This window comes from Paroedura picta, chromosome 9, assembly GCF_049243985.1.
Source record: "Paroedura picta isolate Pp20150507F chromosome 9, Ppicta_v3.0, whole genome shotgun sequence".
Taxonomy (NCBI): Eukaryota; Metazoa; Chordata; class Lepidosauria; order Squamata; family Gekkonidae; genus Paroedura; species Paroedura picta.
In genome coordinates this window covers 12,348,670-12,492,848 of record NC_135377.1, presented here as the reverse complement: position 1 = coordinate 12,492,848, position 144,179 = coordinate 12,348,670, and the positions used below count along the sequence as shown (strand labels likewise).

The window sequence follows — 144,179 nt, the reverse complement described above, 5'->3', positions numbered from 1 at the left end:
AGGGGTCCCGACCCCCAGGTTGAGAACCACTGGTGGTAGAAGAAGAAGAAGAGTTGTTTTTATACCCTGCTTTTCACAGCCTGAAGGAGTCTCAAAGTGGCTTACAATCATCTACCTTTCCTGACCCCAGAACAGACACCCTGACTGCTCTGTGAAAACACCAAGGTCACCCAGCTAGCTGCAGGTGGAGGAGTGGGGAATCAGGAATTAGAAGCCTCCACTACACCAAGCTGAGACATCTGTGTGGATTTCCTCTGTATTGTTTGTCCTCCTATGGAAAAAAACTATGGAAGAAGTGGTTCTTATATGCCGCTTTTCTCTACCCGAAGGAGGCTCAACGCGGCTTAAATTCACCTTCCCTTTCCTCTCCCCACAACAGACACCCTGTGGGGTGGGTGAGGCTGAGAGAGCCCTGATATCACTGCTCGGTCAGAACAGCTTTATCAGCACCATGGCGAGCCCAAAGTCACCCAGCAGGTTGCATGTGGGGGAGTGCAGAATCGAACCCGGCATGCCAGATTAGAAGTCCGCACTCCGCACTCCTAATCACTACACCAAGCTGGCTTTCCCCTCAGTTCAGCACCTGAAAGTGATTCCTCTTCACCACAGGTGAACAGCTCAATATCGATTCATGGTTCAAATGGATCTGGACTCATACTTATGTAAACTATAATTTAGGATTATGATGGGCTCTAAGCTTAATTTTAAAAACTGCACCATTGAGGGCCTCCTTGCAAATGTCTTGACAACAGGCACTTACCTTTCTCAACAACTCCAAACCCTGGAGGGCATGTGGTGTGTTTTGCGCAGTATTCTAATTCGAAGTACCGCCCTTCAACACATTCGCAGATGCGCTTCTGGGTCCTGGTGCATTCTTGCTTCACAACCTGCAGCTCCTGGCACACCGCACTGCAGTAGGAGCATTCTTCGTCAAAGTTCCAGTCATCTTCATAATGGCCTTCCGGGCATGGAGCACACACAGTCTGTGAGGTCTCAGTGCAGGGCCTTTTGACGTAAGTCCCGGCAGGACACTGGTCACACATCAGTTGGCGTCCACTCTTCTGGTCGTAATAAGGATGCTTGGGAGGAACAGTTTCCTGAACGGTCCATTTCACAGAGATGTCCAACAACTAAGAGAACAGATACAAGACACGGTTTTCGGTTGGGTTTGAAGAGACAGGGATGGCTTCTAGGAGCAATATTTCAGGGTCACGTTATTTTTACCTTGGGAAAATGGAAGATCCTTTGAATACATTTGGAGATTAAAAATTGGGGAGGCCCCAAGGAGATAAAACTGGCTTCAACCAAGGCTTTTTTGGCCCTGACCTGATGGAATGATCTGCCTAAAGAGATCAGGGCCTCCGGGATCTTAAACAATTCCAGGGAACCTGAAAAAGTGAGCTATTCCTCCAGGCCTATGGTGTAAGGACCCGGTGTGTGTAGTGGTTAAGAGAAGCAGCTGCTAATCTGGCAAACTGGGTTTGATTCCCTGCTCCATGTGGGGATTGATCAGAGTTTGGAAGAGCTCCTGTAGGTGGATGTTTCAAGTAGGAAGGCCAGCATCTTATGATGTTATACCCTCATCTCAGAAGAAGAAGAAGAGTTATTTTTTATACCCTGCTTTCACTGCCCAAAGGAGTCTCAAAGCGGCCTACAATCGCCTTCCCTTTCCTCTCCCCACAACAGACATCCTGAGAGGGAGGTGAGGCTGATATTACTGCTCTTTGAGAGCAGCTCTACTGGGACTCTGACTAGCCCAAGGTCACTCAGCTGGCTGCATGTGGGGGATTGGGGAATCAAACCTGGCTCGCCAGATTAGAAGTCTGCACTTCTAGCCACTAAACCAAGATGGCTTTCTCTTAGAAACTAAGAGGCTATCTTGTTGGTCTTTAAGGTGCTACTGGATCCCAATCTTGTTTCACAGTGCAATCCTAAGGATGTTTACTCAAAGAAAAATCCAGCTGGGTTCGAGACTTAGTTAAGTACATGCTTAACATATTGGCCTTATAAAGTGCAACTAAGCAGAGGATGCCACAGTCTCCTTTGGGTAGAGAAAAGTGGCCTATAAGAACCAACTCTTCTTATTCCTCTTCTTCTTCTTCCATGAAATGCGGCTAAGCAAAGGAACCTGAGTGTTCCCATGGATTATTTCAATGTACGGTACAAAAATAGGCACAGCGCTCCATGGCAGGTGTGCAGGAGTCCTTTGGCAGACCAATTAGTGGAGGGAGAGCACTCCGAAGACACAGAGATGGAAAACCTTTGCCATGAGACACACCAAGCACCTCTCCGGAGAGAAGCTAGGACGGAATGAAAATGACCTTCATATACCCCTCAGCAATATTATACGGCCGGCAAAATCCAGGCTATGCAACAAGGCTGTGAGATTTCTGTCAAAAAGCAATGCTCAAAGAAGAGAACAAAGACGGCTGCACAAGTCCCCAAGAGGCAGGAAGGCCAAGGCAGATGCCTACGGGACAGGGGGGAAGTGAGAATTTGTTATATGGATGCTAAAAAAAGTTCTCTCCCCATTTCACACGGAGGTTCGTCAGAGGATCACTGAGAACATGCTCGTCTCTAGCATTGCCCCACGTCTGCTGAGCTCACAGAGAGGAAAAGCTGTGTGAGGAAAAGCTACAAACATTTCTGTATGTCCATGCTATTCAAAAAAAAAATCTATTGGAGGTTTGTGCAGCCTCTATTTTATTTTATTTTATTTTACTGCAAAAGAGGAATTTAAAAGAGAAATAAAACTATGCCCTGCCTGTTCTGTGATCTTCAAACAGCCGGCAAAGTGCTGTTTGCTCCAAAAGTCCCCCAAATGAAACACAAGCAATTAGATCAATAAAACCAGAGTCCAGTAGCACCAACAAAGATTTATTCAAGGCGTGCGCTTTCGAGTGCAAGCACTTTTCCTCAGACTGACGAAGAGTGCTTGCACTCAAAAGTTCACGCCTTGAATAAATCTTTGTTGGTCTTAAAGGTGCTACTGGACTATGTTTTTATTGGGCTACTTCAGACCAACACGGCTACCCATTTGAAGCCATTAGATGACACGGCAAATCACAGCTCAGATGCCTCTGAGCTTCTTTGCCTGCCGTCACTCTCTTATGTAAGGGAAGGAACTTGTTTTTCGGCCTGGCAAAATATTCCTCTGTGTGTTGGCCTTTGAGGTTTCCCATAGACCGCAGAAGACTGTTGGAATGGACTGAACCAGATAAAGCAGGCCTGTCTTTTGAATTCCAAAACACATCCTGCAAGATGGATTTGCTGTTGGAAACCGCTGCCAATGGCTGGAAGGGATCCAAAGTCAAATATTCTGCATTCTGCTGTTTGCTTTGCTACAAGAATGTAATAACTTTCAGATCAAAACTGCCCAATAGGAACTCCCATGACCGACACAGAGTCGATGACCTGCCCTTGCAGTTCGCTTCGATTCAGGTATTAAGAAACAATAAATTAGATCCAACCAACTTTTAAAACTGAATCGCCTCTAGTTTTCTTGTGGATCACCAAACCCCTGTCATATGTAGCTCTGGTTCTTGAAGGTCTCACAGTCTATTTATTGGTCAAAGGGGATCCCTTGCACCCTTTATTACCAATAGAAAAGAAGAATAAGGACTGGTTCTTATATGCCGCTTTTCTCTAGCCAAAGGAGTCTCAAAGTGGGTTATGATCCCCTTCCCTTCCTCTCCCCACAACAGAAACCCTGTGAGGCAGGTGAGGCTAAGTGAGAGAACTGTGACTAGCCCAAGGTCACCCAGCTGGCTGCATGTGGAGGAGCAGGGCTTGCCAGATTAGAAGTCCGCACTCCTAACCACTACACCAAACTGGCTGCACTCCTTCACTGGCTGCCGCAAATGGAGAGAGAGAGAGAGATTTGGTACCCTGATTTTTACTAACTGAAGGAGTCTCAAAGCCGTTTACAATCACCCACCCTTCCATCCCAAACAACAGACACTCTGTGAAGTAGATGAGGCTGAGACAGCTCTGAGAGAACTGGGACTGGTCCAAGGTCACCTGAGAGAGCTCTGAGAGAACTGGTACTGGCCCAGGGCCACCCAGCTAGCTGCATGTGGAGTAGGAATTGAGAATCAAACCTTGCTCTCCAGATGAGGCTGCCGCTCTTAACCACTATACCAGCCTGGCGCTACACTAAAGGCATTTGCAAGAGATAATTAGAGCAACAATTTTAGAACTATTGTTTTGACCACCCTTTCCTTGATCCCCCCCCAACCCAGACTTCCATCCCACCCATACCACTAGTGGTTTTATAATAATGAATAGGTCATATACTGCTATAGCAAGATGCCAATTACAATGACAAAAGATTCTTCTGCATGATGGATAAGCTGATGAAAACTCACTAAATACACCGTCTTTTTTCTGATTTCAGCACAAGAGAGTTAATTTACTCCGCAAAACTGATTTTGCTCTGCATGGTGAACTGCCTCTTCGGTGCTTTAAGCGTCTTTTAAGTGTTGTTTCTGAAAGATGCTTTCCCCCAATTCATTTCTCTCCTGCCTGCCTGAGATAGGCTATTAGCCATGCAGAGAAGATCTTTAGTTATGCAGATTAGTGACTGCATTCGAGAACAAAGCAGAGTTGGCAAAACTACAGGGGGCAGGGCTATGAATTGATTATATTCAATGCAGAACAACGATTGTAATATAATAAAGCGGTCTAAACTGGTTGTTTTTTAAACTGTTTTATTTGGCGCCATGCAGAATACCTCCTGGGGTGGGGGCATGTTGGTAGCCATGGGGACTTGAGGGGGGGGGGATGATACTGATAGAGGACCTGAAAAGACGTGCATCTTTTCATCCACATGATGTGTAAAGTTGCTTTGACAGCAATCTTTCCTAAAGGATCAGACTGTGCAGTTTTGGGAACATATGGAAGATAAATCATTGGGGTATAACATTGTGTTGAAACCACATGAAAACCTGTTCCAGTTTAAACACAAAAACAGAGCAAGAGCTCCATATGGAAGCAGTCTAGGACCGGCTCCTCAACTTGTGACGGTGAATTAATTTAATTTCTTTGATGGACATTTTTTTTTTGTCTTCCATGAATTGATGAACAATTCATTATACTGGGTCACTGCAATTTCTACTGGTAAATGGTTATTAGTATTATTAGTCATTTCATTTATAGCTTGTCCTTCTCACGGGGATGCAAGGTAGGTTATGAAATACGAAAAGCAATTTCAATTGAACAGCACGGACATTTAATAAACAAAACAATGCAGTGTGCTAGGATTGAAGAGCTGGAAGCCGATAGACTGTAGCATTTGTAAGAATATGCTGCTATTTATAGGAATGCGAGGAATGCTAAGGGAGGCATAGATGATCCTTTTTAAAGTGGAGCTCCTCAACAGGTATAAGAATAGGAGGCTCTATTTACTTTGTGGCATCCTTCAGATAGACACAGCTAAGCATTTAGATTTTGAGCAGAATTACATGATACCAGTTAGACCTGGCTTTCTCAACCAAGGTCATGAAATCCTGGGGTTTCTTGATGGCCCTGGAAGGGTTTTCTGAATGGATGGGAGCTAATTAATTATATATAGATATAAATAAAGAGCCTCTTGTGGCGCAGAGTGGTAAGGCAGCCGTCTGAAAGCTTTGCCTATGAGGCTGGGAGTTCAATCCCAGCAGCCGGCTCAAGGTCGACTCAGCCTTCCATCCTTCCGAGGTCGGTAAAATGAGTACCCAGCTTGCTGGGGGGTAAACGGTCATGACTGGGGAAGGCACTGGCAAACCACCCCGTATTGAGTCTGCCATGAAAACGCTAGAGGGCGTCACCCCAAGGGTCAGACATGACTCGGTGCTTGCACAGGGGATACCTTTACCTTTACCTTATAGATATAAATATAGATATAGATATAGATAACATTTATTGGGTGATATGACCATATATGGTCATGTTGACCCACCTTTCCCTCCCAAAATGGCCAATGGTGGGCCTGGAGGGGGTAGAAAGGGGAGGGTCTGAAACAACAGGACAAAGTTTGAATCTGGGGACACCTTTAAGATGACCTGAATTTTTTTAATTAGTAGACTTAATACAAGTTGCAGGAAAGCTACAGGGAATCAGAGAATCATAGAATTGGAAGGGACCTTCAGGGCCATCTAGTTCAACCCCCTGCACATTGCAGGAAATTCACAACTGCTCACCCACCCCCAGTGATCCCGATTTCATGCACAGATGATGCACCCTCTAAAAATAACCAGAATCCCTGGCCAGTCTGCCCTGGAAGAAATTTGCCTCCTGACCCCAAAGTGGCAATCGGCATTTCCCTGGGCATGGAAGAAAGACCCACAAGCGCCATGCACCAACACGGTCCCTTCTGCTCACCTATTCACTATCTGCCTGAGTTCACACAGAACCAGCATTTCTGTCAGATGGCTATCTAGCCTCTGCTTCAAAACTTCCAAAGAAGCACCAGTTAAGCCAGAAGGCAAATGCAAGGATAACCTTTATTTGCATTCAGAGTGTTCCGTACACATTGTAACTCTTCCAGTAGCCCCATTAAGTAGATCTGTATTATTAGCACCATATTGCAGATACTGGGCTGAAAGGCAAGGGATTGTCTAAGGCTCCCGGGTTCATGAAAGGCAAGAACTGAACTGGGGCAAGTCCACAGTTTGTCAGCTGAGCTGCAATGCCATTGGAGGAACGACAAAAGGGGTGTGAGTGATCCTGCTTTGGGCTGATCCTGCGTTGAGCAGGGGGTTGGACTAGATGGCTTGTATGGCCCCTTCCAACTCTATGATTCTATGATTCTATGATTCTATGTATGAAAGTGGAGAGAAGACTGTTTTCACTAGCACATTTAGAGACTGACCTACATCCCAATGCCCATTTACTTTGGAGTAAATCCCATTGCATAAAGCAGGCAGTACTTCAGAGTAGACGGGCAAAGGGTGAAATAGGCTTATTGCTTGGGCTTACAGGGGTGCAAGTTGTCACTGATTCCTCATGGCCATGCCTAGTAATCCATTTCTGATTCACGTTAAGCTTTTTATCCACTAGATGCTGCTGCAAGTCTTCGGGATTCATGAAATATTCCATAAACTATCTTCTCCTTCTGCTCTCTTTCGCGATGTCTCTGCCAGGGCAGAGGATGACGTGGATTCTGTCCTTGCTCAAGTCTAGCACCTGTGATTATAAAATGCTCAGCTTTTAGGGAGGCATTAAGAATCATGGGGGATGCCTTCTGCCGTGGGCCAGAATCAAAGCAGAAGACGCCTCATATGCGCCCATACAGATCTGTCTGACTTTATCTGCTGAGGTCTCTGCTGATGTGACCCTCATCTTCAGCAGTAAGATGAATGGGTGCCTTGAAGAGATAGATTCAGGTAGGTAACCTTGTTGGTCTAGAGCAATGGAACCAGTCCAGGGGCACCTTTAAGACCAACCAAGTTTAATTCCAGGCAAAAGCTTGCATTCCATGTACAGGCCCTTTTCAAAGAAATGTGCGTGCACACAAAAGCTTCTACCCAGAAATAAACTTGGTTGAAGGTTCTGCTGGACTCAAACTGTGTTCCATCTCCAAGAGTGCATTTCCCCCTAGCATCAGGACCACCCTCATTCCAGCTGGGCCGCCCAGTCCTTGATCTTCTCATCTTCAGGGACCAGACTAGAGCATCCTTCTTTGGCTGCCCCCAGGCATCTGTTTGGATGGATGGATTTTTTACACTTCGGACTGGAGTTCTGACTACAGCAGTCCCATCTGCCAGGGCCTAGGCCAGGCCTGGGATGCACACAAGGATCATGTCAGGTATGTTTAATGATTAGTGTGTATCTGCGCATGCTAAGGTTTGCACTCATGCATTGTTAACAAACTCTGAACTGTACAGAGCTATGAAGGATGCAGCCTCCATTCAATCAAGTCTGGAAAGGAGGCTGTCATTTTCCTGAGTTTGTCTGTGGCTACCACTGACTTTGTTCACAGTGCCCTATGCTGATAGTGCTGAGTGGACAGGGGGTTGAGGGAATCCCCATGTGCTAGAATCCACTGACTCCTCAGCTGAGAAAAATGACAACACAGGGAGACTCCGTCTGCTTGCAGGAGCTGGCCATGTTTCATGCAGTGGCTTTAAAGTGTAGATAGAAGGAAACACATCTTTGCTTTTTTATAGTATTGCAATGTACACTACTAGAAATATACAGCATTTGGGTTTTGCACTTGGGCATGAGAATTTGAGAATAAGGGAGACAAAAGCTATTTTAAGACCATTAATAATCTCGGGTAAATACACCTTCCGATTTCTTTAGGGCTGTTTGGTGAGCAAATGTAACAACAAACCCCAAAAGCTTCCTCAGATCAAGGCAAAACAAATCAGATGATACATGAGGGACAATTTTCCTATTATGGCAACTGTTCTGAAGATTAATTTATTTATTTACTAAACCATTTTCAAGCTGCCCTTCCATACGGTTGCTCTAGGTGGCTATCAAAGGGTAAGGAACAATCTGAACAATGCTTCAGGTGACCAGCCGTGTTGGTCTTCCAATAGAAGAGCATGATTCCAGGAACACCTTAGAGATGTACAAGATTTCAGGGTAGGCACTTTTTGAGAGTCGACGCTTCCTTAGTTATATCTGATGAAGGGGGTTTTGACTCTCATAAGCATATACTCTGAATTATTTTGCTGGTGGTTTTGTTCATTCACACACAGAGAGCCAATAAAATATGTGTATTCACACACACACACATACACACACAAATAAAATCAGTTGCATTCAAAGATTTTGGGCTGATGTCTAAACATAGAAGAGATGGAGCTAGGCTGCTGATTCATCTAACTGTATAATTACAGAATGATGTAAACTCTCACACCATGTGGAATAGTCTAAAGAAAGCATTCATTCATTCATTCATTCATTCCATTTCTTAGCCACCGCTCCTGGGCCTACCAGCATGCGACAGCTTACAACAAGTAAATAAAAACAATAAAATACAACAAAACCAACCCCTTTATATGAAAGGCCTTCTTATGAAAGCTGATGACTCAAAAAGTGCCTCTGCAAAAGGCAGGTCATTAATAAGATGCCAGTGGAAGCTCATTCAGAAGATGTACAAACCCTGTTATGGGAGAGCTGAATACAGTGGTGTCTTTCTCCTTTACAAAAGAGGAGTTCCCTAGAGATCACATCTTGACTGTTCAGCATAGATGTTAAAAATAGCAGGCACAATGCAGCTAAATATAAGCACTTTAAATTAAGAATGCACTGAAAGGCCTCATTGAAAGCAATGGGATACAAACAGAGAGACTACCTTTGGATGGGCTGTGCCTGACTACCTTAATCTGTACATCTTTCTGTTTGTGTTACATGTAGATTGCACACTATTTGACTCGCTGGTGTGAAGAAACAATCTTTAGGGTGAAGAATGCTAAGGGTGTGGATCCAACCAGCTTTCCCATTCAGTCTTACCCAGCTCCCCAGTTTACTACAGGTTTTGCTTGACACAGGTGTCAGGATCCCCAGCGTATCCTTTATGGGTGGTCCAAGGCCATCTTTTCTCCCATTTTTTAATAAGTGGAAAAGCTGGTTGGTTCCACCCCAATCATTGTTAAACTATGTGGAATCCTCTGTTAAAATTGGAGGAATCTAGAGAGAAGTTTATTCATTTCAACAGGAAATCCACACATTGGGTTATACCCATAAAATACAGACCCTATGGACCAAAATGACTTTTTGTCCCAGTCTTTTCTATATGAATGCCATCCATAATTAAATCAATGCACGATCCACTGTGCACAGGAAGCAAAACGAACAGACCGAAACAAGCGTAGAAAACAATTTCCTTTCATCCTCCCCTCTTTTCCCAATATGAGGTATGTTGATTGCATATATGCAATGATGCAAGCTTATTAGCCACATGGCAAGGAATCTTCTGCTATACCTTCTACAGCCTGTTTCCAAATTTGTCAGTAGATTTTTGAAGGATTGCTTGCCTATACCCTGGAGGAAGATGCGATTTAAAGAAATGGATCCGTGTTTGCCTCCAGAAATAGGACAATGAAGAATGGGGGGAACCCTAAAAAGTACAGAGCAATTCATTGATGCTGGATCTGCACATGGCTTCCCTGGACTCAACGGGGATTCATGTGGACACAACCTTCTCCATTCTTATCAACGATGGAGAGTGTTTTGGAGTGAGCAAGGGGACGTTTCTCCTACATGGAACAGTCAGCACTGACACTGGGAGCCACACAAAGATTTGGATTGTGGTCCTTTAAATTGATAGGATCCATAGTTAAATGGCAGAGTAGAAGGTCTCTCCTAAAAGCATCCCAGGGCTGGGAAAGACTTCTGCCTGAGACTGTGAAGAGCCAGAGCCAGTTAGAGTAAATATGGGACTAGATGGACCAATAGTGAGATTCAGCATAAGGCAGCTCTGTGAAACTCTACAACCTAGTCCAACCTTGCCTCCTGTCCATTATTAGCTGACAGTAGAAGAAGAAGAAGAGTTGCTTCTTATATGCCGCTTTTCACTACCTGAAAGAGTCTCAAAGTGGCTTCCAATCGCCTTCCCTTCCTCTCCCGACAACAGACACCCTGTGAGGGAGGTGAGGCTGACAGAGCCCTAATATTACTGAAGAAGAAGAGTTGCTTCTTATATGCCGCTTTTCTCCACCCAAAGGAGTCTCAAAGCGGCTTCCAATCTCCTTCCCTTTCCTCTCCCCACAACAGACACCCTGTGAGGGAGGTGGGGCTGAGAGCGCTCTGGGAGAACTGCGAGTGGTCCAAGGTCACTCATGTGGAGGAAGAGTAGGGAATTGAACTCGAGGCCACCGCTCTTATCCACTACACCAGGCTAGCTCTCTGCATTAATACACCAAGAGGTATTAAACAGACAGAAACAGTTGTGGGGGCATAAGGACCTTCATAGGGAGATCCGAGCGATAACATTTCAAGGATTCCAACACCTTCAAAGTGTGCCCGGTGAATGTCCTTCCCTCCCTCAGAAACTGGAAAGACTCCATTCCTTGTCAAATGGCTACAAACGCCCCATTACGCTAAAAAGCAACGCAGCTTACTGAAGACCCAACGAGGAAAACCCCAAAGTAAGCAGACAACAGCGAGCATGGTATCGGCAGCCTGATCTTGTCCAAAGAAATCATTTGTCTCTGGGCGAGGACTTACCACAAGCGTGCAACACAGGAACTTGTTCATTGTGGTTGCTTTTAAAACCTCAGGGCTCTGGAAAGGCAACCAGGCAGTTAGGAAGTGCTCCAGTCTCTGAGTAGCTTAGCGTTCACTGCCCAGGCGCATTACGAGCTCGTTTATATATCTATCCACAGTGGGTGCAACAGGAAACCCTGGGCTGCAATATTCCCTCCCCCAGAGTGATCAATTTCACTGATTTTTTTTTGGGGGGGGAGGGGAAGGGAAGTGGATGATTTCATGCCATTTCTTTCAGCACGGTTTAACCACAGGCTGAAGGGGAGGTTGGAATCCAGGAGGGAGGGCCCGGGATCCGGTCAAGCCGAAGGTTAACTAATTACAGTCTCCTACCCACTGTCCTTTGGGGCAATGAGGGGGAGTCTGAAGCCGACTCACCTCCAGAAGAAGGAGGCTGAGTTATTTGCAGCCTGTCTGTTACAGGATCAAAGGTATAAAAATACCCTACTGATTCTGAGTCTTCCAAGCCGGCTAGGAATCCCTTTTTGAACCTTGGCCTTGGCTTTAAACTAGAGTTGCAGCACAGGGTGTTTTTTTTTCCTCTGTAATCTCTTTTCAGTATTTGCAATATTTTCTACCTGCTCCTACAGTAAATGCATACATAAACATACACACTGAGATACATATATACACATTCGCTCACACGTTAATCCTGTACCATAAGCCATTAACCATCCCCCAGTTTGGAGATGGTGAAGTCAAACAAATTGGTTTTCATACCCTGATTTTTGCTGCCCGAAGGAGTCTTAAAGTAGCTTACAATCACCTTCCTTTCCTCTCCCCTGTGAGGTAGGTGGGCTGAGAGAGCTCTGAGAGAACTGCTCTATGAGAACAGCCCTAACAGGACTGTGACTAGCCCAAGGTTTGAATTAGAGGCTGCCCCTCTTAACCACTGCACCACACTTGCAAACCCAGCTCCTGCCTATAAATGAGATACACTGAGGGCACATGTAACACTAGAAAAGCCCCAGAGGCCGTTTGATGATGCTATTGCAACTTCCAAATAAGCTGTTCTGAAGCATAATGTGTGTAGTGGAACACTTTCACTAGTTTTCCCTCAGTTTGGGCTGGGGAAAAGCTTAGTGCTCATTGGCTAATGCCAATGACATCACCAACATACGTTGGGTTGCAAAGCCCCCAATGGTGGTGGCAGGGATCCCATGTCCCCAGATCCTGCTGCCCACCATCACTCAGAGCAGTAATGGCATTTTTTTTTTAATGCAGCCTTGTGTAATTACTGGAAATTCTCTCCAAAAGTGACAAAGGGTATCTCTAGGTATCAAAGGAAATGTTATGGTTTTACAGTAGAGTTTCTGGTGATTCCTAGAGCTACCATTTGTCATTATCAGTAAGAACTTCCAGTAAGTACATAAGGCTGCATTAAAAAAAAGATTTTTCTTCCATGACAGTACACCTCCCTCCCACCCTCTCACCTGTTGCCAGGCAGTGCACATTCTTCTCTGTGCAAATTCTTCAGAGCAGTCTTTTATCATTTTTAATCTTTGATTTTTTTAAAAAAAGTAGATACATATATTTATGCATAATATTTTAAGGAAATATAATACAATATTTTAAGGAATAATATTTTAAGGAAAGGGTGGTGCTCATGAGTGACAGCAGTGAGACTGTGACCTGACCCATCTCCTCGGCATACGAAGAAACCGGCCAGTCCAGCCTTCTGCTTGCTAATTTGACCATAAATAAATTGGAAAGGCGCCACCATGCACTGGTCAAAGGTCCTGCTGGGACTGCCTTTAGAATGTGAATTCTGTTATTATCAGGGCAACGCAGGAAATCAATGACAAATATGGCACTAGGATCTCATCAGTCCCATCCTCAGCAGAATTAGACCTTTCTAAGGGGGCAACTCCAGGTAGGAAGGTCTGCATTGCCAACTGTTTGCCATTCCCTTCAGTTGGCTCAAATGATCACGCAGAAATGAGAGGTTTGATTGCCGTGGCTAAGTTTATTCCAGCCTTGTAAATAAGCCCGCGAGTGACTAGGTCGCAAACATTTTTTGCCCGCTCACCGGCCCACACATAACCTACGTTAGTCATTTCGGGCAGCTGGATGAAAGGGAGAAAGAAGCCATTGGCTTGCAACATGCAAACGTTTTTTGCTCAGTTGCTCAGCGGCAGTCCCCCCCCCCCCGTTGCTAGGAGCAACCCGGTGTTTATTGACCAGCCTGGTGGTATTCCTGGATCCAATCATATCTGAAGGCTGGACTTCCGTAGGTGACTATCGCTCTCATCTACAAGCAGAGGGAATGTTGGTTCGGAACGGTGTGTGCATGCGTACCAGTTCATGCCGACTTCTTCACTTTCCTAAGTTTGAACTTTCGTTTGTTCGTTTCTATTAAAAACCCCAGTGTATATTTTCACTGCTGTGGTGCACATGGCAAACACTTAGCCAACCGCAGGTTCCATCAACACCTTTCATAAAATCCTGGATTCATAAACACCCGTTCACAAAAACAATGAGGTGATTGTCATTTCTGCAAAATGGACTTTCTGGCAAGGGATTCTTCTTCCATCCACACGCCAACAACATCCCAGTGTAACAAGCTGTGGAGCTTGGAGGGGAAGGGGATGAAACTTGTTGTAGAGTCTTGCATATCAGTCTCTAGCCATCCCAAGTAACCCCAGTGGATCAGTGCCAGATCAATGGGTTACAGGAGACCAAGGAGTTGCTGTGTTTCCCATTGATTGGTCCTATAGTAAGTTCTGGAGACCAAGGAGAGTGAAGGGGCCAAGTGGGCAACTCTGGCAGTGTTCGGAGATTCGATGTGTACAAACCTCTAATGAAACATGGAAGAATAAACCGCAGTAGTTGCCACTGGCTAGAATTTGGATGGGAGACCTTCAAGGATTTGGGTGGTAGTTCCTCCAAGGAGCACTAGGGATCATGACATGGAGGTAGGCAATGGCAAAACCACCTCTGAACGTCTCTTGCCTGGCTGTCAGACAACCCCCTGGTCTCCTGGCTATACTACACACCCCATATGATAAATAATAAATCCCCATAGCTCTGATGGAAGAAGCTGTGACTGCTGAGAAGCTGCCTCCTGCACCATTAATAAAAAACACAGGACACTTCATCTATATGGGATCTAGAATCCTGTCTTGACATAAGATTTATAGACGGAGATTGGTTATGCATCTAAAATGTATCTTACTACCACACACACCCTCTTTAATCACTATTTAAAAATTTTATATACACAATTTTTAAAATAAATCTCATTTCCAAGCAAAGGAAAACAAATAGAACTGGATTGCTTTAATTCCTTGCCATACTATTTAAAAATAAGAAAAAAAGTTAGTCCTGCTCAGTTTCATGATGTCTGGATGCATATTCCCATAATTTAGAACTAGCACTCATGTCTGAGCAAAACAAACCAGAGAGCTACCTCCCAATGTTATGTTAAGATTCTTAGGAAGGGTAATGTCTGTCTAGCTTGCCCTCATTAGATCTTGGAAGCTAAGCAGAGTTGGCCTTGGTTAACATTTGGATGGGAACCTACCAAGGATGCCCAGGGTTATAACACACTGGCAAACCACCTCTGAAGATTTCTTGCCTTGAAAACCCCACAGTTCACTACAGGGGTTATTTAGCACAGCAGGATATTTTGCAAAAAAAAAAGACATCTGTTCGAATGTGGTGCCAGTTTCGCCATGAAAAACCCACCATAGTATTTTTGATTCTGCATTGTCCTAACCCCCATAGTGGCAAGTGTTCCATGTGGTTTCTGCGCGGTATTTGAGACTAGCCTTACTACAACTTTTTCTTTTATGATGGTGCCAAAGATGCCTGTTTTAACATACATAAATGTTAGCGTGTTTTGGTTTCCTTCCCTGGGCCTCCATACACCAGTGGGTGAATGGACAGCCCCTAGTCTCTTGTCCACCAATGGGAGCTTGAGGCGCTCTGCCATGACAAAATTTCACCAGCAGAAATTCATTTATTCATTCCCTCAGAAGCATTTCAATCCACTCTCTATAAGGAACAGCATATCTCTGAGGGGGAAAGTTGTAGTGTTTTCAAATGGCTCTGTGCCAAACTGGTGAGAGCCAGTTTGGTGCAGTGGTTAGGAGTGTGGACTCCTAATCTGGTGAGCCAGGTTCGATTCCGAACTCCCCCACATGCAACCAGCTGGGTGACCTTGGGCTCACCATGGCACTGATAAAACTGTTTTGACCGGGCAGTGATATCAGGGCTCTCTCAGCCTCACCCATCTCACAGGGTGTCCCACGGACATTTCTTGTTGAGGTCTCCATGTCCATAAACTACAATTCCTATGAGGCCCAGCCAACAGTATGTGCCAGAGAGGCAGTCAGGTGACATTGCTGCTGACTTTGGCCTGCCAATTAGCATCTAGCACAATGGAGGAAGTTCCCCCCTTTAGGATTTGCTGTTGTAAATCTTGCAAATGCATAATTGTATGCAGAAAAAACCAACACTGTATCAGAGCACATGTGTAAACATGTGTAAAAGGGTCAGCATACTGACTGTGGTGAAAACCTGTATGTGCATAATAGCCCCGAGTCAGCTGCAACCTGACAGCACTTTCTTCCACCCCAATGTTAGTAATGTCCAGCACCTTATGAAGCCATATTCTGTAACAGAAAGGATTCTTTCAAAGTCTGGATGCTACTGCTCTTCTTATAGCTACCAATCCACACTCACTCATTGTTTTTTTCCCCTCCCAACAGAGAAAGTTAGATCTAAAGATCTCCTAGAATGACAAATGCTGAGACAATTACAATGGAGATTGTTCTTCCTAGAGACTGGCAAGGCAGCCTTCTCAGAGAACCAAAGCTGCTAAAAAACTATGTTTTGTCTACCCAGAAACAGAAGATAACCGGAGGATTTACTTTCCTTGTTTTGGTATGTCAGGTTGTAACAGGAGTCACCAGATGGTACCATATAACCTTCTCTTTTGGCAAACAAGGCAGTGTCCAATTTTCCAAAGAAAATCAGTCATGTGTGAATCAGAGTACAAGGTATTAATCTACCACGAACACTGTCAGAAGTGCTAAGGATTATGGATGATTTTGTCACGGCAAAGAGTAATTATCTCCCATTTGGTTGTACATCGTATTTGCGTTCCGTGCCTCAGCAGCTGTCTGGTATTCATGCTGGATGCTCCAACAGAGATTTAGGCTATGGATTGTACTATTAACATTTGACACTCCAATTATCAGAGCTGGAGTGAAATACTATTTTTTTTCAGAGGCCCCTATATGTTCATCCTTCATCCCATTAAAATAGTCAGCAATAAATTCTTGGAAGAAGTTTAAGGTAGAATTGAGTCTGAGCATGTCGTTAACTTCAATTTATATTTGGTAGATCTCGGTGTGGCTTTCCCCCCCAGCGTTCAACCCCTTTTGCATTCTGTCTCTACATTCCTTACGAGAAACCGGCAAAGGAAGTCCGTTATCCTCTTGACGCTGCAATCTATTTTGCTAATGAGCAGATTGATACGGCTGTTACTGGGAATTTTGTAAGCAGGATGGTTTTACTTTCCAGGACATGAAAGATAAAATGGAAGAAATGCAACCTTTTACAGTCCCAGTACTTTCAGATTTGCCGCAGTTTGCGGATTCATATTAAGAGATACGGTGGAATTCTATCTAAGGCTATAGCTAATTTCAGAGATAATGATGAGGCTTAAACTGTGGTTTAGAATCCTGGTTTTTCTTTAATTTTTTTATTGGTTACTATATTATGATTTCCATTTCATATACATGTGGTTTCTAGTCTGCCCTTTCCTGAAGGCTCAGAATGGATGGCAACCATTGGACATAAAAATACATAACGTTTAAGATAATAAAATCAGATACTGGTCATTCATAAATAATCCATAAAATATAAGGTGGATAAGTTCCAGGAGAGCCAACAGAACAAGATCAGGAGAAGACCTCTCCAAACAAGACTGACTTGCAAGTCCTGCGGAAGCTCAGAAGGTTTCACAGGGCTCAGACCCCATCCAGCAAGGCATTCCACCAAGTTGGGGCTGAGGTGGGAAAGTCCCTTGTCCTGATGGTAGCCAAGTGGACCTCTTGGTTGTAGGCAAGAGGCAAAACCATAATTTGTCACTGTTTCAGTTTCAGATCAAATTACAGTTTCTGTCTTACTGGAGGTATACAGACATGTGAAGACACAAACCATGGCCTGTTGTTATATCTGGTTACAAACTATGGCTTGGATTCAGTAACACATACACACAGTGCTGCTTATATTTAGTGTTTTCCTCCCTATGGATTGTTGAAATTGGTTGGACAAGATCTTGCGTAAATGGGGAGACAATAAACTCAATTTAGCAGAAGCAGACACCACGGTCTGTCTTATCCTTTTCTGCTTGCACAAGAGATTTAGCACAAGCGGAAATTTTGTGCACGATCCAACCATATGATTGAAAATCTGGTTCCTAATAAAGGACTGGTTTGGAAAATTGGTAACGTTTTATTGAAAACAGACAGAACTGTTAACAAATAAGTCAAAGGTATACATAGGGATGCCAACCACCAGGTGGTGACTGGAGATCTTCTGGGATTACAACTGACCTCCAGGCCACAAGGAAGCAGCAGTGGAACCGGCTGCCTAAGGAGGTGGTGAGCTTCTCCTCACCGACAGTCTTCAAGCAGCAGCTGGACAGATATTTATCCTGGATGCATGAGGCTGAATTGAACATTGGACCAGTAGGAGGACTTCCGGAGTTCTGGCCCCACTGGTGGACCTCCTGATAACATCTGGGTTTTGGCCATGGTGTGACAAATGTTGGCCTGCATGGGCCATTGGCTGATCTAACATGGCTTCTCTTATGTTCGTATCCAAGCATTTTGTCCAGCATCATGAGCTTTCTCCCAAGATCACTCCTGTCTTTCTGGTGACATGGCTGGCCTGTTTAACAAATTGTATCATGTGACTCTTGAAAATTGAATAGCACAATCTTCCAGATAAGAACTTCCCGTAAACTCCCTTGTACAAAACTGTTCAACATGTTCCATCGGAGCTAGTCCCGGCTCATAAAAGTTATTTTTAAGGATGCGGTTAGAGCCAGGAAAGCCTATGTTTTGCCGCTGTTTGTTGATAGAACTCTCCAAACACCCCCTTTTGTTTAAAATACTGGATTGCCTCAATTATACCAGATTCACCTGTGGCGCACTGAGTCACTGTTCTCAGCTTTCTTGTCCTTGCTTTATTTTTTCTCAGATCGAAAGCTGGATTAAAGCACAGATCCATTTATAGGCTCAGTCATTATAATGGCAGTCCAGATGGAAAATGGATTTATAACAATCATAACAGGCAAGACAGGAAGTCAAATACCGAAAATAAGAAGACAGGAAGACAAACACAGGCTTACCGGGGGAGATGGATTGTATTAAATCAATAAACAGTTTCTTCTACATAAAACGTTTCACTCCTGAATGATGTATATCAGGAAAGTCCAACTTCCACCATTCAAATAGTTTATAGTAGAAATGAAAGAAGAGTTTTATACCAGCACTGGGTCGGCATTTTGCAGTCGCTGGTTCCATGGAGGAATGCCAGCCTCTAGGTGGGACTTGGGAATCCCAAAGAATTACAGCTTATCTCCACACTATAAAGACCAATTCCTCTGGAGAAAATGGATACCATACAGGGTGGGCTGTATGGTATTGTACCCGACTGAGGTCCCTGTCCTCCCCAGGTTCCACCTCCAAATCTCCAGAAGTTTCCCAACTTAGTTCTGGCAACCCTACCCCCATTCCCCACAGGTGGGGGCTTCCAGAATTGAATGTTCTAGGGTTGCCAATTCCAGCTTTGGAAATCTGAGAGTAGTGCCTAGTAATGATGCTTGGCAGCTACCATTTCCTTTAGGGGAACTGATACCTCTCCATCCATCCATCCATCCAGCCAGCCAGCCATCCATCCATCTATCCATCCATCCATCCATCCATCCATCCATCCAGCCAGCCAGCCAGCCAGCCAGCCAGCCAGCCATCTACCACCCTCCCCAAAGGCTCAGGGCGGTTTACATGAAACAAGAAATGATACAGGTAACTCCACTTGCAGTAATAACATGGTGATAACAATAACATTAACATAACAATAACATTATAGAATGGTGGAATACAGCGAAGAGCATTGAATTCAACTCATACTGAGGCCCAGAGAATGGGGTGAATTTGTAGTGGATGCCATAGGAGGGAGGCTTGGGGGCCAATGAGAAGTGGTGATTCAGGATCTCAACCAAATGCCTGGCGGAGGTACTCCATTTTGTAGGGCCTGTGGAACTGTAGCCTGGAGATCAGTCCTAATTCTGTGAGGACTTGCCACCCCACCTGGACCTTGGTAAACAAGAATGTTCCCTCATCCACCCCCTCTCCAACTGTCTCCACTGACTTCACTAGGTCGAAACAAACCTGAATGTTCCCTAGAAGCTAAAATAACCAAACTGAATGTTCCCTAGAAGCTAAAATAACCATCATACTTTGACCATATTATGAGAAGACAAGAGTTGCTGGGTAAGATGATCATGGTAGGAAAATTGAAGGCAGCAGGAAAAAAGGAAGACCCAACCCTGAATGGACTAACCCAATAAAGGAAGCTAGGGCCTTGAATATACAAGACCTGAGCAAGGCTGTTATGGATAGGATATTTTGGAGGGCCTTAATTCATAACATCATCATATGCCTAAAGTGACTTGATGCCCCATAACACACATTTGTAGTATGAAGCCCAGAAACAACCACAGATGTGAAAATCAGGCTCCAAATGTTCTTGCTGCAATCTTCTTTTCTAAGATGTGATGACTATATGAGCTTGCCTTCTGCCTTAAGACACCTGCAAACAAATAGAAACAAAGGCATATCAAATGGGTCATGCTCTGAACACACAGCTGTTTGATGCAGCTGTTGCACCTAGGGATGCCAGCCTCCATGTGGGAACCAGGGATCCCCTGGAATTATAGCTCATCTCCAGGCAACAGAGGTCAGTTCCCCTGGAGAAAATGGCTGCTTTGGAGGGTGGACTCCATAGCATTATACTTCATGGACATTCCAAATCTCACCCACTCCCAGCTCTGTGGCCAACGTCTCCAGGTATTCCCCAGCCCAGAGCTGGCAACCATAGCTGCACCTCTGTTAGGTGTATAGTGGGACATTGTTTGTCATTTCAGAAACCACACCTCGTTACATGATCATGCTAGCTCATGTGATCCATTCTTTGATTTCTTTGGGATCCATGAGAAATGTTCCATGCTGGCCATTAGCATGAGATCCTCTCAACTTCCAGTCCAGGACCAATAGGATAATATCCCATGGCCTCAGAAGTCCTCAGAAGTGGAAGCCCATCCTGCAGTATCCAGTTTTGAGCTGGGTTCCTCTAGGTTTCGTCATCATTCAGCCAAACTAGCCGACCTTTGAAATAGAGCGTTGAAGTATAGGGCACGGAATGAAGTTAAAATATTCTATCCTGCATCATCTCCCCTGCGTTTTTAATAACTGCTGCTCGATTAGGCTGGCGACATGACTTCCCAGTTTCAGACTTCCCAATAACTGCTTACGAAACAAATGACACTGTGAATGGAAGTTCCCCCCACTGTGAATTTGTATGCTGGGTGTTCCAGGGCGTAACCACCAATGCCTGGTTCATATTTAATGAAATTTTGGCAGAAGTTACTTCTTCCGGTTTTCAGCGACTGGTTTTGACCGCATGACCGATTGTGCGATGCTGCTTTTCATTCTGCTTTCTTGAACTGCAAATTGCCTTTGCAACAAAAGAGTAAGCAAAATCCCACCGAGGCAAGGACATGTTTCCCAGGGACTTGAGGTGACCCTTTCTACTCACTCAAAGAAAGGAGCCACCCCCTCTCTGGTTCCTATTTTGTTAGGGTAACTGCAGCTGCTAGAGGGGAAACAGAACATCCCATGCTTGCCTTTAGCATAGTCTCCTCCCAGGTTTCAGTATAGTAGCAACAGTATGATATTGCTGGCAAATAACACAGGGAGGTGCACAACCTGATTAAAGAGTAGATAAAAGTTTATTTAGGAATTAACATATTTGGTAGCGTAGAGGAGAGATAGGGATAGATTCATTACTACATCTCTAAGTGAGAGACTGCACTTTGGTTCTGAGAAGAAGCATGAAATTGCCCCTATGAGTAGCAATCAGGGCCTAGTCTGCACACAAGAGATAATGCACTTTCAATGCGCTTTAGAAGTAGATTTTCCTGTTCCGCACAGGAAAATCCAGCCGCGAAAGCACATTGAAAGTGCATTATCTATTGTATGCAGACTAGGCCCTAGAGACAGACAAGGAATGACACTTAACAGGAGAGACGGTTCTGACCTCACTGTCCTATCCAATTGTATTCTTGCTGCCCTATACAAGGTCATCATCTCTTCTTCTTTGGACACCAGATATTGCCTATTCCAACAAATATCCCATGTCCGCAGAAGTGGAAAGAAATAGTTAAGTTGCTTTTGCTTCTCTGCTCCTTAAGGTAGATGTGGGCAGTCCATGAAAATTGTTCATGGGCATATGAACTGGTGAATTACAATATGGATTTTCTTAGATAATGCTCTCCTTCCTTGGGCGAAAAATTTATTTAGCCCTTTCCCTCTTCACTGGAAGCTCAAAGTAGCTTACAAAATCCAAAAATACACTTTATTTAAATAAAAATTAAAACAAACCAACCAAAAATGAGACCATGCTCCAAATCCTGGCTGGTCTTGGATTTCAGTGACCTGACTCATTTCAGGGTCTCAGGCTGTGGACCAGATTTTAAGAGCTGAGGCCTAATAATTTGATTATTTTAGTCTTTGCTTCTCATCTCTGGACACACCCAGGCTAAATACCTGCCAAACAGGAGGGGCAGAAGCTGGGCCCACATCTCATTCAGCAAGCAAAGAGATGCTCCTGATCTTTCTCCCCTTATTGTATCCAGATATTTTTATCTTATTCTTCCTGCAAGGAGATCAGGACACCACTGAAGTTCTCCCCCTATTTTAATCTCACAATGACCTGATGTTGATGATGTCATCCGTGCAGTCATGTCCGTAGTAGTGGCAAATGTCAGAAACCTGTATGTGTCATGTCTCAATAAAACAGACTTGACCTCTTGGCGAAAGCCATTTACTGATAAAAGCCAAACAGAGTTCATGATACTTCTTGTTGAAACTGGTTTGCTAGGCACATACAGATCAATATAATTCCCAAATGACATATGAAGTTACCCCGACTTGAAAAAGGTGGTCTCACTACATTTTCAAGAGAACAAATGGCCCAGGTGTTGCACTCAGGTGCAATTTTCAGCACCCAAGGCCTGAGCCTGAAGATAACACACCAGCTTCCCCTGTCTCCCGGTGCCAACCTGTCGACAGAACTCTAGCAACAGAACACACCAGATCAAAGGCACAGCAGAACGTGGAACAACAGATGAGCAAAAACAAAGTATCCTTCCCATAACTGTGAGCCCATGGCATGATGCTGCTGTACTAGTACAGCCTGACAGTATGTTGGTATTTGCTGTTGGGAAACAGTCTTTACATTTCTATTACGAAGCTTTCCTCCCCACACACATATTTTTATGCCATTTGGATAGTAAATATCCCTTACTGGTAAATGATGGAAAGATCGGATGATGTTTTAATGTTTGCTGAACGCTCCCACGGCTTGTGGGTTTACTATTTTTTTTTTAAGTCACCATTTCTTGTGGGCCTCTTAAAATCTCACCGATAAAAAGTCAACAGCGCATAAAGTTTATCGTGAAAAGGCATAAACATGAGCAACGGTGCACTGATGTATTAAGAATGAAGACATACGCAATATTTTAAGAGCGTTCTGATGGTACCATCAATGCCTAGAATACAAACGTGCATATCCATTCCCACTGCCATGTCCAAGAAAACTGTTCTTCTTATAGCTACCAACCCCCACTCACTCATTGTTTTTTTTCCCCTCCCAACAGAGAAAATTGGATCTAAAGATCTCCTAGAATGACATTTAACGCTTTCGTTACATTTTAGGTGCTTGTTATGTTTCAGGTAGATTGCTATCTGATGGAGAGGCTGATTCTGTGAAGGCAAAGGGGTGGCAGGTGACAGTAGATGAGCGACTGGGATGTGTGTCCAGCATAGTGCAGGGGGTTGGACTAGATGATCCATGAGGTCCCTTCCAACTCTATTATTCTATGATTCTAGGTGGAACTGGCTAAAACCATATTCCATTTTTAAGGAACATAAAGTCAGATGCTGCAGTAGTTGGAGTAAGCATCTATTGGCTAGTGACCTTGACGTCACTGGAGGCAAGAAACAGATTTCCTCCCCATTTCTGCAACATTTGTAAAGGCTTTTGAATTTTAAAGGTAACGGTAAAGGTATCCCCTGTGCAAGCACCGAGTCATGTCTGACCCTTGGGGTGACGCCCTGTAGTGTTTTCATGGCAGACTCAATACGGGATGGTTTGCCATTCCCTTCCCCAGTCATTACCGTTTACCCCCCAGCAAGCTGGGTACTCATTTTACCGACCTCGGAAGGATGGAAGGCTGAGTCAACCTTGAGCCGGCTGCTGGGATCGAACTCCCAGCCTCATGGGCAGAGCTTTCAGACGGCTGCCTTGTGCCACAAGAGGCTCTTTTTTTGAATTTTTTTGAATTTGAATTTTGAATTTTAATAGCCATGAAAATAAGGAACGCCTATCTGATCTTTTGACATGGAGATGTTGATGATTCAACTAGATACTTTTTGCTTGCAAAGTTGATGCTCTATCATTGAACTATATGTTTTTCCTCATATCTAGCCAATATCGTTTTTTACATAGTTTAAACCCATTGATGCAGGTCTTGTCTTCTTCTGCCAATGGGATCCTTTCCTTGCCCTCCTCTAAGTGACAACCTCTCAAATACTTAAAGACAACAATCATGTCCCCTCTGACGGTTGAGACCACTAAAAAGAAAGTGGTACAGGAGGTGACTCTTAAGATATAGTATCAACATGGCCATAAAGTTGGAGATAAATTAGGCACACTTACCCTCGAAACATTCATACGTCATGGTGTAACAAAAATCAGGGGAAATAACTTAAGCCCTTTAGATATCTTTCCCTTGGGAGAAGCGGAGTTCATATCATCTTCTACGTGACAGCTTTTCTCCTCTCTAGGCTAAATCTATCCAAGTTTTGGCTTTCAGGCCCCCAACAACCTCCACTGAGCTCCAAACACATTGCAGTTTGTCTACATCCTTCTTAAAATATGATGCTCAGAACTGGACATCGTATTCCAGGTGAGGCATGATTAGCACGGAACAGAGTGGAAGTATTATTCCTCTTGTCTTGAATACCATGATTCTCTTAACTTGCCCTGAAATTGCTTTCACCCCTTCTGCAGCTGCCTCAATTTCTATGTTCAGCTTTGTGTTTGGCTGCAAGCCATAAGATTTTTTTTCCCCTCTGTATGTAGTACTGCCAGGTGCCCCATCCTGTATCCAGGTCCTGTTTCACTTTCGCCTAAATGCAGAATTTTCAGTTTGTCTCTGTACTGAATTTTGTTAGCTTCTGTCCAGGTTTTCCCCTCAGCAAGGTCATTTGGAATGTAATTTCTGCCTTCTAAGGTATTAGCTGTTCCTCCTAGTTTTGTGTCATCTGCAAATCCCCTCCGATTTTCCATCCAAGTCAATGAAAGAATGATGAAGATTATGGGGCCCAGATGCTCAATAGATATACCGTGTGCTTATCTTGTTATCCCAGGGGGAATTGCTTCAGCATTTAAGATTACTGCATGGCTTCAGTCATCAGTCTCGAATCTATTTGTTTTAACAGTTATATGATTTTAAAATGGGTAGTCTGTCCTGAGCCTTTGGGCAATGTTGGACTAACACCCCCCCCCCTCCAAAAAAAAAAAGATTATAAATCATGTTGCATTCCGTGCAATGAGATGGCAATGCAGTTCCATTGGTTGGCAGTGCTGCAGTTCTCAGGAACAATAGATATCAAGAAGAGAACATGGAAAATATCTTGTTGCACTAATTCCATTTGTACAAGCCAAGCAACAATTATTGCTACAGAGGCCCCATGAATCCTACCTAGGTAGGGTGGCCATCCTCCAGGTAGTGCCAGAAAATCTCCCGGAATAATGACTGGTTTACAAACTACAGATACCAGTTCCCAGAATTGCAACTGTTGAGCTCCAGAGTATTGAGATCAGTTCTCCTGGAGGAAAAGGCTGCTCTGGACGGCCAATTCTGTGGCACTGTACTCCATTGCGATCCCTCCGTCCCCAGACCACTCGCTCCCCAGGCTCCATCCTAAATCTCCAGGCATTCCCACCTTGGAGCTGGACACCCCACACCTAGGCCCATTCCGCACACATAGGATAAAGCACTTTCAACGTGCTTTGGCAGCTGGATTTTCCTGTGCAGAACGGGAAAATCTGCTTCCAAAGTGCATTGAAAGTGCATTATCTATTGTGTGCAGAATAGGCCCTAGTCTATGACAGCAAGAGGCAGAGCAAGTGCATGCAGATGCACAGGGCAGAAAATGCATTACAAAACACTCACTTTAACTTTTGCCTGAGGAGTGGTCATTCCCAGCTCAGAGCTGCATCCTCTTACTGAATCCAAGGACTGGAGTTTGCCTGTCTGTCAAGGCTGACCTCTTGCCCTTGGAAAGCAAATGGTTGCCCAGATGTTTTTCTTGATGTGGTTGTCCTTGATCTACACCGGAGGCTGAATCCAGTTTTGCGGAGCAGACTTGGGGCAAAGAACCCTTAGCTGAAGGGCGCTTACAGAACGTCCTGTTCCAAACGACATTATCTAGACATTGGTGCATGATGGCGCAAGCCTCCAAAGACACAGATGCCAGAGGGTGGAGGGGGGGGGGAAATGCTTCTGTTTGCTCAGTGCCCACTTGATCTTCTTGGCCTCCGTTTGCGTCCTATAATGAGCACTATTGAAGTAGCCCAGCGTCTCCTTGCCATGGGGTTCAAAGCGCCTCCATCCGGGCAGACAGCTTTAATTGCTTGCATAGCTGTGCGGCTCGACATTAAAGGACTCCATATTTACGAACATGTCTGATAAGCGATACCAGTATCGACGTTTCCTTCAATTACAGGCTAACGGTTCCAAAACAGACGGGAAAGTGTATTTATAAGTTAGACGTGAACACTGGAATTTGTTCAAGATAAGCTTCGATCAGAAGGTTTGGCTAACTGGCAGAGGGTTTTTAAAAAAAAGTTCTTTCACCCCCTGTCATCTCTGGTTAATTTTTGCTTGGGACGCCTTGATTTGGTTACCTGATTATGGGACAGATTTGTTTTGACAAGACCATTTATAATCTCTCCATAATCTTTCTGTTTACGGACGTCAGGCCAGCTTCCACTAAGACGGCCTGAGAATGAGCCCATTGAAAGTTATACTCCTGGGGAGAGAAATTGCCCACGAACACTCCCTGTGCACTCCATTTAGTTGTTCTGCAACCAGTTTTTGTAAGGGGAAGATTTAATTAACCACACAGCAATTGTGGCTGCAGTTGTGCACACAGAGTGAACAGAATTGACTACACAAATGTCTGAAGCAGAAGCTATACTAGAATGGGGGGGGGGGGAGAACACTCAATTTAGCAGCATAAACACCTGGATGACGTAAGGTCACTATTGTGACTAAAGAGAACCTCCATCTTTCAGGGCAGTCAACCAGTTTGGTGTAGTGGTTAAGAGTGCGGACTTCTAATCTGGCATGCCAGGTTCGATTCTGCGCTCTCCCACATGCAACCAGCTGGATGATCTTGGGCTCGCTACGGCACTGATAAAACTGTTCTGACTGGGCAGTGATATTAGCGCTCTCTCAGCCTCACCCACCCCACAGGGTGTCCGTTGTGGGGAGAGGAAAGGGAAGGTGACTGTAAGCCGCTTTGAGCCTCCTTCGGGTAAGGAAAAGCGGCATATAAGAACCAACTCTTCTTCTTCTTCTCTTCTTAGAGAGCAAATGGTTGCTCAGATGTTCTTCATCCAAGACCTCTCCTGATGTGGGTGACTTTGACCTATGCTGAAGACTGAATTCAGTTCTGAAGACCAGTCTCAAGGGCAAAAATTATGGGAAACAGCCATCTTCCAGGATGTTCTTTTCCAAACTACGTATCAGGAAAGTTTGTTGGCTTTGGTGACTTGGCACAAGACTCCGAGAAACCAAATCCCAGAGAAAGGGATTTACCTAGTGCCCTCTTGATCTTCTCAGTTGGCATCCTGTAATGTGGGCTACTGAAGCGGCCAGGAGCCTCCCTGCAATATGACTCAGTCCAAAAGTCTCCATCCATGTCGATGGCTTGGATCGCTTTTACAAATATGAAGCTCAACATTAAAGGCTAAGCATTCTTGATCTTATCTGATAAGGAAGAAATTGTTTGATGCCCATACAGTATTGCCATTTCCTTCAATTGCAGGCCAATGTGTCAAAAGTGACAACAAAGTTTTCTCTCTAAACCAGGGGTAGTCAAACTGCGGTCCTCCAGATGTCCATGGACTACAATTCCCTTGAGCCCCTGCCATGGACATCTGTAGTCCATGGACATCTGGAGAGCCGCAGTTAGACTACCCCTTCACCAATCATAAGTTAAGAGCACTGGAACTCATACAACTTAAGTGTTAGTTAACTAAAGTTTTTAGTTAACTTAAGTTAATTAAAGTTAACAAGTTTTAGTTATGGGCTGAGGGTTCTTTTTGCCTCCTTTACTCTCTGGTTAATTTCCACTGTGTTTGACCAAGTCTCTTATGTTCCCATCTTGAACCCCTGACTTGGAGGGCATCTTCTATTTAGCACCTCATCATAGAAGAGAATCATAGTATTAGAAGGGGCCAATACAGGCCATCTAGTCCAGCCACCTCCTCAGAGCAGGATCAGCCTAAAGCTCCCAGGATAAGTCTCTGTCCAGCCGCTGCTTGAAGACTACCAGTGAGGGGGAGCTCACCACCTCCTTAGGCAGCCCATTCCACTGCTGATCTACTCTGACTGTGAAAAACCTTTCTCCTGATATCTAGCTGATATTGTTCTTCACATAGTTTAAGTCTATTATTGTGGCTCCTGTCCTCTGCTGCCAATGGGAACTGCAGTTGTGATGCATTTTCCCCATTGGTCTTATACTCAGAAGCATCCTTTGCTAGGATGTACCAATTAAAAGCCTCTCAGCTCGTGGCTCTCCATCAGGTCCCTTTCTGGCTATATCTTTTGAAATCCAAAGCCTTCGCTGCCCTCTGTGACACTCATACTGACCTAGATTAATGAGGATGCAGTTTGGACACGGACAGAAATGTGAAAATGCATTGTTCTCTGTATGCAATTGCAAACTTTTTGAGACTTGGTTCTGCAAAAACATGCCTCAGCTGCTTGCACTGAGGGAGTCCCCTTTTACATCACACTCAGCCCCCATCCCTCTGTCTTGATCAGAATAATAAGGATGCGCCATTGAGTTACAACCAAGACAGGGCAGCCCCAGCCTCCGGGAAGAGATGAACAGAGCTGGTTTGCCATTGCCTTCCTCCATATAGCAACCAGAGTCATCTTTGGCGGTTGCCATGTATCCATCATAGGTTACCTGTCTTTCCCCCTGGGTGGCTCACACAGCTTCCCTTCCTGCAGCCTCTGTCTGTCTGGTGAAGCTGTTTCTCTTATCAACTGTGAGGGTCACTGTTTGATGTTACTCAGGAACATGAATAACCTTGCCAGGCAGTTTGCACCAGAGTATGAAAGTTTGGTTTCATTTGGCATAACCCTGAGAATCCCGTTTGGCAGGTAAAGCTCTGAGAGATACGGGGATATCTGCTTCAAGAACTGTCTTTTGTTTTTGTGAACTACAACTGAATTCCAGGGGATTGATTAGCTGTTTTGGCAAAGAATTATCATATGGCTGTATTTGGATGTGTGACACAATTTACTAATTTAACAGAGTTAAGTTTTTGCTATATATTCCCACTGTCATGTAGTCATGTAGTTCTTAGTCTGCGGAAGAGTGCTTGCCCTTGAAAGCTCACGCCTTGAATAAATCTTTGTTGGTCTTAAAGGTGCTACTGGACTCTGACTTTATTGTCTTCAACAATGAACATTCTGTGATGGCCACATCCTGTGGATGCACCCACAAGGCTTCCAATAAAGCGATGTTATTTATCTCTATGACGAGCTTTGAGTCTGCTTTGGTTAAGGTGCATTTCCTCAGGGTCATGACGGTGGTCTCTCATCCAAGCACCGCCCATGGCTGACCCTGCTTTGCTCCCAAGGCCTGACAAGTTTAGGCTCAGCTGGGCTATTCAGACTACTTCTTGACCCAAGCACAGTTAATAAACGGATCCAAGGCTGAGATCCCTGTTTTGCTCGGCCTCAGCTACCTGGCATCCAGATCCATGACAATCCTTGCTTTATTCCTTGTGAGTGGGGCCTGATGATGCCTTGTGTCTGTTTCTCATTCCAAGGACTCAAATGCTTTCACTCTGTAGTCTTCTCCCAGAGACAAACAACTTAACGTGTGCATAACAGACCACACGGTTTTGTGATCCGATGATGCAGTTCGGCAAATTTCCCCAAAGCCCCATAATCTGGGAAAAGTCAGTCGGCAGCCGATCTATCCGTCCCTCTAAGATTTGTATTAGGCATAAACAGATGACGCTCTCATGTTGGGGATAAACACAATTGCATTTTGTTTTCCCTGTATGATTTTAGACTTATCGAGTTTGACAGAAAGACAGTTCTATCCAAAAGCGGATCGTGAGCCCTGCATTGTTCTGACTTATTGCATGCATTCCTCTTGGCTGAAGGGAACCACGAGAGGTGTTCCTCAACACAAAAGAACAGAGGAGATGATGTTTGAGGGGCCTCTTCTTGATACAGCATTATTGCCTTCTTTTTAGCAAAGCCAGCTTGGTGTAGTGGTTAGGAGTGCGGACTTCTAATCTGGCATGCAAGGTTCGATTCTGCACTCCCCCACATGCAGCCAGCATGGTGACCTTGGGCTCGCCATGGCACTGATAAAACTGTTATGACTGAGCAGGAATATCAGGACTCTCTCAGCCTCACCTCCCTCATAGGGTGTCTGTTGTGGGGAGAGAAAAGTGACATATAAGAATCAACTTCTTCTTCTTCTTCTTCTTTACTGGAGGGGGAAAATCTTGGGAATGCCATTTCAGATTTTTACTTGTTCAAATAATGGAAATTGGTTGCCATCCCTTAGCCCATGCATTCCCAACCAGGGTTTCTTGATGGTCCTGGAAGGATTTCAATTAATTTAATGTATATATTTATAAAAATTATAAAGAAATTATTTGGTGATATGAACATATATAGTCATATATGTTAAAATAGCCAATGATGACCCTGGAAGGGCTGGGAAGGGGAGGGCCTCTGGTTGGGCATGTAGACAGCTGTGCTTCCCAAGCACATTCTGCATGACTGTGCCACTTCTCTTAGCCTAAAGACTATTTCAGTGGGTGTTCAAGGGTAAAAATGTTGAGAAAGGCTGCCTGCTTGGCACCTCTACCCCCCCCCCCCTTTAAGAAAAGAAAGAAAGAGGCTTGGCTCCCGTCTACCCTAACCACGTGCAGAACACTTTTCTGTTTCAATGGGGGGGGGGAGAGAGAGGGAAACCCAAGTTCAAATTAGTCTGAATTCAACAGGATTGGCAATGGAATAAACAAAGTAAGTGCAGACTCTGCCCTGGCTTGTCAGACTGGAAGTCCACACTCCTAACCACTACACCAAGCTGGCTCTCAATGCCCAGTTTCCCTTCTCTCCCCTCATCTCCATAACTGAATATCATGATTTTTTTTTTTTTGCTTAAGGAAAAATAAACCCCTGACTACCCAAATTCTCACTGCCAAATAACTTCCCTAGTTGTTCAGACACTGTGTGGATTAGCTCTCAGTAGCAAACTGCTCTCTAACTAGACTTCCCCTTCAGAGGACTTTATCGACTAAGGATCTGACAGAATCAGACTTCTCTCAGACCAGCCCCAGACTGAACTGCCTCCCCTCCAGCCCACAGCCAATGAAAAAACTCCCACTCAGCTGCTGCTAGCCAATCGTAGGGTTCCGAGCAGCCTGTAGCCCTGCTTCTGTCTGCCAGGTGAGGATTTTTAACTCTTTACTAAACACTGCTGTTGTTTCAGCCCTTAGAGCAGGGGTAGTCAAACTGCGGCCCTCCAGATGTCCATGGACTACAATTCCCAGAAGCCCCTGCCAGCAAATGCTGGCAGGGGCTCCTGGGAATTGTAGTCCATGGACATCTGGAGGGCCGCAGTTTGACTACCCCTGCCTTAGAGCCTCCTTTCCTAAGTGCTGTCCACATCCACATCCTTTTTGACACCTTCTTTCTTTTCTATTAGGGGAGCCTCCAAGACCATGACTGCAACTCTAGAAGACTGCTCCCTGCTTCTTGTAGGCCGAGCTGATTCTTTAGATTACTGGATCTTATTGGGACAGCCATCTTAAATGGATTTCACTGGTATTTTTGGTGGGGGGGGGAGGGCTGGGTAGTATAATGTATGGAAATTGCCTAGAGCCCTCGGGCAATATGGTCTACAAGCGCTTTTAATTATGAAATAGATTGCACTGGAGCGCCAATCATAAGTTTACTACATTTCATCTAGTTGCAGCCTGAGACAGGGCAAAATCTTTGGAAACCACATAGAGGAGAATTAGTCATACACTCCATATTGAATATTTCCTGGCATGCGCGGTCTTTGTAATTAAACGTTTCTAATGAGGTTACTTTGGCACCATGCGCTCTCTTCAGAAGCTGCCAGAGCCTATTATGGCTCCTTCTTCGGCACTGCTCTAGTCTCTAGAACTCCCTTGGTGGTCCTTACAATGCTCGTCCCTGCCAGGAAGATGTAAACAAACAGTATTAATTGTCTTCTGTGATGGGAGCGTCTCTGAATAGTTGTGTTGCTGTAACTGCTGAGGATCTTAGGCAGTGGCAATGCCATAGAGGAGATGCAGCCAGGAAATAGCATCTTCTGAAATCTCTGGCTAGGTCAATTGCGAGTCTGAGTGCTTTCCAGTGAGAAAAGTATCCCATCTTCTACAGGGATGCCGGTCCCTAAGTGGGACTTGGGGTCAGGGATCCCCTGGAATTCCTGGAGATTTGGGGAGTGGAGCCTGGGGAAAGTGGGGTTTGTGGAGAAGCAGGAACTCAGCAGCCATATTCTCCAGGAGAACCAGTCTCCATCATCTGGGATCAGTTGTAATTCTTGGAGATTGCCAACTGTGCTGATGATGACCTTATTCTTTGGGTTGGTTGCAATGAAAAGGACTTTGTCGCTCTTGTTGTGGGACATTGACATTTAGTCAAGAAGGAAACCAGCATGAACTGAAGGCCATGTGCCTTTCAAAGGTGCGGATGAGGTGGGCTAAGGAGCGATTCCCTTAGGTGGGCTAAGGAACAAGCATCAATCAGACATTCTTCGTGTTTTTTTCCATTTCCTTGGGTCAAAAGGGTAAGAAAAACTCCCTTTCCTGGCAAACATAGTGTACTTGTGCAACCACAATTGCAGCCAAAACACAGGTGCATTCTCAGAACAAGAAAGGGAGGGGAAATGCAAAAGAGGGTTCAACAGACAGGAGTATTCCACCCTCTGCTTTTTTTTTTTTCATGTTCCACCTGGCGTCATGACCGTTGACAACAAATGGTTCTACCTAAGCGTCGCGCGATTTGCAGTCATCTGTCAGTTCTGTAGCTGGTATCCTGGGACACCAAAGAGACCTCATTCTGGGATTTTCCAAGATGGATCTTGGCTATATTTAGCGACGGCATGTAATGAGTCAAAGAGTCCACCTGCGTCCTCCACAAATAGATTTTATAAATAGCAAGGACTGAAGTGACTAAATCCCAGTTTCTGTTCTCCAGTTTTAGCATGAATTCAAACAGTGTTCTCGGTTCCAAGAACCGTGGTCTGTGAACGTTGAGTAAGGGAGGCGTGGAATGCTGGGAAATTCACTGTGGCTCTGACCACGGGCTGCACACGTCGAGGAAAGCCATAGGAACCTCACGACACCCTGCTCCTTTCCCCACAAAACATTCTTTTTGCACATCCATCCTTGTTTCATGCTCACTGACATATTATTTTATTTTACTTTATTATTCAACCTATTTACCGCCCCTCTCGGGCCAGCTGGCTCATGGCGGTTCACAACAAAGTCATGACATCACAGTAAAATGCAACGCAACCAATAAAAATTGGGTTGTTGTTTGTTTTTTTTTGTCTTGACCTGGCTCCAGCCACAAGGTAGGGGTAGATGTTAACAGTTAACAGTTTTCTAGGTGTTGAAAGGTTAAAACATTTGGAGGAGGGGGCATATAGTTCTTCCTTCCTCGGTGGAAGGTTAAAACATTTGGAGGGGGGCATATAGAATCATAGAATCATAAAATCATAGAGTTGCAGGGGGCCATACAGGCCATCTAGTCCAAGACCGTGCTCAATGCAGGATCAGCCCAAAGCATCCTAAAGCATCCAAGAGAAGTGTGTATCCAACCTTTGCTTGAAGACTGCCAGTGAGGGGGAGCTCACCACCTCCTTAGGCAGCCTATTCCACTGCTGAACTACTCTGACTGTGAAAAACTTTTTCCTGATATCTAGCCTGTATCGTTGTACTTGAAGTTTAAACCCATTACTGCGTGTCCTCTCCTCTGCAGCCAGCAGAAACAGCATCCTGCCCTCCTCCAAGTGACAACCTTTCAAATACTTAAAGAGGGCTATCGTGTCCCCTCTCAACCTCCTTTTCTCCAGGCTGAACATTCCCAAGTCCCTCAACCTCTCTTCATAGGGCTTGGTCCCTTGGCCAAGTTGTTCCTTCTCTGGCAGAAGTTCTCTGGCAGAAGTTCTCTGGCAGAAGTTCTCTGGCAGAAGTCTTGCAGGCCCTTTACAAATAGAATTACATGGTGCAGTCTTCAACCTGGTGCAGAAGTTTGGCTAATGGGGACTCTATAAGGCTCGCTTTCAGACTGGCCCATTTCTATGAAATGTGATGAATTCAGGACGTCACTGCCCCTGCAGGGTTGTGTTCACACCTTCTTTGGACACCAGACACTGCCCGTTCCAACACCTGGAACGACTCAAACCAGGACAGTCCAATGTTTTGAAAGGCTTACAGCCTGGAACAGAAGGGAGTCCATAAATCGCTTCACCGTCATCTCCGTTCCAGCCAGCTGCTTTTGGGCTCCACCAAAGCCGACTTTTCAGAGACAAAGCGGCTATTGCGGCGGGGCCAACAATACCACCACAAATGGATGCGGCGGAAATGTAAAAAGAGAAAGGCAGCCAATCAAAGCAACAAGAGAATTGAGGTGATTTTCTCCCCCAAAGAGCAATGAGGCCAGAGAAAAGGGTGGCGGCTGCTGTTTTTGTGCAAACTATGCCGTCTGATCTCCTGGGGATTAGAAGGGGCCTTGGATTTTGGATGCACCTGAAAAATGATGTCCCCTCCCCAGCAAAATGACATCATCATTTCACTGCTGGCCCATCTGGTTGACACCAGCCCCACATCCGTAGCCCTGCTTCTGTCATTCTGCACATTTATTATTTACTATCATTTATGTATCATGTGGCACATGTGTCATGCAGCCAGGAGCTCCTAAGATTGTCTAACTTCCAGGCAAGAGATGTTTGGAGATGGTTTGCCATTGCCTGCCCCCATGTCACAACCCGGATATTCTTTGGGAATGGCCCTTCCAAGTGCTAGCCACGGCTGACCTTGCTTCGTTTCCGAGATCTGACGGGATTGGATTTGCCTGGGCTACCTTGATTGCGTTTTCCAAATGTTTAACAAGTTGTCCTTGAGCTAGGTTGCCCTAGATAACCTCGGTTCATTATCTATAATATAGGATGTAAAGGTAAAAGGTAAAGGTAAAGGTATCCCCTGTGCAAGCACCGAGTCATGTCTGACCCTTGGGGTGACGCCCTCTAGCGTTTTCTTGGCAGACTCAATACGGGGTGGTTTGCCAGTGCCTTCCCCAGTCATTACCGTTTACCCCCCAGCAAGCTGGGTGCTCATTTTACCGACCTCGGAAGGATGGAAGGCTGAGTCAACCTTGAGCCGGCTGCTGGGATTGAACTCCCAGCCTCATGAGCAAAGCTGTCAGACGGCTGCCTTACCACTCTGCGCCACAAGAGGCTCATAATATAGGATGATGAACCAATATATGAATTTATTTATTTCATTCATGCCCTGCCTTTTCACACATGAAGCTGCCTGATGCTGAATCAGATCATTGGCCCATCAAGGCTAGGATTGTCTACTCAGAAAGGAAGCAGCTCTCCAGGATCTTGGGCTGAGGTCTTTCACATTGTCTACTGCCTGTTCCCTTTAACTGGAGATGCCAGGGATTGAACCTGGGACCTTCTGAAAGCCAATGCTGCACCACTGAGCCACAGCCCTCCTTATTGTCAACTCCTTGGCCTGGCTTTCCAGGGCCTCATAGGTCTTTCCCATCACCTGCTACTTGACCCTTTCAACTGGAGATGACAAGGATTGAACCTGGGACCTTCTGCAAGCCAGTGGTCCACCACTGAGCCATGAAGCTGCCTTATACTGAATCAGACCCAGTCGTCCATCAAGGTCAGTATTGTCTACTCAGAATGTCAACAGTTCTTCAGAGTCTCCAGCTGTCTTCTACATCCCCTATGTTGTGTCTGTAGTTTTGCCAAGAGCTTGAGGTCCAAGGCAGGATGCAGTCCTGCACTGTAATCAGCCAATGTGTGGCTAGATACCGCCCCCCCCCGCAGTAAAAAACTTCCCAGGCCGCAAGCTTGCAGCCCGGGAAGCTTCTTACTGGGGGAAGGGGGGAGAGGGAAGCAGGGCCGTGCATGTGCATTGCGCATGCGTGGCCGAAATCACGCATGCACGACACTTTTGCGCATGCGCTTATGTGTGAAAGTTCAGCGCATGCGCAATTTCGGCCGTGCATGCGCGCATGCGCGGCCGGGCCTCAGCCTCAAAAAGGTTGTATATAAGTTGGAGTTTTCATGGGGTTTCACTAGTTCAGTTTCAGTTCAGTTTTGGTTTTTATACCATCACGCTGGGGTGACAATAAATGAACTCCCAGTGTCCTGGTCTCTGAACCCACAGATATAACAACCTACTACCCAATCCTTTACTCCCATACAGATGGCGCCAGATTAGCCAACCATCTGTGATCAGGAGAGTACTCTTAGCTGAGGCTTCTTTCTCTTTCCTCTGGACTGCAACCTGAAAATTGAACTGAATCTACCTGAATAAATGTACGTTTACGTTTTTTGCAATGAATTCTTGAAAGGTTTATTTACTGCACTCAGTATCACCCATCTATGATTGAGTAAAACTCTGCAACATGAACCAAATATCCCAGTAGTATCAGTGGTGGAGTGGGGCAGGTACCCCCCTCTAGAAAAGTAGAGTCTGATTGGCCTTGCTCATAATATTCATGTTTGGTAGAACTGTCAGCAACCTGTTCATTCGAATGGCACGCTTACACCTTTAGGGTCCATTGTCAAGAGACAACATGTTTGTTTGTTTGGCGCCTCTCAGCGAGTGGATGAAGAAGCACGAAACCTTCAGGGGAAAGCAAGAAATATGAGCAAAATGGCCGGGGAGCCCATGAAATTGAAAGAAAAGCATCTGCAGGCATCTCCAACCGCTTTGTCGGTGTTTGTATCTCCCATTAAATCTGTTCGGCAAACACGGCGAATCTGCAGAGAAAACTCTCCAGTGCTAACAGATTCAATTAGCCATTATTAAATAATGTTCTTCCGGACTCCCCAGTCCTAAAGCTGTGGAAAGTCCAAGAGCAACATGGCAAACTTTAATTGCCTTCAGATGACAGAGCACTGGAGACTTAAGGACCTCTTTGTAGTATCTGATTTCTTTACAAACGGACAAGCAGGGCACAGGGAAAGCAGAAAGGAGCGGTTTTGGGGATCCCTTCTAAAAGCAACAGCCTGCAGCTCCCCCCCCTCACACACACACACACCAGCCCAGCAAAAGGCAGCTCTTTCTCTCTCTGCCTCTGTCTATGTCTACAGGGGCCTAATTATGCGATGTTTTTCTTAGGGATGGTTGTGGGTTGGATTGAGAGATAAGATCCGAATTATTTATGGGGACAATCTCCCCCTAAAATCTTCTAACAAGTGAGACTCCATCACCTTCTTAGCAAGCAGATTACGTCTATGAACAGCCCTCACCATCAGGAAATGCATTCTATTATTTAAGTGGCAACATCTTTCCCATAATTTGAATCCATTGCTCCTCGGCCTTCTTTCTGAAACTGCAATAAACAAGTCACCGCCCTCTTCAACGTGTCTACCTTATACATAGTTACCGTATTTGCTGGCATATAACACGACTGGGCGTATAAGACAACCCCCCAACATTTCCACTCAAAATATGGAGTTTGTTACATTACGTTACGGTACTAGGGGCCACTATGGGCAGCTATGTCTATCCCAACTGAAGTGCACCCGGCATATAGGACAACCCCCCACTTGGAGGCATGTTTTTCAGTGGAAAAAAGTAGTCTTATACGCCAGCAAATACTGTAAAATATAAGTATCATATCATATCACCCCTCGTCCTCCTCTCCTCCAAGCTACATATACCCAAATCTCTCAACCTTTCTTTGTAAGACAGGCTTTCTCAACCAGGGTTTTGTGAAACCCTGAAGTTTGTTGATGGCTCTGGAAGGGTTTCCCAAATGGGTGGGAGTCCATTCATTGTGTATATATATATATTTAAATTTGGTAAACATTTATCAGGTGATCTGACCATATATGGTCATGTCAATCCATCCTCCTCCGCAAACAGCCAATGATAGGCCTGGAAGGGGTGGGGAGGGGAGGGGAGGGGAGGGGCCCCAAAGGGGTGTGGACACAGCTATGCTTCTCAACCATATTATGCACGATTGCGCCACTTCTGGGGTTTCTCAAAGCCTGAAGAATGTTTCAGGAGTTTCTCAGTGGGAAAGGAGTTGCAAAAGGCTGTCATAGGGCGTGGATCCCAACCCCTCAGCCATCCTAGTCACCCTTCTAAGTGCTAGCTAGGGTTGACCCTGCTGAACTTCCAAGATTTGATAGGATTGGGCTTACCTGAGCTATCTAGATGGGGGTTATATTCTGTAGTTTCCATAGGCACGCGAGTACAATTTGGATTGCAGCCATGGTGCATGGAGGCTCAGGGCTCAGACTGTTCCCCTGTGACATTTTCCTGACTGGAAATGGTTTGGGAGTTGGATTGCCAGATTTGGACTGGGAAACACCAGGAGATTTGTAAAGTTGGGCTTGGGAAGGGCAGACTTTAGGGGAGAAGAGGGACCTTAACTGGTACAATGCCATAAAGCCTTCCCTCCAAAGTAGCCGTTCTCTCCAGGGAGCTGATCTGGGGCTCAGTTGTAAAGGTGAAAGATCGCCAGATTCCACTGGGAGATTTGCAACCCTAGTTGCACCACTGGAAACAGCACAAGTACTGATGAGCTACCAGTTACATTACTCCCAACAGGGCAGATGGCATAGAATCATAGAGTTGGAAGGGACCTCCTGGGTCATCTAGTCCAACCCCTTGCACTATGCAGGACACTGACAACCCTATCGCTCATCCACTGTAACCTGCCACCCCCTTGAGCCTTCACAGAATCAGTTCATAACAGAAGGGTCTACTGGATTAGATCAGTGGTCCAACTAGTCCAGCATCCTGCTTCACACAGTGGCCAACCAGTCACCAGCATGCACCGGCCACCCTATTCCTCAAGCAGGCAAGTAGGCATTCACTTCCTTCGTCCCAGGTGAGGAATGAAGGACAATATTTGATTTTCGAAGGTATCCATGTGATGAGACTTCCCTTTTGGGGTGTAGCCCATTTTATCACTGACATGTGGAATCCTACTTCGATTATCTGCCCGCTGCCCTCAATGGAGTACAATGAGCCCACCCTGCAAAGCAGCCATGTTCTCCAAGGGAACTGATCTCTTTAGTCTGGAGATAAGCTGTAATTCCAGGGGACCCCCAGGTCCCACCCGGGGACTGGCATCCCTGCCACTGGATCATCCCCCACCTAAACATTCTGGCCTTTTCAACGTGCTCTCAGCTTTGCCTAAGAAGCCACTCGCATGCCGCCGGGAGAACGGTGCATCAGGACAGCACAGCTGGATTGTGCCAACTTTCTCGTAATGGAACAATTTCAGTGTTGTGCTTAGATCGTATGGGCTGATTGCTTTTAAATGAAAACAGATTTTGTTATTACTGCAGAAACGTTGTGTAACTTGGCGCCGGGTGCTGCAGAGGAAAAGAGACAGTCGTACGAGTGGCTGTTGCTTCCATGTGCGGAACTGAAGCACTTGAGTTAACTGCACCGGGCTGGACTGCCTTCTCTTGCATTCAGATTCCGTTCGATAAGAGATCATTTAAATGCAGACCGTTGAGGCAATTAGAGCAACCCGGAATTAAGCAGGTGTACTTACCATCATTTGTTTCCGTTGGCTTCGTGCACTTAATTCCATGTTGGGTTGCATCCTCTCTCCCCCACACCAAAAAAAAAAAAAAACTTTAACTGATCTGACATGCAGGTGGCACAGATACTCCAGCCGCTCCCATGCCATGGCAAGTACAGTGAAGGAGAAATAGATTTACTGTATTATTTACTTGTCTTTTTAATCAATGAGTTCCCAAAACGCTGTGTTCACAGACAGGACACCCAAGAAAAGATTAGAGCCTACCTGTGCTCTAATAGTTTTTAGCCATCGGTTGTATAGGATGACATCTGAAAAGCATGGAATCACAAGTAGACCTCAAGAACGATAAAAAAGAGGAGGACTCTTTAAAAGAGTTGGAGTAGTATCTGGGAAACTCTGGTTCAAATCCCCATTCTGCCATGAAGCTCTTCTAATGACCTTGGGCTGGTCCTTCTTGCTCAACCTTGCCTACTTTGCAGGGTTGTTTGTGAGGCTAAAACAGAAGAGCCCAAAACAGTAGGTGGACTTTAAATGCGCAAGAGTGTGACACACCATACAGCTTAAAAGAATAAAATAGTTTTATTTAGAAGAATTTTTTATACCCTGCTTTTCTCTCCTCAAAGAACCAGCTTGGCATAGTGGTTAGGAGTGCGGACTTCTAGTCTGGCGAGCCGGGTTTGATTCCGAGCTTTCCCACATGCAGCCAACTGGGTGACCTTGGGCTCGCCACAGCACTGATAAAACTGTTCTGACTGAGCAGTGATATCAGGGCTCTCTCAGCCCCACCTCCCTCACAGGGTGTCTGTTGTGGGGAGAGGAAAGGGAAGGCGACTGGAAGCCACTTTGAGACTCCTTCGGGTAGAGAAAAGTGGCATTTAAGAACCAACTCTTCTTCTTCTTCAGTAATATCAGGGCTCTCTCAGCCCCACCTCCCTCACAGGGTGTCTGTTGTGGGAAGAGGAAAGAGAAGGCGAATATAAGCCACTTTGAGACTCCTTCAGGGAGAGAAAAGCAGCATATAAGAACCAACTTCTTCTTCTTCAAAGCATTTTACAATTCCTTCCCTTCCTCTCCCCACAACAGACTGATGACTTCGTAAAGAAAGTCTTCTTCTTCTTCTTCTTCTTCTTCTTCTTCTTCTTCTTCTTCTTCTTCTTCTTCTTCTTCTTCTTCTTCTTCTTCATTCATTCATTCAGTCTGTTCAGGAGGCAAGCAGGGAGGAAGGATGCTCAAAGGAGCAGGAAGTCTCCAATTGAGCCAATAAGGACATAGGAGGAGCGTGTTTGAAAAATATCAGGGAGTTCCTGATCTAACTATGCTAACTACACATCTCCTCCAATGCCCCCTTCATAGGTTTTGAATCATGCACACTCCAGATCTTGCAAATCCCAACAAAAACCATGCCTATTACACTGATGGAGGAAGGGTGGGATAAAAGAAGGTATGAAGCGGATAAATAAACGTTCATGGTTGAGGTGGATGTATGAAAAATACAAATTATCTGTAAGAAAAGAACCTGTAGAAAAGAAAAGAATCTGTAACCAAAGAACGGTGGGCCTTCCTGAGATGAGAATTCCGTGTTTGTTGAGCAGAATTCATGTCCCACTGCATGGAAACATGGATCCAGCCGCCCGTAGGCCGAAAACCCTGAGCAGCATGTCTGGCAAAGACCACAAGAAGCAAGAAGGTTCATGGGCGTTGACCTAACATACCCTGAGCCCAGGCTATTTCGTGCTAGAGGAATATTGTTTCAACATTCGATCCAAATTCACCATAACAAATGTAAATTTTGTACTATATAATTTCTAGGAAGGCCAAAAGAAGACAGCGCACATTACATCAGACACCGTGGAAGGGACCTTTGATGTCTGGGGAGAGATTTCCCTGAAAGCCCGTTCTTGTTCTCGTTTGGCCCAGATGAAGACCAAAGTCAGACATAAGAGCAGGAGAGACATCTTCCGCAGGTCTGTGCCATAAATGGTTTGGATTTTCCAAAAACGTAATTTGAAATTGCACTCTCTCTTTTCCAGTTAGTCGGTAATGCCCAAATAATAGCAGGGGAGAAAAGGCAGGATTCTCAACCATTCTCAGGAACATGCTGTTCTTCTTACTGGAAATGCTGCCTTTTTGGTAAAAAGGAGTCATACAAAAATATATCAGCGTATTGTCAGGGGAAGTTGACAAATTTGAAATCCCGCAGCTGAAGACATGATATTTTTCACCATGAAAAAATTATCCAATATTAGCAAGATCTGTAGTGTGCATGATTCAAAGGGATATGAAGAATATCCTGCAGGTGCGTATTTAGCATTGTTAGATTAGAAACTCCCTGATCTTTTTCAAATAGTCTCCTCTTATGTCCTGATTGGTTCTATTGGAGACTTCCTGTTCCTTTGAGAACACTTCCACCCTGCTTGCCTCCAGAACAGGACAGAACAGTTAGACTACAAGATTCTCTCTCTCTCCTCTCTTTCTATGCAAAGTTGTTTCTCTTCTAAATAAAACAACCTTAGTTTTTTAAGCAGCTTGGCACTTTGCCTCTCTTGCCTTTTTAAACTCTACTGACATCCAACTGCTAGCGATGCAGCAGATCCGACATTATTTCGATGCTCTGCTAAGAACTCCACAAATGGATGGCTGGGGCAGGGATGAACATAGAAAGAACGGCAAAACATCTTCAGGCAAAACATCAAGATCAATAGATTTGTTATAAATGACACTCCTTGTGGGAGGTGGCTTCAGCAAAACACTGCCTGTTTGCTCATCAGTTTCCTGATCTTGGTTTTTGTCTTCTGGACTACAGCTTCTGATACCCAGACCTTGACACTGCTCTTTTGGTTCCCAACCCTGGCTTGCACTAAGACGATCCTCTTGGCTCACCCTTTGGACTGAGACTCACACGGTTGATACTAAGGCGTGGACTGGACTGTGATTTGGCCTTTGGAAATTGATTTGGTCTTGGGTCCACCGATGGGGTCGGCAATTGGACTCTTTCCTGGGTGTGCCCAGGTAGGGCAACACACCTCATTCCCTATTCCCTGCTGGTAAGAAAAACAACAAATGCCCAAGTAGGCTCAGGGAGTACATAGATGATCTATACTTCATTATAGGAAATCCATTATTGGATAGAAACATGGAGAGCCCTAGTCTATGCTAACTCACAGAGAATCTCCTGTGAAGAGGAGGAAGTGCTGTCAAAGAAGCACGAAACAGACCTGAATTCCCAGAGAGCTGTCAGCCTACTTCAAAGGGATAGCCATAAAAGATCAGAGAATAAACAGGATGTTTAGGGACCTGACCTGTCTAAGCTAAACTACATCATAGCCCCCTCTGAAGGCTGATACTGAGAGACAGCATAATCAGCTTCTCTTCTAATTGAAGTTTTCTTTCAAGAGGGTTGTAGAAAGTTTGGGTTTGAAGGAGGAAGTTCCAGGTGTCCTCTAAGGCAGGGGTAGTCAACCTGTGGTCCTCCAGATGTTCAAATGCTGGCAGGGGCTCATGGGGATTGTAGTCCATGAACATCTGGAGGACCACAGGTTGACTACCCCTGCTCTAAGGAACAGTTTCGCCAGGTCTTCCCCTAGTAAAAAATGCATGGCAAATTCTGTGCTGGGAACTTAATCTGATTTGGATTTGGATGGTGGTATGTGAAAAAATGGGCCTTAGGCCTTTCCGCTCTGGCTAAATGCTGTGCATCTGTAGATTGTTCACAACTATCTGTGCTTTCTCAGGTTTACACATAGTTATTACAGTTCTTTTTCTACTTATGATCTTTAGGTTGGCTACTGAAGACTGCTTGGGAGAATCCCACTCACATTCTGCCAAATGTGGCTCTGAGTCCTGAGGGACAGAGAGATACATTGAGGAGGAAAGAAAGGATGGGGGGAGCTTGAAAGCCATTTTCTCATTCTCATGCAACACTAGGGAAACCAGACTGAGGCCCGGAGATCCTCCATTTCGGCATCTCTCCCCCTCCCCACTTCAGAGGTTCAAAATGGTGGTGGAAATATCCCCCAACCCCTAGTACCTGAAACATGTGGACCACAGAAGAGGGAGTGGGCACGAGGTCAAAACCAGAGCATTGTCTCCAACATGAGAACATCGTTTCCATGAGCTGTCAGCATGTCAGGGAGCTTCCGGACCACACCCCACTGCCAGCCCAATTCCACCTGGGAGCCCTAAGAGAGTCCGAATCACAGATAACAAAAGAAATTATCTTGCTGGTGGCAGCCAATACTAAAAATGAAACCCAGACAGGAAGAGGAAATAATACCTCCTTCTCTGGAAGGATTGGCTTACCAGGCCTCGCACTGTGGGAGGAGGCCTCCCATTCACAAGCCCCATGATCCACTGCCATTCTGAGTGGCAGTTGGAAGGGAAAGGTGCTTTGTCACTTCTGGTAATACCCAGTTTTACCATAGAGTTTCTGGCAATCCCTAGAGCTACCCTTCGCCACTTCCAGGTTTTAACTGGAAGTGATGTACTGATGTCAATGCCCCAGCACTCAACCCAACCATTGGTTGCTATGCTTGGCTGGGCAGATTTGGGGGGCAGATTTTTTAAACACCCAGCTCAGTGCACAGTATGGATGCCAGCCTCCAGCTACTAGAGATCAGTTCTCCTCTGGAGACCAATGGCTGCTTCAGAGGATGGGCTGTATGGCTTTGTACTCCCCTGTCATCCCCAAATCTCCATCTCCAAATCTCCAAGAGTTTCCCAACCTGGATTTGGCATCCCTACTCCCACTGTTGGTGGGAGGGGGGCATGCGAACTCCAGCACACAGGATAGAGCTACAAACAGCAGGCAAGAGCAGGCCACTGAAAGATGTTGGGAGCAGAGAAGAGTCTTTGAAATTTCCAATGGCCTTTATAGCACTACATGAGTTTTGTCTTCCCTTCATTCCATTTTAGCATGAGGAAACTGCCATCTACTGGATCAGACCCTTGACTGACAAGTTCAGTATTGTCCACGCAGTGTTGCAGTGGATCTCCAAGGTTCCAGCCGGAGGTCTTTCACACCACCTTCTACCTGGCCCTTCTGGAAATGCCGGGGATTGAACCTGGGACCTTCTGCATGCCAGATAGTTGCTCTACCACTGAGCCAAGGCTTCCTCTCCTCCTGGCCCAAATGTACCATGTGGTCTTTTGGGGAGGAGCCCAGGTGAACGCCATTAGTATACACGGAGCTCCCAACAAGTCAAATAGCAAACTGGGTCACTTTCAAGTAAGGAAAAGATTGTAGAAGGGGCTGCTGCAATCCCAGCCCAGCCCAGAATTAGGTTCTTGCACGGAGCTCACAATCTAGTCCTCAGGAAATCCTGGACATGTCATGTCACGAGGCCCAGAGGCCTAGCTATCCTTTCGTTAGAGAGCTCTGTCGCTGGGTGAGCAATGGTTGCCAATGTCCTGTGAATTCTCGTGCACAATCCAGGGCCTAGTCTGCATACAATAGATAGTGCACTTTCAATGTGCTTTTGTGGCTGGATTTTACTGTGCAGAACAGGAAAATCTACTTCTAAAGTGCATTGAAAGTGCATTATCTCATGTGTTCAGACTAGGCCCTGGACACAAACATAGTTGCCCTCTCCCAAATTCCCTCTAGCACGATGCTGCTTATCTACCATCCACAAGGGACAGTGATGTTTTGAGTAACATCTTGTCTGAAACTTGGCAACACTTCTGCATTTTCCATTGACCTCCCGAGTTTCTAACTGAGGTTGAACTCAGACGTATCATGCGCTGTGCCAGTAAACGGGCCAGAAACTTTGCAGCGCAGTGCTCTTTACTAATTATTTTTGTCCTAATCAGGCACGCAGCCCGATGTCTTCATGACTTTGTTTTTCATCTTTGGAGCCGATTCTGTGTTCCTGAAAAGCAAAACAAAACAGAAATCACACACAGGGCAAGAACGAGAAATGATTAGAGCTGCACTCAAGCACCTCATTTAATTACATTTCTTTTTTAGAGGGGGGGGATGCACCAATGGCCAAACGACGCATTATGCCTTACGCCAGGGGTAGTCAACCTGTGGTCCTCCAGATGTTCATGGACTACAATTCCCATGAGCCCCTGCCAGCATTTGCTGAGGCAAGGGCCCAATTTAGACAGGACTGAGGTGTAGAAGGAGAGGAGGATTGCCAGCTCCAGGTCTAGAAATTCCTGGTGCTTTGGTGGTAGAGAGACCTCAGTAGAGTATAATGCCATGAAGTCCAAAGCAGCCATTTCCCCCCAGAGAAAATGATCTCTGTAGACCGGAGAGCAGCTGTGATTCAAGATCTCCAGGCCCCACCTGGAGGTTGGCAAGGCTAGGGGAGAAGCTCATTCTGTCTCCCATACCTCATTTTGTGGTGTCAAAATGGTCAGGTGTTTGTCCCTTCTGTGGCCCCTGGCTCCTGGTCCATTTCAATTCCTGATAAGTAGAAAGGAGTCCCTTCTGCCCGCCATGCTGCATTCCTATCCGGAATGAACTATTTTGGGTTTTTACACAGGAGTTGCCCATGGGGACTCCCAGGTGAAATATGGCTCCAAGTCACCATAGAGAACTCCTGTGAAGCGTAAGGCGTTGTTTCGGTGGAAGATTGGCGCATGCCATCTCTGTAGCATTCTTCTCAGCCAGCTGGACTTGCAAAAGAGAGTTTCTTCTAGCTTTCTTCTTAATACAAGAGAAGCCAAAGGAAAAGTATGGGATAAGAGGACTAGGTTTACCAAGGACAGGCCAACCTCTTGGCAGACTGACCACATCAGAGACTGTGTGGAAAGCTGAAAGCCACCAATGCAAATAGCCTTGGGACAACTCAAAAGGAGAAGTTGCTGGGATAAGCAGAAATATCTGGACGTCAAAACCCAAGGAGAAGGAGAAAGAGGTCCAGAGTGGTGAAGTGCAAAAGGCACATCTTTCTGTAGCATAATGGGTTTTAGCGGTTGCCACCAGGCACTTTAAAGAAACATGCTGATGAAAGAGTTGACCTAAAAGGGCGGTGATGATGTTATTGCTGGACTTTACCAGACCCTCTCTTCTGCTGGCATGTGCAGTGGCCACATCTCAAGTGTGTGGTCAAGAGCTTTCAAAGGATTTCTCCAGATGAGATGACTGGGCACTAGAAAGACAGATGAGATTCACATGGCTTTAGAGGGTATAGCTGTAAGATCCATGGGTTCAAAGGGAGCCAGGGCACTGGGTATACCAAAACAGCATGGTACGGTAATGAATAAACTGGGCTAAATCCTCCAGAAACCCCAACATATATACACAGTGTGGACAAAGGATCTTCCTAGCAGTGCGCTATTGGTCAGTTTCCAGGTTTCAGCGGATTGGTTCTGGCAGATGGGATTGAGCGGTGCATAGGCTGTAACGGTCCATAGGCTGTAACAATATAAAACATTAACAGTGTAAAATTATAACAATATATATCTGATCTGAACATATAAATAAAACAGTAAGAGGGTGCTGGGAGGAGTTGGGACTCATCGCCTAACTCCCCAATCAGATAGGCTGTCCCATCTGTCCATCCCTGATTGGCCATCTGTCCAATGAACAGCCAATCAGGAAGGATGTCCCGCCCCCAACTGCATGCCCCTTCAACTTTTTAATTTATTTATTATATTTATATACCGCCCTCCCCTGAAGCTCAGGGCGGTTTACATGGAACTGGAGAGAAAAAAACAGTACAGATAACATGATAAATTGAACAATAGTGGAACAGTCATAACAGGAGAACAGTAACATAATGGAACAAACATGGTGAGAACATCCAATTTTAACTTTTGCATACTGACAGCTCTGTAGGATGGACATGTCGATGGTGGTTCTCATGGGAGGGGGGCTTAGGGGCCACTGGGAAGTGATTGAATTCAGGTCGACCTCAACCAAAAGCCTGGCGGAAGAGCTCCCTTTTGCAGGCCCTAAGGGACTGTTGAAGCACTTGCATGAAACCCTGGCTGCTAAAGCCTGACTTAGATGGTGATATTAATTGCCTGTCATAAGAGGTGTTGATCTTAAAAATCCAGTCTCGTAAACTGAACCTGGGGATCAGGGGGCCTGTCGAGCCATTCGAAATTGCATAACAGGAAAGAACATTACTATGGAGGGCAGTCTGGGACTCATCAACGTGTCTCAATGCATCAAAGATTAGCTTGCTAAGCTCACTGTCAGAAGCAGAACTTTGCGTACAACCCCATAAAGAATGCAAAGGTACAATGGCCATTGTAATCCAGAGCAGAGGGGGGTAGAGTCACACAGGCTTCGCTGGGCCCTGTTTAGGAGAGCCACTCCCTAACTTCTGGGAGCTTCAAGCATGCCTGATTTTTTTCCTCATCCGAGGTTTTTTTTTTTTAATTTGAAAAGAGAAAAGTTCTGAAAAAATGAAACATATAAAGGACAAGAAAGGCACCCAAAAAGATAATAAAACTTTTGAGTTTTTCAGTGACTTGCCAGAGTTAGCGACACATTTTAAAAATGTTCTCAACTCTTCTTGATTCTCATACACATTCTTGGGAACAAATATAAAATGCCAGAGCAGGGCGTTTCCCTTCTAGTTACCCCCCCCCCATGCGTGCGCACGCATGCACACACGCACACACACACTGCTGCTAATTCAGATTGAGTTGTGATGGATAAACGGCCATTGTGAGATTTCAACATCCTACACACCATTCTCAAGCTTCCTTTTTATACATATAGTGTAAATCCTTACGATAATTTACTGTAGAGTAAGCAGAGAACTAAGAGCCTCTTGTGCTGCAGTCTGAGGCTCTGCCCATGAGGCTGGGAGTTCAATCCCAGCAGCCGGCTCAAGGTCGACTCAGCCTTCCATCCTTCCGAGGTCGGTAAAATGAGTACCCAGCTTGCTTGCTGGGGGGTAAATGGTAATGACTGGGGAAGGCACTGGCAAACCACCCCATATTGAGTCTGCCATGAAAACGCTAGAGGGCGTCACCCCAAGGGTCAGACATGACTCGGTGCTTGCACAGGGGATACCTTTACCTTTTAGGCAGAGAAGTAACATGCATGGGGGGGGGGAGCGAACAGAGCTTGGGCAGTGAGCCTTGGTGTTGCCGGCCTACAAGACTGTTCCTGTTTTGGTCCATGAAGCAAGGGAGGTTGTGGATTCTGAGGAACAGTGCAACTGCAAACCCACACACATTGTGACAAAGGAACCTTCGTTTCTCCAATTCCTTCTTCTGCAAGTGCGAACACCACCTTCCCACCACTTAGTGGGGACTTTTTCCAAATTAAAACCTTTTATGAGCAAACGCAGTATAGCTGCTCAGTACAATTTGGGAAGTCCCTCGAACCTTGTGTCTTCAGCCATGAACTCACAAGGTCATTAGTACTGTTGAGTTAAAATCTGGAGTAGCTAGCTGTCCAGAGAGAGGGGAAATGCGTTGTCCCTTAAAGAGAAGCTTAAAGTTCTAAAACTTAAATTATCTAATATACTGATAGTTTTAACTTGGTTTTGTTATTTTGAATTGTTTAGCACTTGTTACCTGTCCCGGGCCACACAGGGAAGGGCAGGTGATAAGAATAACATTGTTGCTTTTATCATTATCCTTAGGATGTTATTTACCAGATGATGTTTTTTACCATTTGCCCATTTCCCTGCATTTATCTCTCCTCCTCTACCTTTGTTTGTTCTACCTCTAGCCTGACAAAGAGTTCTGGAAAACTCAGTGGCATGCACAGTTCTGCATTATAAGTTCTGGACACATCCAACATCTGGCCTGCTGACTGTTTGCTACATCCTCCATTTTAAAGTGCTTCTCTGGGAATCCCAAAAATTGGGTGTGGAGAAAGTGGAATCGTTCTTCTGTAACGATCAGATGGCTAACACCTCCACTTCCCCATCAGTTAAGGGGGATTCTCTCACATTAAAAACCTTTTATGAGCTAAAGTACTATTTCTCTCTTTGTTTCATTCAAACACCAGAGCAAATTATTACACCGCCCAGCACGCCATTTTCAAACACATTTTAGTATCATTCTGTCTGGATGAGACCAGGCAAGCCTGATGGAGGATACATAACACAGGTGGTTTGGCGATGTAGAGTCAGATTAAAAGGCATGCCTGCCTAGGTGGCTCAGTTCACTCTCTCTGAACCCCCTGATATTTACAGATCTTCAAAGTTCAATAGCTGAAAAACCCTCGGATCCATTTTCCTCAGGGAAGTGGGGCAGAATATCTTTAGCTGCAAAGGCAGAAAGGGGACCTGCTTCAAGGGGGAGGAGGAATCCAGAGCATCATCACGCGCAATTGATGGTTTTCTTGGGGCTGCTGCAACCCAGGGAGGGGGAGAATATCTTCAGATGCAGCAGGGAAAGGAAACCTGCTCCGGGGGGAAGAGAGAATGCAGATCTTCTTGAAGAAGAAGAAGAAGAAGAAGAAGAAGAAGAAGAAGAAGAAGAAGAAGAAGAAGAAGAAGAAGAAGAAGAAGAAGGAGTTGGTTCTTATATGCCGCTTTTCTCTACCCGAAGGAGTCTCAAAGCGGCTTACAGTCGCCTTCCCTTTCCTCTCCCCACAACAGACACCCTGGGAGGTGGGTGATCGATCCCCTTCTTGAGGCTGCTTCAGCGCATGCACAGAACAAACACCCCCCAAACAGAAAGGAATCCTCAAATGTGAATCTGAAGGAACAGAAGACTGGTGGTAGGGGGGAAACCAAAGACAACCACGTGAATTGATTGCACCGATAGGCCGGTCACCGGAACCGCCACGACACCGGCGAAAACATGAAAGGCCGGGGAAACGCCCAAGTCTTTTCAACCAAGGTGAGCTCTGTTGCAAGAGGGCTTATGCTGAAATAATTGTTATTATTCTTCAAAGTGCCACCAGGCTCCTGTTTTCTTTTTCAATTGAAAATAGCAAGGAGTCAAAGGTTAAGCAGGAAGGGGCGGGGCCGGTATGAATTCAGCAGATCTGAGCTTCTTTGATGCAGGTGGGCAGATAGCATAGCTGCCTCTGGTCTCATCTCAAGACAGCTTCCTAATAAATTGTCTGACATATCTGGAGGCCCTTTAAGTGATTCAAAGGTTTGAGGGAGGGAAGCTGTGAAAATTATTCAATGGGACGTCACCTCCACTCGCCTGGCTGTGCCCTCCATTTGGGTGGTTCGCATGGTCCCTGGCTATTTTTGTTGTACTTTTCCCATTGTGAAACAGACTGCCCGAGGCTGTTCAGAAAAACTCTTTCTTCACTTGTCTTTGAGGCAATTGTATGTCAGAGGCCATTGGGTGGATAGCTTTTTGTTTTCCCTAGGGACACCGAATACTGTGATGAGAATATTTTGTTGCACTTCCAAGATTGCTTACTTTCCAGGGGCACCTACAATTGGTGGAAATTACTGATTGCTGGGCATCCTGGAGGAATCTACTGTTGGTTACTGCTTATTTTTTAATCAATTAATTATAATTATGAATTACCCTTGTTCTTATGATATTTTATATGCCATTAAAGGTTTTTTGAATTTGAATTTGCTTACTTTCCTGGTTTTGCCTGAAGTTGCTTTTTAAAAGTCACTGTGATTATTTTTGAAGTCGATATATACTTTTAAAAAAATTACTCACGTACTCACAGGCAATTTTATTATTATTCCAATTGGATTGTTCCTTGAAGAATATTTTTTCCCGTTAATTTAAATTATGCTTAATAATCTCTTGCTTTGTGCTTGTATTAGAGTTGCCAGCATTGGGTTCAGAAATACCTGGAGATTTGAATGTGTCACCTGGGTGAGTGGGGTTTATGTATTTATTTATATGCCACCCTTCCCCAAAGGCTCAGAGCAGTTCACACCAATTAAAATACAATATAATCATGTAACAGATTATAATTGTTATAAGCATTCCATCTAAAATACAATTCACCACTATTATAACAACCATTATAACAACAATAAGCATGATTGTTCTTCTTTTCCAATGAATGGAAAGAGGCGATCATGAGTGTGATCTTCAAAACCTTTGTTTGGGCTGGGCAGCAGTATTTGGATGTTATCTTTAAGCTTCAACCATAGACCTGGCTGAACATCTGTTTTGCAAGCCCTGTAGAACAACTCAATGTCCTGCAGGGCAGCCAGTTTAAGCAGGTTTTGACCATTAGGCCAGCTTGGTATTAAGAATGTGGACTTCTAATCTGGCGAGCCAGGTTTGATTCCCTTCTCCTCCACAAACAACCAGTTGGGTGACCTTGGGCTCGCCACAGCAGTGATGAAGCTGTTCTGACTGAGCAGGAATATCAGGGCTCTATCAGCCCCACCTGTCTCACGGGGTGTCTATTGTGGGGAGAGGAAGGGAAGGCAAATGTAAGCCAGTTTGAGACTCCTTTGGGTAGAGAAAAGCGGCATATAAGAACTAACACTACTACTACTACTACTACTACTACTACTACTACTACTACTACTACTACTACTACTACTACTACTACTACTACTTCTTCTTCTTCTTCTTCTTCTTCATGCTCTTTGGAGGATATAGTGGGAGAGGAAGTCCCACAGATACATTGGTTCCAATCCATTTAAGGCTTTGAAACCTTTAACTTGATCCAGTCTCCAATCTAGAGCTGGTGCAGTTTGTAGAGCCCCAATTTAGGAAGGGGAGGGACTTCAGGGGTCGTAATGCCATGCAGTCCATCTTCCAAAGCAGCCATTTTCTCCAGGAGAAGGGGAAGAAATGTTTTAAATAAATGAATAAGCAACCTATGCAGTCTGAAGATCAGTTGTAATTCCAGGAGATCTCCATCCCTCACCTGTAAGTTGGCAACTCCTAATATAGGTGCATGTCAGTATTAAAACAATATAGCCAACTGACCCATTTCTAGTATTTTTCCTCCAGGTTTGGTTATTGGTCAGCCACTAAGAATGACAAACAGCGATGATTCAAGGTTCGTCAAAGCAAGGGAACTGCTGTTTGGATCCCTGTTTATTTCTGCAAGGCCCGCTAAAGGAGTGTCCGCCATTTGGAAACAGAGAAGTTGTTATCCGTGAGACACGGCATTTGCAGAGAAAATATGGTGGGTTGACTCAGAACGCTTCATGTCGTGCTCCAATTAAAACGCTATAATTTGGCCAGCCGGCAGCCGTTTCAGTGGTTACCTTTGGGATTGATGGTTTGTTTTGATGCGGCAGTGAAAGTTGCTACCCAAACTGCCTGCAGCCAGCTGCAGTGCCGAAAAAGACCGTGTCAACTTTGCATCGATCTCCTTGAGCGATGATTCATGCAGATGACTAAGTCCCGGTGTCTGTATAGAGTGAGCTTTCATTGTTGTCCAGGTCCCTCTTAATACAGAGCATAATGTCTAGTCTTGGAATCTTTTTATATGTGTGTCCCTCGCTTTGCGATTGTGCGCTGTTGCTGCCTGGCTACAGCTACACCCACAGGGCACGAGTGCCATTCTGGTTCAAGTAGATCTGGATTGAGTCTAGGGAAGACAGTCCCCAGGGGGACCTGTGGATACCCCGGTTTTACAGCCCATCTCCACAATTACGATGAGGGGAAAATAGAAGAGTTATACCGCCATATTGTATTTTTATGTCCTCTGTATTTTCTGTCCTTTGTATTTAATGTTTTAATGGGGTTTTATTGGGGTTTCTTGCAGTGTCTATAGACTAATATTGTAACCCACCATGAGCCGGTCCCTGGGAGTGGCAGGAGATGGATGGATGGATGGATGGATGGATGGATGGATGGATGGATGGATGGATGGATGGATAGATGGATAGATGGATAGATGGATAGATGGATAGATGGATAGATGGATAGATAGATAGATAGATAGATAGATAGATAGATAGATAGATAGATAGATAGATAGATAGATAGATAGATAGATAGATAGATAGATAGATATAGTTGGAGCATGGCCAGTTCCTGACTGTGGGATCCAATCCATTTGAAGCAAAAACAGTGGGAACTTTCTATTGTTCAGTGCTGTACATATTTGGGTGTTTTTGGAGTGGGTTGGGTTCTCGGTTCAATTCAGTTGTACCTTAGAGCTGGGGTCAATAAAGAGCTAAAATGCACTCACAGTGTCCATGTTGCTGAACCCATGGATTTAACACTTATCCTAGGTGCTAGGCTGATCCTGATTTGAGCAGGGGGTTGGGCTAGATGGCCTACTGGATGGCCACCTCCAACTCTACGATTCTGGGATTCTACAGTAATGGAGTTTCAAGAGTATTTTTTCCCCTTTCTACCTAATTGCATGAGGTGAAATTTATTCTCCCCCTGGAATGACTGATTCAGGTAATGAAACATGGTTGCCATGGGGGAGGGGGGTGGCAACAAAAACCCACATAAGTCTCAGCCAAAGTACTAATTTGAAAAATAACTTCAATATTTACATTTATTTCTATTTTATGTACAAAATTTACATCCTGCCTAGGGTTGCCAGCTCTGGGTTGAGAAATACCTGGAGCCTTTGGGGGCAGAGCCAGGAATGGGCCGTATTTGGGGCAGGGAGGGACCTCAATGGAGGATAATACTATGGAGTTCACCCACCACAGTAGTGATCTTTTTCCAAGGAAACTGATCACTTGTTGCAGCCTTGTGAATATAAAATGAAGATAAAATGAAGAAGTGGTATACTGCCTTGAGCTCCTAGGAGAAAGGTGTGGATAAAAAAGTAATAGATAAAGACAAGGACCCTTGCAAAGACTTCTAGGGATCATGGGTTAGTGTCATGTAGCCCCATACTACATGCCATGGTTCTTTAAAAAGCAGCAGACCAAAGTCTCAGAAGGCATTGAGCTTCACACTGGTTTTCCTCCACCCCTTTTTCAACTCCTGCCTTGCAGCACACAGAGTGCCCTTTTCAAGGTCTTCACCTATTATATGACTCTAGTAAGTAGTTCTGTCCACCTCTTGGCCAATAAGGGTAGAAATGTAGACTTTGTTTTGTTATAATTGTCCTTTGAAGATAAAAGCCCTTCTGCTGTGGGAGTAGTTTATGGTGGGAAGAAGGTGCCTTTATGGGGGAAGGGAGGTTGTCTATATGCACCCTAAGGCTGATCAAGCCAGTCATTCTTAGCAATGAATCTCTCATGATATTTCCAGATGTATCCTCATGGACATCCTCATAAATACCTTTGAGCTCTTTTCTATGAAGAAATGTCTCAGTTGTATTCTCTCCTACGAGACAGTAGCCTTGGACTATGACACTTAGGAGCTTCCAGACATCTATGGAACGGAGTCCAGGTTTTTTAATAGTCCATGGAATGAAGGATTGTGTCTGGAGGACAAAAGAGGGACATCCACAGGTCAAAAAACGGGCAGAGGAAAAAATAAGTTTCAACGGTCGCGCTCAACAATATAATTCATGCATTGTTGGCTACAGAGTCACTTAAGAGGAAGCTGGATGTTCTGGCCAGACCATAGAAGTCTCCAACCCCCAAGTGTTGCTACATCACCTTGGAAGGCTACCACAGAGGATAAAGATACACTTTGTCAGAGCGCCCACTCCAAATGAAAGAAGTCCACATTAATGACGTTGGGTAGAGTAAGCCAAGCGCTGTGCTGTGGGTATCCCATCGCCCACACATGATGGGGAAAGACTTTGCGGTGGGTGACTGACTCATGCCAGTACAGCTGATACTCCTGAGAGGAGAACACACACATGTATTCGGGGAAATTCTCTCTGGTGATGAGAGACATTTTTGGACTCATTTTGCTTATGCAGGATGCAGAAGGCTGTTGCGGCAGGTTGCCAGTCCAAATTCGTCTCGGGAGAATGTCTGTACCCCTACAGGAACTGGTTTACCACGCTAGCAAAAAAGGCGTTGTACCATGCGGCCCGCAAATGTTGGCGTGAGCAGCTCTATGGCCATATGTGGGCATCACTAGGGACGACGGGCGAAGAGCGCCAAACCAGAGAAGTGCAAGAAGCTGCCTGGGCTTTTGCCACTGCACAAATGTGGCCATTCATGAGACATGCCCAGCCATAGATCTGTAGCTGTATACACATCAAAGCACAGTACAGTCTTTATCACAGGTCACATCTGCACCACAAACTGAAACTGATTTAATAGCTGTTTTCTCTTTTCAGTGGGAAGCATAAATTAAGGGGGGGGCAGGGGTTAGAGATCTCTTAACAGGCCGTGTTTATCACTTTGATCAAAACCAAAATTCCGAAGGTTCTTTAGAACATCAGTGGAGACTGCTGGACCAGATCAGTCTAGTCTAGAACACAGTGACCAATCCGTTGCCTTAGAGTAGGGGTGGTCAAACTGCGGCCCTCCAGATGTCCATGGACTACAATTCCCATTAGCCCCTGCCAGCAAATGCCTTAGAGGGACGAACAAACAGGGCATACAGAAGCTACCTATTTCAACCTCTGGACCATGGAGGAGCCTCTGAAAAAGTTTCCAGGCTTTGAGAAACCCTGGAAGTGGTGACATGCCCCTTCTGAGAAGACGATTCGGAAGGAGGTGCGGAAGCCAGCCAGTCAACCAAACAATCATTTACTGTTTCCATTGTGGAAAAAAAGACTAGGCCTGTAGGGGAAGAGGGCTCCAGTGATCATACAGCGATGTCAGTGGCCATCTGAACTTCTGGGAAAGGTTGCCTAACCCCTAAGGAGCTCTTGGGTAACCCCAGGGCTCCCTTGGGACCCTGAGTGGGAATCCCTGGCATAGGGGCTGAGATCTTGCTTTGCTGGTTAGCTCCCAGTGTTGGTATTCAGAGCTTTGCTGTCTCTGTTGATGGAGACTCCCTTCAGTCACCATGGCTAATAGCCACTGATGGGCCTGACTTCCATGAATCTAACTTCCTTTTAAAGCAATCTGTGATCATGGCTATCATTACCTGCACTGGCAGTGAATTCCATCATTTAATTCAGGGGTAGTCAAAGTGCGGCCCTCCAGATGTCCATGGACTACAATTCCCAGAAGCCCCTGCCAGCTGGCAGGGGCTTCTGGGAATTGTAGTCCATGGACATCTGGAGGGCCGCACTTTGACTACCCCTGGTTTAATTACTTGTCAAGTGAAGAACTATTTCCTTTTTACTATCCTGAATCTGTTTTGTCAACCTCTACGCAATGGGGCACCCCCTAATCCCAGTATTAGAGGAGAGGGAGAAAACCAACTCCCTCTATCCACTTTTATAAATCTCTATGATGTTCCCCCTTAGGCGCCTTTTATTTTTCTAGACTAAAAAGTCCCAAACTCTCCAATCTTCCCTTATGGTTAAAGTGCTGCAGCCCTCTAATCATCTTGGTTGTCCTCCTTTGTACTTTTTCCAGCTCTGCAATGCCATGTTGGAAACGCAGTGACCAGAACTGCACATATTATTCCAAATGAGGTCACCCCATAGCCTTCACAAGTGCATTATAATGTTGGCAGTTTTGTTCTCAAGCTCATTGCTAATCATTCCTAGCGTGGAGTTTGTCTTTAAAAAAAAAAGTTCCACATATAATGGGCAATTTCATCAAATGTTCTACTGCAATCTCAAGATCTCTCTCACTCTCTGTCATAATCATAGAATCATAGGGGGCCATACAGGCCATCTAGTCCAACCCCCTGCTCAATGCAGGATCAGCCCAAAGCATCCAAGAAAAGTGTGTATCAGATGAGGCCCCATCAGCATATAGTGAAAATTCCTAATATTAGGGGGGAAATTGTCTCAACAGGCATTAACCATGCAGTTATCCATGCTGGACTCCCTCACCCGACTTAGAGGGGCCCCCCTATACCTCCTTAGTTTTCAACATCCTGAATAATTCGGTAGCATCTTTGAATCTGGCTAGGCCCGGGAGGGTGGGGGGTTGGGGCATCCCTAAACAAATAGCTTCTATGAAGAAAGCAAGTTCAATTAAACTCCTCCAGGACTTTGTTGCTGAACCTTTTTTGTTGATTGCTGAGCTGACTTTTGACTGGTGCGGGCCATTTGACAAATTTTAATCCATAAAAGGACATGGCCTCTTATCCCCAGCTTATTGAGAAGTCTTTGATGCAGTCCCTTGTCAAAAGCACTTTAGCAGTCCAAGTACAGGTTGCCTTATCTGTATGCTTATTAATCCGCTCAAAGAGATCCAAAAGGTTGGTGGGACAGGACTTCCCCTTGCAGAAGCCAGCCTGATTTTCCCTTAGCAGGCTTTGTTCCTCAATGGCTGTTTACGCAGTGGAGGTTTCATGCTGGGCTGCAAGCTGTAGTTTTAGTTGTGGCAAGTTACACCCCCCCCCTCTTCCTGCACCCACACGAGGGAGCTTTTGGCCTGGTGCCCCTCATCTGCCCCCGATTTGTGCTCCTGCATGGGAGCTGGGGCAGTGAAGTTCCCAATGCGGAAATGGTCAATGTGTCTATCAGTTCATTTTTTAGTAACCGTTTCTACTAATTCACTTGGAACTGAAGTTTAACTCACTGGCTTGTAACCCCCTGGATTACCTCTGATCTTCTTCAGAGGGAAAGAGGAACCAGTGGGCGAGATGAGAATGAGATGTCATAGGGTTTGCAGATACCCCCCCTCCAGCCATTGGTGGGGCCATATCCAGGTGGAGAAACCCCTGGAGATTTGGGGATGGAGCTTGGGGAGGACAGGGTCCTCAGTTGGGTGCAATGCCACCCTCCCATGGATCCACTTTCTGATCTCTGCAGACTGGAGTTGAGCTGTGATTCTGAGGGATCCCAGGTCGCACCTGAGGTTGGCATGTCAGAGTCCTGCAAGTCCTTGTGGGTTCCCACTTGCTCATGCTTAATTGAAGATAGTACAGAAGAGGTTAAACTCTCTCTTTTTTTAAGCTGGAGAAAAATAATGTTTTTTAAGATAGTGCTGTGATGGGGGCATCGTCTCACTGAGGATATGCACTCATTTATTTTGTCCCCTGTCCCCCCCCCCCCAAGCTGTTTTCACTGCTGTGAAACTGAAATGACAGTTACCTTCCTCTTTTCCGCCAGTGGATGAAGAAGACATTTTGGTTTTGTTTGGCATTCCCGCAAAGATCCCTCCTTCCCAACCGATGTGTTTATCAGCTGAATGTATTTTAAGCCCTGCCCTTTCATTATTTTAATGCTGATTTTCTTGGGAGGGTGTGACTTTCATCATGGTTTTGAAATCTGATTTTATCATGTGTGTTTTCGCTTGTTACCCACCTCAGTGGCCCTTGTGAAGGCAGAATACAAATGTTGTAAATAAGCCAGTCATCTTATTAATCTAAACCAGGGTTTCTTGGTGGCCTTGGAAGGATTTCCCAAATGGATGGGAGTCAATTTTTATATATATTATACATTTGTTAAACATTCATCAGATGATATTAAGATAAATGGTCATGTCAACCTGCACCCCTCTCCCAAAATGTCCAATGATGGGCCTTGAGGGGGTGGGAAGGGGAGAGGCCCAGGGTGGGCATGTCCACAGTTATGCTTCCCAATCATATTCTGCATTATCACGCCACTTCTGGGGTTTCTTGAAGCTTGAAGAATATTTCAGGGTTTCTCAATGGTGAAAAAGTTGAGAAATGCTCTTCTAAACCAGTTCTTGGGTCAGGGTCCAGAGAATTGTCTGTCTGTATGCTGAGGGAATAATCCAAAGTGGGCCTACTCAGAAATAAGCCTGATGTTAGTCAATGGGGCTTACTCTCAGGAAAGGATTGTCATTTGAAAATGCTTCATGAGAAAGAAAAATCTAGGCCTCTAAATTCTAGAATGATCCATTCCTCCCCCCACCCCTCCCCCACCCCAAAATGGCTCATCTGTCCTTAACAGCTTGTCTAGCGAGCCAGAATCGAGCCAAAGAGATTTTTCCCATCACTACATCTGCATGCCTGGAAACAACCATTAAAAAAAAAAGAGTTGGCAATGTGATTTACACCCCCGGGATAAGGATATAAATAAATTGTGATATTCACAGTTCGGCCTTAAATTTACTGCTAAGGACAGAAATACACATTCCATATAGTTTTATGTGTCTTTTTCATGGATATTTTTTTTTTTGCGGAATGCAGAATAAGGAAGAAGAGTTGGTTTTTATACCCCGCTTTTCACTGCCCAAAGGAGTCTCAAAGTGGCTTACAATCACCTTCCCTTTGAGAGCCAGTTTGGTGTAGTGGTTAGGAGTGCGGACTTCTAATCTGGCATGCCAGGTTCGATTCTGCGCTCCCCCACATGCAACCAGCTGGGTGACCTTGGGCTCGCCACGGCACTGATAAAACTGTTCTGACCGAGCAGTGATATCAGGGCTCTCTCAGCCTCACCTACCCCACAGGGTATCTGTTGTGGGGAGAGGAATGGGAAGGCGACTGTAAGCCGCTTTGAGCCTCCTTCGGGTAGGGAAAAGCAGCATATAATAACCAACTCTTCTTCTTCTTCTTTCCTCTCCCCACAACACAGGCTCTGTGAGGTAGAAGAGGCTGAGAGAGTTCTGACAGGCCTGCTCAGTCAGAACAGCACTATCAGGGCTGTGATGAGCCCAAGGTCACCCAGGTGGCTCCATATAGAGGAGCAGGGTATCAAACCTAGCTTGCCAGATTAGAAGCTGCCACTCTTAACCACTACACCATGCTGGCGATAAATGAGAGGGGGTATTCCTTTCTCCTTTTGTACCATACTATTTCCTGCTGTGGCTCAATAGCAGAGAATCTGCTTGGCATGCAGAAGGTTCCTAGTTCAGTCCCTGGCATCTACTCTGGAAGTAGGTGATGTGAAAGCCCTCTTTCTGTTACCATGAGGAGCTGCTGCCGGTCAGAGCTGACAATAAAACAGAGCAGACAGGTCAAAAAGGATTGAGAGGGTTCAGAGGAGAGCTCAGAAGAGGAAAGGCTGAGGGACTTGGGAACGTTCAACCTGGAGAAGAGGAAGCTGAGAGGGGACATGAATGCTCTTTTTAAGTCTTTGAAAGGTCATTACATAGAGGAGGGCAGGGAAATGCTCCTGTTGGCAGCAGAGGATAGGACCCGAAGTAATGGACCCAAAGTAATCGTTCTACACGTAGAATGATATCAGCTAGATATAAGGAAAAATGTTCACAGCCAGAGTAGTTCAGCAGTGGAATAGGCTGCCTAAGAAGTGCTGAGCTCCCCCTCACTGGCAGACTTCAAGCAGCAGCTGGACAGAGACTTATCCTGGATGCTTTAGGCTGATCCTGCCTTGAGCAGGGGGCTGGACTAGATGGCCTGTATGGCCCCTTCCAGCTCTATGGTTCTATGACTTTGATGGAGCAAGGCTCTCCTTGAAGGAATGCAGAAGAAAAATAAAGAATGCCTGTGTAAAAAGGCTACCAAATCTTTTCCTCTGCTTCTCAGCCCTTTGTAGACTTCACTTGAGTCTTCAGAAGGAGAAGGAGAAAGCTTTGCCTTACCTGACAGTTGTGTCTGGAGACTGTGAAGACTTTAAACAGCTCAAGAAATGAACTGAGGCTTTTGGTTCGTCTTACATAAATTGTAAATGCCATTCTAGCCACTAAGGAAAGATCCTTTGGCTGGATTCCAAAGATGAGAGGAAGCCTTGAGAGTTTTTTGTTAATTAGCTCGGTAGCCTCTTTACACAGGGGTTCCTTGTTTTTCTTGCCTATTGCTGACCTGTGGAGCTTTTTTGTATTTGGTCTGATTCAGTATAAGGCAGGTTCATGTGTTCATTTCAATGTGTTAGCAAATTAGCACTCCCATGTTAATTAAGGACATAATCAGGACATAATACCCATTCTGCAACAAATTCTTAACCCTCAAGATACTTTTAGTAGGGGATTTGTAAGTTTACGGCTATTTGTAAGTTTTACCCACAGTGGGGTAAAAGCAGCACTTTGGGATTGTTTGGGGCAGGAAAATAGCACAAGGGAATGAGTTCAATGGCCAGGGTTGCCAACCTCCAGTTTGTGGCTGGTGATTTCCTAGGATTACAAATGATCTCCAGGTAAACAGAGATCAGTTCACTTGGAGAAAATGTCCATTTCTGAAGGTGGGCTCTGGCATAATACTCCACTGAAGTCCCTCTTCTTGGCAAACTCCACCCTTCTCAGGCTTCACCCCCCAAATTTCCTCCTATTAGTAATCCATTTCCTGGAATCCTAGTAGGGTACAGATACACTAAATGCATTCAGTTGCAAATTAGCTGGAGAACTAACCACAGAACTGTACGTAGCATGTAGTTCTACTCTCCTCTTATCACTGGAAACAAAATCGAGGTCACCAATAATCATAGAATCATAGAATCATAGAATCATAGAATCATAGAAGAGTTGGAAGGGACTTCATGGGTTAATATTCCAGGCCTGTTACCTGAATGGTCAGGTTCCTTCTTTGAAAGTAGAAATCCTTCCCCAATTTACCTCCAAAGGTACAAGAAACCTGTAAGCAGTTTTCTACACGGTTGTTCATTTGGAAGTAAACCCATTCACATGAGGGTTGCCAGTAATTCGGGAGGATCCCCAAGCTCCACCCTCCTCAGTCTCCACCCTCAAACTTTCCAGGTATTTCCAAACCAGAGCTGGCACCCCTAATTTGTACCTTGCTTCATTTGGTCAGAGCATATGAAAGATTCAGTTTGTGTCAGGTCAGTACAGCTGCACAGGGAACAGATCTATGATGGCTCTTTCCTTCCCTTCCTCCTTCTCTGATACAGACCTGCTGGGCTTGCATGATTGCTGTCTGGGTGGCCAATTAGGCTGAGCCAGAGGCAGGCATTAGGGTTGCCAGCTCTGAGCACAGAAACATCTGCAAATGTTGGGAGTGGAGCCTGGGAGATGCAGGGAGGGGGAGGGGAAGGACTCCAGGGGGGGGGTATAATGCCATGGAATCCAACTTCCAGAGGCGGCCATTTTCTTCAGGTGAACTGACCTCTGTTGCCTGGAGGTCAGTCTTAATTTCGTTTTATTTATTTTTAGTGGTAGAACTCCAACTACCACCTGGAGGTTGGCAACCAGCCCTAGGGAGGCCTGCGGCAGTGTGATGGCTCTATCTATCTTCATATTTCTGCAGCGTTTTGTTCCCTTCGGGTGGGGGAATCGCAACTGGGCTTAAATTGGGCGGCTTGAACATAAACTGCGTGCCCTACCAAAATCAGGCCTGCCTCGGGAGACCGTCGCATTTGCCCCCCAAATCTCTCCCAACCTTTTTATTTCTTTCAAATTTGAACAGTTAACTTTGTGACAGGAAGATCTATGTCCAATTTTCTCAAGGCAGCATGCTCTCCAGAAGGAATTACATAAATATTTATGAAAATGAAGCAGGAAATATTTTCCCAGGGCTGCTTTCTCGGCAGCATTTTTTAAAATTAAAAAGCCCAGTCAGGAACGTTAGTGTTTATTTTAAACCCGAAGCTACCAACTGGTCTTCCCTGTTGGCTGTTTTCTGCCACCGGGGCAGGCTGCGTTTTAACAAACGTCACCACAAAATATTTACAGTTCACGTCACCATTTGAGGCTGGAAAGCCATCACCTTCCTCTAGGAGTTGCTTCATCAACATGCCCATGTGACTTCCAACACAACATAAACACTTTGGGAAGGTCAGGGTGACACTCTGCTTTTGGGGCAAAAACTCTATGGTAGAATTAGCTTGTTTCATAGAGATTTTGCCCAAAAACCAGAGTGTTGCCCTGACCTCCCTCAAGGCCTACATCAATTCTGGGTCACATTGGAGGTCATGTGGGCACATTGCTAAAACATTGGATAAAACTCCCTTTTTTGTGGTAAGCGTCCCCCCCCCCGCCCTCACACACACACACTGCTGGCCAGCTGACCGGCAGCAGAGAGATGGGACCTAAGAGCAGGGACTTCCACCCCCCAGTGGGGAGGTCTGACATCCCTACCCTTAACTGGAACACTCACTCATTCTAATTCCTACGCCAAAAACAATTTACCCCTTTTTCCCCTTGCACATGGGCTTTCTCTGTGTTTTCTGGTGGCATCCACCACCCTGCGTCAATAGACCAGGGATCCTAGTAGGTACGTTGTGGTTGTGCTCTGGAACAGGCCTCTTATTAAAAATGTACTCCTCAATGACTTTTAGAATTAATCATAGAATCATAGAGTTGGAAGGTACCTCCTGGGTCATCTAGTCCAACCCCCTGCACTATGCAGGGCACTCCCAACCCTATTGCTCATCCACTGAATTATTTTGTATATTTTTAGTATTAGTATATATTTAGCATTAGTATTATTACTATTACTAGGTGCCAAGCCCATTGCATTCAGGAATACAATGGGCACTAGAATGGGGGTGTGTGGAGGAATTCTGTAGATGGTCTCCCCCTCCCCCCAGGACCTGGAAAGGCTGCAGGCAGCTGTTGGGGAACTCACCGGCAGGGGCAGCTCTCATGCGGCAGGGATCTGCAGCCTCCAACCCTCAGAGGGAAGTGGGAGGGGGTGGTCAGGGTTGGGGGACAGAAGGTGATTGGCTGGCTTGTGGACAGACAGGCAAGCCAGTTGGAGGAGGAGGCACTCAGGGGCGGGACAGCCGCCCTGAGTGGGTGTGAAGCGCTGAGTGGGACTTAAGCCATGAGACAAGCTCCTCCTCCAAGGCCTTACCCGAAATATGAAGTGGAACAGATTAATGCTATATAATTTTTTTCTTCCTGGTAAGGTTGCCAGTTTCCAGGTGTTGTCTGGAGAGCTTCTGGGATTACAGCTGATCTCCAGATGACAGAGAAGAGTTCCCCTGCATACAATGGCAGCTTTGGAAGGTGAACCCTATGGCATTACACCCCACTGAAGTCCCTCCCCTCCCCAAGCCTGCCTCCCCCAAGCTTGACTCCCAAAAGCTCCAGATATTTCCCAACCTGGAGCTGGCAGCCCTCCTTCCTTGCTCTTGCTTGAGCTTCTGGCATGCTAACCGAGATGGGAGCTAGACTTCTGCATTCAAGCTCTCCCCACGGACCTGTGCACTTAAATGTTTCACAGCCAAGAGATAAACTTCTCATAAACAACTGCCACTGCTGTTTAAACAGACCACACAATGTATGATCCATGCCGACTTTTCCCAACACAATTAGGCCCTCTCCAGCCTTCGAGCGGGACCTTTGGTTGGGTCGCTCTCCGGACTTATATGGGAAACCTTATTTTAGCCATTATTAAGCCTGGAAAAATGAAGGGCATTTCCTGTGGAGCTCCGGGGCTTGCAGCATGAAGACACAACTGTGGAAACACCAACGCTTCCTCCTGCTTTTCCTTTTCCCCGCGCAGGTTTGGGGGTTAGACGACGACAGCCGGCCCACCACTGAGATCTGCTCAACGCACACGATTCTATCCGGACCCAAAGGTAGGTGGCCTGCGAGGGAAACACCTCTCACATAGCAGGAGATCTTAACGTGCGATTCGGGACAAATATCCCTGATTTATTATTTTTTCCGAACTGCTTTCGGGCCAGCAGGGAAGAGAGCTAAAGAAGAGCTGGCAAGCCGCTCAGCTGGCCTCTGCAGTCCAACTTGTTTAGCAGACCGATCGGCAAACTTGTTTAGCAGACATTAGAAGGCAAATCCTGTCGCTCTCGATGCTCAGAAGCTTCCCTGGCTGTTTTCCACGTATCAAAGCTCTACGGAAGATAGAAGTGCAGGGCTGGGTTGGGTGTTTACCTCTCGATAGTTGGCAGCCCTAAAGGAAACAAGGAAAGTATCTTCCCAGGCCAGGAGTGATCTCATCCAGCGATGAAGAATTCAAACAGGCACTGCTTAAATTACAATAGATCATCGAGACATTTTCTGATTTGGGCACTTCATCTCCGTGGCTGCCGAAATCATAGAGAAAAGGGAAAAGCAGTGGAGAGGCTGCTGGGCCGAAGGAGGTTCCGGTAGGGTTTCGCTTGGGTTAGGAGCATAAAACTGCGTCACTGTAACTCATGCCAAACAGAACATCTCTGAAGGGGCTTTCAGGAGACTTCTCTGTCCACCCCTCCTCCAGCTGCCTCCATTTTATTCATTTTTAATATCTCTTTGGGGAAACCAGATGGGGTGCTGGATGAACACTGATCCAATTTCCAGCGTCTTTTTTCTTTTGCAAATAGCAGCGGCGGGAGGGACCAATTTTGTTCAGGAATGGAGCACAGGGGGGACTTCCTTTTTTAAACTCTTGAGCTTTTTCTCACCCTCAAATGGACTCTTCTCACCCAGGAACAGGTATACAGACCTCACAGTGGCAATCGGCACAATTCTGAATGCTGGCAGGGGCTCATGGGAATTGTAGTCCATGGACATCTGGAGGGCCACAGTTTGACCACCCCTGCTCTTGTGGCTAAGAGCCACTGAAGAACCTCCGCTCCAGATGTTTATTCAATCCTGGTTGCTATGGCAGGAGATCTTGGTCCCTGGGCTGAGCAGAGGAAACAAAATGAGGGAGGAAAAAAAATGGTGTTGTGGCTTTATGACTTCCAGTTATGAACCCAGAAATAATGTCATGCCATCATGGAAAAGTTCTAGGAACGTCCCACCTCAGAAAGCTCCAGGGCACCACCGGTGGAAAGGGACCAGGCTGCAGTGGATGTCAAGCAGGCTTTAGCAGGGGGACAACTAGAAGGTGGCCTCCTGAAGACCACTGTTGGTGCATGGGGACATGTGGGAGGACACGGTCCTTCAGCTTCTGTGAATTCTAGGCTTCCTGAGGATCAGCTCTTTGGAGGGGTCTTTGGACATTTCTCCAGTAGATCCGGTCTGATGGTAAGAAGAAGAAGAAGAAGAAGAAGAAGAAGAAGAAGAAGAAGAAGAAGAAGAAGAAGAAGAAGAAGAAGAAGAAGAAGAAGAAGAAGAAGAAGAGTTGGTTCTTATATGCCACTTTTCCCTACCCGAAGGAGACTCAAAGCGGCTTACAGTCGCCTTCCCATTCCTCTCCCCACAACAGACACCCTGTGAGGTGGGTGAGGCTGAGAGAGCCCTGATATTACTGCTTGGCCAGAACAGCTTTATCAGTGCCGTGTCGAGCCCAAAATCACCCAGCTGGCTGCATGTGGGGGAGCGCAGAATCAAACCTGGCTTGCCAGATTAGAAGTCCACACTCCTAACCAGTACACCAAACTGGCTCTCCTAACCACTACACCAAACTGGTAAGGAGAACCAGCTCTCCACGGCATCAGCTGTTTGTTGGGCTCCAATGGAGCTGAATCGATTTCGGTAGAACTGAATCACAGGAACCCAAATTCCAGTACTGAGCCAGTGATCCGGATGGTTCATATCTACCGGAATCAATTCAGACTGAATCAAAAGTGTACTGATTTTTTTTAAGCATGCGACTTCCTAGTTACAATTTCATTTTTAGTTGTCAAGACCCCGGGCCTTGTCGTTGGCTTCGTTACTCTGCAAAGCGTCATGAACTGGTGCTAACTCAATGTGAACCCTTTGATTTATACTGTACGCTGGGGGGTAGGATCGATCGGATCTAATCTGAATTGGCCCCCAATTCCGAGTGTTCAGCCAGAAGTTATAGCTCTGATAAAGAAGTCAGAGGCTGGAATTATACTGCTTGGATTACACAAGCCTGGTCTGATGATCTCAGTGGCCCGTGGTGGCTTTAAAAGTCAATTCTCGATAGCACTACGTATAAATCTGAGCCTAATAAAAAGGATTGGCAGTATGCTTTGCTTGCTAAGAGATATTCAAGTCTGCCCCCTGGCGTTTTCAAACGATTCCTGTAGCATGTATTGTCGAAGGCTTCAACAGCCGGAATCAGAGCTGGCTTTTGGAGTTTTCTCAGGTTGTGGGGCCACAGTCTAGCAGTTTTTTTCTTCTAACATTTCACCAGCATCGGTGGCTGGCATCTTCAGAGGTCTGTGACAGCCGGAGATGCCAGCCACAGCTGCAGGCAAAACTTTAGGAGCAGAAACTACCAGAACCCAGCCTCACACCCAGCCTTACTACGTTCGCCAAGCAAGTCTACTAATGCCGTACCTGTTCTGGGACTGTTTGACCACAGTGATCCATGGGATGGTCTAGGCTGGACTTCTGTAACTCAGTCTACGCTGGCCTACCCTTGTCCTTGACCCAGGAACTCCAGCTAGCACAGAGCGCAGCCTCTAGGGTCCTCACTGGTTCATCTTGGAGGACCCATATCCAGCCTATGCTGAGGCAGCTGCACTGGTTACCAGTTATGGCCCATAGCAAGTTCAAGGTTTTAGTTCTGACCTTTAAGGCCAAACGCAGCTTGGACCCAGCCTATCTGAGGGACCACTTGTCTGCTTATGCCCCCCACAGGGCATGCCACTATGTGGGTACTAATCTGTTAGTGATCCCTAGCCCTAGAGAGATACGCCTGGCCTTGACCTGGGCCAGGACCCCAACCTTATGAAATGAGTTCCTGGGAGAGCTGAGGGCCCTGACAGAGCTGTCTATTCTGCAGAACCTGAAAAATGGAGCTCTTCTTCCAGGTCTTTGATTAAGGAAAGATTGCTTGAGATCTTTGGGCCTCCCCCAGGCTTCGCTATATCATTGACTGAACCCCTTTGTGGATGATTATGGTGGGGAAAAGGAGTTTCTTTCTGTCATCTGAAAGTTTATGGTTTTAATGGTTTAAAATCCCAGGGATTTGATGGGATTTTATCTAATCTGCCTTGAGTCCCACCAAGGAGGAAGGCAGACTATAAACGTAAACAATAATAATAAAAAAGAAAAAAAGAAAAAAAGAAAAAAAGAAAAAAAGAAAAAATAAAAAATAAAAAATAAAAAATAAAAAAATAAAAATAAAAATAGCCTATGGATTCCTGTAGGGCTGAAATAATGGCAAAGATGCACCTGTAGAAACATTCAAAACATCATTCCTTTGTTTAATGTGAGGCTATTCAGATAAAATATTATTCATTTCTTATACAAAAATATGAAGCAGTTCATTGGTCAAGTTCATTGCATTTTAACGACATGCCCTCTAACATTTTGTAGGGGAAAACAAGGTCTTGCTTGTGAAATTGCTATTTTCATCACAAAGGGTGCCCCCAAACACACTCACAGTTGTACATGTCTGATATTTCTGACCTTGAAGGACCAATGGCATGATTCAGTATAAGGCAACTTCATGTAATGGCCCCAACTTAGATACCTTTAAACAGATATGACACAAGCTCATGATGGGGGTCACCTTTGAAGACAAATGACCTCCACCATGAGCTTGTCTCATCTCAGTTTAAAGATACCTAAGATAGGGGTCATTACATGAAGCTGCCTTATACAGAGTCAAATGCACAGTGATAGTACACAATGCTCTTCAGCCTCTATTCTGCAAGCCAAATATTTTTCTCTCAACCTAAGTTACCTCAACAGACTTGTGAGGGAAATCCCTCCCTCCAACTGCCCTCAAACAGCCAGACTGGGAACCGAATCAGATTCAAGGCTCTGGTTCTTACCTTCAAAGCCCTAAACATTCTAGAACAGGGGTAGTCAAACTGCGGCCCTCCAGATGTCCATGGACTACAATTCGCTGGCAGGGGCTCATGGAAATTGTAGTCCATGGACATCTGGAGGGCCGCAGTTTGACTACCCCTGTTCTAGAACATTCTTATCTTCCCGTTATGCGCCTACCTCTCCTATTATAGGACCATCTCTCCCCACAGACATTCAAGTCTAGTGGCCAAAATCTACATAGGATCCCTAACCCTATAGAGATCATACTGGCCTCAACCAGAGCCAGGACCTTTTCGGCCCTGGCCCCAACCTGGTGGAACGCTCTGTCAAATGCACAGGGCTTGCAAGGCAGAGCTGTCCTGCCGGGCCTATGGTTGAGGCCTGATATTTGACATCTGATCTCACTGACCTCTCTGCTTCATGTGCCAAACTATAATCCTTAGGGAGGCTACACCCTGCTCCCCCCCGGGGAATAACCCTAGTCCATCTGGACACACGGTTTGCCCACAGTCTGAGTAGTCTGCTGGAAATGCCTGAAGGCCTTACCACTAAAGGCTTGCCCAGTGATGATAGGAATTTTATGGAGAATATGGGAGATTTGATGTTGAACGTTTTAACCTGAATTAGGTTTTATTTTTGTAGTTTAGGATTCCATGATTTTAAACCAGTGGTTCTGAACCTTCCTAATGCCACGACCCTTTAATACGGTTCCTCATGTTGTGGTGACCCCCGACCATAAAATTATGCAAGTGTTCTTTAACAGAAATTAAGCCAAAACTGACCAATGGCGTGAAGATCCATTGTTCATGACTGTATATAAATTGTTTTTTTCCGGGGGTTTCTCAGTTCAGTTCTGCCTCTTGTCCCACCATGCCGATCTCGCTCTTTTCCACTGCTCCAGACAGACGAACGCTCTATCTTGATCTACCCCGCAAGGCTGTTGTGTGGATGGCGCCCTCCCCTGCCAAGCTACTTGCCCTGCCGCAACCCCTGTGAAAGTGTCGTATGACCCCCAAAGGAGTCCCAACCCCCAGGCTGAGAACCACTTTTTAAAATATATAGTGACCCACCCTGAGTCTGTTGAGATAAGGCAGAAGGGCAGGCCATAAAAATAAAGTTGTTGTTGTTGTTGTTAACAAATATAACATAGGTCAGGCTGGGAGCTCATCAATCTTTCTTGTTGTGCCGGGATTAGAACCAGAAGGTTGGGTCTCCCCAGTCAAATGCCCAAGCCACTATCCTGCACTGACTCCTACAGACAGACCACTCCTGCAATGAATCCGAATGCTTTTAGGGAGGCCAAGTGATTCTTTGCCCTGCTTGCTCCGCATGATGCTCCCAGCCACCCTCCTGGATGGCAGCTGTGTTGTTGTTTTCCGCCGTATCCAAGAGGCAACTCCCCGCGCCCTCCATGAACCTTCCTCGAGGCCGTAGGGAGGTGCAGCTTTGAACACATATTGAAGCAATTTCCCAGTGGGTTCCCCACGTCAACAGGGAGCCCAAAAAGGGATTGTACGTGCTAGCTCAGAGCTGATGGGATTCTTCTCCGGCACTTCAAAGGGGTCCGAGTTGTGCTTTGCAAGTCGAATGCGACGGGAGGCAGCCTGGAAGGGGTGAATGGGAGTTTTCTCCACTGGCAATATGGTGTGCTTCAAACGTTCCCCCTTTCATTATTCTGACAAGTGTCAATTATGAACTCCTCAGCAGCCGTCGGTGCTTCAGAGCCCGGTTTCTTGTGGTCACCAGGGCTGCTTTCCTTCTTGCAGACCTAATAATTGTGCTTCTGCAATTCTCTTTTTGGAATAACCCTAGTCCAGCCGGACACACGGTTTGCCCACAGTCTGAGCAGTCTGCTGGAAATGCCTGAAGGCTTGCCCAGTGATCACTAAAGGTTTGCCCAGTGATCCTTCCGGGCATCTCAGGAATCATCCCTGCTTCTATGGAGCTTTCCTCTGTGTGTTTTCGCATCAGAATCCTGTGCCGAGTGAAGCCAAATTCTTCAGCATACCTAAATTAGGGCAATTCACACAATCTCTCTTTTTTTGTACCTCAGTTTTTCTTTTCTTTTTCTTTTTCCTTTTTTGCTAATTATGGGGAGGGGAGACAAAGAAGAGAAAGGGATCAATTCCCTCCACTTTTGAAAATTTTATTCTCCTTCCGCTTTGCTTCCCAATGGCTAGCAGGCTTAAGAAAGATGGAAGGCAAGCCTTGGATGCTTAAAAAATAAAAACCTCCCATCAAAGATCTTCTTAGGGAGGAATGGAGACAGAAAACTTCTGAGCGGGCATACATTCATAAAGAGATGGCTAAGAGGGTACAGGAGAGAGGTTCATAGAATTATGCACAGGGTTGAGAGACTGGACAAACAGAACTTTTCCTCTCTCTCTCCCTGAAAACTAGAAGTTGAGGGCAGGCAATGAAGCCGGTGGGAAGTAGATTCGGAGCAGACAGAAGGAAATACCTCTTCACACAGGGAGTGATGAACATAAATATGTATTTCATTATTATATTATTTTCAATTAAGGACATATTATAGTTATGAATGGCCAATGAAAGATATAATTGTGAAATTTTGATTTCTCATAACAGTTTTTGTGCATGTGGTGCTAGAAAACTAAAGAACCTGATTTGTAGATGGTTGGAGGTCTTTTCTAAATGTTTTCTTGTCATTGTATGTTTTTGTTTATTGGGGGAGGTGTTTTTATTATTTCTCATTGGGGGGGGTTGTTGTGGGGGTGTTGCTGGTAGCGTTTCATAGGTTTTATGTCTTTTTATTGGTGTTGTGTAAAATTTTCAATAATAGTAAAAACTAATGTTTAAAAATGTGAAATTTGCTTGTAGTGGAGGTTGTAGTTATGGCTGCAGGATAAAATAGCTTTACAAGGGGATTAGACAGATCCAGGCTCTATTTTATTTATTTGTTGGTTTGTTTGTTTTATATATTGCCCTCCCTGAAGGCTCAGAGAGGTTTACATGAAATGGGGACAATACAATTAACTCCCTTTATAGTGATGCGGTAACAACCGCAACAATAACAACAAGATAATGATAAGTGATAAACACTGTAAAACAGTAGAAACTGTTCTATGGGCAGGTGACCAAAGGTGAACCAAAGGGAACCTCCATGCCTAGGTGACCAAAGGGAACCTCCATGCCCAGAGGTTTGGAAACTGTCAGCCTCGCTGCCCCATTCTTGGACCCCCAGAGGGACTGGCTGGCCATGGTGAGACAAGAGGCTGGACCAGATGGACCACTGGCCTAATCCAGCAGGCCTCTTCTTATGTTCTAAAGAGTCAGAAACTTCTCAAAGGAAAAAAAAAAACCTCTCTTCTCTGTACTAAGAAATACCTCTGGCTTTGTGACCTTCTACCTATACTGGGACACAGAGGGAATGGCTTATTGAGTGCTTTTCAGATGTGCTAAGAAATAAGGTTTGGACTAAAATTAAGGGTCCTTATCACCCAGCCTTCCAGATAGTGCTGATCCTGATACAAGCTGGCCCCAGAAGGAGAGGGTTGCTTAGAAATATGCCCTGTTCTGTATCACCTAGAAGGATGAGTCCTGACCTGGAGACTCTGCCACGTCAGAGCTATGAGGTCAGGGCTCCACAGCTGGCCTGGAGACTTTGGGGGAGGACCAAAGGGGACCTGGAGATGACTCTGAAGGAGTGGCCTCATTGCACTGGTCCAGGCCTCAGCCTGCCCTGTAAGATAGATGTATAAAATCATATGCAACCCTCTTGCTCTGTGCACAGGTTTTCAAGACATGCATCTCTTGTGACATTTTGGTTTTGCTGAAGCTAATTTTTTTTTAAGCATTTAAAGGTTTCCCAGTGTTCTTTGGGGACCCCCCACTAGGCAAGGACTCCAGGACTGACAAAGGTAATACTGAATGTTGTGATGTATCTGCTGCAGCAACCTGCTCCATTGTCCTTAAGCACACCAAAGATGGGGCTTCTCAGCCCCCACCCTGCACTGACAAAGCAGAGAGGGATGCCTGTCCATGGGTGGGACCTGGGGACCCCCCCACCGCAGTTATACAGATGTTCTCTAGGTGAAAATACAGAAAATAGCTGGAAAAAATAGCTGCTTTGAAGGGTGGACTCTATAGCATTAGACCCCATTGGGGTCTCTCCCCACCCCAAATCCCGCCTAGGCTCCAGTCCCAAAGCCTCCAGGTATTTCCCAACCCAGAGCTGGCAACCCTGTGCAGAGAAGCAACTACGACTGCAGTCACTAGAGGGCAGCAGGACCCAAAGTTTGGTCCCTCTTTCCAGTGTGAAATATCCGAGAGGCTATTTTTCCACAGACAAAATCAGCTATTCATTTTTCTGTAAAGAGCTCATCCTCTTTAGTTTCCAGCTTCAACAAACCAGATGTCTGTGGGGAGGGGCACTGCCAGCGCTGTTCCATTCTGTGTATCCTGTTCCCATGGTGGCTTGATTGCAAATTGTGGAAGATATGGGGGATCATTCTGCTGTTTTAGGGGGTTCTGGGTTTTAGGGGTTTTTAGCATGAGGGATTGTGATTTATTTTACTGGGGTTTATTTCCGCTTTGTGTAAACCGCCACGAGTCCCCGGAGAGTGGCAGGATAAAAATCTAAGAAATAAATAAATAAAAATAAAATACATAACATGGCTACCTTTTGTGTTTGTTTTCCAAGGAGATGAAGGTGAAAAAGGAGATCCCGGAGAAATGGGAAGGCAAGGAAAAGTTGGTCCAACAGGCCCTAAAGGTCGGGGTATTCACATGACTCTTTGTTGTGCTGCTCTGTTCAGTATGTGCTGTTGCTTACTTGTCATGCCTTTGGGTGCATCAAGGGTTACTTGGGATGCCTTTGGGTGCATCAAGGGTTACTTGGGATGCCTTTGGGTGCATCAAGGGTTACTTGGGATGCTGTTGGGCGCATCAAGGGTTACTTGGGATGCCTTTGGGTGCATCAAGGGTTACTTGGGATGCCTTTGGGTGCATCAAGGTTTACTTGGAATGCCGTTGGGTGCATCAAGGGTTACTTGGGATGCCGTTGGGTGCATCAAGGGTTACTTGGGATGCCTTTGGGTGCATCAAGGGTTACTTGGGATGCCGTTGGGTGCATCAAGGGTTACTTGGGATGCTGTTGGGTGCATCAAGGGTTACTTGGGATGCCGTTGGGTGCATAAAGGGTTACTTGGGATGCTTTTGGGTGCATCAAGGGTTACTTGGGATGCCTTTGGGTGCATAAAATGGAGGGGAGGAGAACAACGGATGCGGCTACAGGCCCTCCATGGAGAGAAAGGCAGGGCTGGAGTGAAATGAAACGGAATAAATAGATGTGTTAATTAAAGTGGGGCAAAAGAGCAATGGGCGTGGAATAGTGTATGGGTTAAGAGGCCCTTTAAAGATTCAGCTAGCTTAATGGCCTGTTGAAAACAGAGTTATGCAGGTTAGCTGTGCCTCTCAGGGCAAAACTCCCCCACAACAACCCTTAGTGCTGCCTTACGTGTGCCGGTAATGGCTGTACATATCCTGACCATGTATTTGCCGAGGCCTAAATGCCTCAAGCTTTAGATCAATGAGGTCGGATGGCTAAATGCATTCGTTGCCACGGCGGCAGTAAAGAATGCTCCGATTTGACATTGCTTCGCAGTACAAAGCCGGGAGGGGGCATTAATGGATGACCTGCCACGTGTGTTTATTGGAGAATCGCGACATGGATGGAAAACCCGATACAATTAGGACCGTTCAGTCTGGCTGGCTGATTTGCAGCATGAAGTGATCCTGAAGCAAGAGGACGAGCGTTTGTCCCATGTTTTGCAAAATGTATATGGGTCAAAGCTGGACATTGCCAAAGACCAGGAGGGATGCTAATGAAAGTGGCAGTCTTCTGTGTAGGGCCTAGTCTGCACACACGAGATAATGCACTTTCAATGCACTTTAGAAGTAGATTTTTCTGTTCTGCACAGGAAAATCCAGCCGCGAAAGCACATTGAAAGAGCATTATCTATTGTATGCAGACTAGGCCTAGGTCTCCCTCTTCCTGCTGGGGTACACAGGTTTGTGTCAGACTACAGCCCCAGAGACTCAGATTCAAGCCCCCTCTCAGCCAGCCGGCCAGCATGTCCCTCTTTCCCTCTCACACTCTCTCTCTGCCTAAACCACCTCGCAAGGTTGCTGAGAGGTCACAAAGGCAGAATCATGGGTGCAACCCCAAGATCTGTGGAGAAAGGAAAGACAGAATCTAGATAAATAGATACACATTTGTGGATGTCATTTCACATTCGATGCAATGCGTGAATTTTGCCAGTATTTGAAGGACCTGGGTCCAGTCATGCCTAAAATTCTGAGCTGACACTTAAGCCACATCCCAAAACTTATTAAATAGTATAGATACAATTTAATGGTATACAATTTTTTGTACTTTGCATTCCTGCTTAGGCTAGATTCCATCCCTGATATTAGAAGGACACATAATGTAAAGGTCAGTCCATACTTATCATGGACAGATAGTTTTCCTGGATGCTTTAGGAAGATCCTGAACTGAGCAGGGGTTTTGGATGGGATAGTCTGATTGGCCCCTTCCAGCTCTAGAATTCTAGTTCTCAAAATACGCTCAAGCTGTAGTGACCAGGAAACAGAACCTTGGATGTATAGATCTGGAGGGTGCAGTTTTGCAGACAGAAGCAAGGTGCTTGCTTGTTGGTATTTTTTAAAAAATTATAAATATAATTTTAAATAGTATATTTTAATAGCATATTATTGGAGGGATAGGATATGCATGAATGAATTGTTCTAAATTGAGGAGCGCAAAGGATATGAGTGGCAGGTGTAGTGGTTACAGTGTCAATCTATGATCTGGGTTCAATTCCCTCTGTCATGGAAGCTCGATTGGTGAGTTTGTGCTGCTCCTTCTCTAGCCGCCCCACCTACCTCACAGGGTTGTTGTTGTGAGGATAAAGTGAAGGAGAGGAGAATGATGGTATAAGCTGGGGAGAAAAGCAGGGCATAAATATCCAAGTGTCTAAATGGATACAAATAAAAAGACATATTTGATTCCTAAGTAACAAGTATAGCCCAGGGGTAGTCAAACTGCGGCCCTCCAGATGTCCATGGACTACAATTCCCAGGAGCCCCTGCCAGCGAATGCTGTCAGGGGCTCCTGGGAATTGTAGTCCATGGACATCTGGAGGGCCGCAGTTTGACTACCCCTGGTATAGCCCCACAAGTATGGAAGGTAAATGTCTGGAATATTAAGCTCACAATTACAACAGTACAGTAAAAATCATTTTAAAAAAATCATAAAACAAGCCATAAAAACCCACAACACAAAAACAAACCAAGTCATAAAACCAGCATCAAACAATCAGTCCTTAGCTTAGAAGCAAATAATAAAAAGAGCCAGAAAAGAAGGAGCTGTTCAGCTAGAAGCTTGGGTAAAGAGAAATATGTTGGCATAGTGCTGAAAGAAGCCTGAGGTAGGTTCCAGGCAAGCCGCAAACAGAGAAGCATTCCAAAGGTGAGGTGCCACCATTCAAACAGCGAGCCATAGAGAATGGGTTTCAAATTGGTCAGAAGCTAAACTTAGCCTCGAGTAAAAGCTAAAGGCCAACCAAGGGGTTCCCCCTCCAGCAAAACATCTGAAGAGTTCTGCGGGGAGGCAAGAGTTTGTGTAGGAATCGTGAGATTTCTTACAGGGGATTGCTAGAAGCAGACAAATATCACAGGAAGTGGACAGAAATTTTTATCGAGGGAGGAAAAAGAGAGAAAGAATTGGGTGGCAGAAGCTATTTCCAAAAGGGGTCATTAAAGAAGGACATCAGGTTGGGTGGGGGATCTTGTGTGTGAACTAGGGAGGCTGTTATTGATTCAAATTTTGTGAGACTTTTGGTTTAGAATCATAGAATCATAGTGTTGGAAGGGGCCATACAGGCCATCTAGTCCAACCCCCTGCTCAACGCAGGATCAGCCCAAAGCATCCTAAAGCAGTTTGAATGTTTTCTTGCTACCTGTGGCGGAAGACTGCCTTGGGTCGTGGTCTAGGTTGACCAAGGCGGGATAAAAATGCTTTAATAAATAAATAGGTCAGACCCATCTCCCTCAGTCCCTTTCTAGCCTGGCCCTGAGTGGTTTGGTTCTCAATGACAAAGATCAGTTGAGTGTCTCTGTGTGAGTCCCCCCTCAGGGGAAAGCGGTATATAAATATAATTAATAAATAAACGAACATACACGGCAGCCCCCCACCCCAGGTTCTTTGTCTATTCAAATAATCCTCTTCCCCCACAACAAGGCCATTTATAGAAATGCTTACTAACCCTTCAAATAAACAGATGGCACATCCTGTTTATTCCAGCTTAATCGATCCTTCAAGGGGGTCTTGGATTAATTCTGCCACATTCTTATTTCTGAGTGGCTCTCCGAAAACTTTCTTTCTCCCTTTTTTGGGGGAAAAAATCACCCAAAGAATACAGCACCTCGGGGCGCCTCAGCTGGGAACTTCAGTTAGACAAACAAGCTTTGAAATTTCGGGCTGTTGCTTCTGCAGCAACTGGACCCCAGGATCATCTGCCCCCCAGCAGTCACGGTCCCCCCCCCCCCGGTGGCAGCAAATCAAAGACCGTGCCTCTTCAAAGGGAATCCCATCTGTTTGATGGAGCTGTCAAAGCAGATGTGAAGAGAACCACAAGGCTGGGAAGAAGAGCCTGAATCCTTTCAACTTGAGATATACGGACAGCCTTCTCTGGACCGCTGGAAGAAAGCACCTGCGGGACGCTTATGCTTTTAAAGCAATGTCCCTCTCCCCCATTTGTCCCCCTTTGCAGCACTCCTTGGCTGTGCATGACGATCAGGTACGCAGCAGCTGAAAGCCCTTCGATTGCTGCAACAGGTGGGTTTCTCTTGGCCTGTTGGATTTCTGCCTGCCAGCCTCCTTTAAAGAAACGTCAGATGTCCCAGGTTGGGTGGGGGGAAATGCTAAACCTACTCAGGGATAGCCAATTAGACTTCCCTGGGTCAGCTCCAAACATTCCTGGAATGTCCCAGGTGGACTACCTGAAGAAACTGAAATACTTTTGTGCAGATCAAGGTTATACTCTGTGAAAAGGATCCAACAGCTATGGTAAAAGTAGCCAAGGTTTTTTTCGGCAATTTTTCGGCAATTTGGAGAGACAATCTATATTTCATGGAAGCTGTGATTGTTTAAAACTAATGTTCTGTGTTTGCTGATTCTGTTTGTGCCAGGGAAAATCCTCTCTGATCTCACCCCCAAATCTCCAGGACTCTCCCAACCTAGAGTCAGCAGCCCTACCACATACAAATGGGCCTTGTTAGGAAGAAGAAGAAGAGTTGGTTCTTATATGCCGCTTTTCTCTACCCGAAGGAGGCTCAAAGTGCCTTCCCTTTCCTCTCCCCACAACATGTTGCTAGGCAGGCACATATTGAGCAAATGATCTTTTCAGCAAGTTCCCACATAACGATCACAATCTGTCCTTGCCCCCAAATGCTATGATGTGGCCTCTTTGGTTCTTGAATCTTGGCTGTGTTAATTTTTTTCTTGAGAAATGGTAGTCCAAGATTGGGTGTTTTGGCAAACGATAGCCTAAGAAAGTCTTGATGTAACAAAATGGTCTCTTGGAAATGAACAAAGCGTGACTTCTCCCATGTTTTGACTTTCCAGGAAGCAAAGGAGTCTTTGGGGACACAGGTGACCAGGGAGTGATGGGTAAAATTGGACCAATCGGCAGAAAAGGTACATCCACTTTCTTGGTAATATATTTAATTTACTTAGATACAGGAAAGTGATCAAAGTACTGTGTTTGTTTGCTTGTTTGTTTTTTTAATACTTATAGGCCACCACTCCTGGCCTTCCAGCTCGCGGCAACAAATAAAACGCAATACAAGTATAAAATACATAAAACCATACAATTCCTCAAGCCCAGCAAGCTAGTCATAAGCCAAAAACCCCACCCTGCTTCCCCCAATCTGTCCAATCTCCAGGGATGATGTTACCAATAACAGACACGGGAGGAGGGACGAGGCCTTCTGTCAGCCCAGCCTCAACAAAATGCCTGGTGGAAAAGCTCCATCTTGCAGGTCCAGCAGAACTATGTTATTCTGCACAATATGGATGCCTTTTACTGCCACTGCAAAAAGTGTTAGAAAAGAGCAAGAGTCTAGTAGCACCTTGAAGACTAACAACATTCATAGCAAAGTATGAGCTTTCTTGAGTCACTGCTCATTTCTATCCAGTAGTGGAAAGGGCTGCTGATACCTTAAAAGTATCTGAAGAAGTGAATAGTGACTCACCAAAGTTCATACCCTCCTACAAATTTTGTTAGTCTTTAAGGTGGACTCTTGTTCTTTTCTATTGCTACAGACTGATGGACACAGCGACCCATCTTGATCTGTTTGCAAAAATTATTGCAATTTTAAAGGGACGCTTTAGGATATTTTGCATGCACTTTAATCTGGGATGCACCCACTATAAATGAAGAAGTAGTAGTGTTGGTTTTTATATGCCGCTTTTCTCTACTCAAAGGAGTCCCAAAGCGGCTTACAATCGCCTTCCCACAACAGACACCCTGTGAGGGAGGTGAGGCTGCTGATATTACTGAAGGAAAAGAAGAGTTGGTACTTATATGCCAATTTTCTTTGCCCGATGGAGGCTGAGAGAGTCCTGATATTACTGCTCAGTCAGAACAGCACTATCAGGGCTGTGATGAGCCCAAGGTCACTCAGCTGGCTGCATGTGGAGGAAGAGCGGGGAATCAAACCCATCTCGCCAGATTAGAAATCGATGCTCCTAACCACAACACCAAGCTGAGAAAAAGGAAGCAGAAAAGGCAAATTTTCTGATAGAAGATATAGAGGAGATCCAAGATAAACAACTGTTTTTTTTTTAATGCTGAGTTCACAGAAGCTTCAACACAGCTTCTGCAAAAGTCAGTTCTGTTTTCAGATGGGTTGCCTTGTTGGTTTGAGGCAGTAGGATAAAGTTTGAGTCCAGAGGCAACTTTAAGACCAACAAAGTTTAATTCTGGGTATGAGCTTTTGTGTGCCTACACACTTCCTCAGAATGCACATGAAAGTGCATACCCAGAATTAAACTTTTGTTGGTGCCACTGGAATCAAACTTTGTATCAGTTCTATCTTTTGGCCACTAGGTGGAAACAAAAGTACAAGAGACAGAACTGAGTTCTCAAAAATATTGCATATTTTTTACAAATTATGTAAAATCAGTGTGGTATAGTGCCAAAAAGTGTTGGACTTGTAACACAGAGACCCTTGATTGAATTCCCCACTGGGTAATCATCAACCAAGCACACTCTCTCAGCCTAACCTACCTTGCAGGGTTGTTGTGAAGACAAAATGGAGGAGAGGAGAACAGTCTAAGCCCATTTAAAAGAGAAGAAGAGCAGGATTTTTTTGTGTCCTGCTTTTCACTACTCAAAAGATCCTTAAAGCAGCTTCCAATTGCCTCCTCTCCTGACAACAGACACCCTGTGAGGTAGGTGAGGCTGAAGGATGCTGAAAGAACTTGCCCAAGATCAGCTGTGAGAGTTCTAAGAGAACTGGGACGGGCCCAAGGTCACCCAGATGACTGCATGTGGAATCGAAGCGAGGAATCAAATCCAGCTTGCCAGATCAAGAGCCTGCAGCTCTTATCTATTACTCCAAGCTTTCTGCCCCACTGGGGAGAAACACAGGGTACAAATAACATTAAGTAAGGACCTAAGAGAGCTTCTTGTGGCGCAGAGTGGTAAGGCAGCCGTCTGAAAGCTTTGCCCATGAGGCTGGGAGTTCAATCCCAGCAGCCGGCTCAAGGTTGACTCAGCCTTCCATCCTTCCGAGGTCGGTAAAATGAGTACCCAGCTTGCTGGGGGGTAAACGGTAATGACTGGGGAAGGCACTGGCAAACCACCCCGTATTGAGTCTGCCATGAAAACGCTAGAGGGCGTCACCCCAAAGGTCAGACATGACTCGGTGCTTGCACAGGGGATACCTTTACCTTTACCTAAGGACCTAAGAAGTAAATATTTCTTAGCAACAAAATCATGAGATGGCTTAACCAGAATCAAATGTAAGCAGAATGATGAAAGACACTGTTAAAAAAAAGCCCAGTACCCACAAAATAAAACAGGTATGTCCCTCACAGGCAAAAATGGCCTTCACTTAAAAAAACATGCACAACGCTACTATCAGTTTGCAACTCGCCTGTGCAGGAAGGAAGGACTAGCAGGCTCCTTCTGACCATGAAGCCTCTGTCCTTTTAATGGGTCAGCGATCCAAGCATGTACCAGAAGGGAAGCCCCTCCTGCAGCCTTCTGCATCGTTCAGGGAAGGAACAGATAGCGCTCTGGAGAGGACAGTGTGTTTGTCTGTGGGTACCTGCTGAAGTCTGGAAAAAATTCTTCTTCTTCTTCTTCTTTCAGGCGACAAAGGATTGAAGGGTTTCTCCGGCACTTCTGGAGTAAAGGGCAAAGCAGGTACAATGTTGGCTTCCTCAATCGTTTGCCCTCTTCGTTGCAGGGTGTCCCCCTTCTGCAGTGCCCAGCAGGCAACTGGGTTGCCCTGGACACAGTGCTCAGAAAGGGAAGGGGGTGATCCACTTTAGAGGATCATGGCAACTTCAAATGCAAAGCACGGGATGAAGAGGCAACCAAAGGGTCTCTTGGCCCATCCAGTCTTGCCACACGAGGCAAGCTCAGTCTGTCTGTATTAACTATGGTAAGTTCCACTAGGCCCAGTTGGGCTGAGCCTTCTGTCCCAAATAGGGTGGCAAGTTGCCAGTTCCGGGTTGGGAAGTTCCTGTAGATTTGAGGGTGGAGCCTGGGGAGGGCGGGGTTTAGGGAGGGGGACTCAGTGGGGTCCCACGTATCTGAGGGACTGCCTGTCGCCCTGTGTACCCTGCAGGGATTTGCACTCTGCGGGTGTCAACTTTTTGGTTGTTCCTGGCCTGAGTGAAGCAAACCTGGTCTTGACCAGGGCCTTTTCAGTCCTGGCCCCTACCTGGTACAATGAGCTCCCGGAAGAGCTGTTGGCTTTCCGCAGGGCCTTTAAGATGGAGCTCTTCCACCAGGTCTATGGTTGAGCCCAGTGCGGGGGTAAGATCTGTCACCCCCCTCCACACACACCTAGGAAGTCATGTCATTGGCTCAGAATACCATGGGTGGAAAGTGCTTGACATAGCCCTCTGCCACCCCTGTGGCAGGTGTGCCATTTTGGGGGAAGGTATGATCCAACATGGCTCTTCTTGTATTCTTATGGATTCTCCAGTTACTGAATATGTGCCGTCAGGCACAGAATCACATACAAATGTGTATGTATATCATGTATGGCAGTGGTCCCCAACCTGCGGGCCGCGGCCCGGCGCCGGGCCGTGAAGGCCATGGCGCCGTGCCGCAGCTCCCTCTCCCCGCACCCCCCCCGCAGTAAAAAACTTCCCAGGCCGCAAGCTTGCGGCCCGGGAAGCTACTTACTGCGGGAGGGCGGGAAGAGGGAATCAGGGCCGGGCTGTGCCCACGCGGCCCGATCCGCGGGCGTGGCTCGCGGGCGCGGGCCGATCCGCGGGCGCGGCTTCCGGGCGCGGCCCGATCAGTGGGCGTGGCTTCCGGGCGCGGCCTGATCCGCGGGCGCGGCTCGCGGGCGGGCCGGGCGCAGCTCAATGCGCGGACGTGGCCCGCGGGCACGGCCAGAAGCGTGGGCGTGCCCTGCGCGGTCCCCGTGGGCGCGGCCCGATGCCCTTCCGGTCCCCAGCCTAATAAAGGTTGGGGACCACTGATGTATGGGATTCAGCTAGAATCAAGGATGGAAACACACGAAACTGCCTTAGACAGAGTACTTAGAACTCTAATGGTTTCAGAGAACAGCCATATTGGTCTGTAGTGCAATAGTTTGGTGTAGTGGTTAGGAGTGTGGACTTCTAATCTGGCATGCCAGGTTCGATTCTGCGCTCCCCCACATGCAACCAGCTGGGTGACCTTGGGCTCGCCATGGCACTGATAAAACTGTTCTGATCGAGCAGTGATATCAGGGCTCTCTCAGCCTCACCCACCCCACAGGGTGTCTGTTGTGGGGAGAGGAAAGGGAAGGCGACTGTAAGCCGCTTTGAGCCTCCTTTGGGTAGGGAAAAGCGGCATATAAGAACCAACTCTTCTTCTTCTTCTAGTTAGATGCCAGTAGCACCTCAACATCAACAAAGCTTTGACACTCAACCAGGGTTTCATGAAACTCTGGGGTTTCTGGAAGGCCCCGAAAGGGTTTCCCAAATGGGTGGGAGTTAGTTAATTTTTATATATTTCTTAATTTGTTAAACATTTATCGAGTGATACGACTATGTATGGTCATGTTGACCTGCCCTCACCTCCCAAATGGCCAATGATAGGCCTGGAGGAGGTGGGAAGGGGAGGGGCCCTGGGTGGGCGTGTTCACAGCTCTGCTTCCCAATCATATTCTGCATGATCACACCACTTCTGGAATTTCTGGAAGCCTGAAGAATGTTTTGGGGGTTTCTCAATGGTAAAAATGTTGAGAAAGGCGGGCTTATATCCTGAAAATCTTGTTGGTCTCTGACTTTAACTGTATAATTCTAACTCTACAACATTTCAGATTTCCAAGAAGTCAACTGTTAGCCGAATTTAATAGTGGTATTTACAAACAGATTCCCGGATTAAATTCTCTTTCTGTCTTCCTAAAGCACTAAGCTTAAAAATAAACTCTGCTTTTAATAGGGCCTTAATCATCCCAAAATACATATTTACCCTCTCGCTAAAGAGGAGTAAATCCTATGCAAACAAAGGATTTTGCCCAACTCTGATCCTTTCCTTCAACCGGGGGATTTACAAGAGGTCCACAATACAGGAGGCAGGTTTTGCCAGAGCCAACCAGAATGTAGAGCCAGGTCACATGACTGCAAAGACAAGCTCCTGCCAGCTCCATGTGAAGCTCACTGACAACGCTGCAGTTGCATGTGTCAGCAAATTTGCCATAAGCACACATCACTCTATGTTCAGCTCTGAGCACTTTTAATAGCGATGTACTGAGGTCCAAAATAGACGTGATGCTGGCTGAGTGATTGTGATCGAACTAGCCCTTCTGCACGGTTATGGACACAAATGCCATCAAGTCACAACGAACTTACGGTGACAACTGCAAGGAGCTTTCAAGACCCATGAGGATCAGAGACGTTTTGCTGTTGCCTTCCTCTGTGGAGTCTTCCTTCGTTTTCTCCTATCCAAGTACAGATCCTGCTTAGCCACTGGGATCTGGGCTATACCGTGCTTCCTTGCCTCCTCTTCTGCATGGTTATTAGCCCCGAAATTTTTGGCACACAGGAAGCCAAAGAGCACTAAATGCGAGTGTGATTAAGATGGAGGAGAAAAACTGAGCAAGATTTCATCCAAATCTAGGCCTCACTGGGTGATCTAAATGGGCCTCTTTGAGTATTAGTTTAATTTGCCCAGCACCTTTATAGCCAGCGTGGTGTGGCAATGAAGAGCAGCAAACTCTAATCTAGAGAACTGGGTTTGATTCTCCGCTCTTCCACATGCAGCCAGCTGGGTGACCTTGGGCTAGCCACAGTTCTCTTTGAGCTGTTCTCACAGAGCAGTTCTCTTAGAGCTCTCTCAGACCCACCTACTTCATAGTGCGTCTGTCATGAGGAGAGGAAGGGAAAGGTGCTTGTAAGCTGTACGGATCTCCCTCCTCTCCTCTCTGTTTCCCTTTGTTCTTGGCTCTACTTGCAGATATTCCCAACCCTACAGGCCAGATGTATGATGACTGGGGCGAGGGTTTGTTAATTGCTGGTAGTTCATTGTTAATTTTAGTATTTTTATGCTGTTTTAATTGTTTTGTTTTATTGATGGTTTTATTCCACTGTTGTGAACCGACCTGAGCCACTTCATGGAGAGGGATGGTATACTTTGGAGGAGGAGGAGGATAATGATGATGATGATGATGATGATGATGATGGTGATGATGATGATGATGATGATGATGATGTGGGACTCATTCAGGTAGTGAAAAGTGGGGTATAAAAATCCAGCTCTTCTTCTTCTTCAACTATGTGAGCAAAAGATGGCAGCTATGATTTCACAAACCTCTTAACATATTTGTTGTTGTTGGGTGCGAAGTCGTGTCCAACCCATTGCGACCCTATGGACAACATATATCATTACCCTAATTGACCTCCTTTATGTGATACAGTTTAATTTAATTTTAAGCAGCTTTGTACATTCTATGCCCCACCAAAGTCAACGTTTATCTTACCCATATCGTGTTAGGCGCAGTCTGTGATTGCGGGAGGTACCGCAAAGTTGTCGGACAACTGGATATTACCGTCGCTCGACTCAAGTCATCCATGAAATTTGTTAAAAATGGTACGTTGTGCATCCTGTTTCCTAAATTACCTTTCCTTTCTACTGCGCTTGTCTTCTGCCACAATGTGGACCATAATGTAATTTCACAAGATCTGCTTTCTGAAGATCGAAGCCCATAACGTTTGGGACGTAATGATTCTGTCACCTGCAGAAGACGGCCAGGGCTCCGTCTGAGGTGGTATGTTAATTTCCGAGCACTGGTCAGAAAAGGGAGAAATTGGGAAGAAAAATGCATCAGCTGTAAGCAGAAAGAGGACAAATGGTAATTTTATGAGTACACTGCAATCCGAAGCGAAATGACACACTTCTAAGCACATTAGACTTAGAAGGGCAAAACTCTGCTTACAGTTTGATACTTTGGTTCCATCCAAATGTCATTAGGTATTATGCTACCAGTGCTTTTGTTGTTGTCATTTTTAAGACTAAGTAATCCAAAGAACATAAGAAGAGCTGGATCAGTCTAAAAGGTCCACCTAGTCCAGTATCCTGCCTCACACAGGAAGATGTCAGAAGAGCCCTACTGGATCAGATCAATGGTCCAGCATTGTGTCTCACTCAGTGGCCAACCAGTTCCTCTGGACAGCCAACAAAAGGGCATAGAGGCTGAGGCCTTCCCCTGATGTTGTCCCCTGACTCTTGGACTGAGAAGTTTGGTGCCTCTGAATGTGAAGGTTCCTCTCAGTCACCATGGCAAGTAGCCATTGATAGTCCTACCCGCCATAAATCCAATTGCTTTTTAAAGCTGTTCATTCCTGTGGCTACCACACTACACTCTCTGGCAGCGAATTCCACTTTTTAATCACTCTTTGTGTAAAGTAGCCTTTCCCTTTGTTTGTCTTGAACCTTCTGCCCCATCAGTTTAATGGGAGGCCTCAAGTTCTAGTATTTCGGGAGGGGGAGAAAAATGTCTCTTTGTCAACTCTCACCACCTCATGCATAATTTTATAAACCACTATCCTGTCCCCCCTTTGTCTTCTCTTTTCTAAATAGGAAAGTAACAGACACTTCAGCCTTTCCTCAGAGAGAATTTGCTGCAGTCCCCTTACCACCTTGGTTGCCCTCTTTGGTCATTTTATACAGTTTTTTTTTCAGTTTTTTCAGTCATATATAAGATTGCATTAATTTCCATCAGTTTCCCCCTCAGAGTTTAGGGAAGGGGTAGTCAACCTGTGGTCCTCCAGATGTCAGTGGACTACAATTCCCATGAGCCCCTGCCAGCAAACGCTGGCAGGGGCTCATGGGAATTGTAGTCCACTGACATCTGGAGGACCACAGGTTGACTACCCCTGGTTTAGGCGATCTCTGATAAAAGGGGCTGGCACATCGAACTTCTAAGCACCACTACCACCACAAGAAAAATCAGGAAAGTCTGAGGGACTTGGTCTTGGGAATGTTCAGCCTGGAGAAGAGGAGGTTGAGAGGGGACATTATTGCTGTCAGACTAGACAGCCTGCATGACCCCTTCCAACTCTATGGTTCTGTGATTCTACAAAATGGCCTGAGTTTTGTTATTGTTGATAGCAGCCATTCCCAAATGAGTGCATGACGGTCTCTCCCCCTATGCTCCGCCACAACAGGGGACTTCCCCAGAGAGCCTATTTGTTGATATTTTAGAAAACTTATCCTATCTCTTTCCCAAGTCTTGGCAGGAATCCGGGAAACCGAAGAGAAATATTACTACATCGTGCAAGAGGAGAAGAGCTACAAAGAGGCTCTCACGCACTGCCGGATCCGAGATGGGATCCTGGCGATGCCGAAGGACGAGGCCGCCAACGCGGTGATCTCCGATTACATCTCCAAGAGCGGCCTTTTCCGAGTCTTCATCGGAGTGAACGACCTGGACCGAGAGGGCCATTTCATGTATGCGGACTGTACTCCACTGCAGAACTACAGCAACTGGAAGGAAGGGGAGCCCGATGATACCTCCGGACAGGAAGACTGCGTGGAAATGCTCAGCACGGGCAAGTGGAACGACACGGAATGCCACCTGACTATGTTCTTCGTCTGCGAATTCCCCAAGAAGAGAAAATAGGCCTCCGCAGGTGACTCTGCATTGATTAGCTCTAGAGTCAAGAGCAGGGAGTTGACTTCATCATAGCAGTATAATTGCATGCTACAATCCTAAGCCATATGACTTGTCTATGAATAAAAGTTTTAGTGGCACAGCCAAAGTCCTCTCCCGTGCAATTTGTGCCGAGTCCCTGAATGAAGTGGCTTTCAGCTTCTAGTCCTCATTGTTGACTCTCCCTTTATCTCTCCTTCCATCTTTGGTCTGCACAGTCTCTTTTAGAATCGTCACAAACCTGGGCATATACAACCACTTACAAATGCACTGAGGCCACTATCAAAAGCGACTTAAGGTGACCCTCGTAGGGTTTTCAGGGCAAGAGGTGTTCAGAGGTGGTTTGCCACTTCCTGGCTCCATGTCAGGACCCTAGTAGTCCCTGGAGGTCTTCCATGCAAATACTAGCCAGAGTGCATCCTGCTTAGCTTCCAAGATCTGATGAGAAAGGGCTATCTTGGGCTACCCAAGCCTGGCAGCAATCTTCAGAATACTTGCAGTTGGCTTCCAGAAGAAGAAGAAGAAGAAGAAGAAGAAGAAGAAGAAGAAGAAGAAGAAGAAGAAGAAGAAGAAGAAGAAGAAGAAGAAGAAGAAGAAGAAGAAGAGTTGGTTCTTATATGCAGCTTTTCTCTACCCGAAGGAGTTTCAAAGCGGCTTGCAGTCGCCTTTTCTCTCCCCACAACAGACACCCTGTGAAGTGGGTGAGGTTGAGAGAGCCCTGATATCACTGCTCGGTCAGAACAGTTTTAGTAGGGTAATGCTAATACTTTCAGTATTTGACGTGCCTTAACTTGTATGAAATCTACAGGATAGCACCGTCCAGTATATATATGAGTGTGGCCCAATCTCCAGATGAAGGAGATCAGTTCCCCTGGAGAAAGTGGCTGCTTGGGAGGGTGGACTCCACAGCGTTCTACTCCAGTCAGGTCCCTTCCTGCCTCAAATCCCACCGACTCCCAGTTCTATCCTAAATATCTCCAGGTATTTCCCAGCTCAGAGCTGGCAACCCTAGGCTCCAGTGAGGGGACTGATAGAGCTTCACAGACTAGGCCTTGCATATTCTCCTGCCTCTCCAGACTGTTGTGAGGAAAAAGCAGAACAAAATCACCCTGAAGTCATTGCAACATTCGCTTGGGTATAACCAATGGCATGCCATAATGGGATAGTGCTGAAGGTCCTTTGCGCCATCAACTAAAACAAGCTCTCTCCTTCCTGTCTTCTCCCCATTCCAGCTGGGGTGTGTCTGTGGCAGAGGGAAGGCTATTGTGGACCCAGATGTTGCCATTGGACATGACATGGCGGGGGGGGGAGAAGAAGAGGAACTTGAACGACAGGTTCGTTTGGGAGACGCCTGCTGGTTCACCAGCTTCCTGGGATGGGTGTTTCGTGCTCCCTGGAACCCTGTCGCCAAATTGGCACTCTTGACAGAGGCATTCACCCAAAGGACAGGTCACAGTTGTGGGGAGCAGCAACCAATAAGGGCCCAGTCCACTTCTGACCAGACTCAGCGTGGTGTCATGATTAAGAGCGGCAACCTCTAATCTGGAGAGCTGGGTTTGATTCCCCACTTCTCCTGCACATATGACTTGGACAGGTAGCCTCCTTCTTGCCACTGGGCTGGCCCTGCCCAGGAAGGCAAAGAGAGGCAGCCTCACCCCCACCATCATCCCACTGGGGAAAGTCCTGATGACTGTAATGGCCAGTCCACCCCCAGAGGAAGAAGAAGAAGAAGAGTTGGTTCTTATATGCCGCTTTTCCCTACCCGAAGGAGGCTCAAAGCGGTTTACAGTCGCCTTCCCATTCCTCTCCCCACAACAGACACCCTGTGGGGTGGGGGTGAGGCTGAGACAACCCTGATATCACTGCTCGGTCAGAACAGTTTTATCAGTGCCGTGGCGAGCCCAAGGTCACCCAGCTGGCTGCATGTGGGGGAGTGCAGAATCGAACCCAGCATGCCAGATTAGAAGTCCGCACTCCTAACCACTACACCAAACTGGCTCTCGAGGAAATCGATGAGATTAGATGAAAAAGTTGGCTGGACCCAAACCAAAATTAAGGTCACCAGCAAAAGACGATTCTGCTGGATGTCGACATGCAGTCAGCATGGGATTTGAGAGCTGCAGGCTGTAGCAAAACAATCTTTCCCTGATCTGCAAATCTCCATGGCCAGCGATGTGTCGCAGGCCGAATTCTGGGCACTTCCGGCCACGCCTACCACCTGCCATCCCTGCAACATTTCCCCGGATTGACGTTTCACCTCACAGCGTGGATGCCAGCGTTTCCCTCTCCGATTTTCGTTAACAGGGTGGAGTTTCTAATAACTTGTACCATCTTGTTCTTGGGAGAATAATCTGGATTCGGGAAGGAGTAGTAAAGCGAATGAGAAGCAAACATTGCCAAGAAAGACATGGGTGTGTGTGGAGGCATGTCCATTCTTCAGAGTATGATTCAGCAAGGCGCTTGCAGCTTGTGTTTAATTTCAGGTGCGTGTTCAGCATCAGTGTGTATTGGGCACAATTCTGTCCTTTAGAGTCTTATGGATTTCATTGGGCAAACTAAACGCACTCTTACATCTCTCTCCTTAAAACCTCTGGGATTCTTCGGATGGATCCTACAAAGACAATTACCAGTGTTATTGTCACTAAGACTAGCCCTGCACATGTAGAGTGAAAACACAGAGCCATTCTTACACCCATTGAAGACCACTGAAGTCAATAGAAGGTCTGGATTTAAGTCTAGCCTCACCTTAGAATCCTAGAAGGGAACGCCAGGGTCATCTAGTCCAACCCCCCAAAGAATGCAGGAAACTCACAATTACCTGCCCACTCACAGTGACCCTAATTCCATGTCCAGTGGATGCCCCACCTCCTTAGAGACCAATAAGCTTTCTTGAAGAAGAGTATCCTACTTTACTCTATTGTTGTAAAAAACAATAATCCTGTTCTGAAGGTTTGACGAAATTGACAGGATTCTCCTTTTGATTACTGAACTCGTAGCCACTTTGATACTATAAGGATTATTGTTTTCACATATGAATTTATGGGTCTTGCATTGATATATTGATTTAGGAGCAGGCTACTGATGAAAAACGTAGATTAGTGAAAACGAGTGTGATCTCCGGACCTCGTTCTGGCTGTGCCTCCTTTTATTTAGTTATTTACATATATATAAGAGACTTGAGAGCCTCTTGTGGCGCAGGGTGGTAAGGCAGTGAAATGCTGTCTGAAGCTGTCTGCCCGTGAGGCTGGGAATTCAATCCCAGTAGCCGGCTCAAGGTTGACTCCGCCTTCCATCCTTCCAAGGTCGGTAAAATGAGGACCCAGCTTGCTGGGGGGTAAACCGTGATGACTGGGGAAGGCACTGGCAAACCACCCCGTATTGAGTCTGCCATGAAAACGCTAGAGGGCGTCACCCCAAGGGTCAGACATAACCCGGTGTTTGCACAGGGGATACCTTTACCTTTTTAAGAGACTTGAGACTTTTGTTCACAGGTCGCAGAGATCCCTTTTCCTGGAGAAAAAGACCAGTTTGGAAGGTGGGCTCTATGGTATTGAAGTCCATCCCTTCCCCAAATCCTGCACTCGTCAAGGTCCACCTCCCCACATCTCCAACTCTATAGCCATCATAGAAAATGGTCTTTTAGTTTTATAAATAGCTGTTCGAACTCAAGTCTTAGAGCTCCTCCTTCCATGTTGATAATCTTCTTTAGACTTGAAACCAGTTTGATAATATAGCAACCGTTGAATGTTGATTCCTTCATCTCCAGTATCTTGCCAGAACTTTGCTGTTTGTTAAAGGAAACCTTTATTTCTCATGTTCTTATTGTGATAAGCTTCTATTGGGGACAAGAGCAGAGAATTTGGGGTTCAATAAGTTCCAACATTTAAGCCGTATTCTCAAAAGTTCATCTCCTTCCTTGTGCTATGATCATTTTAATGGATTGCTTAATCCATAAATAGTTGTGTAAGCCTTCATACAAGTCTGTTGATTCAAGTTTTATTATTCTTTGTCTTGGGTTTTTACTCCAATCCACAATCCAAACCAGGCCTACAAATTGGTAGTATAATGTTATGTCTGGAACTGCTAAGCCTCTTCTCTTTTTCTCATTTTGTAATCTTTTAAAGTTTATTCTGGGTTTCTTGCCATTCCAAATAAATTTACCCATCTTGAAATTCTAGGACTGCCTGGGCAAAATTTTAAAACGTTTTAATTTTAGCATTGTTTGGTACATATATTCCTGCTAGCAGGCACACCATACCTCCTAGGACTCTCGTTTTTAAGAGTAAATATTGTCCTTCATTCTTCTAATATTTGTAATTGTGGGTTGTTTATAGAGCTGAAGCAAGTTCCAGAATGGGAATCATTTGCAATGCACATGAGCCTTCCAGTGAAAACCCGATTTGCACTCAAATTGTAAAGTGATTTGAGCAACCACCATTTTAAGCCTCATGCATGAGAATATCTAAGATCTTTTTATGTTGATATAGGTATATATGCATGTATATGTATAATTTGGAACATGGGGCCAATGAGGTCTCAAGGTTCGTATTGGGGAGACCTGAGTTCAAATCCCTACTCAACCATGGAATTCACTGGGAAACCCTAACATACCTCATAGGGTTATTGTGAGGAGGTAGGGAGACTCACACACACTGTTCTGAGCTCCTGGGGCCAAAGGCAGAAGAATGTAGGACAGACAGATGCTAAAAACTCTCTAGTACCATTGGATTCTAACATACCCTGAGCCTATCTATCGACCAGCCACCCAGTAAATAGGGCAGGGAGCTTTGATCGATAGGTTAAAGTTTTATTTGCTCAATCGTTAAGTGCCAGTGTTAACTCGTGAGGCTAAATTTTAATCAATCACAACTAATTTTATTCAACCGAGAGACAAAGGCACTTTTCATTCTATTGCCGTTCTGGGAAATAAAAACGAGGATGGCTTATTTCGACCCAAATTTGGCTTGTAGTTTCAGCAGAGATACTTATCAGGCAGCCCTTTCCAGAGCTTAATCACTCCGCTGGGGCTCAAAAAAGCCTCCCGTGCTTGGCTCTCAACCCGCCAGCAGGAATGTCTAATATTACAAGTTACAACTCCTTCCCTGTTAGCGCATAACTTTTGTTCCCCTGTGAGAAGAGGCAAGCAAAGAAGAAGAAGAATGTGGGCAAACTGGCTTCCCTTCTACCAAAGGACCAGCCAAAATAATAATAATAATAAAAAACCCTACTCGCTTCCTTTTGGATTAAAGCCTCTTTGATCAAATGCTAACAGTCCTGTTGACATCAGAGGAAACCCAAGAGAACATATTGCATAAAACCTGCTAGGCCAGGGATGGGCCCAATCTCTGAAGCCCAGCACAGATCGGATGAAGAAACCACTTCTATGACTCTTCTTCAGCCCTGCCTTTGTCCCCAATGACCTGAGCTGACTTAGGCAGCAACTTTTTCCCAGGAAAGGACGGGTATCGTATTGACAAGGCAGTGTATGGAGGACGGGTCAACCCTCTAATAAGTCTGCGGGTTCGGTAGACACAGACGGTAAGTTCTTCAAAAACGCAGCTCTTCTATCGAATCCAAACACCAACCAGGCTACTGAACAACAAGGGGGGGAAACACGAAAATACAATTCAGTGGGCCTGCCAAGAGCTCTGACTGGCTCTTCAGTAGCCCTTTGATTGGTCCATAGAGTGCAGAATTTAGAGTCTGTGATTGGTTCCTTTACAAGCCTTGATTTGCATGGTGGTTTACATTAGCACCGGTCTGTCCGCTAACATACTACCCCACCAAGAAGATTAAATAAAAGAAATAATTCAAAAAGCTACTCGACAAATGAACGAAAGCCTATGAACAACAGTATGAAATAGGGGGAAAAACAGTTTAAAAATCCAAGAAAAAATTTCACAAAGGTTCTAGATCGTATTGTAACACCCCCCCCTTAAAGATCCTGTGCATGGCCCTATTTACTGATTATGATTTTCATGGGACCTAGGCTCTTTTGCATTCACTGTCCCCACCCACCACAATGTCAATATTATTGTCTTCCCCAGGTCTTTAATTGAGGCCAGAGCCGGGAAGATTAGGGGCCCCTCCTCAGGTGAACTCCATACCCCATGGTGGAGGGTTTTCTAGATAGGCTGGGCGGGGCATGGGGGAATATTGCTGCCAATCTTGTATTTGGTGTTGTGGGGGGGGGGGTTTATGGGGGTTTTAATAGGGTTTTTATGCAACTGTTTTTACCTACCAAGAGTCATTCCTGAGAGTGGCAGGATAAAAATCCAACAATAAACAAATAAATATATATTTTAAATTCTATAACTTTAAATACTTCAACCTTTTATTATTATTTTTTCTTTTAGGCAACATGTAATAGATTTCTGTGAGCCTTAAACATGTCTTTGTTTCTATCTGATGAGAGAGAAAAAAACAATTTCCATGATCCTAAAATTTCATTTCCCCCCCCTCCTCCTTCTGATTTCAAAAGCAATGAAACAATACAGCAAAACTGCCGGTCCCCTTCATGCTCCTCAGGTGAGTCTTCTTAGAAGATTCCAGATCATAGAATCATAGAGTTGGAAGGGACCTTCTGGGTCATCTAATCCAACCCCCTGCACTATGCAGGACACTCACCACCCTATCGCTCATCCACTGTAACCTGCCACCTCCTTGAACCTGCACAGAATCAGCCTTTCCATCAGATGGCTCTCCAGCCTCTGTTTTAAAATGTCCGAAGATGGAGAACCCACCACCTCCCGAGGAAGCCTGCTCCACTGAGGAACCGCTCTCACTGTCAGGTACTTCTTCCGGATGTTTAGACAGAATCCCTTTTGCGTTAATTTCATCCTACTGGTTCTGGCCCGTCCCTCTGGGGCAAGAGAGAATTGAAAAGACTGTTTTCCTGGTGCTTCCCAGTACATGTGCAACACACAAAAGTCCTGCTCACAGCAGAGAAGTTTTTCAGGTTTGTTCCTGGCAGCTGCTAAATGCCTCTAAACAGGGCATGTCTCTGCAGGTATTGACCCATTGACCTTTGAAACTAGAAACCCAGAAAAAAGTTCATTATCTGAAGCCATTGACCTAGCTCTAGTCAGCTGCAAATCCACATGCGCAAGAGCTAGTGCCCCTGGAGGAGGATGTGCATGAAATGACTTGTTCACTGAAATGCAGGTGCTCATGGGAATTGTAGTCCATGGACATCTGGAGGGCCGCAGTTGGACTACCCCCGCTTTAGAGGGTAGACTCTGTGGCATTGTACCCCACTGAGGTCCCTGTCCTCCTCAGGCTCCACCCTGGAATCTCCACAACTTTCCCTATCAGGATAAGGCACTCCTTCCCTCGATCCCTTGCCAGACAGGGGGAGACTGGCCTAACTGGAGGGAAATGGCAAGCTGAACGGACAAGGGCATCTACAAGCCAACCTCTGCACTGCAGATCTTTCCTGTTGGTTCAAGGCAAATGCTCTGTGTACAATGGATGGTATTGATGCTACATCCAAAGTGTTCAAGAGTCGAACTTCCTGTGCCTGAATGCAAAGGTCAGCTGGGAGCCCACTGCCCATTCTGCTCAGTTCACACCAAACAATTGAATACCTGCCAAACAGGTTGGCATTGGTTTGGAGGGGGTGTTCTGAGTATATACTAGAACACTCCTCCTTCCTCTAGGTCGGGTTGGCCAAACTGTGAATCTCCAGATGCCCATGGACTACAATTACCATGAGCCCCTGCCAGCACCATGAGAACCAGCTTGGTGTAGTAGTTAGGAGTGCGGACTTCTAATCTGGCAAGCCGGGTTTGATTCCTTGCTCCTCCACATGCAACCAGCTGGGTGACCTTGGCTTCGCCACAGCACTGTTAAGGCTGTACTGACCGAGCAGTGATATCAGGGCTCTCTCAGCATCACCCACCTCATAGGGTGTCTGTTGTGGGGAGAGGAAAGGGAAGGTGACTGTAAGCCACTTTTGAGACTTCTTCTCCTCCTCTTCCCCCTCCTCCTCCTCCTCCTTCACCCCAGTTTGGTCACCTCTGCCCTAGAAGATGTGCTGCAATTCGGTGCTGCTGCCCAATCAGTTCCTGGCCCTGCAATCCCCCATAAGATCACTGCTCTTAGCAATATCCTGCTTCTTCTCAGACGTTCCACTGCTCACCACTTGCTTGCTCTCTTAGCTGGAAATGGAGCCAGAAACCTATCTCTGCTCTGTCCATTCCTGAATTGTACGGGTCTGTCTTGCAAACCACTCAACCAACGTTTTGAACTGCAGAACAGAGAGGAATATTTCGGCTGCATGAGCCCCGGAAACTACACTCCTGTTGACGGAGCCTTTGGACTCTTAAAAGGACAGCACTGTATTGTGAACTTCCTTGTCCACTATAACTCCTAAATCCTTTCAGGAACTGTTGGTGTTCAACAGTTTGTCCTCCACCTTGCCCCTTGGTCTCTGAATTGTTGTTATATCAATATTCTTTATTTTTCTCAAAACAGCTTAAGCAAGGATAGTGAACATTGTCTATTCTCCAGTTGTGGCCTGGGGATCACCCTGTTTGGAGTCTCTCCCACCACTTCAGGAGTTTGAGGAACTGGAAAAAATCCTCCTTGCAAGAAGCCCGGGGGTGTGGAAGGAAAACACGACCCAGAACTGAGTTAGCAGGAGTGGGGAGGCTCTGTGGGGAAGAAGCCCCCGCAAAGTGATGTTTCTACATCACACAAAAGTGGTGTAGGGATGTTGGTGACATCATGGGGGACGCTCTATTTTTTGGGCAAAACTCTATGGTAAGAAGCTAATTCTACCATAGTGTTTTGCCCTCAAACCAAAGTGTCCCCCCCCCCTCGCCCTGATGTCACTACACCACTTCCGGATGATGTAGAAACATCGCTTTTGAGGGGCTTCTTCCCTCTGGAGCCTCCCCACTCCAAAAATAATTTTTTCCCCCTCAGGCTTCTTCCCTCCAGACCCTCCCTGCTTCTGGTAAGTTCCACCCATCCCCCGCCAGCTGGTCTGGTCCAACAGACCTCCTCTACGTGTCTCCCAAATCTAACTCTGACACTCTAGTGACTGCATCAGTCAAGATCAGGGGTGGTCAAACTGCGGCCCTCCAGATGTCCATGGACTACAATTCCCATGAGCCCCTGCCAGCGAACGCTGGCAGGGGCTCATGGGAATTGTAGTCCATGGACATCTGGCAGGCCACAGTTTGACCACCCCTGGTCAAGATGATTGCAGAATCTTGGGCAGACCTGCCATACATATTCACTCAAACCAAAAAGTTGGGTATTTTTGTAAAAGTGCAAAGGATCAGCTGTAGATTGTTGCACAGAAGCATTAAGGGCCAAATACCGAGATATCCCAGCTGCTCTGGGGCAACTGTCTTCATGTCAAATGCTGGTGTGGTTCTGGCTTCGCTGCCCAGTTGGAATGGATTCACAGGTGACGTGTGCTGCCCAAACACTGCCAAACAGCTGCCACCTGCCAGGGGAAACCTGTCCAATGACATTCCTCTCTTGCCTTTCTTCATAAAAGATCTCAGACCAAGCCCAGTGATCATTATGGCTAATAATGCACTAAGACATTTTTTAAATCCCTCTGATCCGAACGCTTTGTTTTCAGTACCTGACCTAACCCATCCCAACAAACAGAACTCCCCCTACCAGAGAAAAAGACTGTAAATGTATAGCATTTATTTCCAAACGATTGTGATGCAGGGAATGCCTGCCCCCAAATTTGCCATTTCAAGGAACTGCCTTCCAAAGTTGAAAAAACACTGAAAAAAACCTGCCTTTGGTTTCCTCCGAAGAACAACTTCCAGTGGGCTGGACAGTACAGTCCTTCATTTGTCATTCGTATAGGGTTGCCAACTCTGAATCAGGAAATATCTGGAGATTTTGGAGGTGTAGCCTGGAGAGAGTCAGGTTTAGGTAGAGTTGCCAGGTCTCTTCTGGCAACTAGTGGGGGGTGAGGAGGACATGCCAGGAGCAGGAAGGAGGCTCAGGCTACATCGCCAGAGATGTGATGACATCACATCCAGCATGGACAGGAAATGACATCATCAGACTGTGATGTCACAGAGATGCTCTAGTATTCGGACAAAACCTCTATGGCAAAAATGGCTTCTATCCCATGAATTTTTGCCCAACTACCAAAGCATCACAGCTACAGCGGCACTTCCAGTGCACATCAGATGTGACATAGTTACATTGATTGGGTCTCCCACTCTCTCTTGTTAAGTTCCCATTCTGGCCAGCTGATTGGTGGTGGGTACAGGGCCTGGAAATGGGGGACACTCACCTCTACCAGGTGGCTGGCACCCCTAGTTTTGGGAAAGGAGGGATTTCCGCAGAGTATAATGCTATGGAGTCTACCTTCCATAGCAGCCATTTTCTCCAGGGGAACTGACCTCTATTGTCCGGAGATCAACTGTAGTGGCGGGAGATATCTCGGCCTCACCTAGGGGTTGGTAACCCTACTTTGGGGGCCTTCAAGGTAAGACCCAGCAATTCGTATTATGCCCATTAACAAACAATCATTTAGGAATGAAACATACACTATGTTGCATAGGTAGTTCTGCCAAGAACCAAGCTTGAGGTCCAAGGGAAGACCGTAAGCCTGCAATTTAATTGACCAATGTGCGGCTAGATCCCGTCTGGCCGAGCCAGTCACTTTAAAGTGAAACTGACCAATAGCAAGCACTGGCAGGAAGATCCTTTGTGGGGCTTGTGTATGTAAGTTGAAGTTTGTTTTGGTACTTCTTGTACCATGCCGGGGTCCTAATGAAGAGCCCACTGGTGTCCGTGCCCACCTCTGAACCCACAGATTTAAGACACCACTGCGCCTTTTCGAAGAAGACGTTGAGGCTTCCGATCCGATGTTAACGAGGAGGAGAAAGTGTTTTCACCTAGGCGAGTTCTACCTGCTTGGCCCACTGTTGCAGCTGAAGCCCGCCCAGGCTGTTCTTCTAATAAGCCACCATTTAGTGCCAGCAACGCAAGCCTCTCTCCTACACTAGAAACCAGCGTTTCTATTTCAAGATGGTTCAAATTCCACTTCAGGAACAGGGGCGCCGTGCCGCGTCGTTCTTGTTTAGCCAACGCTTCCCGCCCGCTCCTGCATTGCATAACGAGGCTTGCTCATACGTTACTCTGCAGATACAACTATGCGGCCCAACCAGAATGTGCAGAGCTGCTCTGGCACGAGAGGCGTGCCCGCTGAGCAAAAGTTTGGAAATAAATAAAGGCGGTTGCTGGATGCTGCTCCTTTTACCTGCTGCATTCGGGCGTGTGCACGAGGTGCAAAAACAAAATTAAAAAGAGAACGTGTGTGGGAGAAGGCTGAAACTTTGCTCTGAACGGGAGAGCTGAGAACAGGCATCTGGTCTGCCGGTTTGGTTTCAACACCCGCCTACTCCGCACAATCCCTGCAGCCATAATTCTGCCTTCTGCCCCCTCCGCAATGTAAGAAATGGGCCCCATCTAAACACGTTGCGGAATGAGATGGCAGAATCCTGATGTGGGAGGATGGCACGGTTGCCAGCCTCCAGGTGGGGCCCTGAGATCTCCCAGAGTTAAAGCTGATCGCCAGATACTGCTGCCAACTCTGGACTGGGAAACACCTGGAGAGGTTGGAGGGACCTTTGCAGGAAATAATGTCATTAGAGTCCATCTTCCAAAGCAGCCATTTACTCCAGGGGAACAGATCTTGGTCATCTGAAGCAGTGGTCCCCAACCTTTTAATCACCAGGGACCGGTCAACGCTTGACAATTTCACTGAGGCCCGGGGAGGGGGTAGTCTTTTGCCAAGGGACGTCACTGCTGCCACCTGAGCCCCTGTTCCACTTGCTTTCCTGCCAGCGCCCCGTCTTCCCGCCACACTGAGGGGGAGCCCCAGCCATGGTGGCAGCTGGAGAGCACCAAAGGTGAGCCATGGCAGAGAGGCAGGGCAGCCCCCGAGGCCGCAGCCGGGGAGAAGGATGAGGAGGAGCCACGGACCGGCACCGGTCCCTGGACCGGGGGTTGGGGACCACTGATCTGAAGAACAATTACAATCACAGATCTCCAGGTGCTACCTGGAAATTAGCAACCCTGCCTCCAGATGACTAAGATCAGTTCAGCTGGAGAAATTGGCTACTTCGGAGGGTGGGCTGGGTGAAGTTATAAAATTATTATTTAAATTAAAAAATTACACCACACTGAAGTCACTTCCCTCCCTAAAGCTGCCCTCCTCAGGCTCTGACCCCAAATCTCTAGGAATTTCCAGACTCAGACTAGGCTGCCCTAGAGAGCCAGCTTGGTGTAGCAGTTAAGAGTGGCAGCCTCTAATCTGGTGAGCTGGAGATGATTCCCCACTCCTCCGCATGCAGCCAGCTGGGTGACCTTGGGCTGGTCACAGTCCTCTTAGAATTGTTCTCAGCAGGCCTAACAGGGTGTCTGTTATGGGAGAGGAAGGGAAGGTGATTGTAAGCTGCTTTGAATCAGAGGCCTACAGGGTGACCTTGGGCCTGTCCAAGTTCCCTCAGAGCTCTCTTAGCCCCACCTACCTCACAGGATATCTCTTGTGGGGAGAAGAAGGGGCCTGAAAACCACTTTGAGTCACCTGCTGGGTGACCCTGAGGCAGTCACAGTTCTCTCAGCCTCATCAACCTCTCAGGGAAACTTGAGGGGAGAAGAAGGGAAAGGTGTTTGTAAGCCCCTTTCAGGCAGTTAAAAACACAGTATAAAAACTAGCTGTTCTAGTGATCTGTACTACTTCAGGAATGCTCAGGTGAAGATTAATTGTTTTAATATTCCTCTATGTAAACAAAATCACCTTGCATGTAAAACAGCTAGCTGATCAGGGAGAAAGACCATTCAATATCTTTGCCACCTTCCTGCAAAAAGCACTCTTTTCAGGAAGCCTCCAGAAAACCTATGTAAGAAATAGTCCCTTTTGCCAGCTTGGTGAGTTCAGGTTCACGGCTGAGGATTTCGCTCACATCTTTTAAGAAGCCCTGTGGGGCAGGGTTATGTAGCATCCCCCTAGGTGTTTGCCCAAGGTTGAGCTTCAGAACCTACTTTCCATTGCTGAGACCTACATGAACAGGACTGGAGAAAATGCTTCTGAGCATATGAAGAAAGCTTCAGCTGAGTATCCCAGGGACTCTCTTATTAGGAGCCAAGCCCAAGTCCACCTTGCCTGAATTCTCAGATTGGGATGTACCTACAGTCGCCAACTTTGTGTTGGAAAATTCCTGGAGGCTCGAAGCTAGGGATGGTGCAGTCAAGGGTAGTCAACCTGTGGCCCTCCAGATGTCCATGGACTACAATTCCCATGAGCCCCTGCCAGCAAATGCTGGCAGGGGCTCATGGGAATTGTAGTCCATGGACATCTGGAGGGCCACAGGTTGGAGAGATCTCAATGGGGCATAATGCTTGGTCATGCCCAACCTTCAAAGCAGCCCTTTTCTCCAGGTGAATCAATCTCTGGAGATCAGGTGTAATTTTTGGAGGCCCCCCCAGCCCTCACTTGGAGTTTGGCATCCCTAGATCCACCAGCGAAAAGGACTGCCTCCCTCCTCAACTCAGTCAACCCACAGAACTCTTATGGGGGTCTCTACTGACTCCAGAGAGCTCTTGGCTTCTCCCGTGGGTCCAACTCCACGGATGTTACAAACCAGCAGGACTTATTGGAGGGGCATTTTGCTTCACAATGTCCTTTGCCGCCTCTGGAGACTGCAAGCGCTTTTATTCTCCCCCTGCACACACCAACTGCAGATTTTGCTTATTATGCAGATGCAGCCATAGTCCCCACCCAGGCTAGACTGATCCCAGAAGCTAAGCAGGGGTGGCCTGGCCCTGTCAACACTTGGATGGGAGATCCAGGGTCACTTACATAGAAACAGGCAATGGGAAACTACACCTGTCAATCAATCAATATTTATTTATGGTCATCAGACCAAAATTCAGGAAAGCACGCCTGAATGTTTTGTGATTTGAAAAACCCTACCGGGTTGTCATAAATGACTTACCGCTTTCCCCCAGCACGCCACTAATTTGGTTTAAGAGGGGGTCTTTATATTTGCATACAAATGGCACTTGCAGACACTATTTTTTTTTAATGTCCATGGAAAAAGCAGCAAATAAATTCCTGGTAATATGTAATAATAACAATAATAAAGTTGATAGTTCTCTGGACAGGCTGATTCTGTGAAGGCTCAAGGGAGTGGCAGGTTACAGTGGATGAGCGATAGGGTTGTGAGTGTCCTGCATAGTGCAGAGGGTTGGACTAGATGACCCAGGAGGCCCCTTCCAACTCTATGATTCTATGGTGGGATTGTTTGTTTTATGCCTTAATGTTTATTCCATACTGATGTGTTAAAAATTAAAGAAGACTAGGGACCTGAAACCTGACGCAGTTAAAATGGGCTGTGTAATATATTTTATTTAGCTGTGCGAGGAAGGCAAAATGCCTTAAGTCAGGCTTATATTAGGTTTTGCAAGGCCACTGTTAAGTCCTAATAAGAAAACGAGAGCGAAAGTCGAGAGAAAATGTAAAAATCAATACTGTAACGCAAATTTGGGTCGTAATTGGCATTCCATGCACTTCTAAAATATATATATTATTCCAAACAAAAAATCTATAAGGCTGGGTGGGGGCGTCTTGCCCTCAGGCCCATCCGCTTGCCGTAAATCCACGTCCCTTGCTTGTGCACATTTCAGCTCCCCCCCCCTCCCCTTTTGTAAGCCGCTTTGCACGATTCCGGCAGGGCCGGCCTATCCTATGCATTTCGAAAAGGACCGGCAGCAGTGGGCAGCCCCAGTTCTTCCCGCGCTCCCCGGCCAGGCAGCCCTCCTCGGTGCCCGGCGCCCTCCCTTCTCCCTGCAGGCAGCTCGGAGGAGCCGGGAGGCTCCGGGGCGGGCGGAGGGCGGAGGGCGGTGCCCGGCACACGCGCCACCTTCGCGGCTGGCCACCTGCGGCGCTGCCCGCGCCCGCCTCCCTTCCCCACCTGGCCGCGGCCACGTCAGGCAGGGGCTGAGCCGCCAGTCGCGCCCGGCTCTCTCGGTCGCCCGGCCACCATGATCCCCGCGCGAGGGGGCGCCATGCCGCCGCCCCCCAACGCCACCGCCTACTACCCGCCGCCCCGCATCACCCTCCCGTCCGGCCTGGAGATCCTGCGCACCTACTCGGGGGCCTTCATCTGCCTCGAGATCGTAAGTCGACCAGGGGGACCGGGCGGGAGGCGGGCGGGCGACGGACCCCAGCTGGAGGAGGCAAAAGAGCCTCCCCCGTGCGCCATCTCTTTCGCATCGGCGTCCTCGGTAGGCAGAAATCCAACAGGTGGGGCCGCCGCTGAAAGAAGGGTCGGACCTGTTGGACGTCTGCCTGATCCAGAGCTCTGGTCAAGGCGCGGAAGCCGGCCGGAGAGCCCCCAAAATGGCCTCTGTGTAGCCCTCCCTCCCGGTTTCCGCGCAACTCTCTTGAATGGGTTTTCTGTTAAGTGCAACTTTTCCTCCTTTCATTCCCCCTCCGCCCGCCTTCATTGGGTGACTCCGCGGCCAAAGCCCCTTCAATGCCCTCCAACCGCCGCCTGCCGTAATTCTCGGCTTTACAAGCGTTTGTTATTTGCACACACCTGGCTTCATGAGCCTGGCCTTGCGGATCCAGCCGCAAAATGCGCTCGGGGCTCCTTCAGCTCTTGCGAGGGATTTTTGAGATCGCAATCTGGCAGGCTGTCAAAAGTGGGGTTGGTCGCTTCCTCCCAGGCCTGGCAGGAAATGTTGCTGTTTCCTCAGTGATCAGAGACTCTGCACCAGGCGTATTTCTGCCTGCTGCGGAACCGCATGATCCCTGGCGGTTGTTTGCTTGCTTTTAGTCATGGTGCATCTTTAGCAGGAAGAGGGTTCTCTATACCTATTCAGGTGTTTATACCTCCCTGTTCCCCCCCCCCACACACACACATAGTTTATGATAGTCTGTTCCCTTCAGTTTTATCCACACAACAGCCCTGCAAGGTAGATGAGGCTGAGAGAGAGAGAGAGAGACTGGCTCAAGGTCACACAGTGAACTTCCGTGGCAGAGTGAGAATTCAAACACTTGCTTTTAAAATAGATTTTATAGGCACGCTATTTGTATCTCTTGTATATTGCCTGGAGGGCTTTGGCTATGGGACCGGCCAGACATGTTTTACATAAGTAAGAGGTCCCTTGGCCCCTGTTAATGAGTTTCATCTTTTTGATCTCTCTCGCCTGTTGCTGGTGGGGAAAAGCAAGAGTCCAAGAGCACCTTAAAAGCTACCAACATTTGTGGTTTGGTAGGAGGTCGGGTGAGTCAGGGCTCATTCACGAAAGCTCCTGCCTTGCCACCTACGCTGATCGTCTTCAGGTGCTCCTGGACTCTTGCTCTTTTCTCCTGCTACAGGCAGACCAGCTCCCCTGCCCATCCTGATCTAACACCTATTACAGAAACACTTTTCTTTAGCGCTACTTGTGTCCTGACTGGAATAGCCCAGCCTAGCCGGATCTCGTCAGAAATCGGGAGCTACGCAGGGTCAGCCCTGGTTCATGCTTGGATGGGAGACCACCATGGAAGTCCAGGGTTGTGAGGCCAAGGCAGGCAGTGTCTTTGGCCCCGAAAGCCCCAAGGGGTCGCCACGATTCGGCTGCCACTTGACCGCAATCTACACGCACTCAGGCGGGTTGCTACTCGCAAGCCGACTGGGTGTTCCGTTTCAATCTGTGCAGCCTCGCGCTTCCGCTTTGCGGAAGAGTTTCTCTGACAGCTCAGGAAGGGAGCCCCAGTTAGGGAGCCCCAATTATTAAAGTGGGTGGCAAATGGAGGAGCCAGGCATGCACCTGCCTCGTGATCACAGGTGTGTCTTGCCTGACTGGAGGCCCCGCCCCTCCCCGGTTTCTCCTGGTTCCAAATCTGCCTCTCTTTTTTTTTGTAGGACAGGTTAATTTAAATCATCCTTTAAAAATGCAATTGATTTGAAAGCTGGTTTCCCATGTGTGGAACTCGCGCGCTGAACATTTTGGATTAAAACTGGCATTTTGACCCCATTTTGACTTATGGTACTGGTAGGGGAGTTTTTGGACCTGGGGTAGTCACACTGCGGCCCTCCAGATGTCCATGGACTACAATTCCCATGAGCCCCTGCCAGCTTTCGCTGGCAGGGGCGCATGGGAAATGTAGTCCATGGACATCTGGAGGGCCGCAGTTTGATTACCCCTGATCTGGACACTCAAACAAATGATTCTACAAGCAGGGACAAAGCATTGCCCTGTAAGCCACTTGCTAGACCAGGAAGAACCAGCCTGCCGTGGCTTGTGGCGAAAGAACCACCAATGCAGGTGGCCAGGAATTAGTATTTCTATACCAGCTGGGCAAGGAACATGCAAGGGACCAATGTGTCTGTGCCCCAGTGTCTTGTGCAGACAGTTTTCCTATCCCTCTTACTGAAGATTCTTTGATTGCGTTACGCCTGTGTGCGTTAGGACATTCAGAAATCGTGTATTCTGAACAACCTGCATGCGAAACGGTTGTTATGACAATTAAAGAGCCATTTATACTAACTAGGTGTTACTCAAGCGTGACTCATGCCGCCCCATGCTCCTTTTGTCACTGCTTACAAAGACAGAGGTGGATCCACTTATGAAATAGATTGATTTTTGTTTGGCCATCTCTGCATAACTGCATTAAGCAAGGCTGCAATCTTGGGCCCTCATTTACCTGTTTGCTTGCAGTGGGGTTTATGTCTGGGAAAACATATATAGGATGATGAAGGAGCTTCAGACTGAGTCACACCATTGGCCTACGGAAGTCTGTGTTGCCTGCAGCTCTCAAAGTACTTCAGCCTTTCCCTAAACTGACTACCTAAGCTTGCTAAACTGGAGACATTTGGGGTTGAACCCATGGCCTTTTGTCACAAGCAGATGTTCTTCTACTGAGCCACAGTTGGCTTGCAAATTCCTAGGACTTTCCAGGAAGATGTGGAAGTTAATTGAGCAGAGCAGTAGGGTTTTTTTTAATGCGATCAAAAACTCACGTTCATCTTGTGTGGTTAGCCAAGCCATAAATTGAGGCTAGGGCTTATTCTGCACTTACTTTGTTTTTTCTGGTGTAGATCCTGCTGAATTCAGATCAATTTGAACTCGTGTCATCCTCTATCATCCCCCCCCCCCCAATTGAAACAGAAAGTGTTCCGCACTTGATTGGGAAAGCTCAGAGCAGGGAGGGGTACCAATTGCAGCAGGAGTCTCTTTCTTTTCTTAAATGAGAGGAGGAGGATTGGAGACAGCAGAGGAGGGGGAATAAATCCAAGAGGCAAATCTCTGCTGAGAGAAGTTAGGGCTTCTGGAACGCAGTCACTTTAAGGGAAGCCTTGCAACCAGGAAGTCTTTGAACTGACACCCTGGCCAATCAGGGAAGACTGCTTTGCTACAGTGTTTGAGGCACAGGCAGGAAGTTAATTCTCAAAAAGCAGAGATCTGCACATTTACTGATGCTGATTTTTTCAAATATCAAGGGTTATATCCACTTCTGGATATTGTGGGGGAAAGGTAGGGTCATTCTGGATCAATCATGCATATTGCGGAGGGAATATTTAAAGCACCCAAAATCAAATTGGAAATCAAATTCAGTGTAGATGGGAGGGATTTATTCGACCTGGGTAAAAAGCCAGTCTCTCGGCCCAACCTACCCCGCAGGGTTGACATGAGGATAAAATGGAGGAGAGGAGAATGGCATAAGCTGATTGGGGTCTTCGTTGGGGAGAAAGGTGGGGTGCAAATGGATTAAATAAATAAGTGTCCCCAGTTTGGTAGAGGCACATGGTGCAGCCCATTGCCTAGGTCAGCCAGCAACAGCGTTACCCAAGAAAACTGGTCAAGGTTAATCCACTCCAAGTGGAAAGTTCTGTCAGGAAACTCCTGCTGCTCACTGGAGAAAAAGGCCAATGATGGGGATGCAACGAATTTTCGCCTTCCAAAACATTTTCATGGTGGACAGGAAAAAGAGTGGAGGCCCATAATCGCCCCAGGAACAAATGATCCCAAGTATGACTACATATAAAAACTGACTTATACTGAATCAGTCTATTATAGAGTGGGAGAGGACCTCCAGGGTCATCTAGTCCAACCCCCTGCAGAATGTGGGAAATTCACCACTTCCTGCCCACACACAGTGACCCCAGTTCCATGCCCAGATTATCCCTCCCCCCAAATACCCAGAATCCCTGGCCAGTCTGGCCTGGAAGAAATTAACTTCCCAGTCTCAGAAATGGTGATTGGCATTTCCCTGGGCATGCAAGAAAGGAACACAAGAGCCAAGCACTGGCACAGTCCCTTCTGCCCACCCGCTCACAATTTGCCTGAAGTCAATATTGCCAGGTCAGTATTGTCCACTCAGACTGTCAGGAGCTTTCTGGGGATTCAGGCAGAGGACTTTTAGCTCACCTGCTGCATGACCCTTCCCAATGGAGGTGCCAGGGATTGAACCTATGACCTTGTGCACACAAAGCAAACACTCTTCCACTGAGCCACAGCTGCACCCCTAAAGAGTATGTCTTTTGTTGAACTGTTTTCAGCCGCTGTGTCATCCTTTCTACTGTTCCTTTGGGGCTGATTTCTCCCCCCCCACACCGCCCCTTGTGATCTCAGCCAATTGGATCATGACATCACAGAACTGGCTCTGTAGCATCACGGTTTGGGAGCGACAAAGACTTGCTTGTGTGTGAGAGAAAGGGAATGTGTCCGTGTCGTCAAGGCAACCATGCCAATTCCCCCTCGTAGCAAGGTAGATTGGTCTGGTTGCCATGGGGGAGCAGTTCTCTCCTTCCAAAGACACTTTTGGGCTCTTCCAACCAGACCCCAGGCAGACCCCAGGAAAAAATGGGCTGGGAAAAAGCTGCTTTTTGGACAGCACAAAAATGTTAAGAGCAAACTAGTACACGGTTTCAGCTTCACGTTGCAGAGCACGGCTCGGCTTCGGTTCCTCTTCCATCGCTCCTGGAAGAACTGCAGTCTGTCATCAAGTTCTCCTAGAAGTAGGGTTGCCACTCACCAGGCGAGGCCTGGAGATCTACTTGAAAGACAACCAATCTACAGACTGTGAGGGATAGGTTCCCTAGAGCAGGGGTAGTCAACCTGTGGTCCTCCAGATGTTCATGGACTACAATTGTAGTCCATGAACAGCTGGAGGACCACAGGTTGACTACCCCTGCCCTAGAGAAAACAGCTGCTTGGGAGGGTGGACAAGGGTTGCCAGCTCTGGGTTGGGAGATACCTGGAGATTTCGGGGGATGGAGCCCGAAGAGGTTGGGGTTTGGGAGGGGATTTTTGATTGGTCTAATGCAATAGAATCCACCTTTCAAAGGGGCCATCTTCAGGTGGTCACCTGGACAGCAGCTGTAATCCCTGCAGATCTCCAGCCTCCACCTGGAGGTTGGCAACCTAAGGTGGACTCTGGCATACCTTGTTGAAGTCTGTACCCTTCCCTCCTCAGGCTCCACCCCCAAATCTCCAGAAAATTCCCAATCCAGAGTTCCAAGCCCTGCCATGAACTCCTGGCTGGGAACAGGGACTAGATCAGGGGTAGTCAAACTGCGACCCTCCATACGTCCATGGACTACAATTCCCAGGAGCCCCTGCCAGCATTTGCTGGCAGGGGCTCCTGGGAATTGTAGTCCATGGACATCTGGAGGCCGCAGTTTGACTACCCCTGGACTAGATCCATCATAAGCACTAGGGCCCTCCTCAGTTTACTGATGTTTCCTGATTACAGTCTGTAAATTGCTGTGCACAATAGACAGCAATAGTTCAGCTGTCTTGCTCCAGCTAGATGGTTATCTAGCTCTTTTATTATTGTTTATATTCTGTTGTACGGCATATGCATCGTATAGCCAGGAGATCCTAAGATTGTCTGGCAGCCAAGCAAGGGATGTTAGGGGTGTTTTTCCATTGCCTGTATTCCTCAGAGGGAAACAGTTGAATTACTTTCTGTGTTTGCGGGAGAGCTTCCTTCCAAAACAGCAACCCTTAAAGGATGACAAACATCCTTTGGTAGCTTCTTTTTAAAAGGAAGGTAATTGGAGGGGAGGGGGGTAGGTTTTGCGTTTGTGACTTCCACAGCCACGGAACGTGAAGCATGGAAATAGGTGGAATATTCAGGGGAAAGTAGGGGTGCAGTTAAGTCAGAGTCTGGACTTGGGGTTAGAGTAGCCAATTTCCAGGTGGGGCCTGGTGTCCTTCCAGAATTGCAGCTCATCTCCGGACTACAGAGATTAGTTCCCTTGTTATTATCACCTGTTTAGGTCCCTCTCCTTCCGAAATTCCACCATCTCAGCCTCCACCCTGCAAACCCCAGGAACGTTTCAATCCAGAGTTGTCACCTCTATGACTATTTCAGTTCCCCCCCTTGTTAATATCAGATGTATGGGAATCAGAATTCCCAGAATGCTGTTGGGGGAGGAATTGGAGGAACAAAGATGGAGGTGTGCTGGGCAGACTTTTCCCACACCTTTTGTCTACAGTCAAAAGACTTGTTCTGTTCTGTTGTCTCTTGTTCTGTTGAAATACTGTTCTGGCTGACATGCTATATTATGTTACGATTGTTATTTGACAGATTGTTACACTGTTCTATGAAGCTATTTTTACAATGTTCTATGTGGACTGCCCAGAGCCGTAGGGAAGGGTGGTATAAAAACACGAATGAATGAATGAATGAATGAATGAATGAATGAATGAATGAATGAATGAATGAATGAATGAATGAATGAATGATACTGCCTGCCATTGGGTGCCCCTTTGCTAGGACATGGTAGCTGGGGACCTGAGTCTATTTTCATCTCCAAGTTTAACTTTGAGAGGACCACTGGGGGAAAGCTTCAGCTGTTTTAACTTCCATGTGCTGCTAAAAACCCTGGCTAGTCCTTGGAGGAAAGACCACCAAGGAGGTCTACGTAGAGGCAGGCGATGGCAAACCACCTCCATCTCTTGCCTTGAAAAACCTACAGCAGCCTATTTCAACCTTTTGACCGAGGAGGAGCCTCTGAAATAATTTTCCAGGCTTCGAGGAGCCCTGGAAGTGATGTCAGCTGGCCACGCCCCCTGCCACACCCCCAGAAGTGACATCACTACCCTTACCCTTAGCGCTTCTTTTGCTCCCTCCTCCTGCCCCTACTACTATTATGGTGGCTGTGCCTCATGTAGGCCGGAAAGAAGAGTAGGAGCTGAGAAGTCAGCCCAGAACAACCACATACTGCACCACTTCAGAGCTCCTGCAGACCCCTAGGGGCCCATGGGTCCCTAGTTGGGAATCCCTACCCTATAGGGTTGCCATAAATTGGATGCCACTTGACAGCCCCTGACGTACACACACAACCAGTTTTTTTAAAAAACAGTGTTGTCAGTTTTTCTCTGCTGCTGCAGTCATTCAGTAGGCAAAGATTTATTCATGTACCCTTCCTGATTTTCACAATGCCATGGAAGGCATAAGAGTCCGGGGTGGGGTGAGGTAAAGTAAGAGCAAACTTTGCGGTGCTACGCTGGAGAGGGTGCCGGTCCAGCTGTTTACCCAGAAGCGTATCAAAGCAGACTTCAGAATAAGGGTCAGGATGCAGTTTTCGCCAAGGGCCACTTGAGCGAGAGCCACTTCGGTTTTGGCAAAGGATGCTGTTCTGAATTCCCAGCGGGCCAAGGCTTGTCAAACGGATGAGCCGTCCAGCATAAAGAAGGTATGCGATAGTGTAAAGTCCCAGAGGGAACAGCCTTGGCTTTACTCAGATCCAAATCTGCCTTTACGTTCTCCCAAGGTGGCATGATGAGCTAGAGCAGGGGTAGGCAAACTGGCCCTCCAGATGTCCGTGGACTACAATTCCCATGAGCCCCTGCTGGCAGGGGCTCATGGGAATTGTAGTCCATGGACATCTGGAGGGCCACAGTTTGCCTACCCCTGAGCTAGAGTGTGGAGCCTGCCAACACCTTGCCTGAAAGCCACCGGGTGTTTTGAGAAAGTGGGTGGGGCGGTATGGGTGGGGCCGTTGCCCAACTGGGCTACAGATTAGCCAACAGAGATAGGATGAGCTGTGCTGACTGAAACAGCGTTGTGTTAACAGCAGCGGCCCCCACAGCCATGGTTTAATCCTTCCTGTCCCTCCTCTTTCCCGGTGTATTTTTTATTACCCCTCTTCTCCCCTGCCTTGACACTTCCTCTGTGTGTTTGGCTCCGCCTCCCACAGCAGCCATTTTGTGGTTCTGCCCCCCACCCTGTGTTAGAATGCCAAAGCTGCCCACTGACTCGAAAGACCTTGAAAGCCCTGAATTAGAGATTTTTCACGGCCAGTTTTCCCTGCAATATTTTTACTTACTGCATTTATTCTTAAAAATTGTATTGTTTTTTCTGATTCTTTCCCCCTCTCGCCTCCTACTGTAGCTACTTGGAGCACTTGTCTGGATTTTAGTCGCTGCCACCGGAGTCCCTTTGCCACTCCTCCAAGGCTGGGTGATGTTTGTGTCCGTGACTGCCTGCTTCAGCTCCCTGGGCTTCCTCTCTGTGTTTCTCTTCAGCTACAGAGAGAGAATTGCAGTTGACTGGAACCGTCTGGTAAGCATTGAGAGGTCTATGTGTCTGAAAGGTGGACATGAGTTCATACCCACTTAGATACCCGTATGCTTTATGACATGTTTTTGGAAGCTGAAGGTTCAATCCACGCATGCAGCAAGAGACAGGAGCTTGTCTGTACCACAAAATAGAATCCTAGGATCATAGAGTTGGAGGGGACCTCCAGGGTCATCTAGTTCAACCCCTTGCAGAATGCAGGAAATTCACAACTACCTGCCCAACCACAGGGAACCCCATGTCCAGATGATGCCCCCCACTAAAAAAAACCCAGAATCCCTGGTCAGTCTGGTTCGGCATTCCAGAGAGGGCCACAAAAACCAAGCTCAGGCACAGTCCCTTCTGACCACCCACTCACAGTCTGCCTGCTCACAGAATCAGCATTTGTCAGATGGCTATCTTGCCTCTGCTTAAAAATTCACAGAACTGAGACTAGCCCAAGGCCACCCAAGTATGTGGACAAGCAGGTAGTCAAGTTCAGCTCACCAAATTAGAAACTGCCCTTAACCACTACACCATGCTATAAAAAATTCATAGAATCATAGAATCATAGAATCATAGAATCATAGAGTTGGAAGGGGCCATACAGGCCATCTAGTCCAACCCCCTGCTCAACGCAGGATTAGCCCTAAGCATCCTAAAGCATCCAAGAAAAGTGTGTATCCAACCTTTGTTTGAAGACTTCCAGTGAGGGGGCACTCACCACCTCCTTAGGCAGCCTATTCCACTGCTGAACGACTCTGACTGAGAAAAACTTTTTCCTGATATCTAGCCTATATCGTTGTACTTGAAGTTTAAACCCATTACTGCGTGTCCTTTCCTCTGCAGCCAGCAGAAACAGCATCCTGCCCTCCTCCAAGTGACAACCTTTCAAATACTTAAAGAGGGCTATCATGTCCCCTCTCAACCTCCTTTTCTCCAGGCTGAACATTCCCAAGTCCCTCAACCTATCTTCATAGGTCCCTTGGCCCCAGATCATCTTCGTCGCTCTCCTCTGTACCCTTTCAATTTTATCGATGTCCTTCTTGAAGTGAGGCCTCCAGAACTGCACACAGTACTCCAGGTGTGGTCTGACAAGTGCCGTATACAATGGGACTATGACATCTTGTGATTTTGATGTGATGCCTCTGTTGATACAGCCCAAAATGGCATTTGCCTTTTTTACCGCTGCATCACACTGCCTGCTCATGTTTAGTTTACAATCCACAAGTACCCCAAGGTCTCGTTCACACACAGTGCTACCTAGAAGCGTATCCCCCATCCAGTAGGCATGCTTTTCATTTTTCTGCCCCAGATGCAGAACTTTACACTTATCTTTATTAAATTGCATCTTGTTCTCATTTGCCCATTTTTCCATTGTGTTCAGATCTCGTTGAACTCTGTCTCTATCTTCCGGAGTATTTGCCAGTCCTCCCAATTTGGTGTCATCTGCAAACTTGATGAGTAGTCCCTCCACCCCCTCATCTAGATCATTAATAAATATGTTAAAAAGTACCGGGCCGAGCACCGAACCCTGAGGTACCCCGCTACTCACCTCTCTCCAGTCTGATGAAACACCATTGACAACAACTCTTTGAGTGCGGTTCTCTAACCAATTCCCTATCCACCTAACGATCTGAAAATCCAGATTGCAGTCCTTCAACTTATCCATCAGCCACTTTGGAAGGTGACATTGCACCCCATTGAAGTCCCTCTCCTCTCCAAGCCCCGCCCTCCTCAGGCTCCGCCCCCAACCCTCCAGGTATTTCCCATTCCAGAGCTGGCAATCTTCGCTGTGCCATCAAATTGCTTCTGACCCTTGCAGACTGCAGGCCTTGGTTTCTTTTACTGGATCAGTCCACTTCATGCTGGGTCTTTCTTTCTTCCTTTTGCCTTCAACGTCTCTTAGCATTATTGTCTTTTCCATTGACTATTGTTTTGTCATAATGTGGCCATGTGACGATAGCCTCAGTTGAGTCATTTTACATTAGGAGGAGGAAAAATATTGATGGAAAAGTTTTTCTATGTCTGATATGGAAATCTGCACCTTCCTCCTTCCTCGTGCTTGCATTACTAGAAATTTTGAAGTTCTACAGCCCAAGACAACGTGTGTGAGTTAAGATTGCAGCCGTAATTGGATTAAATAATTAACAGACTTGTGGTGGGTTAAAAGTGTGCCCAAATACATTGGAGATATTAAAAGTAATATTTTAATACCGTACGAAAAGTCTGAGGCTGTCTTGGGAGAGGTGTTTTTCATCTCTTGTCCTGGGAGGGAATGCCTCTTCTAAGATTTTGACCTGTGAGCGCACCAAGAGAATAACATCTGCAGAACTTGCAACAAGACTTTTGGTTAATTAAGTCATTAAGGGGAAAAGGTGTAGCTGATACTGATTCATGAGTGGTACATGTCACAAGATGGTTCCTGGGAAATTTGAACTGCCTCCGTTGTTGACGTGTGTGGCGACAGGAAGGTTCCGCCTGGGCGGCTAATCTGGGGTGGCTCATTCCCACTCACCAAAAAGTTGTCATCTGGTGTCTCGATCAGTACGTGATGAACCAAAGTGGAAAAGCTGCATAGCAGGCTTTTTCATCCTGTTGACCATGGAGGAGCCTTGAGGAGACCTGGAAACAGGCCAGAAGTTATGTCAGCTGGCCACGTTTCCCTGCCATGCCCAAAAAGGGCTGAGGAAGGGGAGATAAAAGAGGTGGTTTGAGGCAGGAGTAGGCACCCATGCTCCACCCCCTTTTCCAGGCATGGTAACCATGCGAGAATGCCACCTCTAGGTCAATGGAAACAGCTGGCTCCCTGCTTTCAGTCTGGTCCCTAAAAATCTCCGCTGCCATGTCTGCCTACAAAGATGGAGGGCTATTGGGATTTGATAGACTGTTTTTCCACTGCTGAGCTGGTGATTTATTTCATTGTTTGGTGTGTTTCTGTGGATTGAGAGCATTGCAGCTTTCACCTGGAAGGCTGTGCTCACCTGACCTCAACATGCAGTAATCTCTCCGATGTTTGCCCAGCATTGTTAAGGAGACAGGAAACCTAGGTCTTGATTCGGTCCAGGGGGACACTTTGTATTGAATTTCATTATCAGTTACAATCCAGAAGTTATGTTTGGCATATTTTGTTAGTTAAAAATGGTACTCAGATTGTGTTACGTGTTCGAGACCATTTGTATTCAAGCAGCTCTTACATTGGCTTCAAGGGAAATGCATTTCCACCTGTAGCTTTTTGTCCTTCATCCAGTTTGGATGAAAATGTCAGGGGGTTGATTTGTCACCCCAAAATTATGCCTCTGTTCTAGTGAACAAACCTGTTCTTTGAGCAATGACAGGCACAATATATTTTTAGCAGAACTCCCCCATCCAATTAGGATGAAATTATGTGATCATGGCCCTTACCTGAGGGATCCTCCCTACCAAATTGCAGAGAAAAATTATCTATATTACAATCCATTAAAATTTTTGCTTGCAAAGCAGGTGCCTTCACTCTGCGAGTGATCTTAGACCAATCACACGTTCTCAGTCTAAACCAGCGGTTTGCTTGCCGCGGACCGCTGCGGAGTAGTGGGCGGAGAGGGTGGCCCGGGGGCCCGCGCACGTGTGGCAGCCCCAGCGCAAATGCGCATGTGTGGACAGCGCAAACTTCCCTCCCGAAGTGAGAATCTTGCTGGGCCGCGAGCTAATCGCCCGCTTTGGCTGCCGATTTGCTCGCGGACTGGCGAGCTTCTCGCTTTGCGGGGGGGAGGGAAGAAGGAGCCGCAGCCCGGCGCCGAGGCCTTCGCAGCCCGGCACTGGGCCACGGCCCGCGGGTTGGGGACCACTGGTCTAAACTACTTCACAAAGTTGTTGTGAGAATGAAATGTAGGAGGGGAGAATATCATGATGCATTCTTTACCTCTGTGAGGGAACAAATGGGAGAGCATGGAAGTGGAAAGTGCCTCAAGTCACAGCTGACTTAGGGCCACTGCACGGGTGGCCAATCTGTGACTCTTCATATGTCCATGGACTACACTTGGTCCACCAAAGAACCTGACTGGTCCTTAGCGGGCACAGTTCATTGGTCCATAAGTTCATACAACCAGAGTCTCTGATTCGTTGCTTTACAGTCCTTCATTCGCATTGTGGCCCATGTTCGTAACTTGGATTGTATTACATAACACCGTCACAACATCTTGTCGAAGTGGCTTCCATGAGATAATTGTGTGTTTTCAACCTCGCCCTCTGATCTTATTCCCATCCGCAATAAAGTTTCGGAACACAAAGCTCTGCTTGTTCGTAACCCTCCATTATTTCCCCAAAATCTCCTGTCCCACTTCTCCCTGCATTCTGCTCTCCCTGTCATATTTCAGCAAGGATTTGATATATCGTATCTCATAAAGGCTGTAAAGGAGCTTGTGTACTGATCGTCCTAGGTAGATAACTACAGCAGCAGTGAACTGTGTAGAGCAGAAGGTTACCACCATGCATGCTCTGAAATTTGGCTGACAGAGCACACTGTCTATAAGCTTTACATATCAGCAAGCTGACGTGTGTCTTACTTTACATCACTGCCTACTGAGGACGATTCCCACAGTCTTTTCGGGATGAATAATTATAGACTCAGAGGTAAGCCAGAAATACCGTGAAGACTTATTGCTAGGTGGTCACACAGCACATTTCAAGTGATCGCATACACCACCTCCAGGATCCTTATGACACCCCTGTAAAGTAGGCCGATGTCATGATCACCGTATTGTAAATGAGGGACGGAGTATGAATTAGTTTGGAGTAGACAGATACTGATTTTAATTTGCTTTGATGCCTCCTTGGTTTTATGCTGCTAGGAAGAAGACCTTGGCGGAACGCAGATTTAGCTGTATGGCCATGTTGGTTTGAAAGAGCGGAACCAATTTTTGAGTCCAGTGAATAAAACTCGTGTGTGTGTGTGTGTGTGTGTGTGTGTGTGTGTGTGTGTGTGTGTGAAAGGTGCCACTGGACTCATTCGTGGCAGAATAGTTAGCATTTTTTATTTTCTCCCCCCCCCCCTATTTTGGTTACCTTTCTCCTTATCAAATAGCTTTGTGAATAAAGCTCCCCTCCCAATTTTCCCCCCCATAGGTCACACACATATCCGTAAAACATGCACAGCGTAAGTACAAAACACTATTTTATTTCAGCCTATAAGATCTTCATTAGAGGCCAATACAATAACACAGAGTTATAAATACAATATAAATATAAAAATTAAAAATCTTATGGACGATAAAAACATTACAAAACCAGTACTGATTTTGTAATATTTTTGTCATGCACTGGATTCTGGTGCACTGGATTCTTTATTAAGTAATTTTTATTTTTATTTTATTTTTATTTTTTAATTACCTTGAGCCTTATTTTTTTTTTTAATTATTTAATATATTTTTACACTTTTGTGTCCCTCAACCTCTTTGGTTCCCACCAGTTTTTCAAGTTGGGTTTTTTTTGCTTTCCCTTCTTTTCTGTAAACCCCTTCCCCCCCCCCCCCAAGTTCCCTGATCTGTTCCAAAAGTGTGTTGGTTTTGGTCAGATTTTCGGTGACAATGTGGATTATAAGGCGTTAATGAACTGGGATCCTGGTCTTCAGTCTAAGACTTTTGGCTCCTACCCAGAACTCTCCCCCCCCCCCTCTTTGGATTCCAAGAGACGTGGCTTGTACTGGTGACAGAGGTCTTCTTTGTGACTGTGGCCAAGGCAAGGAAGTTTTGGGGCAGAGTGAGTGGGCAGAGGAAATGAGATAATTCACCTCCCCGAAATACCTCCCTGCACACAGTGTCCTACTGATGCAGATGTCTGTGCTCCCTTCATGTGCCAACATGCCATAAAGTTGGGTGAAGGTCGGTACAATGGGCATCAGATGACCTAGACCGTGACTGGGGGCAGGGGGGGGGGCACGAGCTTCAGTCTCTAGACCCAGCGTCCTGCCTCTTGTGCTCTGTTTCATTCCGGCGTTTTTGCAAAGGTCAACTGGACCTTGCAAGCAGAATCAGTCTTTATTATGATTGCCAAAAAGAACAGGGAACCTTGTGGCAAATTCAACAGGAAATAAATAAACTCACCACAAAGAAATGTCAAATATCAAAATAATTATACAAATAGAACAGGTATGCAGCTAATCTTACAATTAGAAAAGGTATACAAAAGGTGCACAATTAACACTCTTCTATATTCTTTATACAAACTCGATGATAATGTGTAATACAAATGAACAGTAACTCCCACTTTGTGGATACTCCCAACAGGACCCAGGAGCTCAGCCTGTTTCTCAATAGCTTCTGCTGGGGAGCAAACAGCTACAAAGACTAATAATAAAACCCAGTTATATTCGAAGCAGCATGGAACAACATAGTAGTGAAAACAGTAATATGATACCAATTGTTTGATTTGTTGTTAAATACCTGACTAAAGTTTTTCTCTTAATAGGAAGTGGATTATTCTTATTCTTTGTAGCTGTTACACATTATCATTGAGTTTGTATAAAGAATATAGAAGATTGTTAATTGTGCACCTTTTGTATACCTTTTCTAATTGTAAGATTATCTGTATACCTGTTCGGTTTGTATAATTATTTTGATGTTTGACATTTCTTTGTGGTGAGTTTATTTATTTATTTTTTATTATGATTGCGGCAGAGTACCTAGTTTACTTATTTTTTGGGGGAAAAAAATCTCTAGCATGGTGGTTCTCAGCCTGGGGGTCTGGGGAAGCGCCATCCACACAACAGCCTTGCGGGGTAGATCAAGAGAGAGCGTTCGTCTGTCTGGAGCAGCGGAAAAGAGCGAGATTGGCATGGTGGGACAAGTGGCAGAACTGAACTGAGAAACCCTTGGGAAAAAAAACAATTTATATACAATCCTGAACAATGGATCTTCACGCCATTGGTCAGTTTCGGTTTAATTTCTGAGAAAGAGCCCTTGCATAGTTTTATGGGGTCACCACAACATGAGGAACTGTATTAAAGGGTCGTGGCATTAGGAAGGTTGAGAACCGCTGCTCTAGCCCAACTCCCTTCTTCATGTTGAACGTAAGAGAAGCCATGTTGGATCAGGCTTGATGTGTGGAGCAGAGGCCTAAAACGAGGCAGGAGACTGCATCGTATCTGCGCACAAAGAAGCATGGCACACCCCGCCTCTCACCACATCCCTGTTTGCAGGGACTGCTCAGGAAGTCAGGTGTTGTCTTCAATGCAGCAGGATACAGGAGTGGATGGCTTAAGATCCAAGTAAATGTTAGGGGCCTGTGGGGCTGTAGAAACCTGCATATGCCTCACATGCGCCCCTGGTAGTTTCTGGAAGAAAAACTTGTGAGGTGACTGAATTGCCCTTAGCACATTCTCACCCTCTAATCCAGGTCCCTGAATAGCACTCAGAGGGAGCAGAGAGATGCTGAGCATGAGATCATGTCGCATGTGACTCTGTCTAGTGATTACCAAGGAGATATCACTGACTTGAATGGCCCTGGCTGGCTGGATCTGGTCAGATCTCGGAAGCCAAGCAGGGTCATCCCTGGTTCGTACTTGGATGGGAGACCATCAAGCTAATCCATGGCCACTATATGGAGGCAGACAGCAACAAAACACTTCTGAAATGCCTCAAAAGCCCTATGAGTTTGTCATTAGTCAGCTGCAGCTTGGTGGTACTTGTCCTCCACTCTCGCCAGGAAGACATTCATTCATTCATTCATTCATATTTACATACTGCCCCTCCCTTGTTGCTCAGGGCAGTTTACATTGAAACTTTCATAATGCAGCACATTATAACATTTTGATTTGAATACAGTACAGTTTCTTCTTAACAGTGAGAACAATTAACAATAAGAACTCATAACACAGTAATAGAAGAAGAAGAGTTGGTTCTTATATGCCGCTTTTCTCTACCCAAAGGAAGCTCAAAGCGGCTTACAGTCGCCTTCCCATTCCTCTTCCCACAACAGACACCCTGTGAGGTAGGTGAGGCTGAGAGAGCCCTGATATCACTGCCCGGTCAGAACAGTTTTATCAGTCCTGTGGCAAGCCCAAGGTCACCCAGCTGGCTGCATGTGGGGGAGTGCAGAATCAGACCCGGCATGCCAGATTAGAAGTCCACACTCCTAACCACTACACCAAACTGTCTCTAGGATGTCGATATAGTTGCCCCAGTTTGGCGTTCAACAATGAATATTTGATTCGAGGCACTGTGGGTTTTGTTCTTCTTTTTGCAGGTGCAGTTTGATTGTAGGAGGGGCTTTGGGCTCTGGTTGCTGGCAGGTTCATTCATATGGGTGCATGGGTGGCAGCTACACATTCACTCTCCCTCTTGAAGAGCCCATTTGGCATAATGGTTAGAATACTAATTTAGGACTCGGGATGCCATTCCCACCTGGGGATATCCTGGCCTTAAAGCTCCTCTCCAAGTGACAGAACTCAGTTCCCCTGGAGAAGATCGCGGCTTTGGAGGGTAGACTCCATAGAATTATACTCCACTGTGGTACCATCCCAAATCCCACCCCTTCCTGCCTCCACCCCCAAAGTCCCCCCTGGCAACCCTATTTAGTACTGAGGAGATCCGTGTTCAGATTCCTAGTTCTCCATGAGCACCATTTCTCTTCTGGGCTTTGAATCTGGATTCTGTCGAACTCATTTTAAGATGCTCGGTATTTGTGCTGCCGAAGCAAGCCCAGGATGTTCGGTGGTTTATGTTTATGGGGGGTTTTTTTGGAATGCTCCAGCTGGGTGTTTGATGCTAGGTTTTAATTAAGAACTTTTAATGTCTGCGTTCTATTTTGTAAGCTGCCTAGGGCAGGGTCCCTGGAGAGGCGGCATAAAGTCTTACCAAATAAATAAAGCTGACTGTGCGATTTGAGGCCTGCTGCACTCTCTCTCTCAGCCTTAACCTAGTTGGCAGTGTTCTCGTACGGGTAAAAATGACTGTGGGGAGAACTGCCCTGACCTATTTTTAGATAGGTTGGGATTGAAAAACCCTGACTTGGGTAGCCCAGTTTAGCCTGATAGCATCAGATCTCAGGAATTAAGTGGGATTAGCCCGGAGCTAGTACTTAGACGGGAGACTACCACGGAAGAAGATAGGGGGTTAGACCACAGGCAGGATATTATGGTTGCAGTCTTCCTGTTTTTGAGCTGCCTAGAGGTAGCCAGTTGGGCCACCGTGTGAGACAGGATGCTGGGCTAGATGGGTCTTTGGTTGGTCTACCATGTGTCTTTTGACTTTCTTCAAAGTCTAGGGATGCAGGGGCAAACAATGGTGGACCACCTCTCTTTGTCCGTTGTCTTGAAAATCCTGTGGGGTCGCCATAAATCGGCCGTGACTTGGCAGTACCCCTCCCCCCCAAAAAAGGGTAATAACAATAAATTAGACCCAGAATGTACACTTTTCATTTACTCCATGAAATGTCAGTGCTTGTCTGTGGGGGTCCCACCTGGAATTGAGGTTCAGTTAGCTGGAATTGGGGTTCATTTTGTCTGCCCTCTGGGTCCCAAGTGTCTGGAGCAGGAGTTGTCTTGTAGTTGTGCTCCCAATTATATCTCATTGATTTTGCCATATAAAGTTTGATCTCATTTGTTTTGTCAGGTAAAGTTTAATGGGGCAGTTGATGATGGCCCCGTTTCTGTCTCTTGGTCACGCTCGGGTGCGGCAGGATCATGGGACTGGGTTTTATATGCAATCTGCCGTGCCGACACCTTCCTCTCCCCGGGCAACCCATTGGCTGTGTGTACTCGAAAGGAGCTTGCGTTTCAAACTCCAGGCCGCAGCCCAGGCAAATCAAGAAATGCCTCAAACGAAAGATCAAAGTCCTCCAGGTATTATGATGGTGGATAAAATCTTGGATGCAATCACCTAAGGGGGACTGAGTTCAAATCCCTGTGCAGTTCTGTAGCTTTTCTGAGCTTTCTCTTTCAGTCCAATCTCCTTTTATGGGGTGGATATGAGGTTAACAATAAAGGTCTCCTTTACCCTGCCCTGGACTCTTTCTTCCAAACTCATCTTCGTGAACGATCTCACAGATGGCAGTGCTGGAAATTGGCATCTGATCCCAGATTACTTTTGACCACACCGTAGGGTTTTCAACGCAAGAGACATTTGGTGTGCCTCCATGTCCGGACCCAGGTATTCCTTGAAGTTCTCCCGTCCCAATACTAGCCAGGGACATCCCTGTGTAGCTTCCGAGCACAAATTGCCAGTGATAATGTCTTCTGTAAGTTAATTATGTGATTCACAAGTCGGCTTTCATCTGCTGGTGTAATGCCTTTTCTCCCCCCACCCACCCTCCCCCGAGGATGTAGGGTGTGGGGTTCATAACTTGAGATTACAGCCTAGTTAAAATAGCAAACAAATTCTGCTTTTCCTGGCATGATCGGCTTTCCCAGTAACCCTTGCCTTCTCATGATGTGACCACAGCATGATGGCCTCAGTTTGGCCCTTTGTGCTCCTAGGGAGAATTCAGGCTTGATCTGACGCGCCTGGTAGTGAACATTGTATTTTTACTGTCCTGAGGACGGAGATGCTTTTATTGCCTGTTGTGACCTATTCCTGTGTCTGTGACTGAGAAAACAAGCCGAGTGGATCTTCCGCTGTCACCCAAGCGGAGGCAGGGCCAGACTAGCAACCGGTGCCAACCAGACCAAATGCCTCCCTGCCCCCCACTTCCCTGCATAAATGGTGGGGCCTCAACAAGCGTCTTGAGTCAGTAGGGTGCCGATCCAGCCCTGGTGAAGACAGGAAGCTGCGGTGCTAGGGAAGTCAGTGATGTGTCTCTAACCTTGGGGGCGGGGTGGACTGCAGTTTTTCGAGGACAACTGCTGGTCACCAGAGGACAGAAAGCAGTTGCCCGGGACAAAACGGCTGTTTTATTTGTTTGTTTGTTTATTAGGAAGAATCATAGAATCATAGAGTTGGAAGGGGCCATCTAGTTCAACCCCTACTCAACGCAGGATCAGCCCTAAGCACCCTAAAGCATCCAAGAAAAGTGTGTATCCAACCTTTGCTTGAAGACTGCCAGTGAGGGGGAGCTCACCACCTCCTTAGGCAGCCTATTCCACTGCTTGAACTACTCTGACTGTGAATTTTTTTTTCCCCCCTGATATCTAGCCTATATCGTTGTTCTTGTAGTTTAAAGAAGAAGAGTTGGTTCTTATATGCCGCTTTTCTGTACCCAAAGAAGTCTCAAATCGGTTTACATTCACCTTCCCACTTATTACACTCTTATGCTGCCGTCCCCTAAGACTCAGGGGTTTGGGAGGGCTGACTTTGGCTTTACACCCCACTGAGGTCCCTCTGCCTCTCAGACCCCGCCCACCCCAAGCTCCACCCCCACATTTTCAGATACGTCCCAACCCAGAGTTAGCACTCTGAATGCAAGCCCACTTGGGAGCCCCAGTTATAATAAATTCAAAACACTCCCGCACATGAGCATAGAGCAGGGGTCACGGGGGAGGGGGAGGGTAGCTGTGAATTTACTTCCTTGTCTCAGGAGGTTGGCCTAGATGACCCTTGGAGTCCCTTCCAGCTCTGTGTTCCTACACATGGCAGGCCACTCAACTGGCTGATAAAACTTGAGCCAGGGCAAGCTCCTTTCATCCCTGACTATTTTATTCTTTCTTTCTCAGGATTTTCTGTACCACGCAGCTGTCTTTGTCTGTTATTTTGGGACCTTTCTGTTGCAAGCCGCCACGACGTCTTTGCACGGCCACCCGCTTAGGCTCCACATCGACCTCCAGCGCAACTCTACCGTCAGCTCTCCGCTTCTAAACGAGCACGAATATAACTTGAGCATAGCTGCCGCCGTAAGTATCACTCTGGCCCCGTTCACGAGGAGCAAGCTTGTGTGCTTCGCCTTGGTTCCCAAGAATTCATCCCTTTCTGAACAGAAGACCCTCTTCCTCTGCCCTTGTGCTCCTGCCACATTTGACATTTTGGATCAGTGGCGGACGGTTTGTTCTTGCAAGGGTGACGAGGGAAGCCTTAAGGAAGTGCTGTGCTCATGCTCTGTATGACGCAAAGGCAGCCCTAAGGAGTCTGGGTGTTCAGGAGACCATTTTTACAAGGAAATTAGAACTGTCATGTCATGGAAGAACACAAGAGGTCCCCGATAGATGGGATAGCATTTTATTGTACATATACGTATGTACAATATGTACTTCTTTTACTGCAGTGTCCTTCTTTTACTGCAGTGTCCTCGCTGATCTCCAGAGATCAGTTCACCTGGAGAAAATGGCCGCTTTATACACCACTGAAGTCCCTCCCCCAGACTCACCCTCCTCAGGCTTGACCCCCAGCCCAAAGCTGGCAGCAGGGAAATGGGGGACCTGTGATAATGATATCACTGATGTCGCTATGCTGTACCTGGAAGTGATGTATTGTCCCTTCTGAAGAATCCCAAGTTATGCCCATGAAGAATGTCATGGTTGTACTTAGAAACGATGTACCAGTGCAAAGGATGCCAGTGGGATTTTAGGAAAAAATTCTGCACTGTGGTCCCAACCAGAACTGGGGCCCGGCACCACTCTTAGAGGGACTTCTCCATGGGGGTCAGCGGCTGGCATATGGCTGCCAGTCCCTGTGGAGAGCACATGGCAAATATCCTGTCTAGTTGAGTCCTGAGTGAGATTAGGGTGAGAGAGAATCATTGGCCGAGGTTGAGTCAGTGAGCTTTCTGTAGGGTTGCCAGATATTTCCTGGCCATTGGTAGAGAAAAGCGGCATATAAGGACCAACTCTTCTTCTACTTCTTCAAAAGTACATTTTGTCCAATGAACTGTGAAGGTGGGAGGAAGCCGGGTTCAGTCCACGACAGAAAAAATGGTTACAAGCCGTCTCGTTCAGACCACAGTCAACACTGGCTGTAATTTCCCCGTAGCCGTGGGCAACCTGCCTACTTTCTGTTGTGACATAGAGATAATGAAGTCAGGCCTATGAAGAACCAGTATAACCTATTCTGCTCCTCTCTGTGCTGGTATCTTAAGCCTGGGCGTAACCAGAGGTGTGAGCCTTTGGATAAAAGCCAAGCTAACTGGGCCTCTTGTGGCGCAGAGTGGTAAGGCAGCCGTCTGAAAGCTTTGCCCATGAGGCTGGAAGTTCAATCCCAGCAGCCGGCTCAAGGTTGACTCAGCCTTCCATCCTTCCGAGGTCGGTAAAATGAGTACCCAGCTTGCTGCTGGGGGGGTAAACGGTAATGACTGGGGAAGGCACTGGCAAACCACCCCGTATTGAGTCTGCCATGAAAACGCTGGAGGGCGTCACCCCAAGGGTCAGACATGACTCGGTGCTTGCACAGGGGAAACCTTTAACTGGGCCTTTGGCCTGCAACTGGCAATCCAGCCCAATAAATTAGGATTTGCTAGGATATGCTTGTCTTCTTGTATGTTTGTTAATTTTTTGAAAATGGTCCAGAAATCTTTAAGCTGGGTTGGGTCCCTTGAGGGAGATAGGGACCACAGAAACGTCCTGATCAATCAATCAATCAATCTGGTATGGAAGTCAAACTGCTTTTTTCTTCTCCTCTCCCTGCAGATTTTTGCCTTTGTCACCACTATATGTTACGGGTGCAGCACAACCCTGGCGTTGAGGAGGTGGAAACTATAGCGCGGGAGGAGAAGAACCATCTCTGCGACATCCCATCAGTTTCGTATAGCTGTGCAGATTATCAAAACGGTTATACCACTTGTCCGTCAGATCGGAGTGGCGTTCCAAAAGATGAAACGAAAGGAGGCGTTCAGAATAAATGTATATTTTTCTAAAATGTTGCTATGCAGATAAGTCCACGTCTCGGTTATACTTGTCGACAGACGGAGAGAGTTGTTATTTATTTCTCTTGTTTTTCCATAGCCTAGGTTATGGAGTGGCTTTCGGCCCTGGCTACAGATAGTATTATAAAGCAGAATGATGAATAATATTCTTGTTATCAGGCGGTTCTTTCTCCCTTTTTTTTGGTGCTAACCAACTGGTTGGAGGAGGAAATGAAAATCTTTGCAGTTGTGCTGTGTACCTCGCACCACATACATGTGCAGGGAGGCAGCTATAAAGTCATAAATCCTGCACTGTTCCCGGTTAATAGTTAACTCAGTTTGCAGCCCATGAAGCATAAGTCTGTAAGAAGAGCCCTGCTGGACCACACCAGCATCCTGTCTCACACAGTGGCCAAACAGTTCCTCCAGTAGGGCCAGCAACAGGACATAGAGGCCCTCATGTTGCCTCCTAATGATTCCGATGATTAGTACTTCTGAATGTGGAGGTTCCCCCTCAGCCAGCATGGCTACTAGGTGTTGATATCATAGCTGCAGAGCAGTTCCTTTATTTCTGTGGGCCTCGTGCATGCAATACATGTTGAGTGCTCAACAACAGCTGGATAGCATCCACCTTCATGCTGACCTTTGTGCAGGCTGAATCAAAGCATCTACAGTAGCTGAAAGGGTTCATAGGCCTTTCTGTTTTTATTATGGGAGTTGGTCAGTTTTACATCTATCCTGTTCCTTTATGTTCCCAGCTTTCAGACAGAACTTTTCATCTCTAAACCCAAGTACATTTTATGGGCGAGTTAATTATTAGAGCCTAAAGAATGAAAGGCAGCTAAGGAATACCCCCACGGCCAGGCCATGTTGTAGTAGCGAAAACTGGAGGAGTATCTACAGAGGAGGTTTTTCTCTTCTAGCGAAAAGGCATTAGATGAGCATATTTATCGGTCCGATTTTAATTGGAGCAATGCTTTGGAGGGAGGGAGGCAATCATGCCTGAAAGCGAAATTGGAGCCAATACATCTCTAGATACAGAAAATGTATTGAGGGACAGACCAGAACAAATGGGATGAAATTAATTCAAAAGAAATTCCATCTAGACATCCGGAAGAAGTTCCTGACAGTTAGAGCGGTTCCTCAGTGGAACAGGCTTCCTCGGGAGGTGGTGGGTTCTCCATCTTTGGAGATTTTTTAACATAGGCTGGATAGCCATCTGACAGAGAGGCTGATTCTGTGAAGGTTCAAGGAGGTGGCAGGTGACAGTAGATGAGCGATAGGGTTGTGAGTGTCCTGCATTGTGCAGGGGGTTGGACTAGGAGGACCCATGAGGTCCCTTCCAACTCTATGATTCTTTGATTCTATGATTCTATATGCTTATGTTTACCCTGAAGAGAAGGCTCTGTGGAACGACGTACTTTCTTATTAGCTAGGTCTGTAGGGCATAGTTGATTAATGAAATAGATGGACAAATAATGCTGACATTTTTGGAAAGGGATCATGGCACATTGACCCCTGCCCCTTGTGCTCAGTGCTCCCAGTGGATTGTCCTTCATTTTCTTCTTGCTCTTGAATCACAGAAGGATAGAGCAGTGTTTTCCAACTTCTGGGTCAAGACTCAAAAGGGGACTGTGAAGTTTCTGAAAGTGAGTCATAGGTCAGGTTGCCAGGTCTACTGGCCCAGGTGGGAGTCCCCTGCTTTCTGGACACACTTCACCACCCGCCCCTGAACTCACCCCAACCCAGAAGAACATCACTTTTCAATACAACATGCTGACAGCAGCCAGAAGTAATATCATCATGCCAGGGTTGTCAGGGGGCAATTACACTCTGGGTTTTGAGCAAAACTCTATGGTTTGAAGCAAATTCTACCATAGAGTTTTGCCACAAAGGCAGAGAGTCACCTTCTGATGTGCCAATGTCACTTCCAGGTGACGTCAACAGATCTGAAAGCCCCCCTCATCCCCCACTGGCCACACGGATGAACCTGTCAACCTTAGCTGTGGGCGAGCCCTCCCTCGTGGCTGCTCCTGCCCTTTGCCTCCTTCTTTTTGCCCTCCTTGTCTACACCTCACATTCTTGCTTTCCACCTCTCTTTGTGACAAGAGGAGGGGTCTGTCCAGCAACTTGCAACTCTATGGTAGTTGCTAGAAGGAGGGGGAAATGGAATGTCAGGCCAGATGCATCCTTAATGTAAAGTCTGTGGGCTTCTCGATATCCAGTTGGCCGTTGTACTTAAGGGAATGCAGGACCTTGCAGGGTGGCAAGGTCATTGTTTTCCTCGGGTGTCCCAAAACCCTGGGCTGGCCCTGAATGGGTCACCATCTCAAGTAAACTTGGACTTGTGGGTCACCTTTGCACCAATAAGGTTGGGAACTGCTGGTCTAGTGCTCCCATTCCAAGTGTTGCATGCCCAGCTGGCAAAGAAAAAAGTCTACCAGTGCCAATGTGTTGAATCGAAACTTGTTTTCGTAAGTGTGTATTGGAGCCTTGCCAGAATCCGCTTGTTCCTGTCTCCCTGTTGCTGCTTCCATTAGTCATTCTAGAAAAAAAAAACTTTATTTATGTTGCAGAGTATTTCGAATGCATTTATGGTCTGAATGTGAACATGTATGTTTTTGTTGTTGTTGCCGTTGGTACAGATTCTCTTGGACAGCAATGTTTGCATACTCCTTTTACTTAACTGCTCACAAATCTGTATTTGTACTTTCTACTCATGCCATTTTGTGAAACACGGTATAAAAGGAGTATGACGGCATTGAGTCTGCCCCACCGGCTAGTTTTGTTATTCTCTTGCATTGTCAAATTGAGTTGGGGGGGATCACCAGAAAAGAAACTCAGCTTCATTGGGCATTGCATTTGGACCTGGCACCCCGCATGCATGATTTGAGTGGTTTGACAGCTCTAAACAGGCCAGATCAGGCCTTTGGAAGGTGAGACGGCAGGACAATAGTTTGAGTTTACAAGCTGAAGGCAAGGGGATGGAGCCCTTTGCTTGGAAACGCTAATCCATAGCCAATCTCCTGACAAAAGGCTTAGGGGAGAAGTTCCTGTAGTTATTGGCAGAACGGCCAATCGGCATAGAGACTTTTTTTTCCCTTTGGGCCAATCAGATCCTGCTGCTATGTTGTATTAAGCCTGGTTTTCTACTCCTTCCAATTACAAATGTGTTCTTAGCAACATTAAAGTGACCTAAAATACATTACTGAGTGATTCATGTGTCTTTATAAAAGGCAGGGTTATTATGTGCCTGATGCAAAACGGAAACTATATTTAGACATGTTTGCATCAAAAGATGAAAGAGTCTTTTGGACGGCGATTGGATAGACCACAAATGTAAAAAAGTACCAGCTACAAAAATGCTTATTTGTAAAATCCAGGGGGGGGACACGACCCATGAGGCTTTGTGAGGGGGGGATTCATTTTTCCCTCCCCCACTATTTCCTCTTTTATTTCCCTGACGGTCCCCATAGCCTCTCCTTTTCCTGCTGCTTTCTTTCCTTCCCACCTACCAGGCAAACTACCCTCCCTGATCTTCAGCTTTCCCTTTCTTCCCCTAACAGATTCTTCCTCAGTTAGTGTGGGCACCTCCAGGTGGATTCTGGAAATCCTGGGGTTACAGTTGACCTCTAAATTACGTCGATTGCTTAGAGTCTGTATGATGAGAGCCAGCTTGGTGTAGCGGTAAAGAGTGGCAGCCTCTAAACTGCCGAGCCGGGTTTGATTCCCCGCTCCTCCACGTGGAGCCAGCTGGGTGTCCTTCGGCTAGTCACAGTCATGATAGTACTGCTTTCATGGAGCAGTAATGCCAGGGGCTCTCTCAGCCTCATCTACTGCACAGGGTGTCTGTTGTGGGGAGAGGAAAGGGAAGGCGATTGTAAGCCGCTTTGAGACGCATTCAGATAGTAAACGTGGGGTATAAAAACCAACTCTTCTGGTATATCTCAAGCGTAGCTTTCACTTTTGGAGAAAATGGCTGCTTTGGAAAGAAGACTGCCTGCCATTATACTCTACAGAGTCCCCCCCCCCCCTTCTAAATCCCAGCCTTCCAATCTACCCACAAGTCTCCAGGTACTTTCCAGCCTAGAGTTGGCAACCCTAACCCCTGTAAAACTGGTCCAATTCCATTGTAAGGGAGTCACCTCCGTTTCTCCTATATTCCTTTCCCTGCCCCAGTCCCTTTTCCCCTCCTCCTGGCAACCCCTGAATCTCACTTTTCCCTACATCTTTCTCTCTTTCCCTCCCACCCACCCATCTATGCTTTATCTCGGGGGTAGTCAACCTGTGGTCCTCCAAATGTCCATGGCCTACCATTCCCATGAGCCCTTGCCAGCAAATGCTGGCAGGGGCTCATGGGAATTGTAGGCCATGGACATCTGGAGGACCACAGATTGACTACCCCTGCTTTATCTGCCTTCCCCCCTCACCTGTATTTTCTATTTAGTGACTGCATTGCGCCGTTTTCCACAATGTGGACTGAAAGCAGATTACCTGATTCTCCTGCATTTCATCCTCACCACTACCCTGTGAGAATGGAATACAAATTAAGTCCATTGATACATACACCAAGAATACATCCTGATGCTGAGTAGGACAACAACGTCCAAGGCAGTTGTGAACCGTTCAAGTTGAAGAAAGTGTGTCCATGGAACCTGGCTGGACATGAAAAGTTAACACAACCGCAAGAACAAAACACAATGCCTGGCTACATAAGATTCATGGAAATGTAATCCATTCCACACAACCATCAAACAGTTAGTGTCAATAATTTTACATTATGCGTAATACCAACAGTCAACGACTGCCACCTATTTTTCCATTCCAGAACTTTCTCATTAGTTCTTCACCCCTAGGAGATATAAAGTCCTCATATAGAAGTACCAAGCGACTTTGAAGAAGTTATGGAAAATACATTCATCCAACCAGGTGCGAGTGCCACATAAAGCCACAGACAAGCTCCCGGGTCTGTATCCTGTTTTACCGAGTCTTCCTCATGTGGGGTGTAGCAGATGAAGCTTGATATACACACAATCCATTCCACATGCAGCCTTAATATCCTATCAAAACAATTTGGCAACATGGCTCTTTCTATATTCAACAGAAAAAAACAAGCTTTCCAAACAGTCTTCTGACTTGTCTACTGAAGCTCACTTCTTATCATAACATTATCTGGGGATCTTCTATCCTGTGTCATTCCAGAATTTCTAGGGGGAAAGAGGTTTCTTTGAGCTGGAAAGGCTCAAACCATGGAGAATTCTACTAGGATGTTGTAAATTGAGATGTCTCTTTTTGGAGAGCACTCACTTAGACGTGGCCAACTGAAGAAGCATCAGTTTGTTGAAACAGAGGGCCATTTCGCACGGCTTCAAAATAGCACAATGGTTGCTAATTGGAAACGCTACTAATTTGCCATAACCCACGACGTCGTAGACAATCTGCAACAATCCTGAAACCGACCCGCAAAAAGCGCTTCGTTGTAGCGCTTTCAGGGGAATCCAGAAAAGTGGATTCACCCTCCGGATAGCGATACACTCCTGCAACCAATCTGCAACAGTAGCGCTAAAGACCTGTGCGTTACCATTGTTGCTGGTTCTTCAAAGTCCCTCCCCCTGGCTCTCTCCTCCAAACTTCCGGCGAAGCGATCGCCATTTTTTTTTCTCCGAGCGAGCGGGGATAAACGCACCAGCGAGCCTCTTTCTGTTTAGAGGCTTCCCTGGCTTCAGTCCTTCACCTTTAGTCACTAAGCATAAACCACATAAAAGCCCGTTTGCTGAAATAAAGTCCCTTTATTTTTTACACATAAATTCAGCCGAAAATCGGGCCCGTGAGAGGGGGGGGGGATTTTTTTTTTATCACTCGAGGCAGCGTGCAAACGATCATACAATCAAACGACAGCTCACATTAGGCAGCTGGATGGGTCTCTCCGTAGCAACGAATCTACCTAGATTCGTTGCTATGGGTCGGTTTTTTTTTTTTTTAAACCTTTCTTAAAGGGAAAGGGGCTGTTTGGGAGCATGCTAACGGCTGCCCATTGGCTGCTTGACGGCCAGGGGCGGGATGAGCTTGGCAATAGCGCTTCCTTTCTAGCGATTTCTGCCGAGACCGGAAGCCTGTGGGAAACGCTAAAAAACGCAACTGATTCCACTACAAAGGCAGGTATGCATAACGACGAATTCCACTATTTTAAATGGCGATTTTTCATTCCGCAAACAATTTGCAACAAAGATCCCCGTGCGAAAAGGCCCAGATTTTTACCAGATCGGTGTGAGGACAAGTGTGACATCTGAAATAAGAAATTGATAGCAGTTATGTAAACCTTATCTGTAGTTGTTCTAAGATGTTGAATATATACTATTTTCATAAAAAATATTTTGTTCATGTAGTTAGGTTCACCATACAGGGCTTTTTTTGCACGGTGATTGCTGGAATGTGCACCCAATCTGTTGTTGTTTTACTCCCACCTGGAAGTTAATGACCCTGCAGTCTTCCCATTCATCAACCAAAGCAGCACGATGCATGAAGCTCCATAAGCTTTGCCGCAGGTGAAGAATAAAATTAAACTTGCAGGTGACTATCATTTTGAACTGTGGCAGCTTCTCCAAAGTATGGTGGAGAACTGTGATTATTACAAGGTGTGGCTTCCCCCTCTCCCTGTCTCATAGAATCATGGAGTTGGAAGGGACATCTAGTCCAGCCCTCTGCAGAATGCAGGAAATTCACAACTGCCTCCAACCTTCTTGGCAGGTTGGTGAGGTCTAAATAGGATTGCTGACTGGCCTTGAGAAAAATATCCCTCAACCAAGGCTTCGTATGCAGCAAAGCCAGGGGAAACTTTTTCCAGATGCAGGGCTAAATCACACTCCTCAAGGTCAACATCCAACACAGACTTTTTCTGGTTTCTTCATCTCTGCTAGTGTTGCCAACTTCAGGTTGGGAAATTCCTGGAGATTTGGGTGTGGAATGCGCAGGTGGTGGGATGTGGGGAAGGGGGACCTCACCAGGGCAGAGTCTGCACTTACTTTCTTTATTCCATTGTCAATCCTGTTGAATTCAGATCGCTTTGAACTCAGGTCTTCCTCTCCACCCCCCTCCCCATTGAAACAGGAAAGTCTTCTGCACGTGGTTAGGGTAGTTCAGAAGGGGGGGGAGCCAAGCCTCTTTCTTTCTTTTCTTGAAGGGGGGGAGAGCAGCCAGGCAGGGAGCCTCTTTCTTTTCTTGGAGGAGGGGGGGGGGGGAGAAGTTCGAAAAAGGCAGAGGAGGGATGAAAAATCCAGGACCGACAGAAGTTGAGAGAAATTAGGGGCTTCTCCTTTAAGGCAAACTTGTCACATGACCAGGTGTGGCCTATCAGAGGTTCTCTACCACGGAGCTTGGTTTCCCAATCCGGATTTGAAAAATATTGAGCATTAAAAGCACTCCAAGATATCGCACAATAAAGGTATGGTCACTCCAGATCAATCCTCCTTGCTGCAGAAGGAAAATTTAAATTGCCCAAAATCCAAACGGAAATCACATTCTGTGTAGAGGGCAGGGACTGAATCGATCTTGGGTCGGAATAAAAGCACCGTGCAGTTTACACCCAGGGCATAGGGCCATTTAATCCATCCTGCCATTTTCTCCAGGAGCAGTGATCCATCTGGGGATCTGCTGTCATTTTGTCCCAGCTCCACAATTCCAGGGGACCCTCCTGCTCAACATCCGGTCCTTCCCTCCCCCCACCTGCATTGCTTTGATCCTGCTTTAAAAAGCAACAACCACAAAATTATAATAGTTGCCTTCCCTCCAAGCAAGAGTCTTGTGGCCAGGGCACACCCCATTCATGTCAAATCTGTAAACAGCCCGTGGCGCCACGGGCGCCATCTGTAAACAGCCCGTGGCGCCACGGGCGCCACGGACTGAATAAAAGAGTAAGGGGTAGTGGGGAGGAGTTAGGGCGGGACTGGTCCGGGATAAAAACTTGGAGGGGCCAATCAGGAGCCGCGAAGCGGCTCCTGATTGGCCCCTCCGAGTGTCAATCCCGCCCCAAGCAGCCCAGGGAATATGGCGGAGCGGCCTCGCAGCGTCGGCCGGCAGAAGGCTCCAGAGAGCCTCGGCTGGGGGGTGGTCCGGGAAGCCTTCTCTCGGCCGGCGGAGCGGCCTCGCAGCCCCTTCCCCGGGTCTCGGGGAGCATTTTAAAACTGTGCTGCCGCCTTAAAAACCTCTCTGAGACCCGGGGAAGCCGAGCCGCGCCTTCCCCGGGTCTCGGAGAGCATTTTAAAACTGTGCTGCCGCCTTAAAAACCTCTCCGAGACCCGGGGAAGCCGAGCCGCGCCTTCCCCGGGTCTCGGAGAGCATTTTAGAACTGTGCTGCCGCCTTAAAAACCTCTCCGAGACCCGGGGAAGCCGAGCCGCGCCTTCCCCGGGTCTCGGAGAGCATTTTAGAACTGTGCTGCCGCCTTAAAAACCTCTCCGAGACCCGGGGAAGCCGAGCCGCGCCTTCCCCGGGTCTCGGAGAGCATTTTAAAACTGTGCTGCCGCCTTAAAAACCTCTCCGAGACCCGGGGAAGCCGAGCCGCGCCTTCCCCGGGTCTCGGAGAGCATTTTAAAACTGTGCTGCCGCCTTAAAAACCTCTCCGAGACCCGGGGAAGCCGAGCCGCGCCTTCCCCGGGTCTCGGAGAGCATTTTAAAACTGTGCTGCCGCCTTAAAAACCTCTCCGAGACCCGGGGAAGCCGAGCCGCGCCTTCCCCGGGTCTCGGAGAGCATTTTAAAACTGTGCTGCCGCCTTAAAAACCTCTCCGAGACCCGGGGAAGGCGTGGATCGCCTTTCCCAGGGCTCGGAGACCTTCTTAAAACTGCGCTGCCACTTTAAAAAGCTCTTCGAGCCCTGGGGAGGGCGTGGATCGGCTTCCCCGGGCCTCGGAGACGTTCTTAAAACGGCTCTCTGCAAGGCAGCGTGACTCCAGCAACTTCTGATGAGGCATTTGACCAGATTGCCCACCAAGTAGTAGGGAGCTGTTGTCGTTGTTCCTTATTTGTTCTGCAATCACCTCTTTAGCATTGCCTGCTTTCCCAGCTGCACACAAACACAGTGGATGCCAGAAAGAACAAGGTAAGAAGAGAATTGGGACAGGGATTTTTCCTTTGGCAAAAATAAAAATACAAAATACCCCCTAACCCAGTGAGGCATTTCCATGGGGTGAATGAGACACAGCAGCTGCTCTTTATGCCCTGTTAAGCTCAGTTAACACCAATATAGAGTTCGTGTTGAAGTACTGAATGACGAGTAGGATAACTTTCAATTTGATTAACAACACGTATCACTCATTGTTTGGATAAAAGGCAATTACCACGATATCTAATACAACAGAAGTTGCTTTTTTTGTGGATTACTAAAGCTGTATAATGGAGCTACCCACATATGGCTTTGTGGATAGATCAAAGGGTGGGGGGAGCCTTGAAAATGGCTTGATAAGTACTGAAAATGTTTGTGGAATGTTGAGAACAATTCAGTGTCCATTAAAACAAAAAAGAGAGTGGAAAAATTTCCATATGAAGCCTCAGAAAGAATTCAACTTCCCTACCACCTTCATGATTCTTCATCACTATATATCTGATAATTACGTGGCTGGTCCTTATGATAAGAAAGCCACCCACAAACCAGATGAAGATTTCTACTTATTAGGAGATTTCAATGTTTCAAAAACAGGCACAGTTTCATTATGTCATATTTCCCCCCCCCCTTTAGTTAATTTTACAAGGCATATTCTCAGAAATTTTCAAGTCATACTCTTACATATAAAGTGAAATTCAGCCTTCATACATAACAACCAGACTCAAACGTCAGGCCGCCGCCGCCAAAAGCCCAGGACTCCAGCAAGGACTGCAGGTAGTCCCACCCCCCCAATACCCACTCTCACTCCTGGGGGCTGCTAGCGCCCATTGCATTTCAGACTGCAATGGGCTATATTTCTAGTAACAAAATAACACAGCACAGACAAGGCGTTGCCAAACTTCATTTTCCAGCCACCCTGGAAGGGTTTCATGAATGGGTGGGAATCAAGATAAAAGAATAAAGTACAACAATTACCATAAAAACCCCTTGAATTAATCCCCATTTATCAGGTGATATGGCCATATGTGTCATGTCGACATACCCACCCCCTCCCAAAATGGCCATTGAGGGGCTTGGAGGGGGTGCAAAGAGGAGGGGCCCCAGGTGTCCACGGATCTGCTTCCCAACCATATGCTGCACGATTGTGCCACTTCTGGGGGTTTCTCGAAGCCTGAAGAATGTTTCAGGGGTTTCTCAATGGTAAAAAAAGGTGAGAAAGGCAGATCTAGGTACAAGGTCATTCCAGCAGGGACCCATGTGCCCAGATCAGGATCATGAGGTGGGTGAAGGGAATGCTTGAGTCCCTGGAGAGCAGAGGTAGTCAACCTGTGGTCCTCCAGATGTTCATGGACTACAATTCCCATGAGCCCCTGCCAGCAAATGCTGGCAGGAACTCATGGGAATTATACATGAACATCTGGAGGACCACAGGTTGACTACCCCTGCTGGAGAGCCACTACCAGTCAGAACTGACTCTACGGACCTTCATAAACCAACAGTATGACATAAGGAAGGAGAGCCAGCGTGGTGTAGCGGTTAAGAGTCACAGCCTCAAATCTGGAGAGCTGAGTTTGATTTCCCACTGGGAACTTCACACTGGGAACTTCACTGCCCCAGCTCCTGTGCAGGAGCACAAATCAGGGGCAGATAAGGTGCATGGGGCCAAATGCTCCCCTGTGTGGGTGTAGGAAGAGGTGGGGCAACCTGCCACGACTAAAACTCCAGCCTGCAGCCCAGCATGAAATCTCCAGTGCATAAATGGTCAAGGGCTCTCCATAAGCTGGCTCCAGCCGAAAGACTATTCATTATGTGAAAATGTCTTTGTTGACTTCCCATTTTAAAACACCAGATGGCCCTCTAAGCTTGCATGAGGCATCATGGCCCAGATTCTTCTAGACACTTTCTATAAAACACTAATAAAAACTTCATCATTTTAAAGAAAGTAGATTTTTCCCCTCAAGTTAGGGGACAAAATGAACATGGCAATACCTTTAAATGGTGATCTCACATATACACACACCCCCAATTTAAATACATGAATGAGCCCCTTCTCCAGCAAACTATTTAATATTTAATCCTATCGCACAAACCTGTGAGGTAGGCATCTTTCTTTATTTTTTAAATCTTTATTTTAATCTCCCAGCCCAATTTTCTCTCAAGGCAGTTTATTAAAAAAAGCTAAAGCCACATTATATGAAAAGGTATAAAAGGACCATGAAATAATATCAGCTTAGAGAAGAGATGACCAAAGGGGAGACACAAGAGAGAATTGAGAAGAACTCAGTGAAGCTGATGGGCTGTAGTAATAGTACTACTACTTGTAAAGGAAAAGGTATCCCCTGTGCAAGCACCGAGTCATGTCTGATCCTTGGGGTGACGCCCTCCAGCGTTTTCATGGCAGACTCAATACGGGGTGGTTTGCCAGTGCCTTCCCCAGTCATTACCGTTTACCCCCCAGCAAGCTGGGTACTCATTTTACCAACCTCGGAAGGATGGAAGGCTGAGTCAATCTTGAGCCAACTGCTGGGATTGAACTCCCAGCCTCATGGGCAGACAGCTTCAGACAGTATGTCTATTGCCTTACCACTCTGTGCCACAAGACGCTCTAGTACTACTTGTAGTGGTAAGTTTATAATGGAATTACACCAGAGCAATAAAAATAAAATACAAAATATAACTGTTTACACCAAAGCAATACAAGAGAAGTAAGATACAACGAATACCTGGTATAATTTACTACAACGTGCAAAGGAAAAATAAATTGTTTAAAATGTGATTAATGGCTTAATGACAGCAACACACTCATCCTTGCAAAGTTTTCTGCTCATCATAGAGCAAAACTCATTCTTGTAGAGTTTACTGATAAACAGGAGGGTCGAAATTTGTCCAACAGGGTTAAGTAAACCACTCTACAAAGATGGACAATCTCTGAAAAAGCCCACAGCTAGGCAATAACGGTACACAAAAGAAGGGGATTGTCAAAAACCTAAACTGGACGATGATAAGACCTTATGGGTTCAGATGGAAAGAGATGATCCTTCAAATGTGCAGCAAAAGAAAGAAAGAACTGCTTGCAAAAGTCACCCCCCAGTGAACCTCAGGGCAAAATTGGGAATTGAACTTTCATCCTTCCTAGTCATAACCTGGCCCTGTCTCAGATGGCCCCATGGTAGTCCAATCTCACCACATCTCAGAAGCTAAACAGGATCAGCCCAGGTTAGTATTTGGATGGGAGACCACCAAGGAAGTGAAGGGTGGAGAGAAAGACAACGGCAGAGAAAGACAACGGCAAACCACCTCTGAAAATCTCTTCCCTTGAAATCCCATTGGGTTGCCCCAAGTCAGTTGTGACTTAACAGCCCTTCCCACCACCAATTACAAACGCATACTCTGGTCACTGGGCCCCCCTGGGTCTCAAAATGTTAGCCACAACATTGACGAATATGGACATTTGCTTTGTGATATCAGAAATGGGCTGGACTATTCACAAATGCCAGACATCCTCTTGGAGTGAATCATAGAATCATAGAGTTTGAAGGGGCGATACAGGCCATCTAGTCCAACCCCCTGCTCAACGCAGGATCAGCCCTAAGCATCCTAAAGCATCCAAGAAAAGTGTGTATCCAACCTTTGCTTGAAGACTTCCAGTGAGGGGGAGCTCACCACCTCCTTAGGCAGCCTATTCCACTGCTGAACTACTCTGACTGTGAAAAACTTTTTCCTGATATCTAGCCTATATCGTTGTACTTGAAGTTTAAACCCATTACTGCGTGTCCAATGATCCAATGATCCAATCCAGTGATCCAATGATGGGCATACATATGCAAAACCCAACCATTATTCTCAGCGTTCTTGACGTCAACGGAAACGTTTTATTAATGAACTTCCACAGTTTCGGGATGGTTATATCCAATATTTGTGCCAAGTATCTATCTCATTTACATCCTGCCTCTTAGCAGCGATAACAGTTAAAATCGCTCTCTTTTTTAATAAGGCAACATCCTGTTAGAAGGTACCGAAGTTTCCGATGGAAAACACAATTATAGCCAACCCCTTGCCCTGCAGGCGGCCAGTCATGCCAAGGTTCCAGCTAGAGGCCTGTTCTAACCATTAATTTGTCACTAATCCAAGTTGCTGGAATTTGATCGGTTGGGGAAATCAGACTTTGAAGCCTAATTTGATTTATTTTCTTCATTTATACCCCCCACTTTTCTCCTCAGTTGGAGACCCAAAAGGGTTTACAGTGCTCTCCCTTTTCTACTGGACCCTCACAAACAACCGTTTAAAGCAGGTTAGGGTGAGAGTCTGTGACTGGCCCTAAGTTACCCAGCAAACTTTCATGGCAAAGCAGGGGTTTGAACCTGGGCTTCCCAGGGCTTAGGCCAGCCTTTCTCAACCTTTTTACTGTTGAGGAACCCCTGAAACATTCTTCAGGCTTCGAGAAACCCCGGAAGTGCGAAACCCTTCCAGGGCTATCATGAAACCCCAGGGTTTAACAAAACCCTGACTGAGAAAGCCTAGCTTAGCCTAACACCCTTAACCATTGCCTCACACCGATTCAGCCAGCTTTTTCACTCCACCAAAACAGTACTGAGAGTATAAATTCAGGCGTGATCCTCAAAGGTGTACAACATATTGTCAAAAACATGAATGCCACCATAATCAATTATACAAAGTGAAGTTCCATAAATAGTGAAGAGTAGAATCATAGAATCATAGAGTTGGAAGGGACCTTCTGGGTCATCTAGTCCAACCCCCTGCACTATGCAGGACACTCACAACCCTATCACTCATCCCCTGTAATCTGCCACCCCCTTGAGCCTTCACAGAATCAGCCTCTCCGTCAGATGGCTCTCCAGCCTCTGTTTAAAAATGCCTCCCGAGGAAGCCTGTTCCACTGAGAAACTGCTCTGTGAGGAACTTCTTCCTCATGTTTAGATGGAATTTCTTTTGAATTAATTTGAGTTCAGTTGTAATACACCAAAACATTGGAGGAATAAAACTGTCCATGTTAGTAATTAGTGACAGACACTTTCCCAGTTGTGAAAAGAAATAAGTAAAAGAGACTAGTTGCTGGCCCCATCCGTCTCCACCCAAGCGTGGAAGCATCTCCCCAAGTGACAAGCTGTGCTGGCAGGAAGGTCCTCAGCATACTTTGGAGAAAGTCTGACTCCTACAGGACACTCACTGGACACTGGAAGTGACCATCTGGACCAGGGCCTCCTTTAGAAACACAAGAGGCCTCAAAGAATTTTATCTGGCCTTCTGGTCCATAGAATCGATTAAGGTCTTTAGTGCCCTAACTATTAGACATTTTATACTATTGTATGTAAAGGAGCCTACTGTATATTTCATATTTCTTTTCCTGTATTTCATATATGCTGTTCTATTTATGCCTGACCATTGATAAAGGCAGCCATACCGAAAGACTTCTGGTCTGTGGAGGCATCAGTATGAATGTACACATGAATGAGGCTATACTTTAAGCAGGAGCCTCTTGTGGCGCAGAGTGGTAAGGCAGCAGACATGCTATCTGAAGCTCTGACCATGAGGCTGGGAGTTCGATCCCAGCAGCCAGCTCAAGGTTGACTCAGCCTTCCATCCTTCCGAGGTCGGTAAAATGAGTACCCAGCTTGCTGGGGGGTAAACGGTAATGACTGGGGAAGGCACTGGCAAACCACCCCGTATTGAGTCTGCCATGAAAACGCTAGAGGGCGTCACCCCAAGGGTCAGACATGACCCGGTGCTTGCACAGGGGATACCTTTACCTTTATACTTTAAGCCTTGGGTTTTTAATTTTGATAAATATTAATATTCAATTTTACATCATGCTCTACCTAGAGGCTTGAGCCCATTTCCTTATTCTGATCCTTACTTTGGGGTGGGGGTGTTCTTGACTTGGGTCAGGATATTTTCTCCTTTCTGTTGTGGACATGACACCTCAACCCACAGATGGATCGTTCAGAGTTCTGGGGATCCCAGAGTTCTGTGCAGATGAAAATACAACCTGGTTTGGGACAAAGGAGCCTGCATCCTCCAAGTCATAGGTTTTGTTTAAAACTCTCCAGATCTCTGGTCTTCACACAATATTTTAGATTGGATTGTGACAGGGAACCGGAACAAGATTCCGGTTGAATTCTCCTTCAAGTTTCAGTCTAGGAGAAGTGTTGGTTTCATGCTCCGCTTTTCACTGCTATTCTCAAAACAGCTTACAATCGTCTTCCCTTCCTTTCCCCACAACAGCCACCCTGTGAGGTAGGTGGGGCTGAGAGAGCTCTGACAGAACTACTATGTGAGAACAGCACTATCAAGGCTGTGGCGAGCCCACGGTCTCCCAGCTGGCTACATGTGGCAGAGGGGAAATCAAAGGGTTCTCTCATCTGCCTTTGCTTCAGGCTACCCATGATACGATCAGCCCAGAGGTATTTCCCCTTCTACAACTACCACGGTGTTTTCCCTTTTCTGGCCTAGGGCCCTTCATTTTCTCCTCTGTCTCCATGTGAATATAATTAATAGTGTTTATTTATGATGTCCTCCTCACATCCTTCACCATGGCGCCTTATCATTCCTTCCCATCTCCAACCACACCTTCACTCAAAGGCAAAAACCATTTCCTTAATGATATTAGCAAAAACTTTCCCCTTCTCTCCCCACCCCCCCTGCCCTTCTTCCTTTCCCTCAACCCAGGGATGGAGCAATTTGATTAATGATGGACCAGGAAGTGTTCTTGTTGCCCGCTAAATATTTGCACAGAGCAATAAAGCTGGTGGAATCTTTCCTCTGTTGTGAATCACTATCCATTGCCCCCTTCGGGCTGGTAAATTTAGGCTTGTAGGAACCAGGTTGTGTATGAGCTTTTTGTGATGGTGTTCCTTTAGCTTAGGGGTTCCCTGAGAGGGCGGCATGCCCCCCAGATGGTGGCGGAAGGATCCAGAGTGTGGTGACAAAATTTTAGGCAGTAGAGGGCCAGTGAGGTACTTGGGGGCAATGGGGGGAAGCAGTCCTGCTGCAACTGTGTTTTCCTAGCAAGAGACGTTCCAAGGTGGTTTGCCATTGGCCGCCTCTGGACTTCCTTGGGGGTCTCCCATCCCAGTTCTGGCCAGTGCCCACCCTGCTTAGCTTCCTGAAGAGAACAACAGCTTCAGAAGGCGGGCTGGAGAGAATCGTATTCCTGCTGAGCTCCTTCTCCTCCTTAGACTCTGTCCTTCCCAGGCTGTACCCCAGATATTCAGGAATTTCTTAATCCAGGGTTGGCAAACTTCCCCAAAAGTCTCCATCTCTGAGAGACCAGAAAAGCCTTCTGTTGCTTGCTCCTGGCTATGGGATTCTCCATTGGATGCCTCTCTCTCTCTCTCTCTCTCTCTCTCCCTCCCCCCACCCCATCTGTTCTTCTCCCCAACAAGGACCCAAAATGGCTTCTGCAAGTGACTTTTGCAAAGAATCTTTTTCCGGACCAAAACATGGCCACTGCATAACAACCAAAAACCAAGTATCGGCAGCATAATGTTTTGACACCGGGAAAGAGGAGTGTGTTTGAATATATACATGGGAGCACTAGGGATGTGGCCTGGGAGCCAAGGGGGTGGTAGCCCAAAGAGTTTGGGAACCACTGCCCTAGCTGCTTTCAAAACCCCCAAAATCCACCCGGACTCAATAAGGCTATGAACCCATGCTACGGTGTTCAACATCTATGCTATTATACGGTACGGATTGCAGAATTCAACTCACCAGGGTGGAATTGTTATTTATTTGAGAGAGTTGGGCTGGGGGGATTGGCTCTTTCTGTTGCCACCACAGAGCATAAACAAAGCGACCCATCGTCAAAGACATCTGCTGCTTCCAGATTCTCGAGTCAATATGTCCTCTATGACATCAGCAGCTCAGGTGGGGCACTTTTCCTGGCCCCGCCCCTGGCTTTGCATGCGGACGAGCAGTCGGCGCTGGTGAGCTGGACTCGATTAGTCCTAACCTTAGATAGCTGGCGACCGTTAGCAGATGGGAGAAGGGTGGAGTGTTATGAAGCAACATATCCAGGGACGTTGAAAAGCAAGAATTAAAATATTTCCTATTGCTAGGATTTGAAATAATATTGACTGTTCCAAAGCTTCTAATGTTATAGCGTGACCCTTGCGGTCTGCTCCTCGGGGCTCTCCAACTATTTCCTCTGATGTTTTGCCTGCAATATAATAACCTCTGGCAAGGACTTAAAGTGGTGGGGGAGGACCCCAGCTGGTCCCCTTGCAGGTTAAGAACGAACCGAACGGAACCACGGATGGAAACGACACACTCTGCACAATGGCTTTGCAGCAAAGACAGTTCCTTGCACAACAGGGTGAGGAAGGCTGCGGACAAACTAATTTCTTAAGGCGATGCTGAGGCCACAAACCATCTCTCTTGATTCCACCGTTCGTTTGTGCAGAGAATGATCTTGAAACCTGGCGGGTCGAGATTGCAAGGTGACTTGGATGGCTGACTTGGAAAGAGAAGTGCACATTCCCGTTGGGTTGGATCTAGATGAAATTTTCCAGTGGTGGAAGGGAACTGTTCTACCTCTCCCTCTCCCACTTCGACCCACTGGTCTTCACAATTGCTACCTCCTGGGGGGTGACATGAGGAGGGGGCTGCAGTGAAAATTGCTAATCAGCGGAAACTGCCAATTCTGTCTGGATTTAACCCATTGCTTGGTTAAGCAAGCATAGAGCAGAGTGTTGAACTTAGCACCTGTAGGAGATCCAGGTTATTGAGTTGCCAGTCTCCAGGTAGGACCTGTGGATCCCCCAGTTTTATAGCTCGTCTCCAGGCAACAGAGATCAGTTCCCTTGGAGAAAATGGCTGCTGTGGAGGGTGGGGTCCATAGCATTATATTCCACTGAGGTCCCTCCCCATCCCAAATTCTGCCCTCTCGTGGCTCCACCGCCCAAATCTCCTGGTATTTCCCAACCCAAAGCAGACCTAGCCCAGCTCTGCCACAGAAAGACATGGCATGGCCTCGGGGCCATCCTTTTCTTTCAGCCTGAGCTATTTCACTGGGTAGTTCTTATGAGAATAAAAAGGAAGGAGGAGGGAAAAATTGTTTTAAAAATAATATTACATTTATTAACCGCTGCTCTTGGGCCAGCAGCCTCACAGCGGTCTACAAGCAATATACAATAAAATAGACTTATACAATGATCCAATAAAGTAAAGCCTCTAACAATAAATACCAAACCCACTCCCCCAAAAATTCCTGGCTCCCCAGGTCTGTCTCGACCCAATGCCTCAGGATAGATGCTTGGGGGAGCAGCCCAACAAGATTTTCCTCAACCAAAGGCCTGGTGAAAGAGCTCTGTCTTGCAGGCTCTGCAGAAGTGAGGTAGTCCAGGAAGGCCCTCAGACCCTCTGGGAGCTCATTCTACCACATAGGGGCCAGGACCAAAAAGGCCCTTGCCCTGGTCAAGGCCAGGCATACCTCATGCAGGCCAGGGATCATCAACCTATTAGAATTCATAGAACAGACCGCTCTCCAGGAGGCATAAGGAGTTCGAAGACCCTCAGATGTGCTGGGCCCAGACCACGAGTGCACTTAAAAACAGAACCTTAAATGTTGTAAGCCCATTAGAGAGAAAAGCTGGATGATCAAAATAAATTCCGCACTTTAACAGGAATTTGATCTTCAAATGTCAACTAGGGATAAAGTTTTTCCATACTATGAAGTACTTGGCTTGCTGCTCTCTACCGATCAATCTTCTGTTAACAGACAAAAGCAAGCCATGCTAATATATTTTTCATCCATTTGCAAACCTAACACTTCCTGGTTGTCAATTCTGGGGGCTCATACCTGCGGAAATATGCTAACAATAAAAATATATAACAAAAATTGAGTCCAATGGCACCTTTAGGACCAGCAAAGATTTATTCAAGGCATGAGCTTTCGTGTGCCTGCACATGAAAGCCCATGTCTTGAATAAATCTTTGTTTGTCTTAAAGGTGCTATTGGACTCAATTTTTGTTGTGCTACGTCAGACCAACATAGCAACCCACTTGAAAATAAAAATACATATTCATGAGGACTAGCATCATACGTCAAAGAAGGTTCTCAAGCAGTATAACCAGTAACTTCAGTCTTCTTCATTTATTTTTGACAGGGGTAGTCAAACTGCGGCCCTCCAGATGTCCATGGACTACAATTCCCAGGAGCCCCTGCCAGCATGGCAGGGGCTCCTGGGAATTGTAGTCCATGGACATCTGGAGGGCCGCAGTTTGACTACCCCTGATTTTTGACATACATTATGCATTATTTATATGCCAATAATAATTCCAAAAATAATATTTAAAACGTATAAGTCTAACCAGGCGAATTAGACGCGAGGAAAACAGAAATGGCATTTTAAAAATTGCAAGGTTATTTGGCCTGAAGGAGAAACAAAAGCAAAACAGGGATTTTAGAACGGAACCGCAATTTAGGTCTCTGTATTTCTCTTTCTGTACATAGCTATTTCTCTTCATAAATAAAACTATTTTATTCTTTAAGTGGCCCGGTTCT

General features: G+C 46.4%; 3 protein-coding genes across 4 annotated transcripts in view; 2 read left to right on the top strand and 1 right to left on the bottom strand.

Moving 5' to 3' along the window:
* The window catches only part of TNFRSF11B (TNF receptor superfamily member 11b), a 21,190-nt gene extending 9,704 nt beyond the window's left edge, over positions 1-11,486 (bottom strand). The window contains exons 1-2 of the mRNA XM_077351611.1: positions 11,161-11,486; positions 761-1,130 (exon numbers count right to left, since the gene is read on the bottom strand). Of these exons, the coding sequence (XP_077207726.1) occupies positions 761-1,130; positions 11,161-11,190 (400 nt within the window). The 5' untranslated portion in view covers positions 11,191-11,486. The remainder of the gene's footprint in view (positions 1-760; positions 1,131-11,160) is intronic.
* A 53,070-nt stretch (positions 11,487-64,556) lies between these two features.
* On the top strand, positions 64,557-87,376 carry COLEC10 (collectin subfamily member 10). 2 transcript variants are annotated; one of them, XM_077351609.1, is made up of 6 exons: positions 64,569-64,799; positions 73,520-73,591; positions 78,506-78,577; positions 81,261-81,314; positions 85,110-85,205; positions 86,846-87,376. In XM_077351609.1, the coding sequence occupies exons 1-6, from the start codon at positions 64,664-64,666 to the stop codon at positions 87,235-87,237; spliced, it is 822 nt and encodes a 273-aa protein (XP_077207724.1). In that variant the 5' UTR covers positions 64,569-64,663; the 3' UTR covers positions 87,238-87,376. The 2 variants fall into 2 exon arrangements, with proteins under 2 accessions (XP_077207725.1, XP_077207724.1); XM_077351610.1 differs by lacking the exon at positions 73,520-73,591 and having other exon boundaries at positions 64,557-64,799.
* Positions 87,377-102,148: 14,772 nt separating this feature from the next.
* On the top strand, positions 102,149-127,766 carry MAL2 (mal, T cell differentiation protein 2). Its single transcript, XM_077351608.1, has 4 exons — positions 102,149-102,438; positions 110,657-110,827; positions 122,445-122,621; positions 124,347-127,766. The coding sequence occupies exons 1-4, from the start codon at positions 102,304-102,306 to the stop codon at positions 124,416-124,418; spliced, it is 555 nt and encodes a 184-aa protein (XP_077207723.1). The 5' UTR covers positions 102,149-102,303; the 3' UTR covers positions 124,419-127,766.
* The last annotated feature ends 16,413 nt before the right edge of the window (positions 127,767-144,179 follow it).

Bases quoted from the DNA above. Each gene is read 5' to 3' on its own strand.
- COLEC10 (XM_077351609.1), top strand. From the start codon at position 64,664: ATGAAGACACAACTGTGGAAACACCAACGCTTCCTCCTGCTTTTCCTT. The intron at 64,800-73,519 runs GTAGGTGGCCTG...TTGTTTTCCAAG, and splicing joins GATTCTATCCGGACCCAAAG to GAGATGAAGGTGAAAAAGGA. The intron at 85,206-86,845 runs GTACGTTGTGCA...CTCTTTCCCAAG, and splicing joins CATGAAATTTGTTAAAAATG to TCTTGGCAGGAATCCGGGAA.
- MAL2 (XM_077351608.1), top strand. From the start codon at position 102,304: ATGATCCCCGCGCGAGGGGGCGCCATGCCGCCGCCCCCCAACGCCACC. The intron at 110,828-122,444 runs GTAAGCATTGAG...TTTCTTTCTCAG, and splicing joins CAGTTGACTGGAACCGTCTG to GATTTTCTGTACCACGCAGC. The intron at 122,622-124,346 runs GTAAGTATCACT...CTCTCCCTGCAG, and splicing joins ACTTGAGCATAGCTGCCGCC to ATTTTTGCCTTTGTCACCAC.